This window comes from Ictidomys tridecemlineatus, chromosome 10, assembly GCF_052094955.1.
Source record: "Ictidomys tridecemlineatus isolate mIctTri1 chromosome 10, mIctTri1.hap1, whole genome shotgun sequence".
Classification (NCBI taxonomy): domain Eukaryota; kingdom Metazoa; phylum Chordata; class Mammalia; order Rodentia; family Sciuridae; genus Ictidomys; species Ictidomys tridecemlineatus.
Genome location: NC_135486.1, coordinates 59,152,878 through 59,297,056, shown reverse-complemented (window position 1 = coordinate 59,297,056; position 144,179 = coordinate 59,152,878). Strand labels below are relative to the sequence as shown.

At 40.7% G+C, this 144,179-nt stretch overlaps 2 protein-coding genes across 3 annotated transcripts in view; one reads left to right on the top strand and one right to left on the bottom strand.

Moving 5' to 3' along the window:
* The window catches only part of Rhou (ras homolog family member U), an 8,280-nt gene extending 5,111 nt beyond the window's left edge, over positions 1–3,169 (bottom strand). The window contains exons 1-2 of the mRNA XM_078023014.1: positions 2,753–3,169; positions 1,498–1,556 (exon numbers count right to left, since the gene is read on the bottom strand). Of these exons, the coding sequence (XP_077879140.1) occupies positions 1,498–1,556; positions 2,753–3,023 (330 nt within the window). The 5' untranslated portion in view covers positions 3,024–3,169. The remainder of the gene's footprint in view (positions 1–1,497; positions 1,557–2,752) is intronic.
* A 40,718-nt stretch (positions 3,170–43,887) lies between these two features.
* Positions 43,888–114,527, top strand: LOC110597688 (E3 ubiquitin-protein ligase SH3RF1-like). 2 transcript variants are annotated; one of them, XR_013426600.1, is made up of 7 exons: positions 43,888–44,092; positions 48,581–48,726; positions 53,010–53,174; positions 69,239–69,373; positions 78,505–78,652; positions 98,327–99,623; positions 99,717–114,527. XR_013426600.1 is itself a non-coding variant. In XM_078023013.1 (5 exons), exons 2-5 carry the CDS (start codon positions 53,158–53,160, stop codon positions 99,911–99,913), a joined length of 762 nt encoding a protein of 253 aa, XP_077879139.1. In that variant the 5' UTR covers positions 43,888–44,092; positions 53,010–53,157; the 3' UTR covers positions 99,914–114,527. The 2 variants fall into 2 exon arrangements, 1 of the variants encoding a protein (XP_077879139.1); XM_078023013.1 differs by lacking the exons at positions 48,581–48,726; positions 69,239–69,373 and having other exon boundaries at positions 99,224–99,623.
* The last annotated feature ends 29,652 nt before the right edge of the window (positions 114,528–144,179 follow it).

The window sequence follows — 144,179 nt, the reverse complement described above, 5'->3', positions numbered from 1 at the left end:
CCAGACACCAGCTCCTCTTCCCAGGAACTTCAGAGCTGTGGAGGGCAGGCCCATGGCTAAGCTGCACACCTGGGGCCCAGCACTCCGCCCACCATCTGCTCGGAGCCATGTGGGCTCTGCAAGGCACTGTGTATATGCATGGCCAGGCATGAGTACCCAGCTCAGCACTGTCTCCTGGGGAAAGCAGCCTTCCCAGGGAGCCTGGTGGTGGGCAGGGATGCTGTGGGGAAGGAGCCTGGGATCTGTTCTTGGGGACGCCTTGTGTCTTTCAGCATTCTGTCTTGTTCCCAGGCTGCTGCTCCACAGGGGCCTATGGATCCTGGGCCACTCTTCTGCCAACCTTAACGATGGGAAAAACCTGGCCCCTCAGCTTACAAAGAAATGCCTTCCATGGCATTCAGAAAGAGCAAGTGCAGAAGGGACTGCACTGACTTTCTGGTCTCACAGCAAAGAAGTGGGGCTATGTTGGGGTCTCCCTCCCTACGAAGGGTATGAGATGTCTCAGGCTGGGCCTCAACCTGCTGCTGTTCTGAGAGGACCAAGGCTGCCCAGATTCATGTGACCTCAATGTCTGTACAATAAAATCTGCCCTTATACTGAACTGCTGTCCCAGAGTGGGTGAGCAGCTTGGAAGCCCTGGCTTGGATGTGGTACTGTTGACCCTGCAGAGCCAGCTCGCTCATAAGCGTGATATCCTGGGATGGCATCTCAGCAGAGCACACTTCTACCTGCCCGTGGAGCAGCCCCAGCATTGGGCCTGACTCCTCACCTACTAGAGAGACAAGTCCAACAACAGCCACCCAGCAAGCTCAGCACAGGTGCTCACAGGGCACATGCGAACTTGGGGGCTTGACCAACTGGGGATGAGGTGGGGTGACCAGGTGGAAACCTCTCCAGGGAATACCATGGGGACCCATGCTGTTCTTTCATCACTGCCTGGCTGCCTCCTAACACCCAGCCTCTGGACAAGAGTCCATGCCCTGGTCTGGAAAGAGCAAGGCACTGCTCATGCCTCTCTCCAGCTCAGGACTGCCCTGGCTACTGCCTCTGTGCTCCAGGGCTGGGGCTGATCCTGGAGAATCAACCATAGCTACAGAAGCAGATCCCTTACTGATGCATGCTTCACTTTCTCTTGAGCAAATTTCTTAAATATCTGGCTCTTTGGTCTTTAATATCACTAAAGCATCACAGCATGTTTCAATAAAACTAGAAAGTAAGGGATAACAGAAATTCCTGTAAGATAAGGGCTATTTCTGCCCAGGATCCCCTCCTGGCCAGATTGAAGGCGGCCAAACCCTGTTTTGCTAGTTCCAGAGGTGGCCTCCTCTGCTTCCTCCCACCACCCTCCAAAGGGGCCACAGCAGGGCAGGGCCTGCTCCACCAGGCTTCGCACAACCCAGTTACCAAGGGAATTGTTTGGAAATACAGTCAAAGGTCATCTGGAAGCCTTTACAAGGCTGCTTCCTCTCCAGCACTGAGTGGTAACATGATACTGACCTGTCCTGCTGTGTCACAGAGCTGGAGTCTCACAGGCCGCCCATCCACTGACACCACAGCTTGAAAACAAGACGAGATGATTATCAGGAAGTCTCTTAGCCCCAAACCCTCTGCTTCCAAACCCCTCTGCTCCAGTTCTGGGTCCTCCCAGTCCTCCTGTGAACTAAGTAAAACAAGGAGGCCCATGGAGCATTCTCCTACACAAACCCCAGTGCCAGGAGCCAGGCAGCAGACCCAGAGCCCCTGGTGGCTCCTCTGAAGGGCCTGTGAAGATTTTCTCACAGCCCTTGAAGATTTATTTTCCTGTCACACTTGTTACAAAGCCCTAAAAGCAACACAGAGGGGTAAGTGGGAAACAGTTCTGCTGTTTTACATCAGTGGGAAACCTCCGATAACTCTGTTTCCCTGGGAACAGCTGCCTGACTTTAGGGCTGATCCTAAAACTGTGGCCTTAGAGACTTGTGCAAACACAGGCTGCACATGGTCCTGTGCCTAGAAGAGGGCACCTCTCATCTCCCTCCATCCCCAAGGAGGACTAAACAGAAGAGGAAAAAAACCTGCCCAGCTTTCCCCCAGGTCAGCATGTGGGTGGGGAGGCCTGTGAGGGTCCTATAAGAATTAAACCACTTTATCCTTGGCTCAACCCAGTTGTTTACACGTATTCACACTAGTCAGCTGGGAGAGGCAAGCAATACAGTGCCTGGGAACCCCTCACACTATACCTTGTAGGTAGGTATCTCTAAGGTGCAGGAAATCAGGCCCTGCCAGCAGGAGTACAGAGATCAGAAAAGCAATTTTTTAAAAGGAGCAAGTCAGGTTGTGTTTCGCTCAAGTGTCTGTGAATTAAACTTTTTCTTAAATTCCTGAAAGAGTGAATAATCAAGATAAAGGAGCCCTTTATCTTCCCACGACACAGCACCCCTTAGGTGCGAACTCGCAGGAGCTTAAAGAACAGCAATCCGAAACAGAGCCAGCGAGGGCGGAGCGCTGGCCAGGGCCGGTGCCGCCCTGGAGAAGGATGGTGGGGCGACCAGAGCCTCACCGGCACGCGGGGCCAGCTCACCGTGGCGAGTTCTCGGGTGTCTCGGAGCGGGGACGCGCGGGCGAGCCCGGCTGCTGGGTGAGGGGCGACTTGGCCGCAGGTGGCCCACCTGCCGTGGGCTCAACCGCAGCCCTCCCGCCCGCAGCACTGACCCGCCCGCGCCCCGCGCCTGGGCCCTGCGGCCGCCGGGCCGCGCCCCGCCCCGCCGCTCACCCGAGAAGTTGTCGAAGGCGGTGGGGATGTACTCGGTGGGGTAGCCGTTGGTGGTGTAGCTCACCACCAGGCTGGTCTTGCCCACCGCGCCGTCTCCGACCAGCACGCACTTGACGCTGCGCCCCTCAGCGCCTCCCGCACGCCCCCGGCCCCCCGGCGCCCCGGGCCCGCGCGCCCCGCGCCCCCCGCGTTCCCGGCGAGGCGGCACCGGCGGCGCGGGCAGAGGCTCGCAGCGGCCGGGCAGCGCGGGCCGCCCCTGCTGCGGGGCCATCGCGCGGCCGCGGGGCGAGGACCAGCTGCCGGGGCGGACAAAGGCGTGAGGTCGCCGTTGCACGGGGCGGCTCTGCCCGCGGCCGCGAGGTGGCCGAGCCTGCTCCGCCCGGCTTCCCGGCGACGCGGGCGGGCGGCGGGCGGGGAAAGAGGCGGGTCTGGCGGCGCCGTCCCCGCGCCGAGGCCACAGCGCCCCCGCCTGCGCGCCGCGCCCCTGCACCGCGCCGCCTCCCGCGAGCTGGCCGCTCGCCCAGCGCGCTGCGCGCTGCGGAGCCCGCTGGAGACCCGAGCTCCTTCTGCTCCCCGGCTGGCCTAGCCAAGCTCTTGGCCCCTGCTCCCACGACTTCCTTCTGCGTCCTCCTTCCCTGTTCCCCCTATACCCCCACTCTGCCCCCTGCCCCCGTCTTCCCTTCTACCTCCCCTGCATCCCTCCTTCACTATTTTCATGCTTCCCACATTCTCTCTCCCTCTTCCTCCTTTCCCCTGCTACCCCTGTCCCCTTTCCCTCTCTTTCTGCTCCCCCTTGCCCCTGCTCCCCAGCTTCTTTCTCCTCCCCCTCCTTCCGGCCCCTCCTTACCTCCTGCTCCTCTTGCAGTGCTCCAGCAAGTTTCTCTATAGTCCCAATTTCTTCATTTACTTAAATATAATTTGCTGAAATTAGTATTATCTAGAAGGAAAAAAGCTTTGCCTTTCCTCTCTCTGCGCTCTCACAGCAGGACTGCACTTTGGGCCTGGTCATGGTTCTGAGGCTCCTGACTTGCCTGTGGGGTGAGAAGAACCACCTGCTGTGAACATGGTGAAGACAGGAGCCAATAAACACTGAGCCTTTACTATGCGCCAGACTCTTCTGTGCTCACTCTGTCTGAACAGATTCCTCTAAGCCTAGAATTACCTGTACCCACCTTACAGACAGGAAAACCTGGGGTGCAGTGATGTTCAGCAGTCTGTTTCCAAAACAAGCTAGGGAGCAACAGACCAGGATCCAGACCAGAAGAGAGCCTCCCAGCACCTTGTTTGGAGGTGTGAACAGTGGAAACCAGACTCCAGAGTTCAGAATGCTCAGAAGTAACAGTGCAGGGCAGATGCGTCAAGAGGCCAGAGCCCAAATCCTAGGCTGCCCGCTGCCAGAAGCATCCTCCATGGCCTGGAGAAAGCAGCTGTGAAACACTAGAACAGTGTTTTCAGGATGCAAATGCAGGACCCTCGGACTTGGCCTGCAGTGACCTGTAGAGCCAAGTGGAACCAAAGTCTCCCCTGAGCAGAAGTGAAGAACAGGGCCTCCTCAACCTCTGAAACAAGACAGGGGTGCCACCTACAGTTGCAGGAAAGGCCAAAATAAGGAGAGGCTGCAAAGTCCAAGGTTGCAACCAATCTGTCCTCCATTGCCCCAACCCTAAGCAGCTTAAATGCCTTCTCTAAGGCCCAGTAGGAGGCCCAGATTGACCATGCCTGTCTTCTTGACTGTCAACCTTCAATAAAGCTCTTTTGTTTTGCACAATTTGTGCCATAGTATTGACTTCTCTGCACGTCCACTAAGGGCTCTCTGGGATGATGGCAGTGTTGGCAGTATGGGTCTTGGGGCCCTTCCAGGTGGTGGCTCAGGGATCCTGTGTACTTGCAGGTGGTGACTGTGTCACCTGGGACCTGTGCATCTGTGAGCACAGGCACCTGTACCTGCACAAAGGCATGTAATGGCAGTTCAGCAAGGGTGCAAAGCTGCACAACTAAACAGCAAACAGATGCATTAGTTGTGGAGTATGTCATGCTGCTCAGTCAAAAATGGACAAGAATGAGTTGCACGCAGCAAGGAATGAAGAAGCCAAGCATGCAGGAATATTATCATTGAATTTGATGTATGAGGTCTGGAAAGGGGAGGAACCGGGCCCCAGGCTGTGTGTCCACACCGTCAAGAACCGGGGGGAGGAGCTGGGTGCCATGTTTCTGGAGTCCTTCTCTCCATCTGAGTGGTGAGTTCATGATCTGTCTTTACAGCATTATAATCAGGCCATGTTTGTTTTATTCACTTTCATGAATTATACTTTATTTCAGAGTGGTCAAAAATATTCAAGCCTATAAATCCTGCTAAATAGGACTTGTGGTTATTTGCACTCCAAAGAGCTATGTGCCTGAGCCCAGCACAGGGCTAAACACATATTGCACCCTCTGTGGGTTAGATAACACTCTAATCATAAAGCTGGAATGTGATCTGAGTGCCCAGATCCTGATGATTCAAAACTTCCAGGAGCACTTCACAAAGCACAGCCACTAACTGTATATCTCTACCGTTTCCTTTTAATATGGGTATCATCTTCCACAAGGGCTGTTAGAGGTGCTGATATTTTTAACCAACTGAACTGGTTCCACAGGATTATTACAGAAGAGGTAAATAGTACATAAGTTCCGGGAGAAAATGGAAACTTGAGGAGGGCCTAGAGGAACAGCAGGTGCCTTCGCCTGGGGAGGACAGGCTCTGCTCACATGGGGACAGGCTGAGCCACACTGCACACCTTTCCCCTCAGTCTTACTTCATTTTCCTCTTTAAATCCCTGCTCTGGTTCCTCCTGGCTGCTGCCACTCTGCTGGTCCCCTTAGTGAGGAGGGCCACTTCCCACCCCCTCCGAGCTGCCTCAGCATCTGGCAACCACCCAGCCATCTGACCCTCCACAGAAGAACCTTCCTCCCAGGCTTTCCCAAGAACTGACAGCCTTCCAACTCCCCTCCCAAACACACCACAGGAACTCCCAGGCCAAGCATTTCCCAGCTGCCTGAGTCCTCCCTGATGATAAGAACTCTTTAGAAACTCCCCTTGGTGTTGCGAAACCCCGACCTCCCCTAGTTTCACAGCTACCCTGAAGATAAGAACAGCCGTGTCATCTTTTCCCAGCAGCCTACTTGCTCGTCAGCAGTTCTGCAACAATGAATTGTCCTCCCCCGTGCAAAACCTGCAGTTCTCTCTCCGCTCTTCCCAATCCTGCAATGGAGGACGGGAAGGGAGAAAGAAAGGTGCCTTCCTAAAGGATCCTGTGGCTCTCCAAAGTCACTGCTGGGACTGCAGTCACAATGTAAGAACTGGAAAGAAAGGGCAGATTGTCGAACGTCATGCAGACCTGCCACATCACTTCTTGAGGAGAGAGCAGACTTTGCTATACAGGTGCCTGATTGCTCTGTCGTATGCATCCTTAAAGGATGCACTAGAAGGCAGATACTCTCTTACATGTTGAATCATTGAAGAAATTCAATTTCAGAGATGAAGGGTGCAGCTTTTGGCTGTCTTGTTGAGTGGAGGAATCCGACTCATGAACTCAGGATGACGAGGTGTATGCAAGACCTGTGAGCATAGATATGTCAGAGCAGGCTGTGACTTCAAGTTCACAAGTCCAAGAAGAAAAAGAGATGCCTGTAAAGCAAGTGAAACATCAGACATCACATGGAGAGGCCCCGGAGGGCAAAGCATGGAAGAAAATTAAAGTCACCTGAGGACAGATTTCTGCATGGGTGTGAAGGACTTGCCCTGGCACAGGTGGCTTGCAAGTACAGGGTCAAAAAAAAAGACCCTCCACTCCCATCTACCAGATGGTCCTTAATCTCCAGCAAATTATAGCCACACTTATTGAACTCGATGCCCCGCACTTTTTGTGGTTCATTCCTATGAAATCTACACATGTGCTATTGCCTCCCCAGCTTTGTCCATTAGTACATGAGGAATTTCCCAAGTTTGACCAGCAGGAGGCAGAAGCAGGACTGAGTTTGGAGGCCAGTCTGGCCAAACTCAGTGCCCTCCCACAGAAGGCCAGGCCCATACAAGGTAGCAGAGCTACGGAGTGAGTGGGTTCTGCAACAATAGGTGGTCTTGAGCCTCTCACAGCTTGTTCACAGCCAGAGCAGAGCAGTGCTGGGGTCTCAGTCCCTCGAGGGGCACAGGGCACAACGAGCTCAGGCCCCTAGCACAGGATGAAGGAAACAGACCCCACAGTCTTCAACACCCAGGAGAACAAGATCAATAATAAAGCCTAGGAAGGAGGGCAGAAGAGAGAACCCACAATGCTTGGCTCTTTAACAGCTGGGTAGAAAGTGTCCTCCTGTTAGCTGCTGCTTATGTGTCTGAGGTAGCAAGAGGTTTGGAGAGATGCCAGGGCAGTGAAGAAGCAGGACGTCTGTCGTGGCTCATTGAAACATCATCTTCACACATGTGCCTGCTTTCATACGTGAAGCCGCTCTATCTATTCACTACATCAGTTCCATAACCCTTAATCGAGTCTCTTTGTTAACCTAAGGACTTGTAAAATGATCAACTATGTTGTTTATTTTTTTTCCTGTGATTAAAAAATTCTACTAATTCAGTGACTTCCTAGAGTCAGAGCTGGGAGGTCTGTGTGTGGTGGAAGTAGGCAAAGCTCCCTGGTGGTGCTCACTCAGTGGTGCTCCCACCCCTAGCTCTCCTCCTGCGGAGGTGCTTAGCCTCCCACACCTGCCAGAACCCAGGGGAAGAAGTGGGTCAGTGCAGCCAGTGCTGTCCAAGGGGCTACAAGGCCAGAAGTGGGCTCTGTGCAGTGGTCCCTCAGGATTCAGGATGGAGCAACATGCAGCTGCGAGGGCTCTGGGACAAAATCCCGGACTTCTGTGCTTCCCAAGAGCAGTGGGCAAACAGAGTTGGGAACAACTGGGCTGTTCCTTCCTGGGAATAAATCCTGGCCTCTCCTGGCACCACTTTCTGTAAACTTTGAAACTCGAGACTGAGAGTGCTGAGAGGATTCCTGCCCCATGCTCCAAGGACCTTCGAACCAAATCTAGAATAACCCAGTGGTTGAATACAGACACAAGAAAACGGGCAAGCTAGAAATGTCAGCTTTCTCTTCCTGTACTCCTAGAACCACAGTCCTGACATAGAACCAAAATAAGTAAATAAAATGATGGGCAGGGGATGTGGCTCAAGCAGTAGTGTGCTTACCTGGCATGCGCGGGGCTCTGGATTCGATCCTCAGCACAACATAAAAATAAAATAAAGATGTTGTGTCCACTGAAAACTAAAAAATAAATATTAAAAATTCTTTCTCTCTCTCTCTCTTTAAAAAAAAAAGAAATACAGAAAGAGATGGGGTTGTGGTTCAGCGGTAGAGCATTCACCTAGCATGTGCAAGGCCCTAGGTTCAATATTCAGCACCACATAAAAATAAATAAATAAAATAAAGATATTGTGTGCAACTACAATCAAAAAATAAATATTTTAAATAAATAAATTAATTAAATTAAATGCAGAGAAAGATGGCAGACCAGAAAGGACGTGAGGACAACCACTGGAGTAGAGTTGTCACTGTGCACGGAGACAAGCAGGCCAATCTGCTTGGCCTCACCTAGTGCCAGTCACTTGTGTGTGTGACCTCTAACAGGGTGGAGACTGATGAGGGAAGGGAAGGGCCCACAGACACGTCCGAATGAGTAGAACCTTTGCCTGCTGCAGGAGGGAGTTCAAAAGCAGTACCTGCTGGACACGAGGTTTCTGTTAACAGGAGGAACCAGTCCTACTCTTCAGCCCCACAGCATGGTGACCAAAGGCATCAATAGTATGTCCCAGGGCAGGGAGGCTCAGTAGCTAAGCACTTGTGTAGCATGCACAGGCCCTGGGTTCCAGCACCATGGAAATTAAGTAAGCAAACAAATAAATAGTGTGTTGTATCCTTGAAAATCTCCAGGATAACTCATTTCAAATGTTTTCACACACACACAAAAAAAATAAGTGTGGCAATGTATATGTTAATTAGCTTAAGTGTGTGATCATTCCACATGCTTACACACACCAAAGCATCACACTGCACATGTTGAATATAAATCATTTTTATTTTTCAATTATATCTTAATAAAGATGGGGGCAAAGGGAACTTCTTCAAGTCACTGTGAGGTTACCCTTCCTCTCAAGCAGTGAGACTTTTCCATAGCAGGAGGAAATGCATGAATTTCCTCATTTGACACTTAGTAGGCATCACGGTACACAAGGCCTGCAGTTGCTGGGGATGTGTCAGGGACACATAGGCCCAAGTCACTCCTTCATGGAGCTGATGTTCCAGTGGTACATCCAGTGGGCACAAGTCAATGATGAACTGTGTTTGCAGTGAGCGCCAGGCAGAGGAACCCTGGGCAGGGTCATGGAGAGCCTCCTACCTGCCACATTGGAGCAAAAACTTGGAGTGAGGAGGGAACATCTGGCATATCTAGGAAGAGGGTTCGGCTAGGGGAGCAGCAGGACAGGAACCTCCCAGCAGGGACTGCTGGTGTGTCGGAGAACGGCAAGGTCCTGTGCATCAAGGCACATGGGTGAGGGGTGGGAAGCCACAGAAGTGAAAACAGGCAGTGGCCACCTGCAGAGCCTGTGAGCCTGTGGAGTTGAGCACAATATCACACATGAAGGCTTATGGGCACCTTGGCCACTGGATGAAGAGGGACTGTGGGTCAGGGGCAGCAGACAGGAGGCAGCTGCGGCATGGCAGAGGAGGGAGACAGACCTGCCTCTAGGACCAGCAGCACCAACCTGGTTGCATGCATGGGGGTGGGGCGGCAAGGACAGTGCCCAAGTCACAGGCCAATTGAAGTCAGCAGCAGTGGAACAAGCTGGACTCTGAGAGGAGTGAGGACTCAGCAGCCTTGAGGTGTCCAGCGGGCATGACACGCAGACAGTGGGCCCCACAGTGGAGTCCAGAGGTGCGGTGTGTGGTGGGTGTGAGATGGAGGAACGAGGACACAAGAGAGAGTGTGGGCCAGATGGGAGGCGAGGTCTGAACTCTGAACTGAATGGAGAGGCCAGACATCTTGAGAGCTACCATCTATTAAGTGAGGTCAGATCTCAGTGAGAAGGAAGATGGGAAGCCACAGCAGGCTTCACCCCTGGGGGGAAGTGCTTACTGACCCAGTTGTGTGGCCATGCACCACTCTGCCCTCTGGTTTGAAACTGTTCTCGTCCTCTGCCTGCCCTGAAGCCAGCCACACCTGGCAGCCCGCCGTGTGGGAATGGACTCTGCCTGTCGGCCAGCTGACTGCTTCTCAGGCTGCTGGCGCCAGGCTGTATCTCCGTGAGGGAAGGCATACCCGCCCTTGGAAACAGAGCTTGGGTGTGTGCTCTGCACTCCGCCAGAGTGGAGCCACCCGCTCCCATCCACACCCTCACTGCATCTGGACATTGACCAGGCTGCATCAGTAAAGACCTGTGCTTGGCTGGCTCTGCATACTCCACCTTGGGGACTAGAGGTGGGGCCCAGGGATGGTGAGAGGTTTCAGTGCTCACCTTAACTGCTGATGAACTCCAGAGGGTTCTCTTTCCTTCTCCAAGTCTCAGAATGCTTGTCTCTGTTTAGGAAGAAACATTCAGCCCCTGTAGGGACCTGTGACGCTCTTGACCTTGCTGTTAAGGGAACAACCAAGTTGACCTCCCCATTCCTAAGAGCTTACCAAGGTGCAGAGGTGACCACCTGCCCAAGGAGCCTCCTGTGGTCTAATCACACCTCTCCTGGCATCAGCCACTTGTCTCTCTACTTGAATCCTCTCCTCTGGAAAATGGGTCATAAGTCTGCTCGGCCACCCTGACAAACCCACTGGGAGGTTTGCAGGACAGAGTCTGTTTCTTCACAGTTCTAGAGAAGTCAGGGCAGGGGAAGCAGGCCTGCTCCTCCTGAGGCCTCTCTGGCTTGCAGAAGCCTCTTCTCCCTGTGTCCTCACCTGGCTGTCTGAGTCCCAACCTCCTTATAAGGACATGTCCTATTGGACAAGGACCTCATTTTAACTCAATGACCTCTTTAAAGATCCTGTTTACAAACAAGGTCACATTCTGAGCCTCAGGGGTTAGGACTTCAACATGTGAATTTGGGGGAGATGTAGCTCAGCCCATAACCACATAAAAATACTATTTAGGGGATGTACAACATGCTTATGTTGTTCAGGTATTATGTATTCAAAATAATGTGTGTGATATGTTCAGAGTCCTAATCAGTTTTCTGTTGATTTTTGGTGTTTATTGGTTTGTACAGGAACATTTCTTGCTTCAGTGCCCATATCTAATAGGAGTTCTCATAATTCTGCTGTGAAACCAAACACATATGTTCACAAAGGGCGCATCTCAAACTTTCAGCAGGCCTGGAGATGATGTATTGTTATTTCCCTTAGGATCATTTCAATCCTGCTTGAGAGAAAAAAAATAGCCAATGAGAAGCAGGAGAGAAAGCTATTGAGTAGAGAGGAAGTTGGAGGACCCACCAGGGGAGTGATCTGCCCCAGTGCAGCTGAAATTCCGCCATTTGAATTGTGCAATTTGGCTCTGGATAAATATGAGCTCTCTTTTCCTGGACTGGAGTGGCAACATGCTCCAGAGACAGAGCACTGTGCTGGTGGCTTTTGGAAGAAAGATAATTTTATGAATTGAAAATTCAACATTGTGTTTAGTCTCTAGAGAATCAGGGCCCAAAGTAAGCAAATGGTCAATAAACACTGGATGAATGGATGGATGGATGGATGGATGGATGGATGAGTAGGTGGGTGGATGGCTGCCTGGATTGAAGAGTAGATGGGTGGGTGAGTGGATGGATGGATGGAGAGATGGATGAATAAATGTATGGATGGGTGGGTAGGTGGGTGAATGGATGGATGGAGAGATGGATGAATAAGTGGATGGATGGGTGGGTATGTGGGTAGATGGAAGGATGGGTGGATGGATGGATGGATGAATGGAGAAGTGGATGGATGGATGGATGGTGAGTGGGTGGATGGGTGGATGAATGAATGAATGGATGGTAGGTGGATGGAACAATTGATTATTAGATAGATAGGAAAGCAAAATAATGCAGAGGCATGGTAGGACATGATCTGAAACTCCACTGCACACGAGAATGGCTGGCGCAGAGGCAGGAGCATACCCCTCATGCAGGTGCTGCTCTAGGCCTTGCTGCATTTCTATCAAACTCCTTTTCCTTATAACCCTGGGAACTCCTGGTGACCTCTCCACCAGGTAGAATGGCTAATTTGGATTGGTGCCACCACTGGACCTGGTGGCATCCTCATTCCCTCTCAGAAGCTGCACCTTCCCCAAAAGTGAACATTGGCCGTCTGCTGTGTGAGCAGCAGGTTTAAGCTAGCAAAACCCAACTGGACCCCCCAGCTCTTGCCTCAATCTCCAGGTTTCTAGATGAAAAGGCAGTTTTCTAATTCCCCTCAGGTAGTCTACCTCCAGGTGTGGCCACTGTGCTTATGTTATAGGTCCTCCATGTCCTTCACCCAAAGCTCCCTAAATCTCTGGATCCCCAGTTGTCACATACTTTTCCCAATCCATTTCTCTGTCCAGTTGACAATGCAGTTCCTTCCTTTAACAGAGCTCAGCCATCTCTGTCCCTCCCAGAAGCACTGGGCACAGCCTTTCCTGATTGCCAGCCTCAAAGTCTACCATCACACTCCTGGAGTCTGATCCTGTGCATCCCATCCACACCCGGAAGGGATGACCCCACTAACCAGTGGTGTATTATGGAGGTAACTTCTCATTCCTTCTTGTGAATCCAGCTCTCATACTGTAAGAGGACACTCACAGACCTGTGGAGAGGCCCAAGTGACAGGGAGCTGAGTCCTCTGGCCAATAGTGAGGGAGGGAGACATCCTGAGCCAGGCCTGCAGAAGATAGCAGCACCCAATCACCTGCACCTTGGCTGCAATCCCATGAGTCAGAACTACCCACCAAGGTTGCTCCCGTTCCCAGCCCATATAAATGGGAGAGGGTAAGTGTGTGGTTTTAAGCCATTGAAGTCAGTATTAATTTGTTAGGTGGTCAAAGATAACTAACCTACTCCCCAGGATGCCCAAACCTGAGTGGTAGACCTCTCTGTCCCTGGAATGCATCATCCTGCCATCTAGGTGATAAGCAAAACTCCCTGGCTCTCCCTACCCTGTAGGCCCTCCCTAGAGCCCACCTTGGGACCAGGGCCCCAGGATCCACTCTTCCACTCCCATCCCAGAGTCTCACTTAACCTGAGACACCATCACCAAGGGCACAGTCCTCTGGAACCCCATCTTAACACTGAGCTGTCTTAGCATGTGGATAAGACCTGACTTAATTGTCATGAAGGACACTGGCCCAGGTGCCATCTGGATGTCCTGTCCTTGGCACCCAGATACAACACTGTCCTGTTGGTTAAAGATGCTGATGAACCACCTGATCCTTTCTTTGAGTCCAGTGCTTTTTCTGGTCCTGAACAGATGTTTTAAATGACGGACTGGATTCATGGGGCCATCAGTCCAGAACATACTAGGCTGGATCGAGGGCACCAGAGTGCTGTGCTCACTGACTGAGATAGGAGGTGCCCACAGGCCCCTCCCCCAGAGCTGACTCAGCCTTCACCACACCAGATGCCAGAGGCCTGCCTCCGAGTCTGAGACAGAAGCTCCTGGGAATGGGGGGGGGGGAGTATGGAGGGAGGTCACAGCAACACGTCAGTGGAAGGTGGCAGATGTGTCCTCCTCTCCTGCCCCTCCCCGCCCTCCTGGTAGAGTGAACTCCTGGGCGACTTGATTCTTGTCCCTGACATCTGAGGACCTCTATATTGAGTGAAAGGAATGGGTCACAGGAACCAGAGGACGAGGGAGGTCTTTTTAGTTCTGGGGAATAGTTGCTTCCAGGTAGTTTGCACTCACAGCCTCTGGCTCTGTCCTCTGAGGAGCTGTGCAGGTCTGGGTGACAGGAGGCTACTTTCCCACAGTGACGCCATCCAGCAAATGGGGTGGCCTGGCGCCTCTCATGGAAGACACATCAGACAGGCACCTCCATGGTTTTACAAATCTCAGACCTTTGTTCTTCTGAAATCCTCATGGGAAAGGGAATGCTTTTGTGTCAGTGGCCTACAAAGACTAGCTCTTGCCTGCAAGGCCGTCCAGCTCTGCTTCCACCTGACAGGCACAGCCCAGCAATGGATGCCAGCCAGCACCTTGCAGGACCGGCTTAGACTTTCTAATCCCTGCACAGCAAAGCAAGAATGAGTTTGCTTTGCCAAAGGTGACAGTGGGAGGACTGGGATGCTCTTCTGAATAGAAAACGAAGCCCCCTCTCTCCACAGCATTTTTTCATGGACTTTAGACTGAACTCATAGTTGAACCGGGGGAAGAAAAACCCCTTTATTTAAAATGGGTGATGGTGACCAGTCTACCTGCTTGGAGTATAAATAAATACAGACATCTATATCTGTTCAGCATCTAATACTAAATATGGACCAAGTAATGCCCACTGTGTGAGGTGCTGGGGGTGAACAGCACCATGACGCTGATGGATGTCAACCAGGTGCATAGCACTGCACTGGAAGCCGTGTTCCAGGTTAGAAAGTCTAAATAAGTGTTGGCAGAGCTGCCCAGGGCCGTCCTTCCTCCCCACATGGTGAATGGGTACCTGTGGAAGACTTGTTGAATTCACTTATTTATTACAGGAAGTGACAACAGAGAAAACCTCAGCAGAGAGGACAGGGAAAGTCCAGCAGGATGCAGGCAGGGGAGTAAGCAGGTGTGAACAGGCCTGGGCCACATGGCAAAGGCTGCAGCACTCCGAGAAGGCCAGGAGGGTCTGCATTGTTCAAAGCTAAAGGTCACAAACCACAAAGAAGCTCCTTTCACCAGGAATCATTGAATTGTGAAAACCCAATCTGGCAGAGTATCAAGACACAAAGAGGATTGATGAAGCCCCAGAGACTCAGACACACGTCTCAGAGCTCAACAAAGCCTGTGGGCCAGAAGTGAAAGAAGGCATGGAGGAGCTCAGCCAGGCCATGTGGACACACCTGGTACCCACTCACCCTGATCAGGGATCATCCCCAGCCCATCACATATCCAGTCACAGAGAACAGATCAGAAAGTTCCATGAAGTAGAAACATTGCAACACAGTCTCCACAGTGCAATAAAACTAAAAACTCTTACAGCACCTCTGCTGGACACTCCTGGTGCAGGGAGTAACACCCCCAGGAGCTGCAGAACCCCTAAGGCCCATGCGAAGGAGATGGTGCATCAGAGCTCAGAGATGCCTGTGAAGCAGTGCCCACAGGACTGCGTGGTCTCACGCTTTCATAGATGGAAATAAAAGTGAAAAAATTAAAAAGCTGGAAAAAGTGCCAAAAAATTAATCAAAGGAGAGAGAAGTTAGAGATAAAAGCAGAAGTTGGTATGATGAGACAGCGGTACATCTGACAAACCAGGCTTTCAAGACCATCAACAAAATGGTGAGCCACTCGCTAACTAAGAAAATGCATGGCTGGGAGCACACACAAAGAGGCCTAGGTAGGAAAGTCATCTGAGCCCAAGCTGGGCAGCAAACAGGTGAAGATAGGATCTCACAATGAGGAACCAGGTGTTGCAGGCCACCGTACCAGGCCTGGGCAGGCAGTGAGTGAACACAACAAGACCCCATCTAAAAAAGAAAAAAACAAACAAACAAACAAACAAAAACCCAAGAGTCTATTTTATAGACTTTTACACAAATAATTTTGAAAATGTAGGTGAAATGATTTCCTAGAAAACCATCCAAAATTGGCTCCTTAAGATTTACAAAGATTTGAGAGAGCCGTGGTGAGAAATGGAGTGCACTGTCCTTCTAAGAGAAGAAAATGAAACAGAAGAAATGTGACCAGTTACCTTGACCACCATGGCTCAGCTCTGCTAATGAAGAAGAATGAAAAGGAAGAGAGAAAGGACAGCAGAAAGTAGGATCTAATAACTGGGAATTCTGCTAAGTGTGAGTTAATTTTCTCGACTTCTTGGGTGTGAGTTGGCCTCAGAGTAAATGTTTCTAAGGAACTTTTAAAAAACAAGTTTGTAAAACACTTGAAATTGTTTTTTAAAAGCTGAGAGAGAGAAAGGAAATCAGGGAAAGCATCACTCAGAGGCAGCACTGTTCGCCTCCTTGCACAGCTTTCTCCAGCTGCCGTCTATTCTGGAACTCCTGGTGCTACCCTTGCTGTGTTCACCACAGGCTGTTCCTCCTGTCCTTGAAACTGCAACATGCAGACAGGACAGTCCAGCCTCTGTGCTAATCTCAACCAGTCAAACAGGGTTCTGGTCTGTAGGTGGCAGGGGACTTGCAACCAGAATGCAGCCACACCACTCCAGCACCTCCCACACCCTGCACAGCCACCCAGGGCACAGCCCCGTGGAGTGGATGACGCCAGCTGAAGCAGCAGCTGATTAAATACTTAGGGGAAGGAAATGTCTGTCCCAAATGTGAGGTGGGAGTGGCGTGGTGGGAAAAAACCACAGAACTAAAAATGTTTAGGTATAGATCTGGTGCTGTCTGGGCTCAGGATCATAGGAAGGCAGGTGGCAGAGCTTGGGCACCACACGGGGCCAAGACAGATGGCAGAGCTTGGACCTGCACGGGAGCCAATCTCTGAACTTTGATGAAAAAGATTTTTCCTTTCAGCCCTAAAATCCTATTGTTCTAATGTTTGAATTTTGTTCATCACTAATTATTGGGGGGAGAAAAATTTACCTTATAATAACTTTAACTTTTTAAAAATCATCTTTGTTCACTGGGCATTGTGACACATGCTGTGACCCCAGCAACTTGAGAGATCGAGGCAGAAGAATCCAAAGTTCAAGGCCAGCCTCAGCACTTTGGTGAGACCCTTTCTCAAAATAAATAAAAAGGACTGGAGTGTGGCCCAGTGGAACAGTGCCCCTAGGCTCAATCCCAGTGCCCCACAAGCATGTGTCAGTCATCTTTGTGTAGCTTCACAATTGTTGTGAGCCTCAGAGTAGCTGCCAACGTGAAGTGAAGGTAGAACCTCTTTTGGATCTGGGCTTTACCCTTCCCTGAGTGATATGGCAGCTTCCTTCTCTATACTCTCAGTCACTCCAGCCCACCTGAGGTCCACAACAAAGCTCTGAGGAGCTGTGTTATCCTGGAAACCAAATGTGGGGGCAGGAGGACCTTAGGGACAGGTCACCCTCTGTGGGGACAGGAGGACCTCAGGGACAGGTCACCCTCTGTGGGGACAGGGGGACCTCAGAGATGGCTCACCCTCTGTGGGGACAGGGGGACCTCAGAGATGGCTCACCCTCTGTGGGGACAGGAGGACCTCAAGGATAGGTCACCCTCTGTGGGGACAGGAGGATGTCATGGACAGGTCACCCTCTGTGAGGACAGGAGAACCTCCAGAGATGGCTCACCCTCTGTGGGGACAGGAGGACCTCAGGGATAGGTTACTCTCTGTGGGGACAGTCAGGGACAGGTTACTCTCTGTGGGGACAGTCAGGGACAGGTTACTCTCTGTGGGGACAGAAGGACCTCAAGGACAGCTCACCCTCTGTGGGGACAGGAGGATGTCATGGACAGGTCACCCTCTGTGAGGACAGGAGGACCTCCAGAGATGGCTCACCCTCTGTGGGGACAGGAGAACCTCAAGGACAGGTCACCCTCTGTGGGGACAGGAGGACCTCAGGGACAGGTCACCCTCTGTGGGGACAGGAGGACCTCAGGGATGGCTCACCCTTTGTGGGCACAGGAGGACCTCAGGGACAGGTCACCCTCTGTGGGGACAGAAAGATCTCAAGGACAGCTCACCCTCTGTGGGAACAGGAGTACCTCAGGGACAGGTCACCCTCTGTGGGGACAGAAGGACCTCAGGGACAGGTCACCCTCTGTGGGGACAGAAGGACCTCAGGGACAGGTCACCCTCTGTGGGGACAGGAGGACCTCAGTAACGCCTCACCCTCTGTGGGAACAGGAGGACCTCACTTGCTGTCACTCTGTGGCTGGCAGAGGACAGTCTCACTGACTCACCTGTGCCTCCATGTGCCTGGGGTCACCTGTGAGCAACATAAGGTGTGAATGGGAAGCCCCTCACTTGCACCTGTTTTCACCCTGGGTTCCATCTTCAGCACCACAAAACAACCACAATAATAACAGAAATCACAATAATGATAATGATGGTCATTGAAAAAAAAAAGAATTGATTCTGCACACTGCAGTTCAGAAGTTCCTTTAAAAATCTCTTTTTATGCTGGAAGGTATGGGAAGAAAAAGAAGAAGATCTTGTTGGCTCTTTTTTGGTACCAGGTGTTCTTCCATTGAGCCTCATCCCCAGGTCCTTTTATACTTTGGGATAAGGCCTTGCCAAGTTGCTGAGGCTGGCTTTAAACTGACAATTCTCTGTCTCAACCTCCCAAGAGACTGGGGTTCAGGTGTGTGCCACCATTCCTGGCTTCTCATTGGCATTTTACTTGAATGTTTACTCTGGAACTTACCTATCATTCCCTAGTTCGTGGGGGGCTTGTGACAGTTCAATGAGAGGCTGTACATTCCTCAGGTGCCCTGAGCCAGCTACGGAGCAGAGGCCTCCTGCAGGCATGCCACAGCCAGACCCTCACAGCTGCCTAGTCAAAGGAGAGCTCAGGGACGGCCACTGCCTCCTGGCTCTCTTGTCACACCATGATGTCTCAGGCTAAGAGCCCACATGAGGCTGTGCTTGTCTCTGAGGCTTTGCAGAGTTGGGTCAGAGAAACTGGAGGGGTCATTGGCAGCTCATGTCAGGCAGAGGTGGACCCAAGCTTCAGGGTTAGAGGGTGGTGAGTACAGAAGCCCCAGTAGCACCAGCCCTCTGCAGTTCAGAAGTTCCTTTTAAATATCTGTTTTTATGCTAGATGAGCGAGCAGGAGGGCAGGGAAATCAGCTCCCCAGGGGACTGCCCAGAAGGAGGGGACTGACAGGCCTCTTCCCAAAGTGGCTCTGAGGCCACCCCTGCTCTGTTGCCAGTGGCTCTTCTGAGGTCTTTGGATGCCTTTGCTAAGATGACCATGAAGTTGGCATGCAGGACTAGGGGAGAGGACCTCCTCACCCCACAGGACTAAGAGGAGAGGACCTCCTCACCCCACAGGACTAAGAGGAGAGGACCTCTCCTGTGGTGACCAGAGAGCAGAGTAAATGAGCCATTTGAACAATTTTCCAGAGGAACTCTCAACTTGAGGTCTCCAAGCATTCCGTGTATAATTGGGCCTCAGAACACACAACCAGGCTTGGTGGACAGAGTATCAGCCAGTAGGAAGACTTGGAGGGAGAGAGGACTCAGGTTATGTGACTGCTGGCAGCTATGGGATACAGTGGTTGAGGGATCGACCAGAGTCCAGGACCATGAGGCCCCATTGGGAGATGCACTGCCCAGGTGGCCACCCACATTGCCTCCCGCACTGCTGTCTGTGGGAGCAGTCTGCCTTCTCGGCCCATAGACTGCCAGCTTGTCACACAGCTGTGGGGAACTTCCCTGTCAGCGCACAGGGGAGACTAACTGTCCATGCGCCAGGCAGCAGCTCAGCAATGACATCCCTGGCCAGAGGCCTAAGGACAGAAGGTAGAGTGTAGGTAAGGATCCGCTTCAGCTGCAGAGCCAGAAACCCAGACACAGCATCTCGTATTCCTTTAGCACAAACCCTTAACCAAGCATGGTTCAGGAAACAGATCAGAGGACGAACAGCCACAATAACAAAGTCCTTGCTCTTGTGCAGCAGGATGCGGGAGAGAGAATAGACGACAAGCAGAAGGGAGAGCAGAGGGAGGAAGGAGGGAGGCGACAGGGCTGGGGAAGAAGGGGCTGCTCCCTTCCTGTGTCTTGAGCCTCTGGGGTGACCAGTGCTGCCTACTCCCTCTAATGGCAGAAAGCCGGCCACGCGCCCTCCGCCCCAGCGGCAGCTCATTTCATTTCTTCACTTCTTGAATCTTTGCACCATGACTGTGGTCAGTGAGGCTTGAGGTGGGACTGTAGGCTTCTGCAGTTATGGTTGCCATCTGGGCTCTGGGATGGTGTCAGGGTGTTTTGCTCTGCTAAGCAGCAGCTACCTCATGACCAAGGAGAACCTTTCACAGAGCTTTTGAAGCTGAAGTTCAGAGGTATACTGCTGACATGATAGGCTTTAAAGGCAAATGCGTAATTACTACATTTTACCATTTTAATTTTTTTGCCATTTGGCCATTTTAAGCATATAATCCATTGACGGTAATTACATTAATGATGTGCAACTATTGCCACCAGCCATTTCCAAAATTTCCATCAGCTGAAGGAAATTTTGCATTATAATAATAGATTAATAAAATATATTTACTCACTACAAAGTACCAAGCACAGAATTGATATTGTCTCTTTTAAACAACACAGGTTCCCATAAATTAGGTATTTTTTGTTTTTATTTCATTGATGAAAAGATTGAGGATAAACTACTCTAATAAGTAGCAGAATCACAATTCAAAATCATAGATAAACCAACCCTCCCAGCGGATGAGATTGGAGCCCATGGGCTAACATACAAATCTGATCATCACTTTGTATTAGGGTTTCTCCGATGGTGATTAAGATAGACATGAACTTCAGGTGATAGGTTGCTTTTGAAGGCACAAGGGGGCTTCCACTTATCACAAGATGGTTATCCATCAGAACTACTATTCTACAAAACCAAGGTGACTCGGAGCAAAGGAGACAGATGCAAGATGGAGCCAGAGACACCGAGCCTTTAGTCCTGCTTTTTAACCACAGAAGTGAAGTCCTAATCATAGGACTGCATTTCAGGCACAGGGCACACGTTCCTGTGGGCTCCAGACTGCCTCCCCACCTTGGCAGAGGCATCTAGAAAGGCTGATGTGTGCTGTACTTTGTAACTTCGTCCTTGCATTTTTGATACTTTGACATCTTGCAAACTTGCTGCTGGGAGGGACTGCCCCTCCCAGGCACCACGATGCCAACAACTTGCAAAGGACTCTCCTGCAAGCACAGCCTGTCTTCTGGGGGCAAACTACCTGTCAGAGCCACCCAGCCTTCTCTTTAGGGACCTTCCTTTCTGCCACAGTTTCTCTGTCCAAATGCCCCAAGGCAGAGCACTAAATTCCTAGGGGCAACCCTGGGCCCGAGGTGAGGCTATTCAACCAGCCAATCCTAAGCCTGGTGGCCCTGCCTTGCCCAGTCTTTTGATACCAGAGATGGGAATTTTTGACTTTGTGTCAATAAAAAAATAAACCTCAAGTCAAGTGAGCAAAAATACACAGGCAAGCCAGGTGTGGTGGCACACATCTATAATCAAGCAGTTCGGGATGCTGAGTTCAAAGCCCACCTCAGCAAAGGTGAGGTGCTAAGCAACTCAGTGAGACCCTGTCTCTAAATAAAATACAAAAAATAGGGCTGAGGATATGGCTCAGTGGTTGAGTGCCCCTGAGTTCAATCCCTGGTATAATCCCATCCCCCCAAAAAAGAATACACAGGCAAAGTTTTACTCAGGAAGAGATGAAGGGGCTCCATCTGCAGGTGAGGGAGGGACTGACAGAGGGGTATCAGGAATCAGAGGTCTCAGGCTTCTCCTGAATGCTGGGCAGGAAGGGTCTGTGTTCTTGCGTTGCTCAAGCAGCTTCCCTCTGTGGAAGGGACTCTTGTCTTCTCTCTTGGGACTATCCTACACTAGTATTTATGGTTGGTTTGATTAAGAATCAAAGGGCAGGACAAGGCACCTTCTGGAGGAAGAGATCTAGCAGGTAAAGGTATGGGTTAAACCCTGGGGTCTGTCTGCCACCTTGTCCCACCTGGTCTCTGTCTCACACTCCCAAGGAAGCCACAAATATGGCTCCTGCCTGGGTCCCCTGAGGAAGGTTCTGCCCGTGTCCTCCTGGCCCCCTTTGCCTCCTGACCTGTCTGGTGCCTCCTGTGTGGCCTCCATATTGTGCTGCCTCTCCTCTGAGGAACTGTGAGTGACAGATCGATTTTTCAGTGACAATTGTCTCCTGATCTGTTGTCCTCCCTGCATTTCACGTACTGAAACCAGTATTTAAAGCACACACACTTCAAAGCCTCAGGTCTGCTGAATATTCACTCATTGAAACACACCCAAGTCTTCGCCTGCAACCCCCTGAGTAGGTTCGAAAGTCCTTGAGGAGTTCTCAGAAGAGTAGCAATAAGAGGCAGCAAGAGATTGGCTGATAATAGAAACCAGAAGAGGGAGCTGAGAATTAAAGAAAACAAAGAATTAGGAAAACAAAGCCAAACATCCCACAGCATTCTGGAACCACGCACAGGCCAGGAATCTCACTCATTCGTAGTCCAGTGAGCACTCTGTATTGTGTCAATGAGCAACTCTGATACTTACAAAATGAATTTTGCATCTCCAAGAAAAGAAAGTATTGCATTGAGATGTGTGTACAGACACACAGACACACATTTCTCTGGAGTGTCCTAATACAGCAAAGAGAGGCCTGTACTCACTCAGATGCAGCAGCCAATCTTCTTCTCCCTTCACTCAGGACAGCCGAGTCCTTCCAAAGCCAAGGGAGGGAACACACTAGGGAGCTGGCACCTAGCCATTCTCCCCTGTGTGAGCTGGCCAGACCCAGACAGGAAGCCCTCACAGGCCTGGCCTCGCCCATGCCATGCATAGGTGAGGCCCTTCTGCACCTCCTGCACAGATCTGGCCAGCGGAAAATGCTGGCTCGGAGAATGTCACAAGACTCCCCAGATGGGTGCATAAACTTAACATGGTTCAAAAATCACCCTTGTGTATGATGATACAGAGCAGAAGGAAGGAAAACACTTAATAACAGGTGAAGCACCACCCTGGCAGGAGGCAGAGACCTGGCAGGAAGCAGAGGGCAGGAATGAGAAAGGTGCTCACTGTGATCACAGTTTGCACAAGTGGGCCAAGATGCTTCTCCAGAGAGCTTGTTCCCAGCCACACAAAGACACCAGAAGCCCTGTGCAGCACACACCATTCCTCTCCAACAACCCTATGACGTGTGTTCACGAGCATCCTTTCCTGTAAGCATAGGGTTGCAACGGGCATCTTGTGTCTGCCTATTGAAACTGACTGGGCACACACTCCACTTTCCAAGGTCTCATGCCTCGGACTCCGAAGGCTTCTCCAACTCAGCCTCTGGGCTCTGCTCAGAGTCCCCCATTCCAGGTCTGGGGTGAACTCATGCTATCTGTAATTCTAGGAACTTCCTGGGGGACACTGCCCACCATTTGGAGAAATGATGGTCCTGGCTGTGATAAGCCCTGAGCAGCAAGCAGGTCCAGGGCTCCAGCTAGCTGGAGGGCTGCTGGTGAAGCCATTGTCACCCCCGCCCCCCCCCCCCCGGGGGCTTCTACTCTGTAGGACAGTGACAGCAGCAGCAGCAGTGTTGGGCTGAAGGAGTTGGGCTTGCAGAGTGCTCAGGCATCTGGCATGCAGCCTGCTCTGCACTCTCCCCCAGGAGATTGCGCACGGCCAGGGCAGACAGCCCAGCTGACCTCCACATGGACCCTCGTAAGTCAACTTGGCCATTCTGAGCTCAGCTTTCTGGTTTGCCAACTTTCTGGTTTGCAGATAGAGGAATCATATCTTGTCCTGAGGATTTTTCCGGGGACTGCATTGGCAGCCTGGTCCTGCTCATGGAGTTATACTGCCCCCTGCTGGGCAGGCTGGCTGGCTCTCACGCTGGCTGGGTTCTGTCCCAGGGGCCCTCCGCCTTATGCAGTGGTGTCTCTTCTGAGCTCATTCCTCTGGCTGCTGCTGTGATCTCAGTGTTTGCTTCCTCCTGCTAGCTTTGGGTTCTGTTTGTTCTTTTTCTAGTTCCTTGAGTTGTAAAGTTGGTTGTTGTTTTAGTCAGCATTTTCACTGCTCTGACTAAAAGACCTGATGAGAATAGTTTTAGAGGAGGAAAAATTTATTTGTTGCTCACGGTTTCAGAGGCCCCAGACTATAGCTGGTTTCATCACTCTGGGATCAAGGTGAGGCAGAGCATCATGAGGAAGCATGTGGTGGAGGAAAGCAGCTCAGGATGTGCCACTAGCAAGCAGAGAGAGACTAAGCTCAGTTCACATAACATAAACCCCAACCAGGCACAGTGGTGCACGTCTGTAATCCCAGTGATTTGGGAGGCTGAGACAAGAGATTTGCAAGTTCAAAGCCAGCCTCAAGCAACTTAGCAAGATCCTGTCTCAAAATAAAACATAAAATTATCTATGGATGTGCTCAATGGTTAAGTCACCTTGGGTTCAATTCCTAGTACCAGGGCGGGAAAATATGTGTGTGTGTGTGTGTGTGTGTGTGTATGTGTGTGGTGTATCCCTCTAAGGCAGGCTGCCCCTGACCCATCTCCTCCAGCCACACCCCAACTGCCTATAGTCACCACTCAGTTAATATCCATGAGGAGATTATTGCACTGAGTATGTTACACCTCTCGTCATCTAATAATTTCACCTCTAAACTTTCTTGCACTATCTCACACATGAGCTTTTGGGGGACACCTCATATCTAAACTGTAGCAGTTCTTCACTTGGAATCTTGATTTTACATGGTATTTAATGTGAGCACTAGGGATGTGAGTCTTCCTGCTGTTTTCACTGTGTCCTGTAAGTTTTGATGTACTGTTTTCATTTTCAATCATCTCTGAGCATGTTATGAATTCTTTGGAATCTACTGGTCAGTTGCCTTATAAATGGCACAAATTTATTTCTCACATTTCTGGAGGCTGGAAGTCCAAGACCAAGGCACCACAAACTTCTACATCGGGGGAGGTCTCTGTTTCCTAGAGGTGGGCTGCCTGGTGGCTGCTAGGGGACAAGCACCACACTTTCTCTGGTGGATGGGTGAGAAGCTGGGGCTCCTTCAAGCGCCCACCACCTTCTGAAGCCCACACCCCCTTCTGAAGCCCCCGCTCTCTTACACACCAGCAATTCAGTTTCTACATGCGAGGTTTGGATGACACATTCCATTCATTTGTTTCCACAGATCTGTGAATTCCCAGTTTTGCTTCTGTTTATGACTCTAACTTCATTCCATTGCGGTCAGAGAAGGTGCCTTGTGTTTTATCTGTCTTAAAATCCAGACTCAGAGATGGGGGTGTAGCTCAGTTGTAAAGAATGTGCTCACTATGCACAAGCCCTGGATTCAATCCCCAACATAAAAGAGAAGTTAAAATGAAATTTAGTCTTAAAACATGGCCTCACACATGGCCTACCTGAGAGTATCCCACGGGCACTAACCCTGACCCAAGTGTGTACTCAAAAAGGTCTGTCGAGGCCTGCAGTGAGGAAGCTCCAGGTTGCCTGCCAGACCTGGTGGGCCTTCTGTGGGGGGTCTCTGATTGCCCGTCCCACCCATCAGGAAGAGGAGGGCACCAAAGTCTCTAGCTACCACTCTGTTTCTTCCTCTAGGTGGTCAATGTAGATATACATGGAACTCTAGAGTGGGCACTGGTCAGGTTTGCTTCTATTGCTGTCAGGTGTATGCTGCTTCTTGCTGTGTTGAAACTTTCTTAAATACACTGTGTCCTTAATTGTGACAAGTAGCCTTCTTTGACATTGAGTCTGCTCTGATAACAACCCTGCATTTAGGCTGCTGTTGCATGGAACAACTTGTCTATTCTTTCACTTTCAACCTATTTATGTCTTTGAATCTGAAGTTGTCATAGGAGAAGCAACATCTCTGAGGAAGGGTCCCAGGAGTTCTTGGAGAGAAGGGGCACCCAACTCAGGACCCATAGGTTCTAGATCAACATGTTGGAAAAGAACATCAAAGACACAGGCAGAGGTTTACTCAGGGAAGGAAAAATACATTCCAAGCAGAACAGGGCCAGCCAGGTCTCCTCCAGAGTAAGGAAGGAACCCTGGGGAGAGAGAGAGAGAGAGAGAGAGAGAGAGAAATTTTTTTATTATTTAGTTTTTAGTTTTTCAGCGGACACAACATCATTGTTTTTAGATGGTGCTGAGGATCAAACCCCGGCCGCACGCATGCCTGGCGAGCGCGCTACCAATTGAGCCACATCCCCAACCCCTTCACCTCTCTCTTCTACAGGGAGCTTGGTGAGGCTCTTGGTGAAGATCTGGAGAGGTGTGTAGAAGCAACATCAGCCTAGGAACCTCGAGACAGATTCTGGAGGCTGGTCAGTTTCCAGATCCTCAGAGCAATGCGTTCTTCACTGTCTGATCAACAGCCCTGGAAACTCCCTAAATGATAGGATTCTTAAAATGAAGAGTATGAAAGAAGATTTACAGATTTTCAGGAATTTGGGAGTAACTGGTCTGAAAGAGAGACTGACTTGGGAAGTGCAGAACTTGTGAACTAAAATCCCATTTTCAGGGTTAGGGTTGAGGCTCAATGGTAGAGCGCTTGCCTAGCATGTGTAAGGCACTGGGTTCAATTCCCAGCACCACATTAAAAAAATAAATAAAATAAAATAAAGGTATTGTATCCATTCTACAACTAAAAAAATTTTTTTTTAAGATCCCATTTTGTGGGGCTGGGGTTGTGGCTCAGTGGTAGAGTGCTCTCCTTGTGCGTGTGAGGCCCTGGGTTTGATCCGATCCTCAGCACCACATAAAACAAACAAACAAACAAACAAATAAAGGTATTGACAACTACAACTAAAAAAATATTGAATTTTTCAAAATTAGGTAAATATTATGTTATCAATGATGGACCTCTAGGATACTGGGTTGAGGGCATTAAGAAATGAGAGGTCAATATAAATATTATAAAACATTTAGTGGGCTGGGGATGTGGCTCAAGCCGTAGCGCACTCTCCTGGCATGTGTGCAGCCTGGGTTCGATCCTCAGCACCACGTACAAAGATGTTGTGTCTGCCGTAAACTAAAAAATAAATATTAAAATTTTCTCTCTCTCTCTCTCTTAAAAAAAAAAAAACATTTAATGTAGCACTACTCTCCCCCAAATCTTAAAAAATTGTATACATGATATATTGTCAACAATGTACAATGTATTTGGGCTTGTCAAAACTTCTAAGTGCATAAAGAAAGGCCTAGAATAATGACACAGAAGTGTGATCTGTGACAATTACTCCTAAGGAATAGCAGTCATACTTAGGCACAAAGTATTTCAGCTTTTGCAGAAGAATATGTATTTCATATTTCATTTGTATAATTAAAACAAAAACTTTAGATAAAAAGAAATCTCATTTTGTTGCCCTTCCGTAGTGTCTCCTTTCTGCCTGTTTCTTATTCCTTCATCCTTCATCCAGTGACCCTTTGTGGACAGCATGCAGTGGGATGTGTGTCCACATCTTTATCATTAACTGGGTGTCGCATCCGTTGGCAGGGAAAGTGACTGCTGGTTAGGAGGAACTTGCTTCTGTCTTTTGCTATTTGTTTTCTATATGCCTCTCAGGCTCTACCCGCTTTTCCTGCATTACTGATTTATTCTGTATTTAGTGATTCTTAGTAGTGAAAGATTTTAATTCCCTTCTCATTTCCACTTATTTCTTCTTTGAAATTAAAGCCCTAAAATGATGCCCCCACAGTTTCCTGGTTCTTATTTTCATCATCTCAACTGAAGGTGAGAAACCATCCTCAAAGCCCTGGTGGCACCAGCAACAGTTGAAACAGAATGGCCAAGTGTCCTCTGGACACATCCAAAGACTTTCACATCTGTACCTGTGGCCATTTCCACAGCAATACTGATGAAACTGCTTCTCCACCATTATGACCATGCTCTATTAAATTCATTTATCTTTTTAAAAAATCTTATTTTTTTATGCAGGCAGGCAACCAAATCCAGCCAACCAGAACCAGCCAGACTCCTAGCTTGGTGCTGGTGACAGAATGGTGACACTGACAGGACCAGGATGTCCCCTGTGGCTAGCTGACCCTGGGGGAGGAATCTGGGAGGACATCCCTGCAGCTGTGAAATTGGGTTTTGTCTCAGGATCTTCCTTCCTTTCCCCTTGACAGCATCTACTGCCTTTTGCCCTCTTTCCCACTTATGTATAGACAACAGAGCCCCTGTAGGGGAGAAAAGTGAACTTTTAGGCCTGAGCTCTGGTTACCCTCTGGTCCCCATGACAGCACATGTCAATCTTTGCCCTTCCTTTCCTGGTCCTCTGGGGCTTTAGCCAATTTGGAGTTTCTCTGAAACTGATTTGGAGTTCAATGATGAACATTGTGCATAGCAAGGCTCAGCTTGGAGCCCAGTGGCCGTCGGGCTCTTAGTCTCCCGTTCTTGCACTCTTGCCGGAAGAATTTCACGTGAGCCATGCACAGGAGCAGGCAGATTATTAGAAAAGTGGAGAAGGCAGGTGTTCTGGAAAGACTCAACCAGTCACTGAGAGAGGCCAACATGGGCCTTACAGAGAAATTTTCTTGAAGACTGAACTTGGAATTCCACCCCCAACCTGGAAGATGCAGAGGCAAGGAAGCCTCGGTCCCTCTGGCATGAAAAAGGAAGGCTCCTGGGGACAGAAAGAGTGAAAACCAGTGAAATCCCTCTAGTCTGAGAGCATCCTTCCCCTTCTAAAGCTCTCTTTCTCCCAGAGCTTTAGGAATTGGAAATTTTCAAAGAGTAGAGTTTTTTTCCATCTTCCCCCAAAGCTGGCTTTGAATAGAACCTTCTTTTCTACCAAATTGACTTTGAATCTCTGGAGCAGAGAGCATTATGGCCTGGCTTCTTTCTGCCTGACCTGGTAATAGTGCTGTCAGGCGGTTAGAGCTGCCAGGTCACAGCTTCTTGTGCTCTCGTCTGATTTCATAAAGTTCTCTATCCCTCACCCCAGTCCAGTGACCTATGGACTCTCTCTGAGCAATTTGTCTGTTTTCCACCCTTGAGTTATTGCCCTTTACTGTCCCTCCCCACCCACTTGCTCATGGTTGGCTAACCTACCTAACAAGCAGATTGTGTGATAGGAGAGTTTGGCCTTGTCTTTGACAGGGGTTGTTTCCCTGGTGCCAATCTGTTTGAAGGAGACACAAGAGGCATAAAGAACTATGGCAGAGACCTCTGTTATGAAAATGAACAGTGCCAGATCTCTCAGAGCTCCTTAGAGAAGTGTTTTTTTTTTTGGAGGGGGTAGGTGGTGGGGGACCAGGGATTGAACTCAGGGGCACTCAACCACTAAATTATATCTCTAGCCCTTTCTTGCATTTTATTTAGGGTCTCACTGAACTGCTTAGCACCTTGCCTCGATGAAGCTGGCATTGAACTCCTGATTCTCCTGCCTCAGCCTCCCAAGCTGCTGGGATTATAGGCGTGGGCCACCATGTCTGGCCTTAGGGAAGATCTGATTTAATGATTTTATATTGTGGCATAGCACATCTAAAATTACATCTGATTCAGTGCAACTGTTTTATGTGTGTTAATTTGGCTGCTGGCTTAGCAGAGGTTAGAACCCTGATGACTGCAGCAAGATTTATCTTCATGAGGGTTCTCTGGAGAAGAGATGGATGTTCCTTCTCCTATCCTGGGTGACTTGTCGAAGCTCTGGCCTATAATGCTTGGTTCTCATAGGGAATTCCACTTTGGAAGCACATAGCCCATTCCAAAGTCACATTAAAATTCACCTGGTAGATAAGGCAAAAGGGTGGGAGAGCAAGAGGGGCCTGGTGGTAGAAAAGATGGTGGAATGAGATGGACATCATTACCCCAAGTACATGTATGAAGACACGAATGGTGTGACTCTACTTTGTGTACAGAGATATGAAAAAATTGTGCTCTATATGTGTAATATGAATTATAATGTATTCTACTGTCATATATAACAAATTAGAATTTAAAAAAAAAACCTCACCTGGAGCAGGGGCAGTGGCGCTTGCCTGTAATCCCAGCAGTTTGGGAGACTGAGGTGGGAGGATTGTGATTCTAAGCCAGCCTCAGCAACTCGGCAAAACCCTGTCTCTAAATAAAATACAAAAAAGATCTGGAGATTTATCTAAGTGGTTAAGCACCTGTGGGTTCAATCTCTGGTACCACCCTCCCCCCTCCCCCGCAAAAAAAGAACTCTGCTGGACAAATTGCCTGGGATTCCTGGGAATAATAATAACTAGCTGGAATGTCTACAGCTGGCTACCTGTAGCTCATAGGGGGTTTCTCTGATGAGTTCACTTTTTATTTTGCACACTTAGATTACATATTTTTGTTCCATTCTGTTGAAAGTTTTTGATTTTCTCTATCTGAGGTCTGCCCCTACCCTCAAACCCAAGAGAACCAGTTATTCAAGTTTGCTGGCCTGAGCCTTTGAGACATAAATTTTCTATTTGGTTTCAACTGTTACATCTTGAAGATGCAGATTTAGAACTGCTGAGAAGTATAGATCATGAAGCTTTTAAAAACCAGCAAAGAAGAACCTAAGTTTTAAGACTTCCTTGTGTAACTTACTTGTATGTTTATTAATTGTTGGGTGCATGGTATCAAATTGGTTTATTGCCAAATAACTACTCACCTAACTTAAAACCTGTTCCATTAGCCCAGATACCTTTTGATTTCACATGATTTGAATAAATCTTTGACAAATAAGTTAATTTGAACTTTTGGTAATAAGTATATCTTTAAAATTTGTTAACATTTTTTTCTCTGGCCTGCTAATCAATTGGAATATTTGAAGATCTGATATTCAATGCTTTCCTCTATACAACAAATTTCAATATTTTTGCAAAAAAACTCCCCAAAACTTAAGCTGTTAATTGTGCTTAGTTTCCATGAGTAATTTAAAAATACTTATCATAAAGAGTAAATTAGAGAATTATACAGGACAGGCATTATAAATGTTCAATAAATTCTAGAAAAACATCTTTTACTTTATGGTAATAACCCATTAATGGAAGCAATTCTGAACAGGATTGATGGCTACCACTTACCTGGGCTATTGATAAATACATCTGTTTATATAGCCCAATGCCAGCAGTCAGGATAAAACCTAGAAAGGCTTGCCCACTTCTTTGCAATGAATGAGCTACTGCAATCTTCCTATTCTTTGCTTAGAGTCTTAAAAATGTAGCTTATTAAGTCATTTTGCTTTTATAGAGAAACCTTGGTTCAGAGGCAAAAGTCTGGGGCTTTTCACACTTCACATATGCTATGGGGGCTTTTGGTAAGCGTATGATGATTTTATAAATGTGTAATTCATGGTTTGTCTAGAATATAATTGTTCAACAGATTTAAAAATTCACAAGTGAACTGAATGTCAACATGACCTGAGTTCTAAAGGGTTTATAATTTAGTGTTTCTAAAGTGTACTGCCAGGCAAGCACAGTGGCTGCACCTGTAATCTCAGCTGCCTGAGAGGCTGAAGCAGGAGGATAGCAAATTATAGGCCAGCCTGGGCGACTCAAATAAAGAATAAAAGGACTGGGGATGTGGCTTAGTGGTAGAGTCCCCTGGACTTAATCCTCAGTACAGTGGGCAGGGCAAGGTGGAGGTATACATATTGTCAGAATTCTTTCTAAAAAAATTTTTTTTAGTTATACATGGACACAATATCTTTATTTTGTTTGTTTATTTTTATGTGGTGCTGAGGTTCTAACCCAGTGCCTCACATGTGTGAGGCAAGTGCTCTGCCACTGAACCACAACTCTAGCCCATTGTCAGAATTCTTAAACTCAAGAAATACAATTTCACTTGGCATCTCTTTCCTCATTTCAGGACTGAGATTAGCCAAAGGAAACAACAGATTTTTAAAAAAAATTTTTGGAAGGTAGCAGGGATTGAACTCAGGGGCACTTGACCACTGAGCCACATCCCCAGCCTTATTTTGTATTTTTGTTTAGAGATAGAGTCTCATTGAATTGCAAAGCACCTTGCTTTTTTGCTGAGGCTGGCTTTGAACTTGCGATCCTCTTGCCTGAGCTTCCCAAGCCATTGAGGCAGTAGGTGAGCGCCACTGCACCCGGCTAACAGATGTTTTTAAATGTTAATAACCTATGTGTGGTTTCTGTTTCTGATTTCTGAAATGGTATCATTTTATAATGAGCTAAAATATGGGGTTTTCATTGTGAATGGATCTACATCCCAGGAGAGCAATTCCTCCTCTTTCCACATATGCTGGGGAAGAGGGATCTCCTAGGAGACTTCATTTCCTCCAGTCAAGAAATAAGCAGCAGAATGCACAAGAAGTCAATGAAAAATGTGAAAGGAAAAGGGCTTGGGGAGTCCTCACAGTGTCTTCAAGAGCAGCAAGCTGTCAGAGGTGCTGCCTGAGGGATGGAAAGGAGGACGAGGGTCTGAGCACACTGTGGGGCAGAAATGCAGGCTCATTTGTGCTACCTCCCTACAAACTTCCTCAGTGCTTCAGAAGGACTAGTGGGACCCAGGTCCTGTTGGACTATATAAACCTCTGCAAGAGGACAACAAGTCCTTCAAAACAGCTGTCAGAGGCAGAACAGTAGTGCAGGTATCATTCTCCATAGTGACTCAGGGGTCACTTGTCTGTCCTGCTGAGTTCTGGACTGCACAGGTCAGGAGTTGGGCCTTCCAATGCTTCCCTCTCCCTGTATACTGAATTGAACCCAGGGGCACTCTGCCACTGAGCCATGTCCCCAACTCTTTTTATTCCTTGAGACAGAGTTTTGCTAAGTTGCCAAGGCTGGCCTCAAACTTGTGATCCTTCTGCCTCAGCCTCATATGTAACTGGAATGACAGGTATGTGCCACCTGGTTTCTCCTTGTTAGAATAGTGGCACAGAGCGGTCCTTCTAAAAGACCCTTCCAGGAAAGGCCTTCAGGCAGCCCAAGGTGCAGGGATACTCATGGGAGGTCCTGGTCTTCAGGAAAGATGATGGAGACCCTGGGGGTGGGGGTGGAAAGCTGGCTTTCATGGAGTGAGTTCTGGGCTTCCAGCAGCCAAGCACTTATTTTAGGCAGTGATCTTGTGGTCTCAGAAACCCACGTGAGTTCCTAAGAGGCCCAAGGAAGCCCAGGAGCAGCTGCCTCATGTGTTCCCAGCTGCACTGTGTGTGCTTCTGATGTGCTGACCCTGCATGCCAGTATGGGGGCCAAGGACGATCCTGGAGTCTGTGTGGCCATATAGATCTTCCTGTACCCCAAAAAGGAAGGGCCAGGGAAGAAGCAAGAGGGAGGCTGGGGATAGAGTTGGGTGCCTGTGTCTCTTCTTGGCCAAACAAGCATGATTTTCCTTACACTTAACATGCCATCTGTGGTCACTCAAAGTTGCTCTGCTTACAGCCCAACCTTGGCTCCCACCCCCTCAGTCAAGTACTGGCTTCTTAGAGGACTTTCAAGACCCCTGTGATCTCTTCCCCTGCAGACCTTCTCTTTGAACTTGCATGTTACTCTACACACATGGCATGGTCCAGGCCACAGATGACATCCCACTTCTGTGCCTTTGCTCAGGCTGTTTCCTCCCTGGAAAGCCCAAGGTGCATAGATCCTACTGTGAGGATCTTTAAGCCCAGTTGGGAAGGTAAACAGGGACTGACTGTCTTCAGAACAGAGCCACAGGTACAAAGGAAAGGTCCATGTTGCTCTGCATACTTCCTGCCACCTGGGAGGGTTCTAGTGGGGGACCTATGGGTGTGGCCACAAGGAATGGACAGGAGACATCTGGGCTGACGGAAGCTGGGGTACAAGAGCACCCAGGACAGAAATGGGGAATGGACCAGCCCCTTGTTTCCAGGACAAGCCCCCACTGGTACATTTTTGCTCTCAGCCTACAATCTAAACTAATAGCTCAGCTCTAATGGCTGCTAGCTGGCACAGCTCTTCCCTTTGGGAAGCCTCCAGCTTCTGCACTGGTCTAGGGGCTACCTCTTTCTTCACTCACTTGTCCAAACTCAGCCGCACAGAGAGGGCTCTTTGTTCTGAACAGCAGGGGGCCCTGCAGGGGTCCAGCAGAGAGTGGCTGTATTGACCTGGATACACAGGGGCAAGCAGACCCCCTTAAACTGGACAGTGTGGGGAGGGGAGAGGAGGAAAGGGAGGTAAGGCTGGGGAAGGGAGGAAGGAGGAGGAGAGTGGACAGGGTAGGAGACAACCCCCTGCAGGATAGAGAAGTGTCCATGCAGTCAGAGAGAAAGGAATGCATCAGGAACAAATTTTAGATTTTTCTTACTGGGAGAGCAATGGAACTTTCCACTGAGAGAAGTTGAGGGAAAAACAGATTTGAAAGGGAAAATCAAGAATCCTCTTTGGAACCTATAGTTTTAAATGTCACATAAGAAACACCATCATCCCCCCAACAACATCAAAACTTCTTCAAAACATGACTCTAAAGCAATACAATATTTATTATTTAGTGCATCTGATTTTCTTCACTAAGTTCCCATTGAGAGGGCACTAAAGTTGCTTCCAATTTTTGGTCATAGCAAATAATGCTATAGTAAATATTTTGTGCATAAATCCTGTCAGCATCTCTATATTCTTCAGGAAAAACTTTCACAAGTAGCATTACTAGTTCAAAGGCTGTGCATATATTAGCTCCATAGTGTTTACTCAAACGAGGATCCAGAAGTACAGGACCATCTGTATTCTTCCCAAGGTAACACTAGAGAGGCAGCAGTCTCACTGCAATAGTTAAATGACATTTGTGGTGAGTCATTGATTTGGACTCAACTCCTACAAGAGGCCCAACAGATCAGACCAGCATAATCACTGGTGCTAAAGTTCTATGGAACAATCCAAAATTGTGTTGGTTATCAGATCCTCTTTTCAAGAGGTGGTAGCAGATTCCCAAGCAGGCCAGTGTTAGCTGGCACCATTAAGAAGTTGCCTCAGCTTTACTCCTATAAGGAAATTAACTTCAAAGTAATCAGTCTAGTCATTGTTCCTTGTTTCTGCTGCCTTGGTCCACATTGGAGAGCAGACCTCTGAACCTCTGCTAATTATGAAGCCTTCGCAACCTACAAGTCAGTCTGTTCAAATAAACTAATAAATTTACTTTGCCTGAAGCTTTTAATAGCTCACATCTCCTCAACTGTTGCAATTAGATATGTAAATGCTAATTTTATTTCACTTTGAAATTCAGGAAGAGAATCTTCCCAGGGTTCAGGTGTGATGTCACTGAATCTTGTATGTCTTTCCCCCCATGTTGCTTTGGGCAAAGAAGATGGATAGGTTGCTGGGAGACTATGTCTGAGTTGCTCTTTCTATGGGTGGGAGCCTCCCTGGCCCTCCCTGGCCTTGTCCTGAATTGCTATTATTCCATAACTTCCTGAACCTCTCCCTTTACCACAGAGAGTCCAGGGCTAAGTGTGACTTGCCGTCAGTGCTGATAGCAGGCCCAGTGAAAAGTATTCTCTGGGTATGATTTTCAGCTTAATGTAGTTTGTGAGATAGATAAACTCTTACAAGACATGAACTCCTGACGGGAGTGGACATTAATGAGCAGCCACAATATCCACATGGCTCTCACAGCCTCGTCCACTTCTCTCCTAGAACAACCCAGTGCCTAGCTCATAGCTGGGCCCATGGCTGCCCCAAACCACTGAAACTCCCTGCTCAGCAGTCACTGGTGAGCAGCCTCACCTCTCAGGCTGAGAAGGGAAGCACTGTGTATAGGCCCCCAAATATTTCTTCATCGGAAGAAAGGGCCCTTCCTTCTTCTCCTTGGAACATGAAATCTATCCTGCTTCAGGGAATGTGCACTATGAGGCTAGTCTACCCTGGCCCATGTGGATAGGGCAGCACCCATGGGATGACAGAGCCTTGAGGAAGAGGAGCTTATCAGAGCAGCACTGGTCTGCCTGCCTCCAAAGAGAGACCCAGAGAAAAAAACATCCACTGCCACTCTCCCAAGGGGCTCTTTGCTTTAGCAGCCAAGCCTGACCAGTCCAGGCATTTTGGAGTGGACTTTTCTAACTAGCCTTGGCCCAGGCTGCTCTAAGTATACAACTGCCTGAAGTCTTCAGCCTTGCCTGCCATTCAATGACAGCCCTACTCAACCCCCAAACACTCCGCTTTCCTGTTGCTTCTGGAAAACTCCTACGTGAAGATAGATAATGCCAACGAAGCAAATATGAAGCTGCCATCTTTCAGGGCATTCTCTTGCTCTTCCTCATACCTGTTCCAATCCCTTCAGCTGGACCTGTCATTGAAATATACTTCCTGCCTCTACCCCTTCTGATATCTGCAGGATCTCACTGAATGGCTCAGAGTAAAACTTGATGGTTGATACAAATGAGATAAATGGGCTTTCAGAGGAAGAGAAGATCTTGTTTGGGGAGAATTGGATCTACAATCATAAGAAGCCTTGCTTATCTCTCTCTTTAGATAAACAAAATCTTCACCACGAGATTGTACTAGATTCATTAAAACAAAAGCATTATATATTTAAATGTCAGATTTCAAGACATACCCAATATGCCCACAAACAATCTAATGTGGACTTCCCAACCAAGTAGAAGCATCTGCCCAGCAATTTAGCAGACCTCTGTAATTCCAAAGACTCAGGTGATTGAGGCAATTCAAGGTAAGCCTCAGCAAATCAGACATGGTCTCAACTAAATAAATAAAGCTCAGGATATAGCTCACAAAAACAAACAAACAAACAAAAAACAAAAAAACAACTGTCTCAATTAATCACCAGAACAAAAAGAACAAAGGCATTCTAAAGGTTACAACTAAATTTTTCACATGGGAAAAATTTTAAGGAAGTCTGATGAAAACCGCCAATTGTTTCCCCCCAAAATTATATGAGCAGAGAGCTCAAGACTGCTGCATCACTACAATTTCCCTATCTTAGAATTAAAAAGAGCGTGCACATTTTACCAGAGTACATACCAAAAAAAAAAAAACTGACTGTACTTATTAAATAAATGTATGAAAGAGATCGGTTTTTGAAATGTCCTGTATTCCATGAGAGTGATCACGCAGGAATCTGCAAGAACATTAAAAAAAAAAAAAGAAAAAGATTTGAAAGAAATCCATTAGAAAACATCTCAAAAAACAACAAAAAAAAGGCAGAAAACAAGAAATGAGTGAAAAGGGGAAGAGCAGGTGTCTAAGAAAGAAACTATAAAATCAATAATACAATCAATAATTTAGACTTAACAGACATATATAGAATATTTCATCCATCAACAAGCAAATATACTTTTTTTCTTAGCAGCACATCCTTCTCTGAAATAGACCATATGTGTGCCACAAAGTAAGACTTAGCAAATATAAAAAGTAGAGATATTAACCTGCATTCTATCAGACCACAATAGAGTGAATTTTGAAATTAATGATAAAATAAAAAATAGGAGATACTCCAACACCTGGAGACTAAATAATATGCTATTGAATGATACATAGATAATGGAACATATCAGGGAGGAGATTAAAAGTCAACAAATAAACAACCTGACATTTCATCTCAAAGCCCTTGAAAAAGAAGAACAAAACAACACCAAAAGTAGTAGAAGACAGGAAATAATAAAAATCAGGATTGAAATCAATGAAGTTGAAACAAAAGAAACAATTGAAAAAAATTGACAAACAAAAATCTTGTTCTTTTTATTCTGAAAAAATAAATAAAATTGATAAGCCCTTAAACACTCTAACAAAAAGAAGAGAAAAACTCAAATTACTAAAATTTGTGATGAAAAAGGAAATATCATGACAGACATTATTGAAATACAGAAGATAATTAGAAACCATTTTGAAAATTTATACTCCAGTAAAATAGAAAATATTAAAGATATAGGCATATTATCTGCCCAAACAAAATCAGGAGGACACACACAATTTAAACATATCAATTTCAAGCAAGGAAATAGAAGATACCATCAAAAGCTTACCTTCCAAGAAAAGCCCAGAACCATATAGATTCTCAGCCAAGTTCTACAAGACCTTCAGAGAGAATTAATACCAATACTCCTCAAATTGTTCCATGAAATAGAGAAGGAGAGAGCCCTTCCAAATATTCTATGAGGCTAGTATCACCCTGATACCAAAACCAGACAAAGACATATCAAGGAAAGAAAACTTCAGACCAATATCCCTGATGAGCATAGATGCAAAAATTCTCAATAAAATTTGTAATTCTGGCAAATTGCATACAAAAACATACTAAAAAGATAGTGCACACCATCAAGTGGGGTTCATCCTAGGGATGCAGGGTTCGTTCAACATTCTGAAAACAATAAACATAATACATCACATCAATATACTTAAAGACAAGAATCATGATTGTCTCAATAGGTGCAGAGAAAGCATTTGGCAAAATACAGCAGCTTTTCATGTTCAAAACACTAGAAAAACTAAGGATAGACAGAACATACCATTGTAAAAGCTATCTATGCTAAGCCCAAGGCCAACATCATTCTAAACGGAGAAAAATTGAAAGCATTTCTTCTAAAAACTGGAACAAGACAGAGATGCCCTCTTTCATCACTTCTGTTCAACAAAGTCCTTGAAACTCTAGCTAGAGGGCTGAGGATGTGGCTCAAGCGGTGGTGCGCTCGCCTGGCATGCGTGCGGCCTGGGTTCAATCCTCAGCACCACATACAAACGAAGATGTTGTATCCACCGGAAACTAGGAAAGAAATATTGAAAATTTCTCTCTCTCTCTCTCTAACTCTCTCTTTAAAAAAAGAGAAACTTTTGCTAGAGCAATCAGACAGATAAAAGAAATTAAAGGGATATTCACAGGAAAAGGAGAACACAAACTATTATTATTTGCCAATGACATGATTCTATATTTACAAGAGCCAAAAAATTCCACCAGAAAACTTCTAGACCTAATAAACGAATTCAACAAAGTATCAGTATATAAAACCAATACCCATCAATCAACATGTTTCTACACTTAGTGATGAATCCACTGCAAGAGAAATTAGGAAAACCACTCCATTCTCAATAGCCTCAATAAATAAATAAATAAATAAATAAATAAATAAATAAATAAATAAATAAATACAGTACTTGGGAATCAATCTAACAAAAGAGGTGAAAAACCTCTACAATGAAAACTACAGAACACTAAAGAATGAAATTAAAGAAGATCTTAGAAGATAGAAAGATCTCTCATAATTTTGGATAGGCAGAATTAATATAGTCCAAAAGGCCATATTACCAAAACTGTTATACAGATTCAATGCAATTCTTATTAAAATCCCAATGGTATTCTTCATAGACTGAAAAAAGCAATCATGAAAATTCACTTGGAAACATAAAGAGACCCAGAATAGCCAAAGCAATTCTCAGCAAGAAGAGTGAAGCGGGAGGCATCACAATGCAGGACCTTAAACTCTACTACAGAGCAATAGTCACAAAAATGGCATGATATTGGTACCAAAATAAACATGTAGACCAATGGTACAAAATAGAAGACACAGAGACAAACCCACATAAATATGGTTATTTCATACTAGACCAAGGCGCCCAAAACATACATTGGAGAAAAGATAACCTCTTAAACAAATGGCCCTGGGAAAACTGGAAATCCATATGTAGCAAAATGAAATTAAACCTCTATCTTTCACCCTGCATAAAAATCAACTAAAGTGGATTATAGACTTATACACTAGAACAGAGACCTTTCACCTAATAGAAGTAAAAGTAGGCCCAAATCTTCATCATGGTGGCTTAGGACCTGACTTTTTTTTTTAAAACAAGACTCTTAAAGTGCAAGCAGTAAAATCAAGAATCAATAAATGGCATGGATTCAAACTAAAACACTTCTTCTCAGCAAAGGAAATAATCAATAACATAATGAGAGAGCCTACAGAATGGGAGAAAGTTTTTACCACACACACCTCAGATAAAGCACTAATTTCCAGGATATATAAAGAATACAAAAAACTTAACACCCTAAAAACAAATAATACAATCAATAAATAGGCTAAGACACTGAACAGACACTTTACAGAAGAAGAAATACAATTGATCAACAAACAAATGAAAAAATGTTCATCATCTCTAGCAATTAGAGAGATGCAAATCAAAACTACTCTAAGACTTCATCTCCGTACAGGGCAATTACCAAGAAGACAAGTAATAGTGAGTGTTGGCAGAGATGTGGGGAAAAGGGTACTCTCATACATAGCTGGTGGCACTGCAAATTGGTGCAATCTCTATGGAAAGCAGTATGGAGATTCCTCAGAAAACTCAGAATGGAACCACCATTTGACCCAGCTATCCCACTCTTCATTTTATACTTTAAGGACTTAAAATCAGCATAGCTCACTCAATTCACAATATCTAAGTGATTGAACCAACGTAGATGCCCTTCAACAGATGAATGGATAAAGAAAATGTGGTACATGTACACAATGGCATATTACTTAGCCATAAAGAAGAATGAAATTATGGCATTTGCAGGTAAATGGATGGAACTAGAGAATACCATGCTAAGTGAAATGAGCCAATCCTCCCAAAACAAAAGCTGAATGTTTTCTCTGATGAGCAAATAATGATCCATAATGGGGTGGGGGAGGTAAGGAAGTTTGTGTAGAGGGCTGTGAGGGGAGGGTTAGGGCTGGGGATGGAAAGTACGGTAGAATGAGACAGACATTATTACCCTATGTACATGTATGATTACACAACTAGAGTGACTCTGCACCATGTTTAGCCAGAATAATGAGAAGTTGTGCTCCATTTGTGTATAATATGTCAATATGCCATATATAACTAATTTGAACAAATAAAATAAATAAATAAATGAGGTAGAACCACAAGGCAAGGTGGTACACACCTGAAGTCCCAATGACCCTGGAGGCTGAGGGAGAAGATCCCAAGTTTGAGGCCAACTTCTTCAATATAGCAAGATCTTGTCTCAAAATAAAAAATTAAAAAGAACTGGGGATGTGGCTCTGTAGAAAATACCCCTGGGTAAAATCCCCAGTTAAAAAGAAGAAAGAAAAAGAGATGGGACCTTTCAGAGGTGATAAAGCAATCAGAGCTTTGTCCTTTGAGGGGTTGATCCATTCACATCATTAGCAGATTAATAGGTTTATGGGTTAACTTGAGAAGGATTGATCCATTTACACCATGAACAGATTAATTGACTTATGGGTTAACTAGAGAGTGAGGCTGCTATAGAAACCAGGTATCTTTAGAATTACAATCCATTCCCTCTTACGTGATTTCCTGAGCCACCTTGACATTCTGCCAAGAAGGTCATCACTAGATTCAGCCCTTCAATCTCGGACTAGAACTTTGAGCCAAAATAAACCTCTTTTCTTTATAATTCAAACAAACAAACAAACAACATTACATCTGAAACATGAAAAAAACAGAAGGCTAAGAGAGCTCTTAACTTCCTTTTTGTGGAAAAAGTGGCAAAATGCATATTTCACAGTATCAGCCTTTAAACAAACCAGGCTCTGCTTATTACTTTCCAAAAATACATTTAAATTCACATCCCAGTATAAAGAGTAACACAAAATTATATATATAACTTATTAATAACAGGTTACCCTTATCCAGTTATAAAACATTAAATATCATAAATACCAATCAAATTTTTTATTTCTATATAAACCTGCAAGAGACTATTGCTTCAGATAGTTTTAGTTTAGAGAACATTATCTTGGTAAAGGGCTCTCCCAAGCCTTACATTTACTGTAAGAACATGAATATATCTAAAATATGAAAAAGCTAGTAATGGTTAGTATCACAATTAACTAAGTTTAACTTTTAAAGTAAAATTTAGAATCCATAATGTATAATAATTATAATCAGAGGTCTGCATATGTTAGCAGGACTAGCAAAAGTGAAGGGATAGCTTTTGATCTCTTAAACATTTAGGAAACAGTGTTAATAATAAGAAATAGACATAGTTAAAACAGCTAAAAGCCAGGTTTTAAAATGGCAGTGTGGCCCTTTTATTTCAGATACAATGTAGAAAAGAGAATATTTATTGGTTACTACACTGCTCAGAGTCCTCAGGAGTGGCTATGGAGAATGTGGCCAGCAACTCCCAGGAGGCTCTGGGGCAAGAGCTGCAAAGGTTATGATGGACTGTGCTACCCAGAATCCTTCAGGATCTGCAGTTCCTAGAGTCCTCTGCATTGAAGGAGTATGGACCAAATGACAGATTGCATGACCCAGAGCCCTCAGAGATCTGCAGCTTGTAGAGACCTCTACAGTGAGGTCTGTGTGGCAGAATGACAAACTGTGCTTCTAATATCCCTTGGGTGGCTGCTGCTCCTAGGAGCCTCTGAGTTGAGAGCTGCAAAGGCAGAACACCAGGCTTAATGCAGAGTATGTCTTCCCTGAGCCTAGTATTCAGCCTATAACTCACAGAGGTTTCTGTGATGAGAGCTACAGTATCTAGAATCTCCAGGGTACCAGGGAAAACATGGGTCTGCAGTTCTTGTGGTCCTCCCAGTAGGGCTGTTCAGGCAAACACTAGACTACATTATCCAGGATCCTCATGGGCTGCACTTTCTAGGCTCCTCTGTGGTGATCAGATCATTAGCCTACATTACCTACAATCCTCAGGGGCTATAGCTTTCAGAACCCTCTGTGGTAAATGGGTAAAACACAGAACTATGTTACCCACAAAACTTAGTGCCAGCAGCTCCCAGGATCCTCTGTGATGAGAATTGTAGGAAAGAGAACTTAACTATACTACCCAGAATCATTAGGGGGACATGTTGCCTGGGTGAGCATGTGGCCTGCAACTCCCAGAGGCCTCCACAGCAAAGGCTGTTCATGCTAAAGGTCAGATTATACTATCCATAATTCCTGGGGATACCCTGGTGACTGTGAAACCTACAGTCCAAGAACCCTCCACAGTGAAGTCTGCATTACCAAGCAAGCATGTGGCCTGCATTTATCCTGGCCCTCACAGAAGAGGCACATAGGCAAAACACTGACTTACATTAACCAGAATCCTCAGGAAATTGCAGCTCCCAAAATACTCTGTGGTGAGGGCTGCAGGGTGGAGAACTGAACTACACTACACAGAATTCTTGGAGATGTCCAGGTGCCTGTGTGGCCTGCCACTCGGAGGCCTCCACAGTGAGAGCTGTGCAGACTGAAGGCAAGAATACACTACTAGAATCCCCTTGGGCCTGCAGCTCCCAGACACCTACCTCTTGAGGACTGCATGGGCAAGATTTGTATTGCACTACCCAGACTCCTCAGGGATGTCCAGGCAGGCTTGTGGTGTGCTGATACTGGGAGCCTTGATGGTGAGGTCCACTTAGGTGGGATGGACTGCACTGCCCAGAGTAATCAATAGACCACAGCTCTAGAACTCTCAGGTCAGGAATACTTGAGCAAACTGGACTACAATACCCAGAATTCCTGGGGCCTCAAAGCTCTGAGGACAATTTTAGTGTGGGCTGCACCAACCTAGCACAAGGCTACAATGTCCATGATCATGGGGGTCCTAAAGCCCCCAGATGCCTCTGCAGTGAAGGCTGCATGGAGTATGAGGGTGAATCTGCTACTTGTAGTCCCCATAGGCTTCTGGAGTGAGGGCTACATGGGCAGAACACCAGTCTCCACTGCCAGGGTCCTCCAGGGCACTTGGGATAGCATGTAGCACATAGCTCTGATGGTCCTGCCTGGTGAGGGCTGTGTGGGCAGAACACCAAATTAGACTGTCCAGAATCTCTGGGAATAACTGTGCACCTCCCAGAGGCATTCATGGTGAGAGCTGGGAAAGAAAGACAGACTGAATTATCTAGAATGCCCCAGGGCAAGGGGGTGCATCCTGCAGCTCCCAGAGGCTGCTGGAGTCTTGGTGTGAACTCAGGGTCTCCCAACCTTGAAAGCAGTCAACATGGGCTGGGATTTAACTGCTTTTCTTAAAACCCTTGGTCCTAAAATTCGGCAGTCCTTGGCTATATCACTCAGTCACTTCGGCTCAAAGACTACCTTTCACAGAGGCCTCTGTGTTGACCTTTTTTAGACCTTCTGCCCTTAGGCACAAGAGTGAAGTGTCCAGGGGCTCCTGCAGGTGCTCATGTCTGTGCCTCTGCCTGCCTGGCTCCAGCAGTGTGTGGCCTGGTTGAGTACAGGGATGGAGTCTCAGAGAGGTCATCTCTTGGCCTCTCTTTTCTCCTCTCCTGAGATTCCACTTCTGGTGATGCCACAAATAAACACAGCCAGACTTAGAGAAGTGGAACAGATTCTATTCAGTAACAGCTGTGGTTCCAAAGAGGCGCTGAGACTCTCCCAGAAGACCAGGTATGCAACTGCTCTGCGCATGAGCAGAGGCCTGCACTGGGCGTGGCCATCGGGAGTGGTGCCTCTGCGCTGAGTAGAGTCCCGCACTGGGCGGGGTCAGCAGGGGGAGGTGCCTCGCGGTTCCACCTTTGTCTTGCCTTCTTCAGGGTGAGGAGTGGAGCTCTTGCCTCAGGAACTTCGCGAGCACGGTGGGTCTACCAGCAGGGAGCGGCAGAGCTCCATTCTCTTCAGACCCGCCTCCGGGAGACGTGCAGCTTGAAGGTACTGTGTGTAGGTCATGTGTGTGGGATACGGAGCTCCTCCTCAGACCTGCTTCGGATCTGAGGAAGTCCTCCCAGCTCGAGGACCCTGGGTCCTCTGTGTGCTTCGGGTCTGAGGAGATACTCCCAGCGCAGGGACCTTGGGTCCTCCATGTGCCTGGGGTCTGAGGAGGTCTCCCAACTTAGGGACCCTGGGTCCTCGTGTTCCTAGGATTTGAGGAGATACTCCCAGCTCGGGGACCATGGGTCCTCTGTGTGCCTCGGGTCTGAGGAGGTTCTCCCAGCTCCGGGACCCTGGGTCCTCCTTGTGCCAGGTGTCTAAGGAGGTACTCTCAGCTCGGGAACACTAGGTCCCCTGTGTGCCTCTGGTCTGAGGAGACTCTCCTAGCTTGGGTACCCCCGTGGGTCTTATATATTGGGACAGGGAGTTGCCTTCTTCTCAGCTGATTCAGGCATACTCCCAGCTTGGGGACAATGTGGTTCCTGTGTATGGGGACTTGGAGCTTCCTCTTAGAGCAGACTCAGGAATACTCCCAGGTTGGGGACACTTTGTGTTGTATCTACAGGGACGTCTAAGGGCTCCCTTCTCTTCAGACTAGCCCTAGAGAGACACACAGCTTGGGGATACTGTGGATCAAGGCTGTAACTCCGTTCTCAGACCAGCTGTGGGTCAAGGCTATAGGGACACCTTGAGCTCCATTCTTTTCAGACCATCCTCAGGCAGATGCCTGACTTGAAGGTACTGTGGGTCATGTGTGTAGGATCATCCAGAGGTCCCTTCTCCTCAGAGCAACCTCAGAGCGTTGCCTCGCTTGGGGACACTATGAGTCATATCTACAGGGACTCCTAGAGCTCTCAGACTAGCCTTGGAGAGATCCTGGCTTGGGGATACTGTGGGTCATGTCTATAGGCATGCCCAGAGCAGCCTCAGAGAGATCTTCCAGAAACTTCTGGATAAATAGGCAGCAGGTATGGAAAAGGTGGAAAGAGTGAAGAAAAATCAGATTCACTCCATGCCCTGAGGGAGTGAATCTGATTTCACTGAGGAGGGAGCCTTGCTCTCCTTTATTATTTCAGCAAGGTTTACTTCAGGGAAACATCCCTTCATGAGGCTCTGATTACTTGTCATCATAATACAGCTAGTTGGGTGATTTCTGGGGAACCCTGGCACAGAGGGAGGAGGAATTGTTCTAATTGTTATTCTTACTGTGTTAAAGCAGGAAAAATATTAAAAATGGAAAAGTAGATGTATGAAACCCACGAGGTTATTTACGTTTAAATATGTTATTTCTAATAAAGCCAGAATTTGTGAAAAAAAAAGTTCATGGATTTTATGGAACTAAATTAATCAACATTTTGATTGAGAATACATTTTGTCTTTAGTTGAGTAAGTCAGTTTAATTGGCAGTGTGTTTGTAATGGTATGCTAAATACTGTGTTGATATTCTATGTCTGCTGAAATATCTTGACTAGATAAGGCCTTGCTTGGAATTATACCATGAAGTTAATTGAAAAAATTAATTTAAATTAATTGAGAAAATTAACTTTAATTAATTGAAGAATTTATTTTAAGTAATAATGTCACTCTTCTTCCTAGATCATGAACATTTTAAGTAAATCCAGAATTGTTAAAAGTCAGTTAACACTCAACTGTGAATCTCTGTGTTCCTGGTTTTTTCCCCAATGGGAGATCTATAAGCATCATTTCAAACTTTTTAAACTGATTGATCATTCATAGTTTTCTTATTTTAATCTTTTGTTAATGTGTATTTTTACTAGGATATCACCCATTCCCTCTAGGTTTCCAATTTTATGCAGTAGGTTTCTGCAGTTTGATTTTTAATTTCTCCTCTAACTTTGAACTTCTGCAATTTTCATCAATAATATTTTTAAATATACTTTTAATTTTGTTTTGATTGAATTATCTTGTTTGACAATTCTCATTATCTCAAAAAATTTTAATTATCTTCTGCTTATTAAGGTCTTTGGGGCTGTGTGTGTAGCTTGGTGGCAGAGCACTTGCTTAACATGTGAGAGTCTCTGGGTTCCATTCCAGCACCACACACAGACAATATGTCTTTGATAGGACCCAAGTGTCAGGGGAATTGTTTAAAATATTATGTATTTACACACACACGCACACACACACACACACACACACACACACACAGAGATCTTTTCCAAATTGGATTGAAATTATTCTGAGCAAAATTTGATAATCAATTTTATAGATAGAAAGAGGATGGTGATATTTTAAAATGCCAGCTATTGATATTACATGATGCTTAAAACCACTGAAATAATTACAGTGTGTAAGAGAAAAGTCAGTAGATTCTTAAAAAAAAAAAAAAACAGATACATTTACCAAAAATAGACTTTTTTAAACAGACATTTTCTACCTTTTTAAATTTAGAAAGCATATTTGTATATCTTATTAAAGTTTTACATTCATCAAGTAGTTTCTCTTACTCCTTGCAAGCAAGGGAATTGACCTTCTAATAAGCATGCTTTATATATTGTCAGAAGTTCTTTTTGGAGAAATCTATTAAGTGTTTCTCCTATATTCAAAATAGCATTTAAAAGCATACCAGTGACCTTTTGATTTCATCAATTTTAATTTCTTTTGAAATTATGTGTGTATATATTAGTACTTACTAAATATTACTTTGTGTGGGAAATGGCCTGATTTCATTTTATATAAATGTTGGTACCTCTATGTGCTTCAAAGGAAGTTTTTAGAATAGAGTTGAGTATACTCATATTTTGAAATAATTAAAAAAGTACATATACCTTTTACCATATTTTAATGGATTAATTTGAAGTAACAGAAGTGGAGATTAGACAATAATTAAATATAGTTAAATTATTTTGGGGTATTCAACATAATATCTTCCACTCTTTTCTATAAATGCCCTAGTTATCTCATACTATATGCTTGGTTTGGAATTATTCTTTTAAATTTATTTATGGTGTTGAGGATTAAATTCATAACCTTGACCATGCTAGGCAAGCAATGAATTTCAGCCTTTTTAAATATTATTTTGAGACAGGGTTTTGCTAAGTTCCTGAGGTACTGAGGCTGGGTTCAAACTTTGTGATGCTCCTGCTTCAGCCTCCAAAATAGCTGTGATTACAGGTCAAAGTGCCTAGTATGGCATAGAGAATTTTTATATCATCATGTTTATAATTTCTTAATAATTTTCTAATCTAATATAGCCATTTTCTCCTTCTAAATGATCATCAAAGTCTTTTTTGTTGTTCTGACAGGATATTTAATGTGAATATACTTTATGATGTGACATATCTGTTCACAATAGGCTATTTCTATTATACAACCCACTTTAAGAGTATTTTGATTTTGATAGTCTTAACTGTTTTTCAGGCTTAACATTTTCCTAAGAGTGGTATTTTCACTTACTATTTGATTACACAAATAAGGCACTGATTTTTTAAAAATTCTGTGGTGTTCGGGATCAAACCCAGGGCCTCCTGAATTCTGGATAAGGTATGCTACTGCTGAGTTACATCCCAGCCCCATAGATTCTTTGTTTTTACTGGCTTTATGACTAGCTATATCAATGAGAAACTTACATAGAAATTCAACTACATTTGAAAACATTCCAGAGTTTGGGCATCCAATATTTTTTGTGATTTCTAAAATGTAATTTCCCCATAAAACACTCATAAACCATGCTTCCATTGATGTTTCTCTAGTTTTACCACTTCTGAAGAGCATCATGGAGGAAATTGACTTTGATATTCTTTTAATTTTTTTTTTTTAGAAAGCATCATATATTATTGTCACAAATTCTGTATACATCCCAGTGGCAAATATTTGATACTATTACTTTAAAGGGTATACATAGAAACAAACAAAAGATACAAATTCTTTGGGATGAATGATTCATTCACAATGGATCAATCTGCTTTTGTAACATATTTTTTTTAATCATCACTCTTGAAAAAGTTTAACCATGGCTTGAAATAGTGTCTCTAAAATGTAGATTTTTTTCTTTAAAGATTTGAAATTTTTAGAAAATCCAGAACCTAGCAATAGCAAAATAAATAATGATAAATAAGTTTAAACATGTTATTACTTTAACATAAAATATATAAAAGAAGTACTTATCTTACATTATTAATTTGAAATATTTTTGTTATAAATGCTCTTAACAAAATGCAGAACTAGTTAAGAATGTCAATTATTAGTAATTAACATTCTGAGTAATTAAACGAGCAGGTGTTTGGAAAAAATACAGCCATGTCTTAAGATTTTATTTTAGAATAGTTTTATGTTTATTCAGAAATTGCAAAGAAAGTACAAAGATCTACTATGTAACTTCTACCCAGTTTTTTTCTCTTATGACTTACGTGAGCTATCTCAGATGTGTTAACATCATACATAATTTTTCATGATGAACAGATACTGGTATGCTCTTATTAAGTAATGTCTGTATTTCCTTTGAACTCTCAGTACTGCCTCTTTCAGTTCCAGGACCCCATCCAAGATCCCACATGATGTTCAGTCATCCTGTCTCCATAGGCTTTTCTTGGTGGCGATAGTTTCTCTGACCTTCCTTTCTCTGATGCCCTTGATGGTTGAGAAGGACCTGACAGTTGAGGAGTACCTGTCAGGTACTTTTTAGATTTTCAGTTGGTGTTTTTCTCATATGAAGACAGGTTGGGATTGGGGAAAGCAGATTACAGATGAAGTGCTGTCCTTCATTTCATATCCTCAAGGTGAATTGTTCATGTTAATATTAACTGTGCTCACCTGACTGATGTAGTGTTTGCCAGGTTTCTCACTGTGAAGTTATGTTTCTCTGCATGTCCACATTATATATATTGTTTTGGAGTAAGTCACTGTGCAGAGCCCCCTCTTAAGGAGTAGGAAGTTAGGCCTAACTCCTTGGGGGCCAAATGTCCACCTCAATTATTTGAAATTCTGCATAAGAGATTTAACCTTTTTGTTTATCTGTTTAGTCATTTATTTGTACCAATGTGAGCATCTGGATATTTACTCCAAGCTTTTGTTTGTTATCCAACTCTATAGTACTTTGTTGCTTAATTCATTCCTGCTTGAAGCCTTTGGGAATAGCTTTGACCTTTCTTTCCACTGGGAGTTCTTTCTATTGTTTCCTGTTTTCTTTTAACATATTTTAATGATTTTTACAAAATTCCTTACTTCTGATAGTTGAGGATTATCCTGACTTATGTCTTTACTGTCTCAGTCATAGTATCAGCTACTTCTTCAAAGAGCCCTAGATCTTTTGACTAGTGATATTAAAAACTTTCATCTGGCCAGTTGTGGTGGTACATGCCTATAACCCCAGCAGCTCAGGAGGCTGAGGCAAGAGCTTCACAAGTTTAAGCCAGTCTCAGCAACTCAGTGAGGTCCTAAGCAACTTAGTGGGACCCTGTCTCAAAATAAAACATGAAAAATGCTGGGAATGTGGCTCAATGGTTAATCACCCCTGGATTCAATCCCTAGTACTAAAATAAATAAAGACAAAAATTAAAAAAAACTCCTCCCTCCCCCTCCCCCCAAAAAACTTTCATTTGGCAGGTAAATGTGCCCATTGCATCTTGACCCTGACAGCTGACAATGCAAAGAAGTTTATATGTGTGTTCTTTTTAAAAATTATTCCTTTTAGTTATACATGACAATAGGATGTATTTTGGCAAATTATACATTCATAGAGAATAATTTATTCTATTTAGGATCCCACTTTTGTGGTTGTACATGATGTGGAGTTACTCTGGTCATGTTTTCAAATACAAGGCTAGGAAAGCTATGTCTAATTAATTCTACTGTCTTTTCTATTCCCGTCCCCACTTCCCTCCCTTCATCTAATCTAATGGATTTCTATTATTCCCCTCCCCAACCTCCCTTGTTTTGGGTTAGCATTTACAAATCGGAGAGAACATTCAGCCTTTGGTATTTGGGGATTGGCTATTTCACTTAGCATGATATTCTACAGTTCCATTCATTTACTGGCAAATGCCATTATTTCATTTTTTATGGCTAAGTAATATTCCGTTGTGTATATATGCCACATTTTCTTTATCCATTAATCCATTGAAGGACACCTAGGTTGTTTCTATAGCTTGGCTATTGTGAGTTGAGCTGCTATGAATGTTGATGTGGCTGTGTCATTGTAGTATGCTGTAAGTCCTTTGTTTATAGACCAAGGAGTAGGATAACTGGGTCAAGTGGTGGTTCCATTCCGAGTTTTCTGAGGAATCTCCATACTGCTTTCCATAGTGGTTACACCAATTTGCAGTCTCACCAAGGTGTCTGAGAGTATACCTTTCTCCCCATTTCTTTGCAACATTTATTGTTGCTTATATTCTTTATAATTGCCATTCTGACTGGAGTGAAATGGAATCTCAATGTAGTTTTAATTTGCTATATGTAATTTTTAATCTAAACACACACCTAATTATAACTCTTTTATGTGGGAACATCTGTGTTTCTACTAAGCTAAATGTGAGTTTATTCTGATCTGCAGGCAATGGACTGTGATCCATTATGGCACCGAGCCTTCTAGGCTCCCCGCCTTACCCCCCTTGCTTATCTGTAATTTCCAACCTCAGTAATGAGAAACCTGGTTTCTAGCATCTGCTTTCTAATTAATTCATTGTCCCATTATGCACAATTAATTCATTATTGTTCCAGATTACAGGTTTTGATGTAAGAAATGCATATTTAGCCTCTGCCCCCCATTTCTGGTGGAGAGCTCATAAAATTCTCATACTTGCTGAGTGATAGGCATGCTAAGGACATCTTTTGTTCTAATATTTGTCCTCTGACCTTGGTTACTTACACAGAGATCCCAAATCCTTTGGAATCTCCTGGATGATAGAAATGTCTTTTGTTCTCATAAGGATTCTTGATGGTTTCTTGGACAGCTTCAGGATGGAGGATGGTCATGAGAAAGATGAAGACAGGTTTAGAAGTTTAGAACCTTCATCACCATATCTACTGGGAGAAAGAAGCTGGGGATTGAGTTAATAATCCATCATGCCTACATGATTAAGTTTCCACAAAACATCTCTAAAAGGAGTGAGGTAGGGAGCTCTTGAGTGGTCAAATGTATCCATGTGCAGGGAGGGTAGTACAGCCTAGTTCTATGTGGACAGAGGCTTGTGCCCTGGGGACCCTCCTGGGTCTTATCCTGCACATCTCCTCATCTGATTGTTCAGGTCTATTATTTATAACAAATCAGTGTCTTAGTTCCCTTAGGCTGCTATAACAGAATACTTTAGGCTGGACAATTTATAAACAACAAAAATTTATTGTCTATGCCTCTGAAAAATGGCAAGTCCAAGTCCAAGGCGCTGGTAAGTGTAATGTCTGGTGAGGACCTGCTCTTCATAGATTGTGTTTTCTAGCCATGTCCTCATGGCAGAATGTAGAAACAGCTCCCTTAAGAAGCCTTTATAAGGGTTCTTTCCCATCCTTCTCATTTCTAAATGGCTTAGGTCTATACCTTTTGCCTACAATCTGTGGTGGATGTATCCATTCACTTGTAATATAGTTAGATTCTTTCTCATGTTCTGTATTACTTCCTTGGGTATTTACCAAATCCTAAATAATGTAATAACATTTGAGATTTCCATATGTTTTCTCAAATAATGTTAGGTAACCTTCATTAAAGTGCCATACTGCAAGTCCCACTCCCTGTAACCACTAGTCTGCTTATCTTTTTAGTCATTTTACTTTTTTTAGAATGTCATAAAAATAAGTCGTACAGGTTGTAGACTCTTCAGCCTGGCTTATTTCACTTAACATATAGATGAGATTCATCTTTATCTTTGCATAAGTGGGTAATTCATTCCTTTCTATTCTATATTATTGAATATATTCTGTTGTGTGGATGTACTCTACTTTGGTTATGCATTCAGCTATTGAAGGACTGATTTCTGATCTGATTAGCAACAGCAGAGCTGTTGTGTATAATTATATGCTGGTTTTGGTTGGATAAAGTTTTTCAAAGCACTTGTGTAAATTCAGATAATTTAGGGGTGCAATTGTTTGGAGTCATAGATTAGACTTGTTTTGCTTTGGTCAGACTGGCAAACTGTCTTCCAAAGTGGCTTTGCTATGTGTTCTACCAGCAATGGATGAGAGTACTAATGTCCTGCATCCTCTTGCTATTGACATATTGTCATTCTTTTAAAGTTTAGCAGTTATAATAGCTGTGCCATGCTATTGTTTTAATTTGTAATTCCCTAACAATACATAATTTTAGAGCATCATTTCATATAGCTCTTTGCCACCTTCATATTTTATTTGGTCATGTATCAGATATTTACCCATTTTTGTTTGGGTTTTTAGTTTTTAGTTTATAAGAGGTCTTTGTATTTTTTTAAAAAAATTCTTATTTATTTATTTTTTGGTACCAGGGATTGAACTCAGAGGCACTTGACCACTGAGCCACATCCCCCGCCCTATTTTGTATTTTATTTAGAGACAGGGTCTCATTGAGTTGCTTAGTGCCTTGCCCATTGCTGAGGCTGGCTTTGAACTCATGATTCTCCTGTCTCAGCCTCCCGAGGTGTTGGGATTACAGGCATGTACCACCGCACCAGGCTATATGTTTTAAATAAAAATTTTTTCTCAAAAATTGTGTTTTGTAAGTAAGTTATACCCATTTGTGACTTATGTTTTTGTTATCTAAATGATATTTTTCACTGAGTAGAAAATATAATTTTTGTGTATGTGGTGCTGGGCTTTGAACCCAAGGCCTCAGTTTCTGTCTACATTTATTTCATTTCAGCATAGTTTCCAAAAATATGTTTCATCACCATTTTTTGAAAAATTATGGGTTATGGGATTCATTTCTGCTTGAACTTATAAAATCATGGCATTCCATATAATCTAATTACAGTATTGACTTTTATTCATTTTTCAGAAATGCTAGGAGAGTCACACATAAACTCCTGAACTGCAGCATCCTGTGCTGCATCCTGCTGCCTAACCCAACCACACAGTGTCCAGGCTGGAGGCAGCAACTCCAGGGAGGACAGAACCTCACTGGAGGATAGACAACCAAAGGAACAATGTCTGCCCTGCAACGGTGAGTAAAAGTTTTCTGTCTATCCTTTGAGTGCAGAGGAAGACCTCAGAGACCACACAGAGAGAAGGCTTCCTATCAGAAATGAAATACACAATGACAAGTGATTCCACGGACAACCAAGGTGTGTCCTCTAGAATAATGTCCATACAGTGTTCTATAACTGTCATTTTTATGTATACTCTAATTTGAATGCAATCTCTAGAGTAGCTTTTAATGTTAATACATCCATATGAGGCCCATAATGCTAATATACTCTCCATAGAGTGACCTTGAACACACATATAAATATCCGTACAGTGGCCTTAAGCTATAATATAAGGTCCACATACAAGCCTTTGAAACTCATATAATATCTTCACTGAGGCCTTAAATACTAAAATAATATCCTCATTGTGGCCTCAAAGAATAGTATAATACCCTCAATTAGGCCTTTTACACTTATAAAACATTTCACTGAGGCTTTAAATACAATATAATATCCTCATGAAGATTCTAACATATATATTATGTTCTAAAATAATATGAGTATGACATCAATAAATATCATTAATGATACCTCTGGCTGATATCACATACACATTGACCCCTAAAAAATAACCTGTCTATACTCAAGTCCTGCACATTGATAAGATATCCTCACAGAGAACTAGGACAAATATAATATCTTCACTGAGGCATTTGACACACATATAAAATCCTTGTGGAAGCATATGTCACATAAAAATATTCTCAATGAGATCTCTAAAACTCACTTAAAAAACTAAGTTCTTTGACACATATAATATTCTCAATGAGGCCTCTATACATACAATCAATGAGGGCTCTGACATATATAATGTCTTCACAGAGGTTTCTAACATGCTCAATATCATCACTGAGGCCTGTGTCAGTCATAAACTATCCATATGAGGGCCTGTGACAAATAAGGAAAAACCATATTGAGGCCTCTGAAACACAATAATATTTTTATTCGGGGCTCTTACTAAACACATGAAACTTTTTAAAAAGGTACTATCTTCACTGAAGGCTCTGACATATAATATATTACTGACTGACTCTTTTGACAACCATAATATTCTCAGAGAAGCCTCTAAAACATATGATATCCTAAGTCATCTGACATAAGTCCCATTGTCACTGAAGATTCAAATGTATTTAGTATTCTCACTGAGGCATGTGACCCTAATAGTATCCTCACTGAGGCTGCTGACAATAATGAAGTTCTGGTACTGAGACATCTGACTCATTGAATAGCCTCACTGAGATAGCTGGTGCATGTAACATCTTCCCTGAACCATCTGACAGGTATAATATACTCCCCGAGGCCTCTAACTTCCTAAGGTCTTTGAAATATATAGTGTCTACATTGACACCTACAGTATCTATAAGAGGCCTACTGAGGTCTCTAATACTAACAATAAAGTATTGGAGACATCTGATATGTATAATTGGATAACAGAGGTCTCTTCCACTTAGAATGTCTTCTTGAGGCCTCAGGCACTGCCATCATGTACTCACAGAGGCCCCTTTCTATAGGAGAAAACTGAGGCCTCTGACAAGTATGGTAAGTTTATTGCAGACTCTACAAAATATAATGTCAAAAGTGAAGCTTGTGACAAACACATTATATTGTCACTGAAGAATCTGACACATATCATCATCCAGGCCTCTGCCATTAACAGGATATCTGTACTGTGACCTTGGTCCCATTCATAATTGTTGGTGAAGCCTCAGATACTCTGGTAATACCCTGGCACTGGACTCTGACATAATATCCTCATGAAGCCTCTGACACATAAAATAACCACACTGAGGCCTTGGATACTTTTATAATAGCCTCAGAAAGGTTTCTGACACTCATATCACATCCTCAGTGAGTCTTCCTCTAACACTAACATGAATCCTCCCTGAGGCCTCTGACATTCACACCCTATCTCATTTGAGTCCCAAAACACTAATGACATTCTTATTGAGGACTCTGCAGTGGATATCATCCTTATACAGGACAATGGGATCAATACAATATCCACCTTGAGGCTTCTGTCATTCAGAAATATCCTAATCAAGGCTTCTGACATTCAAGAAATATCACACTCAGTCTCTGGGGCACCCGAAGTCCACACAGATTTAGACCCTCTGAGAGTCATCCAAAAATCACTGAGGTCTCTGAAGGTAACATGAGGTACAATGAGTCCTCTGAGACATATGTGTATCATTGAGGTCTCTGACACATATAAAACCCCACTGAGGATTCTAACCTATGTACAGTACAGAATGAGTCATTTGAGCCCATATTTTCCTCACCAACCAGTCTGAGAGAGATTATATTCTCAGTGAGGCCTCTTACACATATTAGATCATAATGAAGGCCTGTGGTGCTCATTTCTTAATCTCACTGAGGCCTTTCACACTGATATTCTCTCTACCCTGAAAACTTCATCACATACAATGTCCTCACTGGGTACCCTAGCCTGCCGTCAGTATTCTCAAGGAGGCCTCTGACACATAGAATTTCCTCACTGAGAACTCTGAGCCCTAAAATATACTCACTGAGGACAATATCCTCATCCAGGCCTCTCATATTCAGAAGTTTTCTTCACTAAGGACTTTCACAGTCATATAAAATATTTAGTGAGGATTCTGACACTTATACTATCTACCCTGAGGTTTCTGACACAAATATTCAACAACCCTAATTGAGGCCTGAGGTGATAACAAAATAAACTCAATGAAGTCTGACCCATATCACATCCTCACTGGGACCTCTGACCTTGACAGAATATTTTCAGTATGTCCTCTGACAAATGTATTATTCTCACTTCTGATCCTCAAAGAACTTTCACATATAATATGCTAACAGAGTCCTCTTCTTATTACAGTACATATATGTCAAGACTCAGGTCTATGGTGCTTATGAAACATTCTCATGGAGGTCTCTGACACTCACGTAATATCCTTAGTGAGTCCTTCTCTGACACATCGGATACTCACTGAATCCTCTGACATTTCTTGATCATCTCACTGAGTCCATAAACACTCCTATTCTATTTATTGAGGATTCTTAAGTGTACAATATCCTCACTCTGATCTCTATCACTCATATCCTTTCCTCCCTGGTTCCTCTGACAGTTATACAACTTATTCATAGAGGCTTGTGGGACTCAAAAAATATCTTCCCTCAATCCTCTTGGCCCTCAGTTAATATATCAGCAAGAGCTCAGGCACACCTAAGAGCCTCACTGGCAAAGATTCCTATTGTCTAAAATATTAAAAAAATCACTGAAGACTCTGACAGTACCTTCCTATCAAAACAGATCCCTCTGACAATTTTAAGTATCCCCTTGAAGTCTCTGACACAGACAGTAACTCCACAGAGGACTCTTACCCAAGCTGTACAAATGCTGAGGCATTCCACCCTGTAATATCCTACTGAGGGATGTGACAGTGGTATACTCTCTTCATTGAGGACTCTAAAACATGCAATGTTCTTACTAAGTAGCCTGGTACTTCCATAATATTTTCTGTGAGGCCTCAGGCACATAGGATTTCCTTCATGAAACATTTGAGCCATAGATTGTACATACTGAGATGTCAAACATATGCAATGCTTTCAACAAGGTCTATTGCAATCAAATATTTTCCTCACTAAGGATGTTTATAGTAATATAATAGTGTTACTGGGGGTTCTCTCACATATATTATCCACACTGAGTCCTCAGATGCATGTTCTCAACTTACTGAGGCCCTGAACATAGAACATGTCCTAACTGTCCTGCAGCAATCATGAAGACTCTGACCCATTGCACATCCTCTGAGGCCTCTGACTTGGACATAATGTTTTCAGAGTCCTGGATCATATGTATGATTTTCACTGAGGCCTCTGACAATCAGTTCATAGCCTTGCTCTGGACTCTGACAGTAAATATCCACATGAAGATTTTAAGGTATATAATAGGCTTACAGAGTATTCCTACTCTTACCATAGGTACACTGGACTCTAAACCCTGCATATCCTCATTTGGACTTTGGTATTTATTTAGAATTCTCCTGGGTGTCTCTGACCCTGATAGGATATCCTCCATGCCTCCTCTGACATCCACATCACATACTCACTGAGGCATCTGACATTCATATACAATCACACTGAAGCCACTGACACCCCTAATCAACTTCCTGAGGACTCTGAAACTTAAAATGTCCCCACTCACAGCTCCAAGAATCATGTGATATCTTCCCTGAGGTCTTTGAAATCCATATAATAAACTCCTAGAGGATTCTGATACGTAGAATGTCCTCTCTTGTCTTCTGACACTAACCTAGTATATTCACTGAGTCCTATGATAATAACATTGCTTCTGAAATCAATGAAATCTTCATTCAGGGTTCTCACACCTTCTACCTACACTGAAGCCTCTGATACCTGGTATCTGCTCTGGGGCCTCTGACAAACAATATCTTCCCTTAGCCCTTCAAAAGCAAATTATCCTCAGTTAGGCCTCTGACACATTTTGAATGTCCTCCCTCAGGCTTCTGATGCTCATGTAATATAAACAGTGAGGCCTATAGCCCCTATACTTGCTGAGGCCTCTGACACACAAAATATTCTCTCTGAAGACTCAGATGCATGTGATATCCCCAGGCCTCTGACCCATCCTCCATTGTCGCTAAGCTTCTGACCCATTTAGTATTCTCAATGAGGCCTGTAACCGTAATAGTATCTTCACGGAGGCCTCTGATAGCAATGAAGTATCAATGCTGAGTCCACTGACCAGTTAATTGCCTCACTGAAGAGTTAGGAGCATGTAATATTCTACCTGAAACCTCTGGCAGATAAAATATACTCCTTTAGGCCTCTAACTCCCTGAGGGCTTTGACATATAATGTATCTACATTGTGACCTATAGAACATATAAGAGGCTTACTGAAGCCTCTAATATTAATGATGTATTGGAGACATCTGACACATGTAATTGGCTAACAGAGATCTTTTCCACTTAGGATCTTTTTGAGGCCTCTGACATAGCCATCATATGCCTATGGAGGCCTCTTTCCAGAGGAGAAACCTGAGGCCTCTGACAGGTATAGTAAATTTACTGCAGTCTCTATGAAGTATAATATCAAATGTGAGGCCTGTGACAAACACATTACATTCTCACTGAAGCCTTGGACACATACCATATCCTCACAGAGGCCTCTGCCCTCTACATATATCTACTATATCTACATGTGACCTTGGTCATATTCACATTGTTACTGAGGCCTCAGACAGTCTGGTAACGCCCTGGCTCTAGGCTCTGACACTTATCTATGTGATGCCTCGGCCACCTACAATATGCTCACAGAGGTCTATGTCAAATACAGTGTCATCACTGAAGCTTCTGACACATAAAATATACTGATTTGGGCCTTGGACACATTTATAATAGCCTGAAGCAGGTATCTGATAATCATATCCTCAATGTATCCTCTTCTGAAACTCCCATGATTCCTCTATGAGGCCTCTGACATTCACATCATATGGCACTGAGTCAACTCACACTGGTAACATACTGCCTAAATACTCTGCAATGGATATCATCCTCATGTAGGACAATGAAATGAATATAATATCCACCCTTAGGCTTCTAAAGCTCAGATAATGACCTCCTGAGACCTCTAACACTTAAGCACTATCTTACCAAGTGCTCTGGGGCACCTGATGTCTGTACAGATTATGCTCTGATAGATATTCAAAATATAACTGAGACATTCAAAGGTTACATAGTATATACAATAAATCCTCTGATATATTCATGTGTCTCATTGAGGTCTCTGAAACATATGAAAATCCCCACAGAGGGCTCCAACCTATGTAGAGTAGGGACTGAGTCATTTGAGCCCATAATGCCAAGGCCTTCAACACAGAATACCCTCACTGAAGTATGTGACATTATACCTTCTTCCCTGAGGACTCTAACACAATTAATGTTCTTGCTGAGTAGTCTGGCATTCCTGTTTTATCCTCTGTGAGACCTCTGACACATAGGATTTTTTTCCTGAGACCTTTGAGCCATAGATTGAACATACTGAGATCTCAAACACATACAATGCCTTCAACAAGGCCTCTTGCAGTCAGATATTTTTCTCACTAAGGATGTTCATAGTCATATAACAGTGTGATTGAGGGCTCTAATACATATACCTCTCACACTCAGGTAATAGCCTTGCTCTGGATTCTGACACATAATATCTTCATGTAGACTCTAACACATTTACTATTCTTACTGAAGTCTCTAACATAATAAGGGCTTCAGTGAGGACTGAAACTTCTGATATACATAATATTATTAGTCAGGACTTTCATATTTATATTCTTATTGAGTTCTCTGCTATTCATATAATGTCCTCAGTGAATCTCCATATATGTAAAAGATGTAATGCCTCACTGTGGCATTTTACAGAATATACTCATTGAGGTCTGTAACACTCATATAATATTTTCACTGATTCCTCTGACACTCATGTAATGAGGCCTCTTTCATCTATAATATCCTCACTTGGTGCTCTGACATATAATATGCACCTTAAGGCCCTTACCCATATAATATCTTCTCTGATGCCTGTGGCACTCATATGATATCTTCATTGAGGTCTATAACAAATATCATGGCTACATGAGGCCTCTAACCCATATAATGATCTCACTGAGGCCTCTTTTTAATACACTATCCAAACTAAAACCTCTAAAGAATATAATATTCTCACTGAGGTTTCTGACACATATAGTGTCCCTGAGTTCTCTAATACAAAGAACATCCTCTCTCAGTTCTATATCACATATAATATCCATGCTGAGTCCTGTGACATTAATATAGTATCTTCATTTTGCCTCTACCAGATATTTTATATACTCACTGTGGCTCTGAAAATACCTGTGGCACACATATAATATTCTTTTTTTACACATATAATATTCTTATTGATGCTTCTGACACAAAATTTTCACACTGAGTTCTCTGTCACATATGATATCCACGTTGATGCCTTTAAAATTTATGATATCATCACTTAGTCCTCTGTCACATATAAGGGGACATATAATATCTTTAGTGAGTCCTCTTACAGATATATTAACTAAATGGACTAAAATATATAATGGTCTCATTGAGACCTCTGACATTCATATAATATCACCACTGAGATTCTGAAAAACATAATATGATCAGTGATGACTCTAATACATATAATATATTCACTGAGTTATCTAACACTAATGTAATATTCTTTAATTTTTTAGTTGTTGTTGTACCTTTATTTTTTTATGTATTTTTATATGGTGCTGAGGATTGAACCCAGGGCTTCACATGTGCTAGGCAAGTGCTCTACTGCTGAGCCACAACCCCAGCCCCAAATGTAATATTTTTAATGAGGTGGATGAGACATATATATCCACACAAAACCCTTTGACACTCATGTAATATTCTCATTTAGGCCTCTGAAAGATATAATAACCTCACCAAGTTCTCTTGTCACTCATAATATTCTCACTGAAATCTCTAATACTCATATAATATCATCAGTTAAGACTGTAACACCTATATTATCTTCATTGAGTTCTCTGATATTCATATAATAATCTCACCAAGATCTCTGGCAAAAATAATACCTTAATTGAGTCCTCTGAGTGATATAATATACTCATTGAGTCATCTAACTCATAATGACCCATTGAAGACTTGGAAACTCAATAATATTCTCAATAACTTCAATATAGTGGCATAGACTTGTAATCCTAATGAATCGGGAGCATGAGTCAGGAAGATTGCAAGTTTGAATCCAGCCTCAAAAATTTGGTGAAGTTCTGTCTCAAAAAAATAAAAAGAGCTGAGATGTATTTCAGTGGTAAAGCACTCCTTGGTTCAATCCCCAGTACACACACACATACACACACACACACACACACACACACACACACACATATATAATATATTTGCATAAATATATTTGCCTACATTATATAAATATATAATTTATACATAGTGTTATAAATATATATATATATATATATTCTCACTGCAGCTTATGACAAATATACTCAGACCTCTGATACTCATCATATTCTCAATGAATACTCTTACAGATATCCTCAATTAACCTTTAATAGTTATCATATTCTACAGTGAGGCCTCTGATACTTAATAATAATCTCACTGAGGCCGCTGACAAATATAATATTCTCACGGTGGCTTCAGATACTCAGATATTGTTCCCAGTCAGGTTTTTGACACACATAATATTCACACTGAAGCATCTAAAACATATAATATCCTTACTGAAATCTCTAGCACATACAGTGTTATCACTGAGACTTGTGATACTAGTAAAGTATCTTCACTGAGACCTGCTACACTAATATAATATTTTATTCAGGACTCTACCACTAATATAATATCTAAACTGAAACTTCTGACCTATATAATATCCTCACTGAGGCCTGTGATGCAGATAATATCTTCATTGAATCCTCTGCCACTCATGACACATACAATGTCCTCACAGAGACATCTAGTCTAATATAATTGTTGATCTTTTGTTCTTTTTTTTGTACTAGTTATTGAATCCAAGGGCACTTAATCATTAAGCCACATGCCAGCTCTTTTTAGTTTTTATTTTGAGACAGGGTGTGTCTAAGTTGCTTAGGGCCTCACTTAGTTGCTGAGGCTGGCCCTGAACTTGCCATCCTCCTGCCTCAGTCTTATGAGCTGCTGGGATTACAAGCATACATGACCTTTTGTCATTGATATTAATACAGTATACACATTGTGCCCTTTAATACTAATGTGATATTCACATTGTTTTGTTTCCCAAAGTATGCTTACAGTGTACATAGATGGCCTCTACTAGTAATATATTTACTTAACATGAACCCTTACTGCCTTCACAGTGATATCCAGACTGTGTGGTCTTTAATGCTAATCTACTATGAACACATTGGTTTTATATCACTATAATAATCGCTAAGTTGCCTTCTTACACTAAGATAACGTCCAAATTTTAGCCTCTAGTACTAATGTAACACACACACACACACACGCACACACAGTCACTTCTAATGAAAGATTCCTTATAATTATATTTCTGAGATTTGGCTGAGCTGGATTTATAAGGGTCAGCTTCCCTAAAAAAAAGTCTGATGTATGTTTTTCTGGCATAGTATTGACATTGTGGTTTTTAAAAAGCAGTTGATTTTCTGATAGTGCTAAGCTTACAGGAACCCTGCTTTGGTGGTGCAAAATGCTCTGCATCCTTTCACTCACATTCTCCACTGGTCATTGCTATGCCAGATTTGCATCTCCATATAAAATACTGCAGTGTATTTTACTCAATATAGGATGCTCCCAGGTGACCACCACATAACCTGCAAATCAGGACATCAGCAAGCTTCTCCATGGTAATCAATCCTCACTTTCACTACCTGCCCAACTGGGGAAAAAAACCCTAATTTTTTTACTCATATCTAGGATTCTTTTCCTAAAACTCCTTTTTAGCCTGTCTCTCATTTTCATGACTTTAACAGATGGAGAGTGTACACATGTACTTTTCTTTTAATACCTCCTTTCAGTTCTTTGGGGTTAAATACATAGAAATGGAGTTGTTGAGTACTATGATAATTCTATATTTACTTTTTGAGGAAATAGCAAACTACTCCATACACAAGCTTCACATTATGTATTGTAACAGGTATATAAAAGAGTGCTGATTTCTCTTCATCCTTTCCAACACTTGTTATTTTTAAATATTTAGATTATGGCTTTATTAGTAGGAGTGAGGAAATTTCACTGTAGTTTAACTTGCATGTCTATAATGACACTAATACAATATCCTATTAATCATCTTTTCATGTTTACTGGTAAAAAGTATGTATTCAAGTTCTTTGTCAATTTGAAGCTACTTTGTGGTTTGTTGTGCTAAGAAATACATATTTGGTCTCTGCTTCAGTTTCCTGTCTCTTAGCTCCTCATTCTTCAATCTGTGAAGCAATGTGTCTCTCTGATGCCAGTGAGGTGATTGATGATCTAGGGCTCCTGGGCAACACAGGATGACTGTGTTCAGTGGGAAAAAAACTGTCATTACAGGGTTTGAACTTGAGCCTTCCCACACATTTAAGGAGAACAGAGGAATTGAAGGCTAAATTGGTAACAAATAATCAATAATTTAATGAATCATGTGTACTCAATGAAGCATCTATAAAAAGAGAAGGATAGAGTTTTATGACTCTCTGTTGCTGAAGGTGCTGGCAGGATGCTGCCTGGGGAGGGCACAAAAGCTACAGGCCCTTTACCACTTACCTTTCCCTGTATGTGTGGGCATATGCCTGTTTAAATATATTATTTTAAGATACGTTTGAAAGATATGCTTTATGGTGAATTGGTATAAATAGTTTTCTGGCTGCTGTGAGCCACTACAGCAAATGACTCAAAGAAGAGGGTCATGGAACATCTCATTTGTGTCCATGTTAGACAGAAGTTGTAAGCCACCTGGGCACTTGCTGCTTCATCAAGTTCAAGTGGGAGCTGCTGCCATCTTCAGGTAGGTAGTGTTAGAGTTGATAGTAAGATTGGGGTTATGGGTTGGATTAGGGGTTTGCAGTTGGGAAAAGGGTTGGGGCTAGTTTAGGAAAATGGTTAGAGGTTTATGGTGAGGATTAAATTTAAGGTTTAGGGTTAGGCTTAGGGGTTAGAGTTAGAGGATTAAGGTTAATGGTTGGCTTTGGGGTTAGGATTAGCAATATGGTTAGGGATAGTGTTAAGTTAGGATTTATGGCATGGGTTAGAGGTTTAAGTTTAGTGTTAAGAGTTAAGGTTTGATTTTTATTGCATGAAGAAAGGCATCAGGATAGAGAAATATGGAAAGTGAATGGATGGGAGAAGGAATAAAGCACCAATTGATTTGAGAAAATATTAACCTGTAAAAAATTTTACAGTAAAGTGTTTCAAAATGGTTGGTGCCCCATTATTATCCAGAGTACATGTATGAAGACACAAATTGGTGTGAATATACTTTGTGTACAACCAGAGGCATGAAAATTATGCTCTATATGTGTAATAAGAATAGCAATCAATTCTGCTGTCATATACAAATTAAATTTTTTTAAAAAAATAATGGTGTCAGAATAAATATCAAAAGGTGATTAAGATGACAGAAATCAAATTTTGAAAAGAAATATCATTTATGGTTAAGAAAAACAAATTAGAAGAAAATCAGACCTTCTGCAATTAGAAATTAAATTGTATAATAGCATATTGTTCCAGTGGTTGCAGGAGCTGTTGCTGAGGACCTCTGGAGTATATGTGTAGAAGGCTAGCTTGGGGACACAACAGGGACTCCATGGATAAAAATAGACAGAGGATTGAAAATTCATGGAAGAAACAGAGAAGGAAAAGTAGAACCTATCTTTTTGTGTTGCCTTTTGCCTGGAATATTTTCATGAAATGTTCACAAGGTTGCCCCAAATCACAATGCACATAGCATGCTCCCATTCTCCATCCTTAACATCCCTGTCACTGAGCAGAGTTTATTTTATACTGTGCATAGGTAGCAAAGGAACCTGGGCTCCCTCTTTAACCAAGATAAATTCTGTGTGCCTCATGCTGTCTTTCCTTGGCTCACCTCCAGGGCTAGGAATGGAGATCAGTGTTAGAACATTACCTGGCATGTGTGTTGCCTGGGACATGATTCTGAGAAATGTAATGTAAATGTGTGAGTGAATGAAGGCAACCAAAAATAAAGTCAGGCCAAAAAAAATGTTTATGGTATGGTAGCAACATATGAACTTTTTTTTTCTAATGGAGATTTTAACATTTTGATGTCAGAAGAAATATCACAAGGTGCTCAAGTGGACACAAGTTAAATCTTTGAAGATAAATTTTGTGCATGATTCTGACACTCCAAAAGTAAAAATGGATAGTTGTGGTAGCCTATGTTACAATGATTCCAGAAGAAGAGGCTATAGGTTCACACAAGTATAGGTATACTAGGCAGCCCTGAGTGAACAAAGTCAGGACCATGAGGAGAGGAATGGAAAGTCATAGAAGGAACAGAGAAAAGTTGAGTTTCTCCAGAAAATAAAAGCAGCACAAAGGAGAGAAATAAGAAAAAGGAGAATGAAATGATTTATTTCGTATCTGATGATTAAACATAGATGCATGATACTTCACAGTCCTTGCCTCTTTTAATTTTGAGATGGGTTCTGGCATTGCTTCCCAGGATCACTTTGAACATGCCATCTCCATATTCTCCAGCCTCAGCCTCTTTAGTCACTGGGCCATTTCTTTAATTACTAATGTAGGTATCAAAGAAATCTGGGTTTCATCTTTAAGTTAAATAAATTCAGTATGCGTCTGGTTGTCTATCATCAGCTTATCTCTGTAGGGAAACATTGAGTACTGCGTAACTTAAAATGCTAATTTCCCAGGAATTGGAAGAGGGCTCAGGGGTAGTGACTATCTTTGGAAAGTGTCATGCCTGGGATTGGATTCCCAAGGTGCAATATAAATGAGTGTTGAGAGCCATGCCAGGTCAAGATGGTGCCTGGCATTTTGCCAGAAGGAGCAGTTCCTGCTGCCTCGAGTGCCCGCTATTTTTGAGCTCTGGCGGAGTTCCTAGAGAGTCCGAGTGGGTTAGTTGAGTTCTGGTTGGGCTCTGGCAGAGTTCCTAGAGAGTTCGTGTGGGTGGAGTTCGCAGGTTGAGTGCTCCCGAAGTTCCCAAAGTTCTGGTGGAGCTCTGGGGGAGTTCCTAGAGAGTTCACATGGGCGGTGTGCAGCATGAGTTCTAAAAATAAAGTTTGTTCCTGCTTGAATCTTCAAGTGGCTGGTGATTTGTGCCCAGCCAGACTGCAGAAAATGAGTAAATGAATGGCAACCAAAAAATAACAGAAAAAAATAATAAGGCAAAACAAAAACATTTATGGGATGCTTGTAACCGGCAATATTTTTTTTCCTAGCAGAGAAGTTAACTGTGGTTGGTTATCAAAAGAAATATCAAAGTCAAAATTAGAAGATAATCTGTTAATAATCAGAATCAGGCATGAGGAGGAGCTTGTGGTATCAGCACAAAGTTGAACTGGGAGAGTGCATGAATACAGGTGTAGAAGATTAGCTCAGAGGAACACAGCCAGGAGTTTGAGGACAAAAGGAAAATCTGAGAAGAATGGAAAGTCGTGGAAGATATCATGAAGGAAAAGTTGAGGATCTCTCATGCTGATTTTCACCCTGGAAGCTTTACATTGTTGGGGAACATGGAGTCTTCTCTACCTTGAGGTGCAAAACTCCAATGACTGCGGATGGAGCTCAGTGACAGAACTATTCCCTCGTATTTATGATGCCTAGGAATGGATTTTCAGGACTGCAGTATAAATTAGTGGATGTATGAATAACAACCAGAAAACAATATAAGGCAAAAAAAAATGGCATGGGATTTACCTACAAAATTTTTTGGTAGTGGAGAATTTAACTGAAGTTGGTGCCAGAAGAAATGTCTGTGTGGTAGCCTGTGGTGCTAGCAACTTCAGCCTGTGCATCAGCTTTTCCAGAAACTAAGGTTGGGGGTCATGTGAGTGCAGAAGCATAGGCCTATGATCATCCAACACAGTAGAGAAACTGGGGAGAAAAAGGAGAGAAAGGAGCAGAAAATCATGGACAGAGAAGAAAAAGGCATTTCTCTTTCTTCCTGGAATAAATACAGCATTAAACAGGGAAATAAAAGAGAGAGAAATAGCACAAAATACTTTTATTTTTTATGAAGCTAAGGAGTGAACCCAGGTACACAGTACCTGCAGTCCCAGCCTCTTTAATGTTTCATTTTGAGACAGGGTTTCATGAGGCTGTCCAGGATAATAATCTCCCATCTCAGCCACCCTACTCACAGGGAAGTTTCTTAAAAATGAACGTGGATGTCAAAGAAATCTGTGATTCCTGTTTAAAGAAGAAAAACAAATTTTTTGTTCCTCAGCCTGTATTTTCTGGGATTAGAGTTTCTGGGAAACCCAAAGCCTTCTGTACCTTGAACTGCACACTCCCCAGGGTTGGGATGGAGCTGAGTGCTGGAGGCTTTCCCTGGAGTGTGTGATGCCTGAGATTGAATTCCCAGAACTGTGAAATAAATAAGTGAATGAATGAAGGAACAAATGGAAACCATAGAAACAAAATCAGTCAAAACAAAAACATGTATGGGATGCTAGTAATAAAAAAAAATTGTTTTCAAGCGGAGATGTTTACTATGGTTTGTGCAAAAGAAACATCAAAATGCTATCAAGAGGACAGTCTAGTCTTTAACTAGAAAGTTCTTATGTGCTCAGGAGGAACAACTTAGAAGTTAATTTAACCTTCCAAATCAGAAACAAGTACGTATGGCAGCCTCTGATACCCACGAATCCAGAAGCCTAGGCTGGAGTTTGACCTGAGTGCAGATGTTCTGGCCCATCCTCGGGGAACACAGCTGGGACACTGGAGAAAAGAAGGACTGAGAGGAATTGAGAGTTATGGAAGAAACAGAGAAGAAAAAAATCAGATTTCTCTCTTTAAGAAAGGCAACACAGTATTGATAACTAAAGAAAAGATATGAGGATGGAAACCAGGGGCATGCCATCTCACGGCCCCACTCTTTTTGCTTTTTTTTTTTTTAAGTTGAATACTTTGTTTCTTGCTGCAAAGCTGTTCCTTTAGTGTATAAACATAACACCAGCAAATACAGTATATTATACAATTAAGACAGTATTTTTCTTCTGACACTGCATGATAAACACTTTCCTCCACTCCTAGTTTTTTCCGGTGGGAAGATCATTAAGTCTATTGACCCCAATGCAGGGATGGTTGTAAGCAAATAACAATATTACATAAGGCTTATATCAAGATTCCTTGAATTACATAATTTTTAAAAATAGTTAATATCCACAGATAATTTCACCAGAGCCTAAAACTTACTCTAAAAGTCATAAGGAATTGTAAAAATAATGCATATTGTGTTTATCTGTAATTTCTGGAAAGTTAAGGGGTATCTTTCTCCAGTAGCAGTATTGAAAGTAATGTCTTGTAAGTCTTCCTATCACCATTTACTTAAGACAGCTGTGTTGAATGAGTGTACTTAGAGTGCTATTTTTTATGCCCCAACAGATTTCACATACTTCTCAAATTCTTCTTCTCTCAGTTTCATCTTCCTCAACCAACCATCTTCATAACAGGGTTTATCACAAGCAGTGGATTTTCTGCAAAGTGCCTCATTAATTTCAGTTACTTTTTCTGATAGAAGAGAATAGAGTTCACAGGCAGCTTTCACACTTTCCAAACAACCAAATTCATCTTGTTTTTTAAATTTTGTCTCAACTTCAGGAGACTACAGTAAACAACATTTCCCAGAGCTTCCTATGCAAAAGTACTGATTCCCATTGTTTCAATATAATTTTCTTCTATTATCTACTAATGTTTCTGTGTTAATTTATACACCAAAACCAGAGTGGATCCCATGCAAAGCTGCCAGGGCACAGTGGGCAGAGTGCTGCAGGCTTCAGTTGGAGTGCTCAATGCCACTTTCAGTGCCATGTTTGCAGGGTTACTGAGTGTCACCATGCCATAATGAGTTCTTTTTATGAGACATGGTCTCATGAGGTTTCCCAGGATCATCTGCAACATGCCATCCTCCCATTCTCCAGCCTCAGCTTCCCTGGTGACTAGTCAGAGGTATCCTTTGTGTTACACATGAAATAAACACACACAGGTACCACAGGAAATCTGGGCTTTTTCTTGAGGCTAGCTAAATGAATTCTGTGTGCCTCAGGCTGTCTCACCTGGTCTTAGTGGTATTGGGGAAAATAAGTCTTCCATAATGTCAATTGCTCACCTTCCAAGGCTGTGCATGGAGCTTAGTGGTGGAGGCTTTCTCTGGAATAAGTAATGCCTGGGTTGGATTCCAGGAACTGCAGTGTACATGAGTGGATGAATGATGAATGAATGGCAAGCAAAGAACAAAATCAAGCTAAATAAAAATGTTTATATGACGTTATAACCTACAAAATTGTTTTTCTACCTCAGAAGTTAACTACAACTGATGTCAAAAGGAATATAAAAATGTGTTCAAGTGACACAAGACAAATCTTCAAAGAAATTTTCATGAAGAATCAGGAGGAACAAGGTAGAAGATAATTCAGATCTTCCAAATCAGAAATGGTAAGTAAGGTAGCCTGAGGTACCAGCGATTTCAGAGGTGAAGGGTGAGGTTTGATGAGGATGCAAGTGTATCAGCCAGACTCTGAAAGCACATCTAGGACACCATGGAGAAAAAGAGGGTTTATGAGGAATGTAGAGTCATGGAAGAAATAAAAGAAAAATCAGGTTTTACACTTTCTTGCTGCATTTATTCATAATGAAAGAGATATATAAGGAAAGAGAGAGTAGAAGAGAGAAGAAAGGAGAAGTAAGTGAAAGACAACTCAAAAAACAATATCAAGTAAAACCAAAACACTTAGGGGAAATGACTAACATATAAAATGTTTCTTCTGGCTGAGAAGTTAACTACAAGAGGCTACACATAAAATCTGTGTAGATAAATTCTGTGTGGAATCTGGAGAAACAAATTAGAAGATAATTCAGAACTTCCAAAATTATAAATAGGCGTGGAAGCTTGTGGTACCAGTGATTCTAGACTCTGAGCCTTATGGGTTACATGAGCACATATTCTACCCTAGCTAGATTTAACACAGGTTCCTGAGGAGAAAAAGAAGGCTGAAAGGAATGGAAAGTCAAGAAAGAAATAGAGAAGGAAAAGCTGAGTTTCTTTTTTTCTTGCTGACATGAATAGCAGCAGCACAAATGAGAGAAACAAAGAAAGGAGTGGAGACTGACTTCCATCTGCATAGGTTAATCTCCAAATGTCCCAAGAGGCTCTGGACCTGGCAAAATACCCACCATGTTCAGAGTCCTGTGCAACTTTAAGCCAAGTATACAAGTATAAAAACCCTTGCCACAAGAGCACTGGGTTTCCTCATTTGTCCAGTTGGGGCCCTAGTAGCTCCAGTGGACCAGCAGAGTTGGCCTCCATCTGCTCTTTTACTGGGATATAGGTAAGACTGAATGATGCAAACAGTCTCCAGACACCTCCTTTGCCTGATCTGGAAAGGACAATTTCTGTTCTGGCTGCATGGATGACTGGTCAGATTGGACTGTGGCCATTCTGGGCAGAGAAGAAGCTATGTTTGGAGTCTGAGATGAGGCAGGACATACCTAGAGGGTCTGATGAAGGCTACTTCTGGTTCCTAGGAGGCTGGAAATGAGTTTGAAGTTAGCAGATGCTCTTGGGTAAGAAACCAGCCCCTGAAATTAATATAAAAACTGTCCTGAGGCCTTCCAATACTAATATTATATCCATCCTATGGCTTTCCTCTGCCTTTAGTATTAATATAATAACTTTGTGATAGCATGTAAAACTAATACAATAGTTTCCTTATAGGCTTCACTATTAAAATGTCATCCATATCATGACCTCTAAATCTGTCCTGTGGCCATTGTTACTGATATGATCACCATAATATTGCATGGAAAACTGAAAAAATAGCTGCTCTGTGGAATTTACTATTAATATGATTTTCATATTATAGCATCAAAAACAAATATCAGAGCCATTAGAGGCCTTTAATACTACTATGATATCTAAACTATAGTACCTAAAATGAATATAGTAGCTGGGCTGTGGCCTTTAAATCTAATGTGATATTCATACTATGGCATCTAAAACTAGTATAACAGCTCCCCTGTAGCTTTTAATACTAATATGACATACATATTATGACCTCTAAAACCAATGTAAGAGATGTCCTATGACCTTTAATATGAATGAGACACCTTTTCTACAGCTTGCGAAACCAATATAATAACTCTCTGGTGGATTTTAATATTTAATATACATAATATAGAATCTAAAACTGGTAAACAGGTACTCTATGGCCTTTAATATTAGCATGAAATTTATACTATAGTACATTAAGCTTGTAAAATATCTGCTTTGTAGCCATTAAACTAATGATATCCATGCTATACTATTGAAATTAATATAGCAATTGCCATGTTGACTTTAATACTAACATGTTATGCGTACTTAAACATCTAAAAGTGACATAATTGTTGACCTGAGCATTTAATACTAATTTATGATATCCATGCTAGAACATCTAAAACTGATATAATGTCTTCCCCGAGATCTTTTAAAATAACAAAATATTCATTCTATAGTATCCAAAGCTAATATAAGAGCTGCCCTGTGGCCTTTAATAATATGATATAATATATATAAAATACTAATATGATATTCATATCATATCATGTTAAACTGATAACATAGTTGCCCTGTGACCTTTAATATTAATATAATATCATACTGTAGCATCTGAATTAATATAATGTCTGTACTGTGGTCTTAATACTAAATAATATACATGCTGTAGCACCTAAAGCAAATAGTTGCCCTGATGCCTTTAATACTGATATGATATCAATTTAGTAGAACATCTAAAACTGCTTAGTGTAGCATCTAAAACTGATATAATAGCTGCCCTGTAGCCTTGAATACAAATAAGATATACATACTCTATCATCTAAAATGGATATAATATCTCCCCTGTGGTCTTAATACTAATATAATAGCTGACCTGCAACCATTAGTACTAATGTGATTATTTGTTTTGGCATCTAAAACTGATAAGATAGCTGCCCTATGGCAATTAATATTAATAAATTCTCTGTAATGTAGCATTTAAATCTGATATAATAGCTGCCAATACTATTACGATACAGAATACTATCTAAAAATAATATAGTACTTAAAACTAATATAACAACTAAACTTTGGCCTTAATACTAATGTAGTATGTTTACTGTAGCATCTTACAGTACTGTAAAAACTTCCTTGTGGCATTTAGTATTAATATATGCTTACATGGCTGCAGAATAGGATAATAAAGCTCTACTGTAGCCTTTCATATTAGTATGATATCCATACTACAGCATCTACATTAATATAATAGCTGATCTGTGGCTTTAATATTGAAGTAATATCTACACTGTAGTAAGTACAACTAATATAATAACTGTCCTGAGGGTTTAATAATATTACTAATATAATAACTTCCCTGTAACCTCTAATGTTAATAATATATCCAAACGATAGCATCTAAAACTAATATAATAGCTACCCTGTAGTCTTTTATACAAAATTAATATCCATGTTATAGCATCTCAAGCTAATATAATATCTACCCTGTGGCCACTAATGTAGTACCCATATGATTGCCTCCAAAAAATTATATAATAGCTGCCCTGTATCCTTTAATACCAATATGACATTCTTATTATAGCATCTTAAATTGATATAATAGCTATTCTGTGGCCTTTAATATGATATCCATATAATATGATATCTATAATATATAGCATTTAAAATGGATATAATATCATCCCTATGGCCTTTAGCCTTAAATTTAATAAAATCTCTATACTATGTCCTCTAAAAGTAATATAATAGCTGCCCTGTGGACTTTGATACTATTATGATATCCATACTATAGCATCTAAAGTTAAAATTAATTTAACTAAATGCCTATAGTTCTGGCATTTCATAGTAATATGATATCCAAACTAGTATCTAAAATGAATATAATAGCTTAATACTAATAAGATGTATATAGTATAGCATATAGAACTAATATAATAACTTTAGTACATTTTTTTGGTACTAGGAATTGAAATTAGGGGCATTTAACCCCATCTCCAGCCTTTTAAAAATTCTTTAAATTTATTTTGACACAGGATCTTGATAAATTACTTGGAGGACTCACTAAGTTGCTGAAACTGGTCTTGAACTTGTAATCCTCCTGCCTCAGCTTCCTAACTCACTGGGATTATAGGCATGTGCCACTGCCTGGCTGGGCTTTAATACTAATATGGTGTGTATACTACAGCATCTATACTAAGTACTATAGGAGCTGCCTGTGACACTATTATTAGTATTATAACTATACTGTGGCCTCTAAAGGTAGTATTATAGCTCTCCTGTGGTCTTTCATATTAATACAATATCCACATATAGCATCTAATGCTAATATACTAGCTGCCCTATAGCCTTTAATAATATCAACACGGTGACTTCTAAAACTGAAATAATAATTTCCCTGTGGCCTTTTAATACTATATAAAATCTACACTACAGCATCTAAAATGAATGCAATACCTGCACTGTGACCTTCAATTCGTTTATGATATCCATACTATAGCATTTAAAACTAATAAAATGGCAGCCCTGTGGCCTATAGTTCTAATGTAGTATCCATACTTTTATCATTATAAATAATATAACAGTTGCCCTATTGTCTTTAATACCAACACTATATCCATAGTATAAACTCTAAAACTAATACTTAGCTTCCCTGTGACTTTAATACTAATATAACATCTATACTATAACATCTGAAAGAAATATAATGGATGCCCTGTAGCTTTTAATATTGATGTAATATCCATCCTATTGCATCTTAAGCTAATAACTGCCCTGCGATTTTAATATTATTATGATACCCATAGAACAGCACATGTAAAATTAATATACTAACTTCCCTTTGGCCTTTAATGTTAATATAATATTCATGCTCTAGCTTCCAAAACTATTAAAATAGCTGCACTGTAGCCTTTTATAATAAAATGATATCTGTTAATTAATAAAGTAAAATAAGGGCATTTCAAGTTAATAATATAATACTAATGCAATATCCATACTGCTATATCTAAAAGTGATATAATTCCTGCTCCATGGTCTTCAGTACTGATATGATATCTATACTAGAGCATAAAAAACTGATACAGTGGCTGCCCTCTGTCCTTTAAGACTAATATAGCATTTAAAATTGATATGACAACTGCTCCGTGGCCTCTGATAATAATATGATATCCATAATATAGCACCTAAAACTGATATAGGCCAGGTGTAGTGGTACACACCTGTAATCCCAGTGACTCTGGAGGCTGAGACAAGAGGATCATGAGTTTAAAGCTAGTCTCAGCAAAAGTGAGGTGCTAAGCAACTCAGGGAGACGCTGTCTCTAAATAAAATATAAAATAAGGTCGGGGATGTAGCTCAGTGGTCAAGTTCTCCTGAGTTTAATCTCTGATACCAAAAAAATTAAAATAAAACTGATATAGTATTTGCTCTGTGGCTTCATAGCTAATATGATATCTATATTGCAGCATCTAACAGTAACATAATAGCTGCCCTGTTGTGTTTAACACTATTATTACATCCATCCTATAGTATCAAAAACTGATATAGCTGCTCTGTGGCCTTTTGTATTATATATTAAACATAATATTGCATTGAAAACTGTTATAATAGCTGCTCTGTGGCTTTTGGTTCTAATGTGATATCCACATATAGCATCTAAAACTGGCATAAGTTCTGTCCTGTGGCCTTTAATACTAATATATTATCCATACCATAGCATCTGAAAATAATAAAATAGCTACATGATGATGTTTAATGCTAGTATGATACTCATAGTATAGAATATATCACTAATATAATAACTACCCAGTAACCTTTAATACCATTATGATACCCAACTATAGCTTCTAAAACTGATATAATAGTTGTCCAGTCATTTTTTTTTGGTATTGGCAATTTAACCCAAAGCACTTCTGAGCTACATCCCCAGCCACCACCCGCCACCATTTAAAAAAAATTTTTTAAATTGTATATAGACTCAATGCCTTTGTTTGTTTTTATGTGGTGCTAGCATCAAACCCAGTGCCTCACACTTACAAGGAAAGTGCTCTGCCACTGAGCAGCCCCACCTCATCCCCTTTTTAAAAACAAAAATTGAGACAGGGTCTCACTAAGTTGCTAGGACCTCACTCAGTTGTTGAGGCTGGTCTTGAACTTGTGATCAGTATTATATTCAAAACTAATACAATAGCTACCCTCTGGTGATTATGTTAATATATTATCCATACTATAGATTCTAAAACTAATAAAATAAAACTAATAAACTATGGCCTTTCATACCAATGTAATATCCATATTATATAATCTAAAACTAATATAATAGCTGCTATGGGCTTTTTATATTAATATAATATTCATAATCTATAATGTTCATACTATAGTATCTGATAACAATATAATAGATTTCTTCTAACATTTATAATTTATATAATATAGATATTACAGATTTTAAAATTAATGTAACAGGTACCCTGAGACCTTTAATTTTAATACAATATCCATACTATAAAATCTAAGACTAATAGAAGAGCTGCTCCATGATCTTTAATACTAACATATATCTATACAATAGCATTGAAAATTGATATATTAGTGCCCTATGGCTTTTAACATTAATATAACATCTTTAGTAGAGCATCTAATATTCATTTAATAGCTGCCCTGTGAACTTTAGTGTTAATAATATGTAGATACTACTGCAGCTATAACTGATTCAATCACTGACCTGTTTCCTTTATTATTAACATAATATCCAAACTGTGGCCTGTAAAACTAATATAATACATTTTCTGTGGCCTTTAACATTAATATGATATCCACAGTGTGACTTCCAGAACCAATGTAATTGCTTCAATGTTGCTTTCATGCTAATATTATGCCCATAAGATAGCATCTACAACTAATGCAATAGCTGCACTGAGGCCTTGACCTGAATGTGATATCAATACCATGGCATCTGAAATGAATATCACACTTGGCCTGTGGCATGTAACACTAATACAATAGCTGAACTTTGCATTCAACTATATCCATACTGTGAGTTCTAAAGCAAATATAATCTGTCCTGTGGCCTTAAATATGAATGTAATATCCATACAATAGCATCTAAAACTAATATAATATCTGCTTTGTGGACTTTAATACTAATATAATGTTCATAATATAGTATTTAAAACTTAATATAACATGTAAATTTGATATAATAGCTATGCTGTGGCCTTTAATATTAATATAACATCCATACTATAGTTTCAAAAACTGATAAAATAGATGTTTTGTGACCTATACTTTTTCCCATAATATACCATGTAAAACTAATATCTGCCTTGTGGATATTATGTTAATATACATATTACAGTATCTAAAATTAAAATAATATAATCAATTTACAATTATATGATAGCCACACTATAATACTTTAACAGTAACATGATATCCATACTATAGTATCCAAAATCAATATAACTGTCCAGTGGCTTTTAACATTGATGTAATATCCATACTGTAGCATCTTATACTAATATATTAGCTGCCCTGTGGCATTTTATACTTATATGTATCTAAATATAGCATCTAAAACTAATATAATATCTACTTTTTGGTTTTTTAATTATGATAATATTCATACTATTGCATCTAAAATTGGTATAATACCTGCTCTGTGGCCTTTAATATTAATATAATTTCTGTAGTGTAGCATCCAACAGTAATATAAGAGCTGCAAAGAGCTGCACTACAGCTTTCTTACTAGTATATATTTCCATTGTATAACATCTAAAACTAACATAAGAGCTGCCCAGTGGCCTTTGAATTAAGGTAATATTAATAACATAACATCTTAAACTATTATAATAGTTGAACTTTGGCTTCAAGACTAATATAAATTATTAATATAATAGCTCCATGTGGCCTTTGATACTAATACAGTATCCACGCTATTTGTTCTAAAATTGATACAATAGCTTCTATGTGGCTTTGAATATTAATTAAATATCCATGCTATTGCATCTAAAACTAATAAAATAGCTGAGCTGTGGTCTTTAATACTAATATGATATTCTTATTAAATATCATCTAAAACTTCCACAACAGTTTTCCTATGGCCTCCAATATTAATATAATATCCATATTTGAGCATTTAAAACTAATACTAATGTGATACCAATATATAGCACCTAAAACTGATACAGTAGCTGCCCTGTGGCTTTTAATACTAATATGATAATCATACTATAGCATCTAAAAGTAATATAATAGCTTCCCTGTGGCATTTAAGTGTTTGTTATATTCACTCTGTGGGCTCTAAAATTAATATAATAGTTGCCTTATTGTCTTTATGATGACCATACTAGAGAATCTAAAAGTGACACAGTAGGTTCCCTGACCTTCAATACTAATATGATGTCCATACTACAGCATTAAATGTAATATGATAGTTGCCATGTGGCAATTAATATTAATATGTTATTCATACTATGGCATCTTATATTAATATATTATCTGTAGTGTGGCCTTTAACACTCATATAATAGGCATACTGTTATCTAAAACTGATACAATATCTGCTCTGTGACCTTTAATACTAATATAGTCTCCATAATAACATCTATGCTGTCCTGTTGTCTTTAATATGATATCCATTACTAGAGCACCTAAAAGTAATATAATGGCTAAGCTTTGGCCTTTCATATTAATATCAAATCTATACGTGTTATGGTTTAGATATGAAATTCCAAAAAATCCCTTGCATAAGACAGTGGAAGAAAGTTGAGATGTTAAAAGATTTGCTTATGAGAGCCTTAACCTAATTAGTGCATTAACTCACACATTGGGATTAAGTGGTGTTTAACCAGAGGCTGTTAATTTAGGATGGGTGTTAACTTAGGGTGTGGCTGAAGAGATGGGTCCCTGGGGACATGCCTTTGGGGTTTATATTTTGTCCTTGGTGAACAGAGATCTCTTTCTTCTTCCTATTTGCCATGCCCTGAGCTGCTTTTCTCTTCCATACCCTTTGGCCATGATCATGTTTTGTCTTACCTTGGGCCAAGAACAATGCAATTGGTCATATTTGGACTGAGGCCTCTGAAACTATGAACACCCTATAAACTTCTCCTCCTCTAAATTTTTTCTTGTCAGGTCTTTTCATCACAGTGGCAGAAAAAACTAACTAAAACACAAAGTGGTACCTAGAGTGGGTTAATTGCTGTAAATAACAGCACGTGGTCACATGGGGTTCAGAAGCCTTGGAAGCTGTTTTTTGGGGGAAGAAATTTTGAAAAGTTTAGAGATGCAAGCTGAAGCTTTAGAATGTTGTAGGAGTTTAATGGGGGTTCTGGTGGGAGCCCAGAAGTCTGTAATGCTGATTGGAGTATATACAGTAAAGACTGGATTCGTGAGGTTTTAGGAGAAGAGAACTGTATTGGAAATAGGATGAGAGGCCATTCTTGTTAAATTCTGGCTAAGAAGTTGTGTATATTTTGCTTTGTTCTGAGACTTTCTTTTTTTTTTAAAAAATTGTTTTAAATATTTATTTTAGTTTTTGGCGGACACAACATCTTTGTTGGTATGTGGTGCTGAGGATCGAACCTGGGCCGCATGCATGCGAGGCGAGTGTGCTACTGCTTGAGCCACATCCCCAGCCCTGTTCTGAGACTTTCTACGAGGCTGAATTTAAAGATGATAGTGTAAGTAACCTGGTGGTGGAAACTTCAAGGCAGCATGGCATTTAGTAGTGACACAAACATTGCTGGCAACTTTTAGCCAAGTTTACTGTGATAATCAGGATCATAAATCAGTGGGAAAAGATTTGAAATCAGTGGAACCAAAACTGATATAATAACTCCCCTGTGAACTTCAATATGATATCCATATTGTGGCATCTAAATCAGTTTTGCCAGAAAATTCTGAGGCAAACTGAGGCTAGCCTCAGGAAGTTGTGGTTGTTGAAGAAATAAGAACCACAAAAGTAATGCTAAATATTTTACTCAGAGACAATAAGAAAGTTGGCCTGAGGGGCATCTCAGGAATTGGCAAGACCATCCCCATTCTGTTTGCACATGGAGGCCTAGGAAGTTGTTTCACCATGCTTAGAGGCTCAGGCACCTAGACTTTGCTGAAACCATCATCTCAGGCTTGGCTACTGCTTGAGATGGTGGGACCTTGGCATCAACCATGTGGTGCTGGTTCTATAGGATTGAAAGATGCTGGACTAAGGGGGTCATGGAGGCATCCATGGAGATGTCTATAGTATGGATACTATATTAATATTAAAGGCCATAATGGAGCTATTATAATAGCTTTAGAGCCACAGTATGGGTATAATATTAATATAATATTAATATTAAATACCCATTTTAGTTATTATATCAGCTTTAGATGCCACAATATGGATATCATATTGAAGTTCACAGGGGAGTTATTATATCAGTTTTGGTTCCGTAGTACGGATTAGTATTAGTATTAAAAGGCCACAGGCAGCTGTTATTTCACTTTTAGAGGCCACATGATTGATATGATATTAATATTAAAGGCCATAGGGCAGCTGTTATATTAGTTATAGTTGCTATATTATGGATATCATCGTAGTATTAAAGGACATAGTGCAGGTATTATATTAGTTTTGGATGCTATAGTATTGATGTCATAATAGTATTAAACTAATTTAAATGTTATACTATGGATATTATATTAGTACAAAGAGCCAAAAGCCAACTATCATATTATTTCTAAATAGTATAGTATTATTTTAGTCAGCTTTTCCACCATTGTATCTCAAAGTCCTGACAAGAACATATTTAGAGAATGAAAATTTTATTTGGCACTCACAGTTTCCAAGGTTTCAGCCCATAGAAGGCCAACTCCATTGCTGCGGAGGAAGAAAGCAGCTCAGAATGTGGCAAACAGGAAGCAGATACAGAGCTCTGCTCATCAGGAACAAATACACCTCAAAAGAATGCCCCCAGTGAACCACCTCCTCCAGCCATATACTACCTGACTACAGTTTCCATCTACTTAAACCCTATCAGTGGCCTTTAGTACTAATATAGTATCTGTAAAATAGCATCTAAAATTAACAAAATATCTGCATCATTGCCTTAAGTTATATGATATCCAAACTATAGCATCTGAAGCTGATATAATAGTTGCCCTATAACATTTAATATTAACATGATATTTACACTAGAGATCATCTAAGTCTAATATCTGCCATCTGATCCTTAATACTAATTTCTGTACTATAGCATCTAAAAGTAATAAAATAGCTTCCTGTGGTTATTAATATAATATCAACATTTGGCCTCTAAATCTGAAATAATACCTGCCCTGTGGACTTTTCACACTAATATTCATAATGTAGCATCTAAAACTAATAAAATAACTAACCTATGCAGTTTAACATTAATATTATAGCTATACTACAACCTCCAAAACTAATATAATTGCTCTACTGTAGCCTATAATCTTAATACAATATCCATCCTACAGCATGTAAAACTAACATAAAAGCTGCCTTGTGGCATTTAGTATTCATATGTTATTTATAATATAAAATATAAAGCTAATATAATTGCTCACCATGGCCTTTAGTGCTTATATGGTACCCACACAATAGCATCTAAAATAATATGATAAATCCCTTGTGAAATCTAATACTAGAATGTTATCTATATTATGTCATCTAAGAATAACACAGTAGTAGTAGTGCTGTTATTTATGCTAATATTTAATACTAATAAATATTTAATACTAATGTAATATCCATACTCTTATCATCTTAGAGTGATAAAATAGATGCCCTGAGGCCTTTAGAACTAATATAATATTCATATTATAGCATTTAAAACTAATAGTAAACTAAATATTATAATTGCTCTGTGGCTTTTGATCCTAATATGATACCCATACACATATTTAGCTGCCTTTAACAGTAATATAATATTTATATAATACATCTAAAATAAATATAATAGCTGCTCTGTGACCTTTAAATTTGATGTAATATAAATTCTGTAGTAAGTAAAATTAATTTAATAGCTATTCTATGTCTTTAGTACTCAATAATATCCATACTATAGCATGCAAAATTAATAGCTGCCCTGTGGCCTTTAATATTAATATTAATCTTTGTCATAGCTTTGAAAACTAATGTAATAGCCCATGTAGTCTTTTGTGGTAAAATGATATTCATTATTGAGCTGAAGCTGTAATATAGTTACACTGAATTTTCAATACTAAATTAATATCCTTAGTATAGCATCTTAAACTAATATAATAGATGGCCTGTGAACTTTAGTATTAATTTAACATCTTAAACTAAATAGCATCTTAAACTAATATATGTCCTGTGGATTTTAATATTAATGACATCTATATTAGTGAATCAAATACTAATATAATAGGTACCCAGTGGCTTCATTACTAATTGGTATCTATATATAGCATCTAAAATTAATATAAAACCTGCCTGGTGGCCATTAATATTAATGCAATAATATTATGAATATAATGAATATAATATATATTACATATATTATATTCCATACAACTGTATCTGCATCTAATATAATATCTACTCTGGGGCCTCTAATATTAGTATAAATGTTCATACTATAGTGTCTCAAAAAGATACAATAATTGCCCATTGGTTTTGTGTACTAATGTAATATGCATAATAAAACATCAGAAATGAATATAATTCCTGCCTGTGACCATTAACAGTAATGTAATATCCATACTACTAACTTCCACTAATATAATATCTGCCCTGTGGCCCTTATTATTAATGCAAAATCCATACTGTAACATATTTTTAATTTTAAAATATTTTTATTAGTTGTAGATGAACATAATACCTTTGTGTTATTTATTTATTTTTATGTGGTGCTGAGGATCAAACGCAGTGCCGCACATGTGCTAGGCAAGTGCTTTACCACTGAGCTACAAACCCAACCTCTATACTATTAATATTTTAAACCAATAAAATAGCTTTCTTGTGGCCTTTAATATTACTAATATATGAATATACACTCATACATACATACACGTTGTGACTTCTAATAACAATAGAATAACTTACCTGTGGCCTTCTATATTAATATTATATCCATACACAAATATAATAGGTTTCTTCTGACTCTCAGTATCAATATAGCATTCCTACTACAGTATCTAAAACTAAAATACTACCTATTCTGTGCCCTTAGTACTAATATGGCATCCATAAAATAGCACCTAAATCTATGTAAATCTGATATGTGATCTTTAATACTAATAAAGCATATAAAACTAATATAATAGCTGCCCTGTAGCCTATAATAACAAGATATCAATACTATAGCATTTAAAACTAAAAGAACAGCTGCCTTATGGCCTTTAGTATTCATACGATATTCATATTATAGACTATAAAACTCATGTGATAGCTGTCTATGGCATTTAATGCTGATACTGTATCCATATAAAAACAGCCAAAACTGATAGATTCACTGTGGGTTTAATATTAATATAATGTTCATATGGTGGCCTCTAAAACTGAAATAATAGCTGCCTTATGTCCTTTTAATACTAATCCAGTATCCAAAGTGTAGCATCTAAAACTGCTAAAATAGGTGCTCTGTGGCCTTCATAACTAATATATCTATAATTGTAGCATCAAAATTTAATATAATAGCTACCCTGTGGTATTTACTTTAACATGATATTCATATTGTAGCATAAAGATATAAGAGCTGTGCTGTGGCCTTTTATACTAATATGATATCCAAAGTGTGGCATCTAACATGAATATAATGGCTGTTCAGTTGCCTTTAATACTCATACAGTATCAATACTGTGGCAGCTAGAACTAATAAAATAGCTGCCCTGTAGCCTTAAAAACTATTATGGTATCCATATTGTAGCTTCTATAGCTAAAATATTGTCTGTTCTGTGATCTTTAATATTAATATGATATCCATATTACAGCCTCTAAAACCAATATAAAAGATGGCCTGTGGCCATCTTACCCTAATATTAATATAATATTCATACTTTAGCCATAAAACTAAAATAACAACTGCCCTGTAGCATTTAAATATTAATTTAATATGCATTATTTGGCCTATAAAACTAACATAGTAGCTGCCATGTGGCCTTTAATATTAATATAATATGTACACCATGGCCTATAATCTAATAAAATGGCTGTCTCATGGCCTTTAGTACTAACATGATATTCATACCATATTATTCACAATTAATATCATAGTTTTCCTGTGACATTTTAAATTTATATAATATGGTTATTATAGATTTTAAAGCTAATGTAACAATTTCCCTGTGACCTTTATTTTAACATAATATCTATGTTATAGTATCTAAAACTAATATGATAGCTGCCCTATGATCTTTAATACCAACATGATATCTATACAATAGCATTAAAATTGTTATATGAGTGTCCTGTGGCTTTTAACATTAATATAGCATCTTTAGTAGAGCATCTAATACTGATATAATAGCTGCCCTGTGAACTTTTATGTTAATATGATATAGACACTATAGCAACTAAAGCTAGTTAAATCACTGACCTGTTTCCTTTATTATTAACATAATATACAAATACATTTCTTATGGCCTTTAACATTAATATGATATCCACAGTTTGGCCTCTAGAACCAATGTAATTGCTTCAATGTTGCTTTCTTGCTAATATGATGTCCATAAAATAGCATCTACAACTAATGCAATAGCTGCACTGAGGTCTTGGCATGAATTTGATATTAATACCATGGTATCTGAAATGAATATAATACTTGGCCTGTGGCAAGTAATACTAATACAATATTTATTGTGTAGTATCTAAAGCTAATATAATAATTAATCCTGTGTCCTTTAATATTACTTTGATATCCTGCTACAACATCTAAAACTAAATGATAGCTGCACCTTTCCTTTTATTTTTATTTTCCATACTATAGCATCTGATACTAATATATTAATATTTAGGTAACATTTTTATTTAGTATCTAATATAATATCTATCCAGTGGCTTTTAAAACTAATATGATATTAGTATCATAAACAGGTATTATAGCATCTAAAACTAATATGTATACTATATCATCTAAAACTGACATAATATTTGTCCAATCGCCTTTAATATTAATATAATATCCATACTAGAGCATATAAAACTAATGTAGTACTGCCCTCTGGCTTGTTATTATATCCATAGTACAGTATCAAAACCTGATATCATAGCTGCCCTGTGGCTTTTAATTCTAATGTAATATCCATACATAGCATCTAAAATGAATGTAATAGCTGATCAGTGGCCTTATTATTAATATGATATCCATAGTGAGGCATATAATACCAATAGTTGTCTTATTGCCTTAATACTAACATTTTATCCACACGTAGCACATGAAACTAATAAAATAGCTATGCGGTGGTGCTAAAGACCAATCTGATGTCTATAGTGTAGAATCTGTTACTAATAGATTAGCTGCCCTCTAGCCTTTAATATTATTATAATGTCTATGCTATACTTTCTACAATTTATACAATAGCTGCTGTGTCACATTTTATGTTACTGGAATATCCATAGTATTGCATCTAAAACTAATTTAATATCTTCCCTATGGCCTTTAGTACTAATATTTTATCCACACTATAGCATCCAAAATTAATATAATAGCTGTGCTGTGGACTTCAATATTAATATTATCACCATTCTTCAATCTCTAAAACTAATAAAATAACTGATCTGTGGCCTTTAATATTAACATAATATCTATTCTTTATCCTCTAAAACTAACATAATATCTGCCATGTAACCTTTAATATTAATAGAATATACAAACTGTGACATATATAATGGCTGCCCTGTGGCCTTTAATACTAGTATGATATCTACATGTCATATCAAAAACTAACAAAATAGCTACCCTCTTATTTTAATCAGCTTTTTCATTGCTGTGACTAAAAGCACAATTGTAGAAGTGGAAAGGTTCATTTGGAGGCTCACAGTTTTAGAGTTCTCAGTCCACAGACACCTGGATCCATTCCTTGTGCTCAGGATGAGGCAGGACATCGTGGTGGAAGAGTGTGGTGGGGAGGGAGGCAGCTCTCATGATGTTCAGAATTCAGAGAGAGATCTTCACTTGCCAGATACAAATATATTCCCAAAGACGTGTTTCCAGTGCCCCACCTTCTCTATCCACGCCCCTCCTCAATTAATCCTATCAGGTGATTAATTTATTGATTGGGTAAAGTCTCTTATAACCCAATCTCTGAAACTTCTTGCATTGTCTTACACATGAATACCTCACATCCAAACCATAACATTCTGCCCCTGGTCCCCCAAATCTCACACTCATCTGACAAAGCAAAATATACTTAGTCCATTCCTAAGATCCCCATAGTCTCAACAGTTCCAATATTGCTCAAAGTTCAAGTCCAAAGTCAAGGCAATATTACATTTTGAGCTCCCATAAAATTAAAAGCAGTTTATAAGTATCCAGTATATAATGGTACAGAGCAATCATTTTCATTCAGAAAAATAGAGGCATAGAAAGAAGGGATAAAAATAAAGTAAGATTGAAATCCAGCTGGGAGTTCTGTAGTTCTGTGGCTGGCATCTGGAGCACATGGCATCATGATGTTCTCTCCAAAGGGCTTGTGTATATCTGCCCCTGTGGCCTTGTTTATAGCCAAGTGGCTTTCTTTTGGCTTGTCTCTGCTTGATTTCTGCAGCTTTCCTAGGACAATGTACCACATTAATGGCGTTTCTTAATCTTGGGGATCTCCACTGCAGCTTTGGTTTCCTCCTCATTCCTCCACATTTTTCCCTCTAAGGGGCTGCCTGCATGGACTCCAACCCTGCTGCAATTTGCCTGGTCTCCCAGGCCTTCCTTTGAAATCTTGGTGGAAACTTCCAAGACCCCCTAACTCCAGCATCCTGCATTCCTGCAGAACCAGCACCACATGGTTGTTGCCAATGTCTGTTGCCATCCCAAGCAATTAAGTGGTAAAGCCTTCAGGAACCCTGGCTGCAGCAGCCTCTTAGTGTCTGGTGGTAAACATGTTGAAAAAACTTTCTAGGCCCCCTTGTGCAAGATGGATTCCCTATTTGTATCTCTTCAAGAGAATTTTCACTTTTACTCCCTTGAGCCTGAGTTGGGTGTGGTCTATCTAGCTCCTGAGATGCCCTCAAGCCATCTTTCTTATTTTCTCTGGTCAAAGTCTTTACCATTTCATTAGTAATGGTAAAGTCTTTAAAAACTGCAATTTCCTTAGTCCCAGTTTTACTCCCACCTTTTAAGTTCATGTTCCAAATTTGTTCTGCTTTCTGCTCCTGAATATCAAAATAAACTTGGCTAAAAGCCACCAACAATACCCCTGCCACTTCCTGAATTCTATGCTCCCTAGACTTTTCTTCTGCCAGGTTAAGATGTCTATCACTTTTAAAATCAGCCTCACAGAAAATCTCAGGGCATAAGCAAAATGCAGACAACTTCTCAGCCAGATCATAACATTAATGGCCTCTAGTCCACTTATAGTGTCCTCCTCTGAACCCTCTCAAGCCCTGTCTTCACTATTCATGGTCCCATTGGGATTGTGGTCTTCTGAGCTCTCACAGAATTGGCCATTAATTTCTTCTTACAACAGTCCAAACCATTTCCAGCTTGCACTGTTGAGCATCTCAAAATTTCTTGCACCACTTTCAAAAAAGCACCAAAAGCTTCTGAACCATATGGTGAGGTTAGTCACAGCAGTGACTCCACTTCTTGGTACTAATTTATTTTATTCAGATTTTTCACTACTCTGACTAAAAGACCCAACCAGTACAATTATAGAGGAGGGAAAGTTATTCGGGGACTCATGGTTTCAAAGGTCTCAGTCCACAGATTGCTGGTTCCATTCCTTGGAGCACAAGGTGAAGCAAGACATCATGGTGAAAGAGAGTGAAGCAGCTCTCATGATGATCAGGAAGGAGATAGCTGGCTAGCTCACTATCTCGATAGATCTCCACTTGCCAGATACAAATATATACCTCAAAGACTTACCCCCAATGCCCAGCCTCCTCCAGTCACACCCTACCTGCCTCCAGTTACCACTCAATTCATCCAATCAGGTGATTGATTTACTGATTGGGTTAAGGCTATTATAGCCCAATAATTTCTTCTCTGAACCTTCTTGCATTGTCTCACACATGAACCTTGGGAGACACCTCACATCCAAACCATAACACCTGTAGTGATTATAATTAATATATTATCATATTATAGATTCTAAAAATAATATAAGTGCTGCCCTATGGCCATTAATACTAACATGATCTCCATTCTATACAGTCTACCACTAATATAATAGCTACCCTGTGGCCTTTTATAGTAATATAATATCCATGCTATATTGTTCATATTATAGCTTCTAAAACTAATACAATTTCTGCCCTATGGCCTTTAATACTAATATGATCTCCATACTATACAGTTTAAAACTAATATAATAGCTGCCCTGTGACATTGAATACTAATATGATATCTGCACTATATCATCTAAAAGTAATAAAATTAATAAAATGGACTAATTCCTCTTATCTAATGACATCCATATAAATATAACAAAGTGACTCTCCTGTGGTCTTTAATAATAATGTAATATCTATACTATAGCATCTAAAACAGAAGAGCTGTTTTGTGGCCTTTAATACTAATAAAATATGAATTCTAAAGATAATAGAATAACTGTATTTTGGCCTATAATATTCTAAATATATCCACAGCACAGCCTCTAAAACTAGTATAATAACTGCCCTGTGACTTTAATGCTAATATCATGTGCATACTATTGAGTGTAAAGCTAATATAATAACTGCACTAAGGCCTTCATTATCAATGTGATATAAATACTATAGCATATTAAACTAATATAGTAGCTGCCCTGTGGCATTATAATTAATGTGATAGGTATACTATAGCATCTAATTCTGATATAATGGCTGATTTGTGAACTTTAATATTAATAAACTATCAATAATTCAGCACTTAAATAAATAAATAAATAAATAAATAGCTGCCCTTCAGCCTTTAATGTTGATGTGATATCCATGCTATAGCATCATATACTAATTTATTAACTTTCTTGTAATCTTTCATATTAATGATATCCAACATGTAATATCTAAAATATAATAGCTGCCATGTGGTTTTAAAAAAATGCTGTAATATCAATAATATAGAATTTAAAATTTATATAACAGCTTCCATGTGGCCTGTATATTTATATGATATCCATACTATATTATCTGATACTAAAGTAATAGCTGCCTTGTAGTCTTTTACAGTAATATGATATTCATACTATAGCCTCTCAATGTAACAGAATAGCTCTCCTATGGCCTTTAATACCAATGTAATATACATACTGTCTTATGTAATCTAACTTAATACTAATAACCTAATATATATTCCTTGTGTCCTTTAATATTAAAGTAATATCAACATATAGCATCTTAAACTAACATATATGTCCCTGTGCTTCTAATACTAACACAATGTCCATACTACAGCACCTAATACTAATAGATGACTTGTGTTCCTTAATACTATTGTGATATCCATACTATAGACTCTAAAACTGATACAATAGCTGCCCTGTGACCTTTAATATTGATACTATCTATACTATAGAATTCTGTACTAATACATTAGTTGCCTATGGTTTTTTATAATAATATATGTATTCTAACACATCTCAAGCTAATAATAGATGTCCTGCATTTCTTTTTTTTCTTTTTTTTTATTGGTTGTTCAAAACATTATAAAGCTCTTGACATATCATATTTCATACATTAGATTCAAGTGGGTTATGAACTCCCATTTTTATCCCAAATACAGATTGCAGAATCACATCGGTTACACATCCACATTTTTACATAATGCCATATTAGTAACTGTTATATTCTGCTACCTTTCCTATCCTCTACTATCCCTCCTCCCCTCCCCTCCCATCTTCTCTCTCTAACCCATCTACTGTAATTCATTTCTCTCCTTGTTTATTTTCCCATTCCCCTCAAAACCTCTTATATGTAATTTTGTATAACAATGAGGGTCTCCCTCCATTTCCATGCAATTTCCCTTTTCTCTCCCTTTCCCTCCCACTTCATGTCTTTGTTTAATGTTAATCTTTTCTTCCTGCTCTTCCTCCCTGCTCTGTTCTTAGTTGCTCTCATTATATCAAAGAAGACATTTGGTATTTGTTTTTTAGGGATTGGCTAGCTTCACTAAGCATAATCTGCTCTAGTGCCATCCATTTCCCTGCAAATTCCATGATTTTGTCATTTTTTAGTGCTGTGTAATACTCCATAGTGTATAAATGCCACATTTTTTTTTATCCATTAATCTATTGAAGGGCATCTGGGTTGGTTCCACAGTCTAGCAATTGTGAATTGTGCTGCTATGAACATTGATGTGGCAGTATCCCTGTAGTACGCTCTTTTAAGGTCTTCAGGGAATAGTCCAAGAAGGGCAATAGCTGGGTCCAATGGTGGTTCCATTCCCAGCTTTCCCAGGAATCTCCATACTGCTTTCCAAATTGGCCGCACCAGTTTGAAGTCCCACCAGCAATGTACAAGAGTACCCTTTTCCCCACATCCTCGCCAGCACTTGTTGTTGTTTGACTTCATAATGGCTGCCAATCTTACTGGAGTGAGATGGTATCTTAGGGTGCTTTTGATTTGCATTTCTCTGATTGCTAGAGATGGTGAGCATTTTTTCATGTACTTGTTGATTGATTGTATGTCCTTTTCTGAGAAGTATCTGTTCAGGTCCTTGGTCCATTTGTTGATTAGGTAATTTGTTATCTTATTGTCTAATTTTTTGAGTTCTTTGTATACTCTGGATATTAGAGCTCTATCTGAAGGGTGAGGAGTAAAAATTTGTTCCCATGATGTAGGCTCCCTATTTACCTCTCTTATTGTTTCTCATGCTGAGAAAAAACCTTTTTCAGTTTAAGTAAGTTCCATTTGTTGATTCTTATTATTAACTCTTGTGCTATGGGTGTCCTATTAAGGAATTTGGAACCCGACCCCACAATATGTAGATAGGAGCCAACTTTTTCTTCTATCAGATGCAGAGTCTCTGATTTGATATCTAGCTCCTTGATCCACTTTGAGTTAACTTTTGTGCGTGTCGAGAGGAGGGGATTCAGTTTCATTTTGTTGCATATGGATTTCCAGTTTTCCCAGCACCATTTGTTGAAGATGCTATCCTTCCTCCATTGCATGCTTTTAGCTCCTTTATCAAATATAAGATAGTTGTAGCTTTGTGGATTAGTCTCTGTGTCCTCTATTCTGTACCATTGGTCTACCTGCCTGTTTTGGAACCATTACCATGCTGTTTTTGTTACTATTGCTCTGTAGTATAGTTTGAAATCTGGTATCGCTATACCGCCTGATTCACACTTCCTGCTTAGAATTGCTTTTGCTATTCTGGGTCTTTTATTTATCCATATGAATTTCATGATTGCTTTATCTATTTCTACAAGAAATGCCATTGGGATTTTGATTGGCATTGCATTAAACCTATAGAGAACTTTTGGTAATATCGCCATTTTGATAACGTTAGTTCTGCCTATCCATGAACAGAGTATATTTTCCCATCTTCTAAGATCTTCTTCTACTTCTCTCTTTAGGGTTCTGTAATTTTCATTGTATAAATCTTTCATGTCTTTTGTTAGGTTGATTCCCAAGTATTTTATTTTTTTTGAGGATATTGTGAATGGAGTGTTTTTCCTCATTTCTGTTTCAGAAGTTTTGTCGCTGATATACAGAAATGCCTTTGATTTATGCATGTTGATTTTATATCCTGCCACTTTGCTGAATTCATTTATAGTTCTAGTGGTTTCTTTGTAGACCCTTTTGGGTCTTCTAGGTATAGAATCATGTTGTCTGCAAATAGTGATAATTTAAGTTCTTCTTTTCCTATTTTTATGCCTTTAATTTCTTTCGTCTGTCTAATTGCTCTGGCCAGTGTTTCAAGAACTATATTGAATAGAAGTGGTGATAGAGGGCATCCCTGTCTTGTTCCAGATTTTAGAGGGAATGCCTTCAATTTTTCTCCATTTAGAATGATGCTAGCCTGAGGCTTAGCATAGATAGCTTTTACAATGTTGAGGTAAGTTCCTGTTATCCCTAGTTTTTCTAATGTCTTGAACATAAAGGGATGCTGCACTTTGTCGAATGCATTTTCTGCATCTATCGAGATGATCATATGGTTCTTATCTTTGAGTCTATTGATGTGGTGAATAACATTTATTGATTTCCGTATATTGAACCATCCTTGCATCCCAGGGATGAATCCTACTTGATCATGTTGCACAATTTTTTTGATGTGCCATTGTATCCGATTCGCCAGAATTTTATTGAGGATTTTTACATCTAGGTTCATCAGAGATATTGGTCTGTAGTTTTTTTTCTTTGAGGTGTCTTTGTCTGGTTTCAGATTCAGGGTGTTGTTGGCCTCATAGAATGAATTTTGCAGAGCTCCCTCTTTTTCTATTTCCTGAAATAACTTGAAAAGTATTGGTATTAATTCTTCTTTAAAGGTTTTGTAAAACTCTGCTGTATACCCATCCGGTCCAGGACTTTTCTTGGTTGGTAGTCGTTTGATTGCTTCTTTTATTTCATCCATTGATATTGGTCTGTTTAAATTGTGTGTATCCTCCTGACTCAGTCTGGGAAAATCATATGACTTAAGAAATTTATTGATGTCTTCACTATCTTCTATTTATTGGAATATAGATTTTCAAAATAATTTCTAATTGTCTTCTGTATTTCTGTAGCATCTGTTGTGATATTGCCTTTTTCATGCTGTATGTTAGTAATTTGAGTTCTCTCTCTTCTTCTCTTCGTTAGCATGACTAAGGGTCTGTTGATCTTATTTATTTTTTCGAAGAATCAACTTTTAGTTTTGTTAATTTTTTCAATAGTTTCTTTTGTTTCAGTTTCATTGATTTCCGCTCTGATTTTAATTATTTCTTGCCTTCTGCTACATTTGCTGTTGTTTTGCTCTTCTTTTTCTAAGGCTTTGAGATGAAGTGTGAGCTAATTTATTTGTTGGTTTTTCCTTTTTTTGAGGAATGACCTCCAGATGATGAATTTCCCTCTTAAAACTGCTTTCATTGTGTCCCATAGATTCTGATATGTTGTGTCTGTATTTTCATTTATCTCTAAGAATTTTTTGATTTTCTCCTTTATGTCTTCTGTAACCTATTGATCATTCAGTAACATATTGTTCATTTTGCATGTGATGTAGGATTTTTCCTTTATCATTGATTTCCAGTTTCATTCCATTATGATCAGATAAAATGCATGGTATTATCTCCACTCCTTTATATTTACTGAGGGTTGCCCTATGGCATAATATATGGTCTATTTTTGAGAAGGATCCATGTGCTGCTGAGAAAAAGTATATCCACTTGATGATGGTTGATATATTCTATATATGTCAGTTAAGACTAGGTTATTGATTGTGATATTGAGTTCTATAGTTTCTTTATTCAACTTTTGTTTGGAGAATCTGTCCAATGGTGAGAGAGGTGTGTTGAAGTCACCCATAATTATTGTGTTGTGGTCTATTTGATTCTTGAACTTGAGGAGAATTTGTTTTATGAACGTCGCAGCACCATTATTTGGTGCATAAATATTGATAATTGTTATGTCTTGTTGGTGAATGGTTCCTTTTAACAGTATATAATGTCCGTCCTTATCCCTTTTGATTAACTTAGTCTTGAAGTCGATTTTATTCGATATGAGGATGGCCACCCTTGCTTGCTTACGAGGACTGTGTGCGTGGTATATTTTTTCCCAACCTTTCACCTTCAGCCTGTGTATGTCTTTTCCAATCAGATGTGTCTCCTGGAGGCAGCATATTGTTGGATTTGGTTTTTAAATCCATGTTACCAGCCTATGTAGCTTTATTGGAGAGTTTAAGCCATTAACTTACTATTGACATATGGTTTGTACTTCCTGTCATATTTGATTATTTATCTTTTTTTTTCTAATTTAGTTTGTTTCTCCATGATTAGCTTTCCCCCTGTCCTCTGTCTTTACCGAGGCATTTCCCACTGATGGTTTTGGTTATTGTTTTTTATTTCTTCCTTGTGTAGTGTTTTGCTCAAGATGCTTTGCAATGCTGGTTTTCTGGCTGCAAATTCTTTTAGTTTTTGTTTATCATGAAAGATTTTTATTTCGTTGTCGTACCTGAAACTTAATTTTGCTGGATACAGAGTTCTTGTTTGGCATTCATTGTCTTTCAGTGTTTGAAATACATTGTTCCAGGATCTTCTCGCTTTCAGCGTCTGTGATGAAAAATAAATCCGTTGTTAACCTTATTGGTTTACCCCTGAATGTAATCTGCCTCCTTTCTCTTGTAGCTTTTAATATTTTCTCTTTGTTTTGTATATTGGATATCTTCATAACTATGTGTCTTGGCGTTGGTCTACTGTGATTTTGTGTGCTCGGTGTCCTGTATGCATCTACAATTTGTATATTCATTTCCTTTTTTATTTCTGGAAAGTTTTCTGTAATTATTTCACTCAGCAGGTTACTCATTCCCTTGGTTTGAATCTCTGTGCCTTCCTCTATCCCGATGACTCTTAAATTTGTTTTTTTTTATGTTATCCCATATCTCTTGGATGTTTTTCTCATGATTTTTAACAAGCCTTTCTGAGTTGGCTAGACTCTTTTCAAGATGAAATATTTTGTCTTCATTATCTGATGTTCTGGCTTCTACTTGCTCCACTCTGTTAGTGATAATCTCATTTGAGTTTTTAATTTGGTTTATAGTTTCTTTCATTTCTAGAATTATTGTTTGATTTTTTTTATAATCTCTATCTCCTGATAAAGATGCTTAACTTCTTATTTTATCTGTTTATGTAATTCATTTTCAATGTATTCTTTCACTGTTTGAATTTGCTGTCTCGTATCCTCTTTAAGGTTCCATTCCATCTGTCTAAGGTTTTCCTTGAGTTCCTTATATGACCATTTTTCTGATGGCTTTAGGTCCTCTTGAATATTTAGGCTGTCCTGTATTGTTTGTATTCCTTTTCTTCCTTGCTTTTTTCATGCTGCTCATGTTACTGCTTGTTCTGTTTGACTGCTGAGTTACTGTTTACTCCTATAAATTTATTTGATGCTTGGGAGAAAAGGTATTAGAAGGGAAGGGAAAAAGTCATTAAAGAGAATGAGAGTATTCAGATAGAATTCAAGAAAGGGGGAATAAGAGAATTGAAAAGAAATGAAAAGACAAATAATAATAAAAAAATGAAAATTAAAATTAAAAAAAATAAAATAAAATAATAAAAAAATTAAAAAAAATTTTTTTATATTTACAAAACAACAACAAAAAATGGAAATGAAAAAATAACCCAAATTAAAAAAAATTTAATAAATGCAGTCTTAGAGTTTGATTAACTTCTCTTCCAGTAGGTGGAGCTGTGCCCACTGGGCCAAGCTTCTCCTCTCTATAGGCGGGAACCAATCACTGTGAAGCAGATCTTCCTCCCAGACTGGGCGGGTCTCCAATCCTGGGTGTCTAGGGTCTTCCCTTGTGTCTAGACACTTCCCCTCTTTTCCTCAAGCCCGGCCCGCTCACTGGTGATGCTCACCACAATATTGGTTACACGCCAGGTCTGCTCCTCCTGGGAGCTCTGTTTTCATTAACACCTGGGCACGCTCTCCCTGTTTGCCATTCCCTTGGAACCTAAGTTTGTAGAGCTTGGGGCTGAGAACCCCCAGTGAATTTGCTTGCCCTCTGGTAGCCTCGTCCCCAGTAGCTGGTGCAAGGGACCTCAGTTGTCAGCACTGGTGGGAGCGGTAGCCGGGAGTTCCTCGACGCGAGTCCCGCGCCACTCCTGATTCCCTCATTCTGGCTATTGCGCTCACGGGAGAGCTGGGAGCGGGGGGGGGCCCTTAAGGTTTCCCCACTGTGTGGAGAGGGAAGGCTAGGGTATTACACATCTGTTGCTGCTGGTTTCAATGAAGTTATCTCCTCTGCTGTGTTTTGGTGACATCAGTTATCTGCCATGGTGGTATCCCATGCAAATGGTGACAGTTCGTTCCCTTTGCTGGGTGACAAATGCAATGGGTGGGTACTGACTGTCTCTCCCAAGCCCTGTTTTAATCCTGTGGCCACTGCCTATGAAGGCTTGGTTGGCATTTACTTCTGTAGATCAGAAGGGCTGACCAGTTGTTTCGGCGGGATCGTTAGTTCTGAGTCATAGCGGTTTGGCTGTGAGAAGCAGTAGAACGAGAGCTTTAATGCAGCCCATCCCGGCTCAGTGTGTGTTCTGAGAGGCCCGGACTGTTCGCCCAGATCCACGTCAGCTCTGCATTGCCTAGTGATCCTGAGCAAACAGCATTTAGACAGTTTACGACTCCCTGTGCCTGCGCAGCTGAAGAGGTCAGAGATTTGATCTCTCCGAGCCCACCGCCATGTTGGATCCTCTCGGGAGGTCCAAAAGTGAGGATTCTTAAAAGTCATTTTTCATTGAAGGATTATAGGATTTTCAAATGATATAGAAACTATAATAGCATATCAAATACTACTAAGATACCAAACCATACCCAGCTAAAAAAAGTTAAGTCTTGGTCAATTACCTTTGACTTTCCACTCTGTGACATGGGCACTTGGTCTTACCACTTATTTCAATGTGAGAAAGTTTTGCACCATTCACATCATCATTCCTCAGATCACCAGAGATGATGATGACAGATGCAGTACCCCATGTGATTCCTGAACATTTTGAGAGTTCAGGAACAGCTATTTGTACACTTACTCACAACTTGTAATATAATTTCCTGCAAAAATTTTAGTACAAAAAATTTTTTTTTGTAAGATGCAAGTATTGTGTTTTAGAAAATCAGTAGCATCCTTTAATTGGAAACTGGTGAACTGAGTGTGGTTGTGCACACCTAGAATCCCAGTAGCTCGGGGGGCTGAGATAGGAGGATCATAAGTTCAAAGACAGCTTTAGCAAAAAGTGAGGTGCTAAGCGAGGTGTGCAGTGAGACCCTGTCACTAAATAAAGTACAAACTAGGGCTAAGGATGTGGCTCAGTTGTCAAGTGCCCTTGAGTTCAATCCCTTATACCCCCCCACCAAATAAAAAGATTAATATTTCCTTTTTGACATGTTACCCTAGGAAATGGGAATCTTCATTCCAAAGAAACTATTGTGTATAATTTATTAACGGAGACATGTCAATTTGCTTGACAAAAGGATTCACCATCATAGCACCATAAGGAGTTTGAAGGAGACATCAGAAAACTCAAGGAGAGATGCTATGAGCATCCAGGGAGTCTAAAAGATGATTCCTATGAATCCCAGCAGCATCTATGGATCAAATACAACCAGTAAACACTCTCATGATTAAAATGATTATTATAGTGGAAAAAAACTCTCTCTCTTGGTAAACATCACTGGACAACCCCAAGGGTCTCCCAGGACCCCCCACAAATCACTCAGATTGCCCCAACCTCAGCACTGTAACTGAAAGCCACTCTGATTCACTGGTACTTATGCCAATGCAGTTGTACAATATTTTGAATATCACTCCTTGGTATCATCAAAACTGCTTCTTAAATAAGAATCTTTCTCCCTCTTAAAATTTTAGACACTTTTCCCTTGAATTATTTGACAGTGTTTTCTACCTAAAAAATACTAGCAGCTGAAAGTAAGATCCAGCTCCATGAAATGCATCTCTTTCCTATGATAGGTTTTCATCAAATTATGTATAGTAAAATTTAATTTATAATTCATACACAGCCTGATTAAAGTTCTAAGCTGTGACACTAAAAGTTTTTAAACTATAGAGATACAGGATTTGCTCATGGATGGTGCAAAACTATATGTTACAAACACAATTAATCACTCATTTTTTTGAAACCATGTATTAATAATCTCTTTACTCATTCCAAAAAGAATAATGATTCAACCATAAAAACTATACAGAGATCATTAATGACAAAGAAAAATTTTGGTTCTATTCCTGGAGGTACTTGCATTTATTAAACTACACAACAGTGCAGCACTGCAATTCCCCTAAAAATTATAGAGAAGACCACAAAAGGTGATCATTTATCCTTCTGCTTAACTTTAAACTGTATGAGTTGGTTACAAATTGCTACTACCCAGTCAGTAAGAATTTGTCACAGGGAAAATAATTAAAATCACCATATAGATTTTTTGAAGGAAAATATCTGCATTTGAAGACAGAAATAAAAGTCTTAATTTTCAAAAGAAAATGATCAGCTATTTGCAAATTTACAATTCACTAAAGCCAGATCACCATGATTTCATTACCTAAAATATGTAACAGTGCCATGAAATTTTACTCACCAAACAACAGCTTAGAACATAGCCACACAGTTAAAGGGATTTGACAATAATGGTCAATAACAAAGAACTATGCACAAAACAACTGGTCAAAACAGGAACAGTCAGATCTCTGAAGATGCAGGGAGACACACAGATGCCCAAGAAAGGCTGTTTCCATGAGCACAACAGGCAGCCATACAGATCACATTGCACTTGAATTTCTGTTTTCAAGTTCAAGATATGATGAGGTGCTGGGTAAAGCAGAAGGTCAACCCCAAGGGAATCACAAATGAAAGTCATTGACTTATCTCCACAAACACGATTTCCAATACCTGTAAGAGCCACCATCCCATAGCAGCTGAGCACACTAAATACTCCAGTCTAAAGTTTCTTGCCCCTTCCAGCTTCTCTACCTTGTTAGCCAGCATCTCCTGCAGGGTATGCAACAAGAGGGACTGCTCCAGCTCAAAGCTGTAGATGGTCAGGCCCTGGGGGATATTCTGCAAGGAAAGAGGGAGAGGTGTAAATATGTCACCAGGGTCAAGCATCCAGACCCCATCTACCCTGGTTTCCTCCAGCTGCTTCACAGAAAATGTGAAGATGTTTGCTACCTCTGCACTGTCAGCTGACCATCTCCACAAGTCACTGTCATTACTTCTCTTGTTTCATACATTATTAAACTCAGGGTAACAAGTGCTGTCATGCCCAGATTGTGTATCCTGACACATTCTGCATTGGAGCTTTGTCTGTAGTTCCTGAGGATCCCTACGACAGGGACTATTACTACCACCAGAAAAAAGAAAGCAGAGAAGTCAGGCCACTTTTCCAAAGTCACACAGTCACAAAACTATTCAAGCCAGGATTGAAATTTGGACTATTCCATCTCTCACATATTGGTTTCTAACCCATCAAGCATTCTGCTGATTTAAAAAAGAAAATTTAAGGCTGGTCAAGTGGGAGGCACTGACACCTGTGTAATGTGTCTGTGCAGAGAGAGGGATAGCAGAAAGGAGTCTCCAGGGGCCACCACACCTCCTTCAGAGAAATAGAAAGCAGCAGGCAAGGCTGGGTGGAATCTGCATTGGCCATTGCCACCACTGGGGGACCAAGAACAAGGAGGAAGAGCCAAGGTGCAAGAGCAAAGTCTGAAATGGATGTTACATAAATCATTTAAAGAGCTGCACATAACTATGAACATTTCTGAAGCCTTTTCTCAGTGAAGTATATCAAGATGAATGAACCTACCTTCTTGGATCTTTTGGAATGTCCTATGTGTTTAGAATGCCTGGGTTCTTCTGCAAAAGTCTTACTTTGCCAGCACAGGTTTTGCAAAGGATGTTTTCTGGGATATAGGTTCCCTCAGTTATTCATACTGAAGGGCTCTTGTTGGCTCCTGTGATGAACATCCAGATAACATCTTGATGGTCAGGCTTCTGGATGGCATCAAGCAGAGAGGCCTTGGAAACCTAGCTGGTGGGGGCATTGGGGCCAACTGCACAAATGCATTAAGGGTTCATGGCAGCACTATGGCTAATTGTAGTGCAAAAGATCTAGAGAGTTCCCAGTGTGGATAGCAGCCTCCAGTGTAAGCCTGGAGACCCTAGTGAGGGGTATACCTGTTACCATGTCCTCAAGCATTACATTACTATGAAGGAAAGGAGCCTGGAGACTTTAAGTTCAGCAAATGTGACATCATCATTTGTTGACAACATGTTGATAAAAACTGGCTCCACAGGGTAAGTCAATGGGATCCATGGCTTTTTTTACAACCAACTTAGTGCAGATTATTAAACCATTGTCTCAGCCCCCACCTCAGTGCAAAGCACTTTATGCCTTTGAAGTGAAAAACAAAAAAGTAGCAGATAATGACTGCCTTCTATCTGTTAAGGATGATGTTCTGACTGTGATCCAGAGAATGGATGTAAGCTGTGCTGAACGAATGCTGGAAGACAAAATAGCAATATTTCTGATTTCCTACATTGAGTTTAACTTGGCTGCTAAGCAGCTGACAGAATGGGATAAGCCTCCCATGCCAGTAGTTGATGCTGAAACATGTACTTCAGCAGCAGCCCAGAGCAGCTCTGCCCTAAAGCACTCCAACACCAAGAACAACACCAAAAAGCATCCTTCACTTTCTTCACCATGGCAAACAAGCCCTCTCATGCATCCCAGAACTGTCAGTCCATGGAGATCAGCACTCCTGTCCTCATCAGATCCAGCAACCTTCAGCTGCCATAAGGATCAGAGAACTGTCTGTGCTTTCCTTCAGTGCCCTTTCTCAGATTCACGTGAGTACTGCCATGTTCATTTTGACCCCACACCCAAGCAGCCCAGTGAAACTGTCCCCTCGTTCACTTTCTTGTTGGATGTCCCCTCTCCAGGTGCCCATGGAACTATGAATCCACCCTTTCTAGTACCTGCTCTCCTGGCTGCCATTGTCTTCACCTCCATCCTGCCAGGTGCTATGCTGCTTCTGCTGGAATGGGTCCCAGTCTCATGGCAGAATCCACTGCTCACAGATGAGAAGATTGAATATTATGAAGATGTTAATTCTCCCCTAATTTATCTACAGATTTGATGCCATCTCATTACAAATTCTAGCAGTCAATTTTGTGGAAATGTGTATATTAATTCTAAATGCATATATTAATTAACATATATTAATTCCCAAATTTAAGCAGGTATACATCATCTCAGAACCTGGGATCACAGTATGGTAAAAATAATTAGAAAGTGATGAATTTTGAGTATTAATTATTCCTGATTTTTACATGATTTACTTAATTTTTAATAATGCTTGGGTTTAACAATGATTGTCAAAATTTATAAAAACTACTCTCATAAATAAATAAATTTGGGCTGACTTTAGCAAATCAATGATACCAGGTATCCAGAGAAGTTTAAGTATCTATGATTTTCTTACCAGCCATTCTTAAGTACTGGAAGAATATTAGCCTAATTAAGAGAAAGAAAGGGAAAATAAAATGAAAGAAACTTCAGCCCCTTCCCCAGAATATATAATTTGATTTCAAGAGTAAGCAGGTTTTTGAAGTTATAAATAGGTCAAATTTTTTTCTACTACCCGGCTGCCTTTCCTTAAAGATTATAGGTAAAGTCTATGGATTTTGATGTGGATAAAACTTCATATAATGTTCTGCAAGCCATTTAAGAAAAAGAGGATCATGAAGTGTTCATGGTTCCTCTAAAACAATATACATTTTTCCCAAAGTCTACTCCTCTGGCCCCAAATTGAAAGTCAATCATTGAAGTTGCAAATTGCAGACAAAGATGATTTATAACTAAGGTAATCTCAAAAGTCTAGAAATTTGTTTACCCATTGCATTATAACAAGTCCAGAACCCTTTTATCTATCAGATAAATATTGGTTGATGAATGAGCTCTCAGGAGAGCCCTAGAAATGAGACTATGCTGCATTCTTGTAGGAGTTTTCCTTCCACCTATTATTCTCTAATTTAAAGATGACACTAGCAAAAATTCCTTAAATTTTAATTGATGGAAAGCAGCCTGTGTCTTGTGCATTGTGTAGGTGCCAGTTTCTGAGGTTTCAGATTATATATATGGAAAGAAAAGCCCCCCCTGGCTAACACAGGAGCTGAAACAAAGGGCAGTAAGAGCTATTTTGTTCCATGAATATTTTTTGGACATGGAATATAATGAAGAATGATGATTTGACTGAAGATGGATTTAGAAGGAGTAGTATTTAAATAAGAAAAAATATTTTTCTAATGAAAAATGATGAAGATCTCACTGCTCTGAACCATTGGAGAAATGAATCCTATTTTAAACCAAAGATAATACTGTAAACAGGTCAGATTTTATGTTAATATGAATCTATAATTTTCTTCTTCCATGCACTTGAGTTCAACATATTTATAGAACACATCTGCTGTGTTTGTAACCTTCTGCCTGAGTCCTGACTCCTCAGGTTTCCATATCTGACATACCTATAACATCTCAAGTTATTGAGGTCAACCTGAGGATCCTAAGTCCATGAAAATAAAACTCTTGTTCACATTCTGCAATTAAAAACAAGTTAAAAGGAAAGGATTCATAACATAGGGTAACTACTTTTTGAAAAGTCAAGAGACTGTGCTATTTGATTTCAATTTTAAACCATCATCTTTATATGTTTAGGGCTTTAATTTATGGAACGACCAGGCAATCTTTATATTTAACATTAAATACCTGAATATTGTTTCTGTGAAACTTCTGAAAAATTGTCATTTTATTATACAGCAATGAGTTGTAAAAATGATATGCTAAGTAATCCTAGAGTATAATTTAGGGAAACAAAAACAACTGGCTTTAAACTTCTGCCTCAGCCTCCATGTGACAGGACACTGGGCTCAACCACACTATTCTGAACATACAAGACTCCTGTCATCTTTGTCTTCATTCCAGAATCAACAGCAAGTCTCTTGTGGAGCGAGCTCTTCCTAAACATCCTGCCTTTCCTTAAACTCCTAGGGTTCCTTTACTGTCCTCCTGTTCATATGGCTGTTTTACTGACAGACTGAGTCCCAGCATACCTGTGGGCTTCTGCACACAATTATAAGATCTGACACTTGTAGCTGATTCCCTGGGGCCTTCTGAGCACAGTAATGATCTGTTGATTCTCTGTCCACATCCCTATCTTTTCTATCCCACCAAGCACCCAACCATTTGTTGTGTACTGCCCTTTGACACATCCCCATCACGATCCTGAATGTCACTTGGTGCCTCTTTCTGTGTATCAGTGACATGCTTGTGTCTTGGCTTCACATCTCCATCTAAAGGTTCTGAGTTGCCCACACCACAGTCATTCACTCTGATGTCATCTGATGAGAGAGGGAAGAACCAGCAGCTGAGGTCTTCCTCTGGGGTACTGAGACACTACTGAATCCAGATGTGCTCCTGGCAATCTTTCAGAATAGGGAGAATCTGTAATTTGGCTACAGAATCAGTCAGTCCTGGGGAAGAACAAGTCTTAAGTACACTCACAGTGCTCTGAGTGTTGCTCCGAGGCATAACGCTCCTCGGGTCCTCAGCATGATCTGATTGAATAGCACAATTTTGCATCAATTTTTTCCTATCAAACTTCTAAACACAGAGAACTCACTCAACCAAAATGACACAGATAGAAAATGACAGAAGCAGAATTCCAGCTGAGGGAGTGTGCAGGTCCCCAATAAAGAATTATACTAATTATGTTGGCACAAAGCAGGAGGAAGCCTGGCATCTCTGCCTTCCTTTTTTATTTGTCTTCAGACTCCTGCTCAGCTCTGCATAAAGGTGTGTTCTCCTTTAAGGATGTTCTTCTAAAACCTGGTAGCACAAGGTTTATTAGCCCTGGTTTACCTAGACTTGAAGAGGGACAAGATGATGAGATGAGAATAACTAAGGGATTTCCAAGGTTTTCAGGGACATTCAGTGACAGCTTTCACATCGTCTTGTTCCACATTTTTGGAGTGGCCTAGAAGTCTGCAGTCATTGCCATGCACCTCTGAGGAACAGCAGAACCTTGCATCAGAGATCACCTGGTGACAAAGCTGGCCCCACCAAGCAGGTGCACATGTCCAGTTGGAACCAAATTGCCCCCTTCTGGACCTACAGTTCAATAGACAAGAAGCCCCTCCTAGGAACACCAGGGAGATGACGATGACCAGATTAGTTTGCTTGGGACTGCATCCTTGTTCAGCCCTCTCACTCTGTCTCAATCCCTTCTCTATTTAACCCAAAAAGCTCATCAGAGCATCCCATGGACAGGCCTGAGATCCTGTAGCTCACTTGTCTTTCCTGACATGGCCATGGTGAGGAAAGCTCCTTCCTTGTTTTCTTCATTACTTTCCAGTTTGGTTTTGGGATGAGTGGCTGGACCTGATTTGCTGGGTCCCCAGGGCCAGATTTCTGGCCTCAAATTGCAGCAACATTACCAGAGTTCTGGCTTCTAGCCACCCCACCTACTGTCATATGGAGGGCTACTTGTGCAAGTGTTCCTGTTGTTCTCAGCACAGCCTGTTTGGCACCCTCCTGACCTTAACTGTGTGGCTGCTGGGAGTTTGCAGTTCATCCCACAAACCTCTTTACTCTGTTCTAGTGGCCATGTTATTCTTTGTTCCTTAGAACATCCCACCTGACCTGCAAAGACCAACCTCCCCATTTTCCAGGGCCCTACTTCTAATGCATCAGCCTGTGATACCACAGAGCAAGTCATCTTGCAATGTCTGCATCCTTCAATGATTGCAATAGGAATGTCAGTGCCCTGCGGCAGAAGAGGATGTTGAACAGGAAGGCTCTGGTTGTTTCTGTAGTCCTCTGCTTTACGGCTAGCAGGAGAACAGATTGCAAACAGTTTTTGGGGATATGGCTGCAGAGGTGACTGGTCCCCTTGGACTGGTTTTTTGAGTGGTTCTGACTTCCTAGAGATAACACCTCCTGCTGAGCAGATTGAAGAACTGGAAGCCATCCCAGATCTCACTCCAGAAACTCCCACAGTGTTAGTCCCATGATAACCCAGGTAACTCAGATCTTCACCTAGAGGAGATCAGCACTGATGTTGGACAGCACCCAATTGGTCAGTCTGGACTAATCTGTTTTGTTTTGAATACATTCCACTGCAGAATCTCAGAGCAGGACAGGAAGTTGGAGAAAAACTGCTTCAACCCACATCTTTACAGTGAAGAAAAAGGCTCAAGCGGTGGCATGGCTTGCCCAGGATGGCACAGGGGCCCCCACATTTGGGAAGATTATCATTCTCTCGTGGGAGATCCTCTGAAGCTAGAGGATTTTAACACCTCCCAAGTTCCCCCACATTGGTATCTCTGGCCTGAAACTCTCCTGAACTCTGACTCATCCCTCAAATGCCCAGATAAATCAAAATGCAACCTGTCCAAGTGAAAATCTTCATGCCTTCACTGTAGCCTTACTGCTGGTTGCCCCCATACCAAAGGCTGAATCCTGAAACCAAAAGTATCAGGAGGGTCCTGTTGGAGAGGATTAGGTCACATGGATATGTCTTTATGAGTGAGATTAGTGTCCTTATCAAAGAGGCCCAGTAGCTCATTCACCTGCAGGGATGCATGCAGAAGGCCTCTCCATGAACCAGAAAGCACAAGACATGGAAACTGCTGGCACCTTTATCTCAGACTGTTCAGCCTTCAGGATGGTGAGAAATGACTTTATGTCATGTATAAGCTACTTGGTCTATGGTATTTGGTCCAAGAGCCTGCACATATTTAGACAACATCCCTCTAAACCTGCTGCTCCTGTAGCAAGATCATGGTTTCAGTTCTCAGGACCTAACCTGGGAGTCACCTTTCTCACCTCACTTTCAACAGTCCATCAGGACAATTGACTCCATCTCTGGAACATACTATGCCTGCCCCAAGCTTTCCTCCACTGTCCCCACTGGATCTCAGCTCCATCTCTCCAAGCCTCTTACCTCGTGCCCTTCAGGCCTATAACAACTCCTGGCCTCTTCTATTCAAGAGAGCACTCTGAATGATGTCCCCCAGCATGGAGCAGGCCCTATGAGTCCTCTGCTCCAAGCCCTCTGTTGATTATTCATCTTATTCTCAGTGGCAGGAAGGGAAGAGAGCAAGACCAAGAAGTAGATCTGGCTCCAATGCCAAATTTATCCCTGATTTTAGAAAAATGGGTAACTCTGTGACTCACTTCCCCCATATCTGTTCCTGCTTTAAAGTCACTAGATGTGGATATTTTAAAAGAGAGAGGGGTTAGCAGACCAGGGGTCCTCCCAGGCCTCCTTCCCACCCTTAAACTCTGACTCACCATGAGGCCTGTGCTCCTGATTGACAGTATTAGCCCTGCACCCCACACCTCCATGTCCTCCTCCTCCTGCTTGCAGAAGCTCTATTCCTCCTGCAGGCCACTCTGCTGATGCATAGGATCTTAAAGAGTGTGGTGACCACTGCATTTGGAACATTGAAAACATGCAAAGAAAAAAGAAAAGAAAAGGCACAGAAGATGAGAAAGAGAAAAATCTCCTGTAAGGAGTGGGCGATGGCTGTATAGTTACAAGGGATGTGGTTTATTTTCCTGGCAGGCTTGGAAGTGCAGTAACACAGCCAGGCCCTGAACTCACCAACTCCTAACAGCAATATCTGAAAATGTGGAGAACAATTAGTCTCTGTTTACCAAGGATCCCTGATCACTTGCTGGATTCCTCTCCTGTGACATAATCCGCAGCCTTGGGCCAGGGTTCTGCCTGCTTCCTCACAGGATGTAGCCCCTGTCCCAAGACACAGATCTTGACATTCACTGTCAACATACTTCCTGGAAGATTCTAACAGTTTTTTTTTCTTTACCCACCCCCAGTACAGCTCCTCCCCCAGCTTCCCAAATCTCTTCAGGCTCCATGGCCAGGTGTGTTGCCACCTCAGACAGTCCAGTTGTCTCTGGCACTGCTATGGGGATGCTTTGGGCTACAAGAAACCACATTCCCAACTAAGTAAGTTCCAAAAATGTTGAGAAATTTAGAAGAAAACCTGGAAGGATGATACCAGGCATTACCTACTGCAGGCTTTCCCCAAACAAGGGGAAAATGGCCATTTAGGGAGCAGCCTTTTTCCCAGGACCCCATTGGCCAGAGTGAGATCATGGACAGCCCTCACAAAAGGGAGCCCAGAGGCATCTGATGAAGTGACTGGGAGAGCCAGGACTGGTTTTGACAGCTCTCCATTCTTTTCCATTTTGCCTAGAAAAAATCATACAGCAGGCAGAGAAGCAGACCAGTCCAGAGGTAGACCTCCACTTCCTCACTTGTTCCCTTCTCTGCCAGTGTCCTGCCTGGGCTGCAGCCTCATCCTTTCCTCTCCTCAGATGCACCTCTGGAATGGCCTTTTCCTAGACCTGCCTCAGATTGTCTGTCTCCCCAAAGATTGATGGATGCTGATCCCTCAAGCATGATGCTCAGCTGAGCACTCCAGCACCCAAAAGTCCTGGTGGCTCTCTTATCCACTCTGAGTTGGCTTTCCATCACTGTCACCAAAATACCCAAAAAACTCCCGAGAGGAGGAAAAGCTTCTTTCAGCTCATGGTTTCAGTGCTACAGTCCATGCCTGGCCGACTCCCTCACTCTGGGCCTGAGGTGAGGCAGAACATTATGGTGGAAGATGGAGGAATGCTTCTCAGCTTATGGCCACCAGGAGAGAGAGAGAGGGAGTTTCACTGGCCAGGGACAATATATAAACAAAAAGATACACCTTCAATGAACTGCTTACATCCTACTCACCTATAATTATCACCCATTAACCCCTTCAAATTATTAACCCATCAAATTAATTAATCCATTGATTAGGTTACAGCTCTCATGATATAATCATTTCACCTCTGAACAATTTTGTACTGTCTCACACATGAGCTTTTGGGAGACACATCCTATCCAAATATCATGTACCTTACTAGGTATAAACCTCCTCTCACCGAAACTCAAAGCCTTCGACAATCTGGCCATTAATAAAGTAAAATCAGTGCTATTTTCATCTAGACCCTGAGAGGAACTGAGAAAGGGAAATGATCTTCCTGACAATAGGTGGCTCGTCCATGATCTCCCCAACTCAAAACATGCACTGCTAATAGAATGAAAACCTCAGGCAGGATATTCAAGATGGTCGCTGCGTATGGGGGTTGCTGAAGTGCTGAGCGTGGTGCTCAGAGCAGCGACTTTAATCGTGATTTTGCGCAGCTTGTTAGAGCTCCTTTCACCATTAATCTATAGCGGACCACCTTGCCAAGCAGCAGAAAAAACAAAGAGATTGAAAGAGAGACGCTTGGCTCCCTGACACTTTCCTGCTCAGAGCCGTGGGCACTTTGCACCCATCTGCTTCCTCTTTCACTTCACTCCCGGCAGAGAAGCTGAATGTGAAATCAACAGTGGATTGTAAGTACCTGAAGCAAAGAAAGCTCAGTACACCCCGCCTTTTTTTTTTTTTTTAATATTTTCTGTATAGGGAGAGTTAGTGGATTGGGATTGTTAGTTAAGCTGTGGTTTCGGGGCTGAAAATCCACTCCGCGGGAGCCGCCATTTGCTTTCTGCATGCTGTCTTGATGGCTCTGTGTACAGGGTCCAGCTGCCACATCTAGAGACTGGAACTGGGCTGCGTGCCGAGCCCTGTCCTCCGAAGGCTGGACCATGGCCTCGAGCGCCTCAGTCGCCTGCACCTTTGGGCAGAGCCTGTTCTGGGGTCGTTCGGCATCCCCCTGCGAGGGGACCTGTGCTCTAGAGGAGGGGGCTGGAGAGCCGTGGCGGCAGCCACTTGGGCCCTGGGAGCCAGGCACCGGCCGAGGAGTGGCGGAGGCCGCGGCGGCACTGCTAAGGTTGCGGACAAGCGCAGCGACCGTGAACGCGGCCCAGAGGTAGAGGCGACGGCAGCAGGGTTTCAGTTCTAGAAAACTGGACTGGAAACAGAAGCAGCAGTTTGTATAATCCCAAGATCTTGCTTATGCCAGGAAACTGTAAGGGTAACATGAATATCATTGAGGAGGTCTAACATGGCGGCAGGCGCGGAGAGATCAAGTCTCTGACCTCCTCAACTGCGCGAGCATAGGGAGCTGTAAAATATCTAAAGCCTGTTTGCTCAGGATCACTAGGCAATGCTGAGCTGACGTGGAGCAAGGGCGTACAGTCTGGGCCCCTCAGAAAACATACACTGAGCACGAATCAGCTGCATTCAAGCTCCGGTTCGCCTGCTTCTCGTGACTCAGCACTAATGATCCCGCTGAAATAACTAGTCGGCCCACCTGAACTCACAGAGGTAAAAGCCAACTGAGCACGATAGCCAGACCCAGGGAATCAGGAGTGACGTGGGACTAGTGGTGCAGAACTCCTGGCTACTGCTCCCACCAGTGCTGACAACAGAGGTCCCTTGCACCAGCTACCAGGGGAGTTGCTACCTGAGGGCAAACAAATTCGCTGGGGGTACTCAGCCCCAAGCCCTAACAACTTAGGGTCTGAGGGAGGCAAACAGAAAGGATGTGCCCAGGCATCCAGGAAAACAGGGCTCCCAGGAGCATCAGACCCTGTGTGTAGCCAGTATTATGGTAAGCATCACAGGTGAGCGGGGCCTGGATTGAGGAACCACAAGAGAAGGCCCTAGGCACTCAGGATTGGAGACCCACACAGTCTGGGAAGAAGAGCTGAGGCACAGTGATTGGTTCCCACCTATCAAGAAGAGAAGCCTGGCCCAGTGGGCATAGCTCCACCTACTGGAAGAGAAGTTAATCAAGCTCTATGACTGCATTTATTATTATTATTATTTTTTAATGATTATTATTAGTATTTTTTATTTTATTTTCACTTTTTGTTTTTGATGTTGTTGTTGTTCTTTAACTTTCTTATTAATGGTTTCAATTTTTTAATTCTTTTTATTGTATTATTATTACTATTATTTTTAAACTTTAATTTCCATTTTTTATTATTATTACAATTTTTTTTGTTTTAAATTTTTATTTTTTTGTTTTTTCTTTCTTTCTTTTCACTTTTTTCTTTTGTATTTTCATTTCTTTTCAATTTTCTTATTTCCCCTTTCTTGAATTCTACCTGCCTACACTCATTCTCTTTAGTGACTTCTTCCCTTCCCTTCTAATATCTCTCCTCCCAAGCATCAAATAAATTTATAAGAGTAAACAGTAACTCAGCAGTCAAACAGAACAAGAAGTAACATGAGCATAAAAAAGCAAGGAAGAAAAGGAGTACAAACAATGAAGGACAGCCTAAATATTCAGGAGGACCTAGAGTAATCAGAAAAATGGCCATATAAAGAACTCAAGGAACATCTTAGACAGATGGAAAGGAACCTTAAAGATCACATTGATAATGAATTACATAAACAGATAAAAGAAGAAGTTAAGCATTTGTATCAGGAGATAGAGATTATAAAAAAAATCAAACAATAATTCTAGAAATGAAGGAAACGATAAACCAAATTAAAAACTCAATCGAGAGTATCACCAACAGAGTGGAGCAAGTAGAAGCCAGAACGTCAGATAATGAAGACAAAATATATCATCTTGAAAAGAGTCTAGCCAACTCAGATAGGCTGGTAAAAAATCATGAGAAAAACATCCAAGAGATTTGGGATAACATAAAAAAACCAAACTTACGAGTCATTGGGATAGAGGAAGGCACAGAGATTCATACTAAGGGAATGAGTAACCTGCTGAATGAAATAATTACAGAAAACATTCCAGAAATAAAAAAGGAAACAGATATACAAATTGTAGATGCAAACAGGACACCGAGCACACAAAATCACAGTAGACCAACGCCAAGACACATTGTTATGAAGATATCCAATATACAGAACAAAGAGAAAATATTAAAAGCTACAAGAGAAAAGAGGCAGATTACATTTAGGGGTAAACCAATAAGGTTAACAACGGATTTTTCATCACAGACGCTGAAAGCGAGAAGATCCTGGAACAACATATTTCAAATACTGAAAGACAATGGATGCCAATCCAGCAAAATTAAGCTTCAGGTACAACAACGAAATAAAAATCTTTCATGATAAACAAAAGCTAAAAGAATTTGCAACCAGCATTGCAAAGCATCTTGAGCAAAACATTACACGAGGAAGAAATGAAAAACAATAAACAAAACCATCAGTGGGAAGTGCCTCTATAAAGTCAGAGGGTGGGGGGAAAGCTAATCTTGGAGAAACAAACTAAAAGAAGATAAATAATCAAACATGGCTGGAAGTACAAACCATACATCAATAGTAACTCTAAACGTTAATGGCTTAAACTCTCCAATAAAGCGACATAGGCTGGTAACATGGATTAAAAAACAAATCCAACAATATGCTGCCTCCAGGAGACACATCTGATTGGAAAAGACATACACAGGCTGAAGGTGAAAGGTTGGGAAAAAATATACCACGCACACGGTCCTCGTAAGCAGGCAGGAGTGGCCATCCTCATATCAAATAAAATCAACTTGAAGACTAAATTAATCCAAAGGGATAAGGAAGGACATTATATACTGTTAAAAGGAACCATTCACCAACAAGACATAACAATTATCAATATTTATGCACCAAATAATGGTGCTGTGATGTTCATAAAAGAAATTCTCCTCAAGTTCAAGAATCAAATAGACCACAACACAATAATTATGGGTGACTTCAACACACCTCTCTCACCATTGGACAGATCTTCCAAACAAAAGTTGAATAAAGAAACTATAGAACTCAATATCACAATCAATAACCTAGACTTAACTGACATATATAGAATATATCATCCAACATCAAGTGGCTGTACTTTTTTCTCAACAGCACATGGATCCTTCTCAAAAATAGACCATATATTATGCCATAGGGCAACCCTCAGTAAATATACAGGGGTGGAGATAATACCATGCATTTTATCTAATCATAATGGAATGAAAATGGAAATAAATGATAAAAGAAGGAAGGAAAAATCCTACATCACATGGAAAATGAACAATGTGTTACTGAATGATCAATGGGTTACAGAAGACATAAAGGAGGAAATCAAAAAATTCTTAGAGATAAATGAAAATACAGACACAACCTATTGGAATCTATGGGACACAATGAAAGCAGTTTTAAGAGGGAAATTCATCGCCTGGAGGTCATTCCTCAAAAAAAGGAAAAACCAACAAATAAGTGAGCTCTCACTTCATCTCAAAGACCTAGAAAAGGAAGAGCAAAACAACAGCAAATGTAGCAGAAGGCAAGAAATAATTAAAATCAGAGCAGAAATCAACGAAATTGAAACAAAAGAAACTATTGAAAAAATTAACAAAACTAAAAGTTGGTTCTTTGAAAAAATAAATAAGATTGACAGACCCCTAGCCATGCTAACGAAGAGAAGAAGAGAGAGAACTCAAATTACTAACATACGGGATGAAAAAGGCAATATCACAACAGATGCTACAGAAATACAGAAGACAATTAGAAATTATTTTGAAAACCTATATTCCAATAAAATAGAAGATAGTGAAGACATAGATAAATTCCTTAAGTCATATGATTTTCCCAGACTGAGTCAGGAGGATACCCACAACTTAAACAGACCAATATCAATAGATGAAATAGAAGAAGCAATCAAAAGACTTCCAACCAAGAAAAGCCCAGGACCAGATGGGTATACAGCGGAGTTTTACAAAACCTTTAAAGAAGAATTAATACCAATACTTTTCAAGTTATTTCAGGAAATAGAAAAAGAGGGAGCTCTGCAAAATTCATTCTATGAGGCCAACATCACCCTGATTCCAAAACCAGACAAAGACACCTCAAAGAAAAAAAAACTACAGACCAATATCTCTGATGAACCTAGATGCAAAAATCCTCAATAAAATTCTAGCGAATCGGATACAAAGGCACATCAAAAAAATTGTACACCATGATCTAGTAGGATTCATCCCTGGGATGCAAGGATGGTTCAATATACGGAAATCAATAAATGTTATTCACCACATCTATAGACTTAAAGATAAGAACCATATGATCATCTCAATAGTTGCAGAAAAAGCATTCGAGAAAGTACAGCATCCCTTTATGTTCAAAACACTAGAAAAACTAGGGAAAACAGGAACTTACCTCGACATTGTAAAAGCTATTTATGCCAAGCCTCAGGCTAGCATCATTCTGAATGGAGAAAAATTGAAGGCATTCCCTCTAAAATCTGGAACAAGACAGGGATGCCCTCTATCACCACTTCTATTCAATATAGTTCTTGAAACACTGGCCAGAGCAATTAGACAGACGAAAGAAATTAAAGGCATAAAAATAGGAAAAGAAGAACTTAAATTATCACTATTTGCAGACAACATGATTCTATACCTAGAAGACCCAAAAAGGTCTACAAAAAACTACTAGAACTAATAAATGAATTCAGCAAAGTGGCAGGATAGAAAATCAACAAGCATAAATCAAAGGCATTTCTGAATATCAGCGACAAAACTTCTGAAATGGAAATGAGGAAAAACACTCCATTCACAATATCCTCAAAAAAAAAAAAAAAATAAAATACTTGGGAATCAACCTAACAAAAGAGGTGAAAGATTTATACAATGAAAACTACAAAGCCCTAAAAAGAGAAGTAGAAGAAGATCTTAGAAGATGGAAAAATATAAACTGTTCATGGATAGGAAGAACTAACATCATCAAAATGGCGATATTACCAAAAGGTCTCTATAGGTTTAATGCAATACCAATCAAAATCCCAACGGCATTTCTTGTAGAAATAGATAAAGCAATCATGAAATTCATATGGATAAATAAAAGACCCAGAATAGCAAAAGCAATTCTAAGCAGGAAGCATGAATCAGGCGGTATAGCGATACCAGATTTCAAACTATACTACAGAGCAATAGTAACAAAGACAGCATGGTACTGGTACCAAAACAGGCAGGTGGACCAATGGTACAGAACAGAGGATGCAGAGACTAATCCACAAAGCTACAACTATCTTTTTTTTTTTTTAGAGAGTGAGAGAGGAGAGAGAGAGAGAGAGAGAATTTTTAATATTTATTTTTTAGTTCTCGGTGGACACAACATCTTTGTTGGTATGTGGTGCTGAGGATCGAACCCGGGCCGCACGTACGCAAGGCGAGCGTGCTACCGCTTGAGCCACATCCCCAGCCCCCTAAAACTATCTTATATTTGATAAAGGAGCTAAAAGCATGCAATGGAGGAAGGATAGCATCTTCAACAAATGGTGCTGGGAAAACTGGAAATCCATATGCAACTAAATGAAACTGAATCCCCTCCTCTCGCCATGCACAAAAGTTAACTCAAAGTGGATCAAGGAGCTAGATATCAAATCAGAGACTCTGTGTCTGATAGAAGAAAAAGTTGGCTCCAATCTACATATTGTGGGGTCGGGTTCCAAATTCCTTAGTAGGACACCCATAGCACAAGAGTTAATAACAAGAATCAATAAATGAGACTTACTTAAACTGAAAAGTTTTTTCTCAGCAAGAGAAACAATAAGAGAGGTAAATAGGGAGCCTACATCCTGGGAACAAATTTTTACTCCTCACACTTCAGATAGAGCCCTAATATCCAGAGTATACAAAGAACTCAAAAAATTAAACAATAAGACAACAAGTAACCCAATCAACAAATGGGCCAAAGACCTGAACAGACACTTCTCAGAAAAGGACATACAATCAATCAACAAGTACATGAAAAAATGCTCACCATCTCTAGCAGTCAGAGAAATGCAAATCAAAACCACCCTAAGATACCATCTCACTCCAGTAAGATTGGCAGCCATTATGAAGTCAAACAACAACAAGTGCTGGCGAGGATGTGGGGAAAAGGGTACTTTTGTACATTGATGGTGGGACTGCAAACTGGTGCAGCCAATTTGGAAAGCAGTATGGAGATTCCTGGGAAAGCTGGGAATGAAACCACCATTTGACCCAGCTATTGCCCTTCTCGGACTATTCCCTGAAGACCTTAAAAGAGCTTACTACAGGGATACTGCCACATCGATGTTCATAGCAGTACAATTCACAATTGCTAGACTGTGGAACCAACCCAGATGCCTTTCAATAGATGAATGGATTAAAAAAATGTGGCACTTATACATCATGGAATATTACGCAGCACTAAAAAATGACAAAATCATGGAATTTGCAGGGAAATGAATGGCACTAGAGCAGATTATGCTTAGTGAAGCTAGCCAATCCCTAAAAAAGCAAATACCAAATGTCTTCTTTGATATAATGAGAACAACTAAGAACAGAGCAGGGAGGAAGAGCAGGAAGAAAAGATCAACATTAAACAGATACATTAGGTGGGAGGGAAAGGGAGTGAAAAGGGAAATTGCATGGTAATGGAGGGATACCCTCATTGTTATATAAAATTACACATAAGAGGTTGTGAGGGGAACAGGAAAATAAACAAGGAGAGAAATGAAATACAGTAGATGGGGTAGAGAGAGAAGATGGGAGGGGAGGGGAGGGGGCATAGTAGAGGATAGGAAAGGTAGCAGAATACAACAGTTACTAATGGGGCATTATGTAAAAATGTGGATGTGTAACAGATGTGATTCTGCAATCTGTATTTGGGGTAAAAATGGGAGTTCATAACCCACTTGAATCTAATGTATGAAACATGATATGTCAAGAGCTTTGTAATGTTTTGAACAACCAATAAAAAAAGTCAAAAAAAAAAAAGAAAAAGAAAACCTCAGGCAGGACCACATTGTGATTATATCGAAAACTAGGTGGAGACTGACTCTGTGGCCACAGAAATATCTGAGTCCATCCTTTTTCTAACCTCAGTGACAGCTGCCTCTTTACCAACATAGACTGTGACTCTCCAGTAATCTTCCTACCCCTAAGACAAAAGTAATTAAGATGTCCAATCACTAAGCTACCTTACTTCTTGACCCTGTCCTGACTCACATCTTGAAGTTGTTGAATATAAACCAGAATCCTCTAAGGGGCATGCTCCATGCTTCTTTATGAGATGCTTCTCTGTGGCTGTGGAGCCAACAGAAATCTAAGTAAACTGACTCTAACCACAGGTGATAGCCTGGTGAGCTTCAATTGGTGGACATCAGCATCATGATCTTGTTTCTAATGTTATTTCCCTCAGGTCCCAATATATTCTTTAAAATTCAAAACTTTTTTCAGTATCACAGGTCACTCTCAACAGGTCTCACATCCAGCTTTCATTCTGCAAGAGATATGGAGGAAAGAGAAAGGAAGGTGTGGACTATATTCTAAATATGAATTAGCAGAATACAGATGTGAGAACCTCCATGGGTCACGGCCTGCCACTGTAACAAAGAGAGTCTAAGGAAAAAACACACATGGTAGGAATCTGCAAACCAAGATCCGCACCAAGACATACCAAGTGGTACATGGGGTGTCTTAGCCTTTGAGGATGTGGGGCATGGGGCTGGTTACTTCTGGAGGGAGGAAGGACTAGGGCTAGGATGCAGCCATGAGGGATGCTGGCAAGGTGATGTTCCTGACTTAGTTCTAGGGTATTTCAACCAATTTTTCACTAAGTTACACCTTTTCACTGTGGTCTCCTCCCCAGCTTTGTACTTGTGTTGCTTTCCATTACTGTGACAAATATCTGAGGTAATCAGCTTAGAAAGATAGGAACGAGAAATGATTGATCAACATTTATAGTCATGGTGGTGTCCTGTTCTAACAACTGATTTGATATGTGTCTCTCTCTGCTGCCTAGCCTTTTTCTAAAAATCTGGATCCCTCTGAACAAAGCCCAGGATCCTAAGCCCAGGCTGAGGCAGAACAGCCCAAGCACAGCATTCATTAGGAGCAAATATTTAAAGGAAATGTGTAATTTTTTCCCTCAGAAAAGACTAAGGAAATGTGCTGTGTCACAAGACAAGTAACTGGAGATGTGTTTGTACATCTCTCACTTCAGAGCTCAGGTTTGGACCAGGACAGACTGCCCACCAACAGACACTTGTTGGTGGCCAATCCCAGCCCACTTCAGCCTCAACATCCTGAGTGGTAGCTGAAGCCCAGAGTAGGCCCTGGTCCTTTCCACCAGAAGCAGACTCCCGCTGTATCTCAGGCTCCCACCAGATAAGCCTTGCAGATGTGCACAGGTGCCCAGGAAGAGGGTAGCCCTGGGAACATATGGCCACCACCAGATCACCACCTGAGCTCAGGCTCGACCCAGGACTGACTCCACCCACAGGCAGAATCCTGCCAGAGCTCATACAAGGCCCAGATCAGCCTCACTACCCTGCACAGGAGCCCAGGCAAGGGGAGGCCCTGTTCCATCCTGCCACTTGCAGAATCCCACCGGAGTGCCAGCTATGCCCAGATCCAACTCGACGACCTGGCAGGACGAAACTGAGTCCAGGGTAGCCTATGTCCTTCCAGTCATGAAGAGACTGGCATCCGAACTCAGGCTCCACTCATGATGGACTCCACCCACTGACAGACAGCTGCAGAAGTTCAGCCCCAGCCCAAATCAGCAGTGCTGAAGAGTGTGGGAGCCTGGCCCATGGTAGGCCTGCAAACAATTGCCACAAGCAGGCACCAAGTAGACCACAGGCCAGACATAGAACCACCTCCATCCACAGGCAGAGTTCAAACATGGCCAAGATTGCCCTCTCTGACCTGCCCGAGAGCCTGGGCAAGGGGAGGCCCTGTTCCATTCCGCCACCTCCAGAACCCTACCAGAGCTCCAGCTCTGCCAAGATCCACCTCCATGACCTGGCAGGAGATGAAGCCTGAGCACAGGACAGCCCAAGTCCATCCAGTCACCATGAGACTGGCACCAGAGCTCAGGCTCCTCCCAGGAATGACTCCGGCCGGCCACTAATAGTCACTGAAGTTCAGGCCCAGTCCAGATCAGCCTTGCTGACAGGCACAGGAGCCTGGCCCAAGGTAGGCCTGGGACCAACTGCCACAAGCAGGCCCCAAGCACCGCTCAGGCCAGACACAGGACCACCTCCGCCCACAGGAGGAGCTCAAACATGGTCAAGATTGGCCTCCCTGACCTGTGTGGGAGCCCTGGCAAGGGGAGGCCCTGTTTCATCCTGCCACCAGCAGAACCCCACCAGAGCTCCAGCTCTGCCAGATCCAACTCCATGTCCTGGAAGGAGACGAATTTCAAGCCCAGGGTAGCCCAAGTGGATCCAGTCACCATGAGACTGGCACCAAAGCTCAGGCTCCGCCCATGAATGACTCCACCCACTGACCCACAGTCACCAAAGTTCAGCCCCAGCCCAGATCAGCAGTGCTGACAGGTGTGGGAGTCTGGCCCAAGGTAGGCCTGGGACCAACTGCCACAAGAAGGCCCCTAGCAGAGCTCAGGCCACACATAGTACAGTTTCCCTCCACAGGCAGACACCTTCTGGAGCTCAGACTCTTCTCAGATCAGCCTAAGTCCACCTTAGTGGGACTTAGTGGGAGACCAGGCATGGGTAGGCACACTCCCATCCCACCAGTGTTCAACCCCACTGGAGCTTAGACTCGGCCCAATTTCCACCTCTATCTATGGTCAGATGCCCACCGGAGATCAGGTCTGGGCCAGGACTGCCTCTGCTCACTTGCTGACACCTGCTGGAGCTTGGGCTCAGCCCAGATTATCCCAGTACACCTGTGGGAGTCCAGATACAGGGTAGTAGGCCTGAGTTCATCCCACCACTGCTAAATAGCAGGTGGAGCTTAGGCTTGGCTCAGAATTGCCCCCCTGACCTGCATGGGAACCCTGGCAAGGGTAGGACTGGTTCCATCCCATCACCTGCACACCTCCACTGGAGCTCAAGCTCTGCCCAGGAGCCAGGTCGCAGGGAAGGCCCTGGTTCTATGTGTCACCACCTGATGACTGTGGTTCTTAGGCTCAGCCCAGGACTGCTTCTCGTCATCACCAGACATCTTTGAGAGCTCAAGATCGCCCCATATCTGCCAGGACGACCTGCAGTGGAAGTGCGGGCACAGGATATTCACAGGTTCATTCCGCCACCAGCCAACCACTGAGGGAGCTTACACCCAGATCTGATGTGCCTGGCCGAACTCTCCCGAGCTGATGCTCAGGGTAAGCCCAGGACCATCCCGCCACTGGCTGACCTCTTCTGGAGCTTGGGCTCACCCCAGATCAGCCTATTCCAACTGCATAGGAGTCCTTACCTAGGGTAGGCCTGAGTCCATCAAGCCACCAGCAGACCCTCACCAGATTTGAGGCTTAACCCAGAACTGCCTCAGTCCACTGGCAGACACTTCCGGAGCTCAGGCAGTGTCCAGAACTGTATGCATCTATTAGCAGACTCAATGGAGCTCAGGTCTGGCCAGATCCTCCTCCTGGATCTGCATGGCTGCTGGAACCCTAATTAGGTATGGGTCCATCCCACCAGGGGAAACCCCCAGGAGCTTATGAATAAATAAATAGCCAAAACAATAAAGGAAGGAAGGAAGGAAGAAAAAAAGAAAGAAAATTAGCTTATTCATATTCTTGATTTTATTCGCAATTACTTTCAGTAGGACTTCATGGATTGACTCTATTCTTCAATACAAGGGACTTACTTATATTACCTAAGCCTGATTTGGGTGGCCCAAATGTTATCCATGTAAAAATAAAACATGAGGCAAGGAAGAAGAAGATGGTGGTGAATGGAGTGCGACACTCCTGTGTACCGCATCACTGCACAGGTGATTAGTGAGTTTAGAACTGCTATCTTGTTAGGAATGTCCAGCAAAATTGGAGTGCACTGAAATCTAGAGGAAGAATTTCAACACCCGAGGATCAGTTATCGCAGCTCAATTAAGAGTGAACGGGGCACCCCAAGATTCAGGCTGATTGATCAGCGGCCCACCCTGCAGCCAGAGCATGCACTCCGAACAACACAGAGAAATGGTGCTACAGATTCTGTGGGGTCCTGCCAATGTGCCCTCACAGTGCTCCAGGCTGAGTTCTGGGATTGAGATGGGGGAGAGAAAGGGTCCAGATCTGCCCTCCACACCGGACACCCCCGGACACCCCACAGAGGAAGCTAGCGCCCACCATATTGGGGAGCTGACATCACCACCCCCAGCTTCTGACAGATCAGATCCCATTGCAGCAAGTTCAGCAACAGAACAGGTGTGTGACACTCAGCCCCTCTCCCATACAGTGAGGAAATCACATTAAATCTCTCCCCGGCTTTCCGTGGGCATGAATATCAGAGTGGGCGTGAATATCAGAGGCATGGGGAAAGGTAAAGACACCTGATCTCCAACTCCCTCCTCCCACCAGCGGCGAAAACAAAACCTGTCTCGCCAGCTCTTAGGGAGTGGCTATTGGAGGGAATAAAAAGAATAGGGGGCCAGTTCCCAATTCCCACGCTCCACATCCAGGAAACTGAAGGCCCAGAGTGTAGCTTGAACTGTGGAGAGGTTCCACACTGGGGAAGGCCAGGCTGGCAGGAGAAGTGAGGAGACTAGAGGCCAGGAACCCTAAGTGAACAGGATTGAAGAGACACCAGGTAGAGGAAGGGGGGGCCTGCCTCATACAGATTATTTCCTATAGCCAGAGGGCAAAATCTTGGTCCTGAAAGCACAGCTCTACCTACTGGAAGTGAAGAAAATAGAAGCCTAACAGTGCATTTTTTCTTAATTGTAATTTTTATTTTACTTTATTTTATTATTATTTTTTATCATTTCTTCTACTTTCTTTTCTATTTTTTCTCTTTCATTCTTCTCTCTCTCTCTCTCTCTCTCTCTCTCTCTCTCTCTCTCTCTCTTTCTTGGTTTTCTTCCTTACCTTTTCCCTATCTTTCCTCCCAAGCATGACCACTCTGATTATGTGTAATTTACTAAGTGCAAATAGATGAATGTTACGAGACAGTCTATAGTCCACCTAAGCCCTTAACTACCCTAAGTACTCCTGTCTATTCTTTTGTTAATATCTGCCTGCATTTGAGCAACTCTCCAAAGAAGCTAAGGTATACTAACCTCCATACCATCACATCTCCCGACCTTAACATAAAATCCTAAGTTCAAACCTCAGTTCTCTATATGACATCAAAATCTGTAGGCCTTTAATGAAACTAATGAATTTACTTTAAATCACAATTAAATCCAACATCTCTAAACATTGTCTCCCAATACAAAGGAGAGATCTTGGAGCTATACAAAACCAAAACAAATTTATAGGAGAAAATAATAACACAGCAGTCAAACAAAGCTGGAAAGAAACATGAGCACCATGAAAAAAGGAAGAAAAGGAACACAAACAATGCAGGACAGCTTAAATTTACAGGAGATGCTAGATGCAACAGAAAAAATGGTCAAATAAAGAACTCAAGGCATACCTGACTCAGATGGAATGGAATCTTAAAGAGATCATTAGACAGCAAATGCAAGCAATGAAAGAACACCTCGACAATGAATTACACAAACAAAATCAAACAGAAAATGAACAACTCTACACGGATATAGAGGTTATAAAAAAAACAAACAGAAATCCTATAAATGAAGGAAAGTATAAACCAAATTAAAAAATCAAATGAAAATATCACCAGTAGAGTAGACCAAGTAGAAGTCAGAACATTAGACAACAAATACAAAATATATCATCTCAAAAAGAGTCTAGTCAACTCAGAAAGGTTGGTAAGAAATCATGAGCAAAACATCCAAGAGATATGGGATATCATAAAAAAAAACAAATTTAAGAATCATTGGGATAGAGGAGGGTATAGAGGTCCAAACCAAAGGAATGAGCAATCTGTTAATTGAAATAATTTTAGAAAACTTTCCAGACATGAAAAATGAAATGGATTTACAAACCCTAGAAGAATTACAGAACACCAAACATACAGAATCACAATAGACCAACTCCAGACACATTGTTATGAAGATATCCAACATACAGAACAAGGATAGAATACTAAAAGCTACAAGAGAAAAGAGGCAGATTACATTTAGGGGAAAACCAATTAGGTTAATGGCTGATTTTTCATCACAGACGCTGAAAGCGAGATGATCCTGGAACAACGTTTTTCAAACGCTGAAAGATAATGGGTGCCAACCAAGAATTTTGTATCCAGCAAAACAAAGCTTCAGGTTTGACAATGAAATAAAAATCTTCCATGATAAACCAAAGTTAAAAAATTCACAGCCAGAAAACCAGCACTGCAAAGCATTTTGGGCAAAACACTACACAAAGAGGAAATGAAAAACAACAACCAAAACCAACAGTGGGAAGTACCTCAGTAAAGGGGGGGGGGTAAAACAACTAATCAAAGAGGAAAAACAAACCAAATTTTAAAAATAATAAAATTAATAAACAAACATGACTGGAAGTACAAACCATATATCAATAGTAACCCTAAACGTTAATGGCTTAAACTCACCAATTAAGTGACATAGCCTAGTAACCTGGATTAAAAAAGCAGATCCAACAATATGCTGCCTTCAGGAGACTCATTTTATAGGAAAAGACATACACAGGCTGAAGGTGAAAGGTTGGGAAAAATCATACCACTCACATGGACCATGGAAGCAAGCAGGGGTGGCTATATTCATATAAAATAAAATCGACTTCAAGCCTAAATTAATCAAAAGGAATAAAGAAGGACACTATACACTTCAAAGAGAACCATTCACCAACAAGACATAACAATTATCAATTTATATGTCCCAAACAATGGTACTGCTACTTTCATAAAACAAACTCTCTTAGAGTTCAAGGGGCAAATTGACCACAACACAATAATTACAGGTGACTTCAATACACCTCTCTCTCCACTGAACAGATCTTCCAAACAAAAGTTGAATAAAGAAACTATAGAACTCAATAACACAATTAATAACCTAGACTTAACTGACATATATAGGATATATCAACCATCAGCAAGCGGATATACTTTTTTCTCAGCAACACATAGTTCCTTCTCAAAAATAGACCATATATTATGCCATAGGGCAACTCTTAGTAACTATAAAGGAGTAGAGATAAGACCATGCGTCTTATCTGATCATAATGGAATGAAACTGGAAATCAACAATAAAAGAAGAAGGGAAAAAACCCTACGTCACCTGGAGAATGAACAATATGTTACTGAAAAATCAGTGGGTTATAGAAGACATCAAGGAGGAAATTTAAAAATTCATTGAGATAAATGAAAATACAGACACAACATATCAGAATCTATAGGACACAATGAAATCTGTTCTAAGAGGAACATTCATTGCTTGGAGCTCATTCCTAAAAAAAAAAAAAAAGGAAAAGAAAAAGAAAAAGAAAAAACAACAAATAAATGATCTCACAATTCATCTCAAAGCCCTTGAAAAAGAAGAGCAAAACAACAGCAAATGCAGTAGAAGACAAGAAATAATTAAAATCAGAGCTGAAATCAATGAAATTGAAATAAAAGAATCAATTGAAAAAATTGTCTATTCTATTCTGCTGCCTTTCCTATCCTCCCTACTCCTTCCCTCCTCTCCCATCCTTTCTCTCTATCCAATCTAATGTGACACAATTTTTTTAAATTTTTCTCATTACAACATCATATATGTATTCTGTAAAACAATGAGGTTCTCCTTCCATCTTCTATGTAACTGACAGATCATATGTAATTCTATGTTTCATATTTTGAGGAATTTCTGTACTGTTTCCTGTAGCAATTTCACCATGTTATAGTCCTATGAGCAATGCATAGAGTTTAATTTTTCCACAACTTTCCCAGCATTTATTTCTGTTTTTTTAAAGTAATAATCATCCTAATGGAAAGAAAATGTAACAAACATAGTTTTAAATCCATATCTAAGCACTCAGGAAAATTAGAAAACTTCCTATGGAAAAAAATACAAAGAAAGAGAAAACCACAGTGGTAGGCTATAGAAGGGGCTTAGGTTTTGACTGTTCTTAAACAGGGATAAGAGAAAACTATTGGAACAGTGCAAGCTGCAAAATCAGCTGCATTGTCTGCATAGGACCAGGGCCAACAAAGAGCCACAGACTTGACAAGAGCAAGATCTGTAAAGAATAATCATCTGCCAGTTTATGGAGAAGAGCAGAGAAGCTTGTCCCTTTTGGCCTGGACTCTGAAGGAAGCAATCTCCTTTAAGAGTTTAAAACCAGAGGTATGTTCTTTAGCAGATTTTAAATCAAATGTACACTCTTGTATGGTCTGGGAATATAATAGCTAGTATATCAATGTGAAAGTAACCAAGTTATCCAGTCTACTAATTGCTCATGGCAGAAGAAAGCATAAAATTTCTTCTGAGACACACCCTCAGTCCAGTCCCCACAGTCTTCCTTAAACAAAGCTTTCCCTCCTTTCCACCATAAAAGACCCAAATTACAAAACACAGGAGAATATAGGTTGTCATGATCAAGTTGTTAAATTTAACAGCACCTTTATAATCTAAAGTAAAAATCATCAGTAAAATCGAATCATCAGTAAATAAAAACATGAAATGTGATGCTGCTTAAAGAGATAAAATAAAGAATATGATATTTGTAAAGTATACTTGGCTGGATTTGAAAAGGAATTTTAAATAAAATTTCTATCACATAAAAAAAAGAAAAAATTGACAAAACTAAAAGTTGGTTCTTCGAAAAAATAAATAAGATCGACAAACCCTTAGTCATGCTAATGAAGAGAAGAAGAGAGAGAACTCAAATTACTAACATATGGGATGAAAAAGGAAATATCACAACAGACACTACAGAAATACAGAAGATAATTAGAAATTATTTTGAAATCTTATATTCCAATAAAATAGAAGATAGTGAAGGCATCGATAAATTTCTTAAGTCATATGATCTGCCCAGATTGAGTCAAGAGGTTATACACAACTTAAACAGACCAATATCAATTGAGGAAATAGAAGAAGCCATCAAAAGAATACCAACCAAGAAAAGCCCGGATGGGTATACAGCAGAGTTTTACAAAACCTTTAAAGAAGAACTAATACCAATACTTCTCAAGCTATTTCACGAAATAGAAAAAGAGGGAGTACTTCCAAATTCATTCTACGAGGCCAACATCACCCTGATTCCTAAACCAGATAAGGACACTTCAAAGAAAGAACACTGCAGACCAATATCTCTAATGAACATAGATGTTAAAATCCTAAATAAAATTCTGGCAAATTGGATACAAAAATATATCAAAAAGATTGTACACCATGATCAAGTAGGATTTATCCCAAGGCTGGTTCAATATATGGAAATCAATAAATGTAATACACCACATCAATAGACTTAAAGATAACAACCATATGATCATCTTGATAGACCAAGAAAAAGCATTCAACAAAATACAGCATCCCTTTATGTTCACAACATTAGAAAAACTAGGGATAACAGGAACTTACCTTAACATTGTAATAGATATTTATGCTAAGCCTCAGGCTAGCATCATTCTAAATGAGAAAAAATTGAAGGCATTCCTTCTAAAATCTGCCCTCTCTCACCACTCCTATTCAACATACTTCTCGAAAACTTGGCCATAGCAATAAGACAGATGATAGAAATTAAAGGAATAAAAATAGGAAAAGAAGAACTGAAATTAGCACTATTTGTGGATGACATGATCCTATACCTAATGGACCCAAAAGGTTCTACCAAAAAACTTCTAGAACAGTAAATGAATTCAGCAAAGTAGCAGGATATAAAATCAACACACATAAGTCTAAGGCATTCCTGTATATCAGTAACAAACCCTCTGAAAGGGAAATCAGGACAACCACCCCATTCACAATATCCTCAAAAAAATAATAAAATATTTGGGAATCAACCTAACAAAAGAGGTGAAAGACCTTTACAATGAAAACTACAGAACACTAAAGAGAGAAATAGAAGAAGACCTTAGAAGATGGAAAGATATACCTTGTTCATGGATAGGCAGAATTTATATCATTAAAATGGCCATACTACCAAAAGTACTCTATAGATTTAATGCAATGCAAATCAAAATCCCAATGGTACTCCTCGCAGAAATAGAAAAAGCAATCATGAAATTCATCTGGAGAAATAAAAGACCCATAATAGTTAAGCAATCCTAAGCAGGAAGAGTTAAACAGGTGGTATAGTGATAGATACTAGATTTCAAACTATACTATAGAGCAATAGTAACAAAAACAGCATGGTACTGGTTCCAAAACAGGCAGGTAGACCAATGGTACAGAATAGAGGACAGAGACCAATCCACAAAATTACAACTACCTTATATTAGACAAAGGTGCTAAAAGCATGCAATGGAGAAAGGATAGCATCTTCAACAAATGGTGCTGGGAAAATCTATATGCAGCAAAATGAAATTGAATCCCTTTCTGTTACCATGCACAAAAGTTAACTCAAAATGGATCAAGGAGCTAGGAATCAAACAAGAGACTCTGCATCTAATAGAAGAAAAAGTTGGCCCTAATCTCCATCTCATAGTGTCAGGCTCCAAATTTCTTAATAGGACATCTATAGCACAAGAGTTAAAATCAAGAATCAACAAATGGAACGTATTCAAACTAAAAAGTTTTTTCTCAGCAAGAGAAATAATAAGTGTGGTAAATAGGGAGCCTACATCCTGGGAACAAATTTTTACCTCTCACTAATAGATAGAGCACTAATCTCCAGAGTATACAAAGAACTCAAAAAGTTAAACAACAACAACAAAATAACCCAATCAACAAATGGGCCAAAGATCTAAACAGACACTTCACAGAGGAGGATATATAATCAATCAACAAGTACACAAAAAAATGCTCACCATCTCTAGCTATCCGAGAAATGCAAAATAAAACCACTCTAAGATTCCATCTCACTCCAGTAAGAAAGGCAGCCATTATGAAAGAATAACAAGTGCTGGTGAGGATGTGGGGAAAAAGGTACACTTGTACATTGCTGGTGGGACTGCAAACTGGTGCAGCCAATTTGGAGGGCAGTATTGAGATTCCTTGAAAATCTGGGAATGGAACCCCATTTGACCCAGCTATTCCCCTTCTTGGACTATAACCAAAAGACCTAAAAAGTGCATACTACAGGGACATAGCTACATCAATATTCATACCAGCACTATTCGTAATAGCTAGATTGTGGAACCAACCCAGATGCCCTTCAACAGATGAATGGATTAAAAAATGTGGCATTTATACACAATGGAATATTACTCAGCATTAAAATTTTTTAAAAAATTATGGCATTTGCAGGTAAATGGATGGCACTAGAGCAAATTATGCTAAGTGAAGTTAACCAATCCCTAAAAAACAAATGCCGATTGTCTTCTCTGATATAAGGGAGGTGATTCAAAATAGAGTAGGAAGGAAGAGCATGAGAAGAAGATTACCACAAAACAAGGAAAAGAGGAGGGAGGGAGAAGGGGCATTGCATGGAAGATGGAAGGAGACCCTCATGGGTTTACAAAATACATATATGATGGTGTGAGGGGGAAGGGAAGAAAAAAAAAGAAAGAGATAAGTGTCACAGTAGAATGGGTAGAGAATTGTGATGGGAGTGGAGGGGAGGGGAGGGGGGATAGGGAGGCCAGAAGAATACAACTGACACTAGGATTGGTGTATGTATACACATGGATGTATAACCAATGTGATCCTGCAATCTGTACATGTGGCAAAATGAATCAAATGTATGATATGTCAAGATCATTGTATTGTCTTGAGCAACTAATAAAAAAAGGGAAACCAGGAAAGATAAAAAAATGAAACATGATTATAAAATATTGAATTTCTTCCCTGACTTCCACCAATATCAATCATATTCACCAGAATACCTTATCTGAAAAATTTGATTTCACGTCTGAAATTTGGAAACAGGACCAGAATTCCCAAGCTGGCAAAGGGCTCTCTTTATGAGGCAAAACTGTTGCCAGTTGGTAGAAAACAGTATTTTGGTGATGTTCCTTTGGGTTTCTGAACAGCTCATGAGAAGTTAATCATATACCGAGCTCCTAAAGTTCAAGAAAAACAAATAAACAGCTTTAAAAAATGGGAAAAGACAAATGTAGGCTGTTTATAAAATATGACATCCCATACACTTGAGATGGCATTTCATGTCAATATAGTAATCCAAAGAATACATAAAGTACATTTGTGTGAGTGCATATCACATAAAAAGAATAAAGAGAATGAGAAAACCTAATGTTGACAGTATTAAAAAATGAAATTGCAATGCTCTGATAATTGTAATAGAAAATTGTCATAACCGTTCTGCAGAGAAGTTTTAGAATATATACCAAAATTTGAAGTGCACATTTTCCTTTAACCCAAGAATTCCCACTCAAATAACTTCTGTATTAGTTATTGGGGCAAGTTTTTAAATTTTACCATGAAATTGATCATTTCCTTTAATAAATAAATATATATATATAATACATATATTTTTATTTATAATATATATATTATATAATATATATAATCTTTTTTTATAATTAAAAATTGCCAGAAACTATATACCCTATTATTAAATTAGTAATTTTTTTTGGATTTAAGTTGATGAAACATAACAGAACCAAATATATCCTATTAATTATAACTGTAGATTTTAAGACATATGATATTTAGAACTTTAAGTGTGAAAAATTTTGTCTTGCAAATATGGGCATATTTCTTTTGAGTAACTTGCCTTTTTTTCATATAATTCTCTTAGGAGGTAAAAAAGCATTGCTCTAAAACACAGATAATTGAGCTTTGCAATATGAGATTAGAAGAAACTAAATTTACATTCATAATATGAGAACTTCTGGGGGAATTTTGTTGTTTCATTAGCTAAATAACAACACAGTGTATTTGATAACTTAAGAATTTTTTTTACTGCTCAGTATGCTGACCCCTTTTGTCATCACACATTAGAGAAAAAAACAATACATACTAAGCTTAATTTTATCAAACCAGAATCTATTTATATTAAAAATCAAACTACTATGAAAAAATTCAAGGTATACATTCCAAAGTCAAAGTACCTTATGAATTGCTCCCTTTATTTAATCCATTTTACAGTTAGTTGAATTTTCTGAAATGCTAAAAAAAAAAAAAAAAAAAACAAGCGTACAATATAAGAGCCAGGAAGGTGGCCCATGCCTGTAATCCCAGCAGCTAGGGAGGCTGAGATAAGAGGATCTTGAGTTCAAAGCCAGCCTCAATAGCAGCGAGACACTAAGCAACTCAGTGAGACCTGTCTCTGAATAAAATACAAAATAGGGCTGGGATATGGCTCAGCAGTTGAGTATCCCTGAATTCAATCCCCAGTACAAAAAATAAATCATGTTTTGCTAACTTGTATTTTTAAACAAAAAAAACATTTAAAAGTTTTTGAAGAATTTCAAGTAAAAGAATTATGATTTTTGTGACCATGGATTTGAGATAGGTCATTTGGGGGAAGGGAATGCAAGTAGCAATGTTGGTGGCAAGAAGGTTATATATATATATAGATAGATAGATAGATATAGATATAGTTTGTTTGTTTTTGTTTTGTTTTAGTTGTAGTTGGACACAATACCTTTATTTTATTTTTATGTGGTGCTGAGTATTGAACCTAGCACCCTGAATGTGCTAGTGAGCGCTCTACCACTGAGCGACAACCCCAGCCCCTTACTTATATAATATTAATGAAATAATCCTGGTGAGTAAAAACACATGGCAGTGCAAGAGGAAAAGAAGAAACTGTGTTTACACATTAATGTTGCACACATAAAAATGAATGATAATGATTTGTCTCATTAGCACTTGCAAGCTAAGATAGTTGGAATTATCTCATTGTATAACCACTCCATTACCAAACATTCTTAATTTTTTCTCATGAAATCTAATTTTACTCCTTATTTCCAATCCAGGCTGAACCCTCATTATTTAATATCTGAAATTATTGTTAGGATTTTCTGGCTGGTCCTCCTGCCTCTGAATTTGCTCAGGAAGCTCTGTAACTGCACACTCATTCACACCATCTCTCCAACAGGGATGCTCCTTCTTTTTTAGTATTTTTTTTAGTTGTAGTTGGACATAATACCTTTATTTTATTTATTTACTTTTATGTGGTGCTGAGGACCAAACCCAGGACCTTGCACATGCTAAGCGAGTGCCCTACAGCTGCTCCAAAACCCCAGCCCTACATTTTACACTTTGAAGAATTTCAAGTAAAAGAATTAATGACCATCAATAGAGTTATGGGTACTACCCTTTTGATTATTATAAACATTCTATTTGGTCTTAACTGTTGAAAGAAAAGCCTTCAATGCCATTATGCATTATCCCACTGGGCAGAAAACATCCATGGAGTACCATCATCTAAACGTCAAAATCATTTGGGAACCAAAAGCAAATATTTAAGGGTTCATAAAATTGAGTGTTTGGACTCCTTGTTTCTGTTCTGCAGCATTGTGTTGGAAGAGGGGAATAATGGAGGTGCCAAACTACTATTACCTTTGGGAGCTTTTTACTCAATTAATTTGAGATCCTGGATTAGATAGAAGTTAAGAATGCAGAGTGAAAGTGAACAATGTAAGAATAATCCTAGTCTTTTTGTCTCTCTACCCACATGTACTGAGAGATGATTTTTAAATTAAATAAGTTTGTTTTAGAGTAGAGTGCTTAGGGGTCATGAATTTGAACTTTTCTCCTATTGTGAAACCCTTTCTGTAGTACCCTACTAAATATCAACTGACTTTTCCTTCTCCATCTCCATTCATGGTCATACACTTGGTTCTTTATCATATTAATTATTATTCCCATGCTATGGTATTAGTATAAAAGGTTCTCAAGTTTTCATGTTTCACGATAGTTGCTTTTTGTCTTTGTCTTCATCATCTTATTATTATTATTACATTTGTTGTTCAGAAAAACCTGTTTCCCTTGCCAAGAGTTCAACATTCTGTGTTAAAAGTCAGAGGCCAGAACAGCAGATCCTGTTATTCGACACCGTCTGTATCACTGGATCTTCATTTCCTACCTCTGTTTTTCTCTTTGAAAGTCAAAATAATCAACTAACATAAGAAATTAAAAACAATATTTATGTACCAAACATGCTCAATACCTATGTAGAACTTTGCATACCTGGGAGGCCGCCCTCATCAATTTTTATTACATTGATATTTACCTGTCATTAATTGATAGAAGTTGGTGGTGGCCTGGAGATTTTTGAGTTTAGTGAATTCTTCCATTATTAATGTTTTATTTATTTAACCCAATTTAAGTTTCATTTTAAAATGGTACCTTGTGAGGACTGTGAGTCATCTTGTGTAGAGTTTTCACATTTGTTTTTTTTTCTTTTCAAATGAAAATACTAAATAACTAAAAAATCCATTCCTATCATTATGGTTTTAAAATTTGTAGGGTAGTTCTTTATAAATAGAGATAAAAAAGACAGCTTTTTATATTTTCAGCTCTTTGTTCATATGGTCATTTATTCAACAAATACTTACTGATGCCTCCTTAGGCCTGTCCTCAGAGGAGAGTACCTATTGAGTAGTAAGTAAAATGTAATGGTAGGTTATCATTGTAATTTGTATTTCTTTTGTTTATGATAATTATGTATGTCTTAATTGAAGAATGACTGTGTTACATGAAAGAGAAATAAGCAGCTTCACCTTTTACCTTCTTTTAAAAAAAGAAACTTGAAAATATCTATCTTTATAGGTAATCACATGGGAAAGTAGCTGAGAGTTCAGTGCACAGAGCAGGTTGAAACAGGTAGAAATGTTGTCAAAAATAGACATTTATTCTTGTTTGGAAGGAGATAATCATCTTTATTTGTTCAGATTGTCTGCAAAAGGAAAGCAAATAATCTGTATACAAGAAAAAATTAAAGTGGAAAACATAAAAACTTACATAGTATTTACATAATAAATTATCCAAGTGTTAATTTGATTAGTTTTTGCATTGTAATTTAATGAGTGAGCACAATAGATCAAGTCATTTACAGCTTATATACTGGTACTTTTCTTAGTTAAAAAATTTTTTGCAGGAATATTTTTCCATCTAAGGAAATAAGAATATTTTATAGCCCTCATTATAAATCTAGTATTAAATGTAAAAAGATTGGTTTTGAAACTTAGAAGCTGACTAGCTTATTAATGACCTTAAAATATACATAAAATATAAAAACATATAACCAATTTTTGGCCCTTCATCCTTAAATAGCTTAACATGCATCTTCTAAAAATAAGAACACTCACCTGCATAGAACAATGTTATTATGTCACCCAAGAAAGTAATCACAATATCCTAAAGCTATCTAACTGCAGGTCTATTAAAATTTTCCCAGGGGGTGAGCTTTCTACTTCTACCCTTTCTTCTATACATTTTTGATAACATTCTTTTATAAAGAAAGGTTTTAGCCTTCAATTAAACATAAAATTTAGTTGCCTTTAAATAGTCAAGTTAAATTAAAGCCTTGATTTTTTCCAAGTTTTAATAATAGCTATATTAATAAAAGAAAATAATTATATGAAACAAAGGAGAAATGATATGTACATCCAATGGGTTTTCATGTAACCAGACAAAAAGTAATACTACTTAATTTAATTAAAATCTTAACAAACAACATAGAAGCTACCAACATTATTGTCTTCTTAAGCTGAACTAGGCAGTGAGAACAGTGCACCTACAGGTGATCTAAACCAAAAAAAAAAAAAAAACCAAACTGACATTAAATTTTCTTCTACATTAATAGATGTTATGTGTTATTGTCCACATTTGAAGTGAACGAAAAGAATTTCAAAGTTCACCAACCCAATCAGTATTTCAAATCTATGTGAAGGTATTATTTATCTAAACTTAAAAAATGTTCTTTTTAGATATACATGACATTAGAGTGTATTTTGACATAGTGTACATTCATGGAGTATAACTTATTCTAATTAGAATTCCATTCTTGTGGTTGTATGTGATGTGGAGTTAAACTGGTCATATATTCATATATGAACATAAGAAAGTTATGTCTGATCTACTCTACTATCTTTCCTATTCCCATCCTCCTCTCTTACCTTCATTCCCCTTTGTCTGTTTTAACCCCTGTACCCTTATTGTGTGTTAGCATCCACATATCAGAGAGATTATTTGGACTTGGCTTTTTGGGACTGAAAGCCCAAATTCTTAATTAACCTGTGTTGGGAGCCGGCGACCGCACCCTGAAAATGGCGCTGGCCTCCTGCTTCTGATGACTTAGCGGTTAGAGTTGTTAGAAGTAAACAACTCCTTGTAAGGCTGTGGGGCTGGGCTCTGGCCTGCTTCCACTGCGCTGTACCTATTAGACTTCTCCACGTGGTGCTAGTTCATTGGTGAGGCTGGGTACTTAAGCTAGGGCAGACTGACCGCTCGCGCTCTTTCCTTTCTTGTTCCTATTTTCTCATCATGATTCAAAGGTCCTGAGTAAACTGCTGAAAGAAGAATCCTGTGTCATGTTTCCTTTGCCGGCAAGGGGTCATGACAATTGGTGGCCCATACGGGGAAGAATATTCCTCGAACCCAGGATCCAGAACTTTCAGCAGTCAGGGTGGTGCACCGGTAAGTTCCCAGGTAAAGTGGGAATCCGCAAGCAAATAGTGGGACGCTCCTCTGTAAATAAAGAGAGAGCAGGGAAAATAATAGAATGGGATGCTCCTCTGTAAATAAAGAGAGAGCGGGGAGAAAATAATAAAATAGGACGCTCCTCTGTAGATAAAGAGAGAGCGGGGCTTTTGTACTTTCACTTTCTTCATAGTTTTGAAAACATTATGGGTGTTACTTCTTCAAGCCCAATTTTTTTGGCCCTGGATGGGCTGCTACGTTCAAAAGGACTTGGGGTGGAGCAGAGTACTTTGCGGATGTTTTTAAGAGAAGCTGATATAGCGGCTCCTTGGTTTGTTTTTTCGGGGAGTCTTATGATTCCCAGCTGGGACAAATTAGGGAGAGATCTGGATTTCACTAATGAGCAAGGTACTTTAGAGGGTGGCGTTATACCACGTTGGAAATTGGTTAGAGAATGTATAGCAGACGGTAAATGCCAGGAAGCTGTGGGTGATGGTCAGGCCATTCTTGAACAACTACATGAGGAAAAATTTGAGGGGTCATATAGCAAAGTGGCAGAGAGTATTAAGAGTAAGAGTGGTGAAAAGGCAAAAAAGCCTGAAAATAAAAATAGGAGAAGGCTCTATCCAGACTTGACCAAACTAAAAACACCTGAGGACACAAGCGGCTCAGAAAGTTCTGAGGACCTTGATATATTGTTGCAGCAATTACATAAGATAAAAATGAAAAGGAAAAAAAGGGAGACACAAAGCATGAAAGCCTACCGTGAGAAGGGGGATAAATCTAATTTTGATAAATCTAATTCTGAGGAGGAAGTTGAGAATTTGGAAGAAGATGCAGTGCCTGTTGCACTGCCCTCATATGAGGGGAGTCCAAAGCTCCGGGAGAACTTTTCATACACAAGTTTGGAGAACAGTTAATACAGACATGGGACTAGCATACCCGGTTTTTCAGGACACTAATAGGGGAAGATACCATGAGCCTTTAGATTTTAAAATAATTAAAACCTTGGCAGAATCCGTTCGCACTTATGGTGTAGATGCTGCCTTCACTCTTACTCAGGTAGAAGGGCTTACCAGATTTTGCATGACCCCCTCAGATTGGGCTAGTCTGGTGTGCGCTTGTGTCTCCCCAGTCAAATATTTGGACTGGAGAGCATTTGTGCTAGAGGGCGTGGTAGAGCAGGCCGCCCAAAATCATGCGGCGGGACGCCCCGCCTGGGATAAGGATATGCTTTTAGGGCAGGGCAGGTTTGCCAATCAACAGACGGGATATCCTCCTGAAGTATATGAACAGATTAATAACATTTGTATCTGTGCATGGAAGTCACTCCCAAATAGAGGAGAAGTGTCTGGCAATCTGACTAAAATTATACAGGGCCCTACAGAACCTTTCTCAAACTTTGTTGCTAGGATGGTGGATGCTGTGGGAAAAATCTTTGGTGATCCTGATAGAGCCATGCCTCTGATTAAGCAGCTTGTTTTTGAGCAATGTACTAAAGAATGTAAGGCAGCTGTTACTCCCTATGTTGGAGGCAGCTTACACTGATTTAGTACATTTACTACAATCAAAGGGTTTGCTTATTTCACCTGATAAAGTACAGACAGGAGACTCTATTGATTATCTTGGTGCTAGTATCTCTTGTGAAACTATTACACCCCAAAAGGTAACTCTTAGGACTGATAATTTATATACGTTAAATGATTTTCAGAAATTACTGGGTGACATAAATTGGATTAGGGGTTACTTGCATTTTCCCAATGTTGAATTAAAACCCTTGTATGAAATTCTTAAAGGTGATTCAGATCTTACTTCCCCTCAACATCTTACTGAGGAAGCCAGGTCAGCATAGCTTAAAGTGGAAGAGGCTATACAACATGCTAGCCTTTGCAGGCTTCAAGAGGATAAGCCTCTTCAATTATGTGTGCTCGCCACTGTACAGCAACCTACTGGAGTTTTGTGGCAAGATGGTCCTTTGTTGTGGATACATCCACGTATATCCCCTGGAAAATCCCTTGAGTATTATCCTGATGCAATTGCTTCCTTAGCTATGTTAGGGATACAACAAAGTATACAATTTTTTGGTTTTCCTCCAACGTCTGTGATTGTCCCTTATACGTGTCAACAAATTCAAGTTTTGTGTGCTAACCTGGATAATTGGGCTATATTACGATGCTCTTTTCCAGGAGAGATAGATAATCACTATCCTTCACATCCTCTTATTACATTTATTAAGGAACATCCTATCATTTTCCCTAAAATCACTTCTTCTATGCCTATCCCAGGAGCTGCAAATATCTTTACAGATGGATCTAAGACTGGTATTGGAGCCTATGTGGTAAATGATCAACCTCCTATCCAACATCAGTTTGCTCCTGGCAATCCACAATGGGTGGAGCTGCAAATTGTCATAAAAGTATTTGAACAATGTCCGTTTCCTTTTAATTTAATCTCAGATTATGTTTATGTAGTTCAAGCTTTAAAGGTGTTGGAAGCAGTGGGTCCCATACACACATCAGGAGTAATGTCTTCCCTTTTTCTCCATCTTCAAACATTGATTTGGAATCATTCCGCCTGTTTTTACCCCTTGCATATTCGAGCCCACACAGGTTTACCGGGTGCTCTTTCTGCTGGCAATGCCCAAGCTGATCTTGCTACTCGTCCTTCTTGAATGTTCCCTGTTTCCTCCTTAGATCAAGCTAGAAACTTTCATAGTAAATTTCATATTAATGCACGAGCACTTCAGAAGCGCTTTACTATCTCCCATGCTGATGCTCGGCAGATTGTATTGGATTGTCCTAATTGTATCATTTTTACATCATCCCTCTTCTGTGGGCGTAAATCCTCGTGGTTTGCGGCCTTTAACTATATGGCAAATGGATGTCACTCATGTTTCCGACTTTGGCAAACTTAAATATGTCCATGTGTCTGTAGATACTTGTTCTGGCATTATCCATGCTTCTGCTTTGTCTGGTGAAAAGGCTGGAAATGTTATCACGCATTGCTTGGAAGCCTGGGCAGCCTGGGGATTACCACAGACCATTAAGACGGACAATGGTCCAGCGTATACTGGACAACAATTTTCTTCCTTTTGCAACCAGATGGGTATCCAGCTTGTCCATGGTTTACCCTACAATCCACAAGGTCAGGGTATTGTAGAGCGCGCTCATAAGACTCTAAAAGAGATGTTAATAAAACAAAAAGGGGGAATTGGCTTAGGCCACACCCTGAAAGAGCGCCTCTCCCTGGCTCTATTCACTATTAATTTTTTGAATCTGGACATCCAAGGGCGCTCTGCTGCGACTAGGCACTGTTCGCCCTCAGCCCCGAACTTTGGGCATGTTAAGTGGAAAGATGTACTTTCTGGACAATGGTATGGGCCTGATCCCGTGCTGGCATGGGCACGAGGTTCTGTCTGTGTTTTCCCACAGGACCGAACGGAACCGTTGTGGGTGCCAGAGCGCCTCGTGCGGAAAGTTCCTCAAGCTCCGTCAGGAAGGAAGAATGAAGATGAACAAGATGAGGTTCTTGATGCTTCTCCTGATGGTGATCGGACATGAGGTCATCTGGACTGCAGAATGACTCCTCTGGGCGGTGGTGAAGACGTGGCCATATCCATTGCCCATTACTTCTCAGGCTGGTGTACTTCCATTTTTCTTCACTACTAATGGCTCTGCTACCTTGGATTGATCGACCTTGCCTATGGATACTGTAGCAGCTATTGATAACTTTTCTACTGTTTCATTATTTGACACATTGTATTTCTCTGTACATGTTAATTACTCTGATTCCATACCTTGTATTATGTTAACCAATCAATCTTTGGGCTGGTTTGATAGTGATGGTTCTCGGGGCTCAAATGGTAATACTACTGTAATCAATGGTGTTTTTCCTGCTAGGGTATTGAGAGCCAATACTTCTATTCCTCAACAACCGGTATTGTTGCCCCATAGTAAAGCCACAAAAAGTAGTTCACTAGCTTGGACTGGATGTCAGGGCTCATTGACCCCTTCAGTTTATTAATTCTAACAAAACCTTTACCTTTTCTTTAACAACCACCTACAAGAATGTTATTGATGATGATAATTTGCCTGTATTATTGCAAAGAAACAAAAGAGACTTTGGTATAACTGCAGCCATTGTGGCAGCCATTGCAGCTTCTGCTGTTGCGGTGGCCACTGCCACCGCGGCTCTCGCTACTGCTGTGCTTACTGCAGATGCTGTGAACAAGCTTGCGGGTACTGCTGCAACAGCCATGGAGACTCAGACTATGATGAATCAACATCTACATCGTGGCATTGTGCTTCTAAACCAGCGGGTAGATCTACTACAAGACCAAGTGGACATTTTGAATCAAGTGCTAATGGGCAGGCATGGGTGCACTGGCTGTGGTCCTAGTACTTGCCATTGGATTGTGCCTGTGGTGTCTGGTTCGTATGCGCAAGTGGCAGCGGGTGCAGAATCTTATGCTTGTACAAGCCTTTGCCGCTTTAGAGGCAGGACAGTTCCCTCAAGCATGGCTCACCATGCTCAAGTGATCGACACAGCACAGGGTGCGAGGCAAGGCACTGCACTTGGGAGCTCTAGGTTTGAGTCCCAAGAAAAGCATGTCCTATTGCATGTGGGTTTGATGTCGACGTTCCACCTCCATGAAAAAGGCATCGGTAGGAATGGTGACTCGCCTGGGGAAGGGCCCCCTCAGGAGTGTGCCATTATTTACGGCCACTTTTGCACAATGGAGATAGGACCTCTACTTTTACCTGTTGCTTGTGAAACAGAAAGGGGGAACTGTTGGGAGCCGGCGACCGCACCCTGAAAATGGCGCTGGCCTCCTGCTTCTGATGACTTAGCGGTTAGAGTTGTTAGAAGTAAACAACTCCTTGTAAGGCTGTGGGGTTGGGCTCTGGCCTGCTTCCGCTGCACTGTACCTATTAGACTTCTCCACGTGGTGCTAGTTCATTGGCGAGGCTGGATACTTAAGCTAGGGCAGACCGACCGCTCGCGCTCTTTCCTTTCTTGTTCCTGTTTTCTCATCATGATTCAAAGGTCCTGAGTAAACTGCTGAAAGAAGAATCCTGTGTCGTGTTTCCTTTGCTGGCGAGGGGTCACGACAAACCTGTATTTCTTACTATCAGAGATATACTTCAGGAGTTTGATGAGCCTCTTAATGCTATGTACATATATATGTACATTTTCTTGGAGGAGGTCCACGTTAGCCCAGTTTCTTAAGACTGGTGATGTGATTTCCCAAAACATTAAGAACTATTCTTTTTTGTTTTTGTTTTGTTTTGTTTTAATTAGTTACACATGACACTACAATAATCTTGACATATACATTTGAATCAGATGGGATATAATTTCTAATTTTTCTGAGTGTACAGTTTGCAGAATTACATTGGTCATGCAGTCACATATATACCCACAGCAATAATAATATGTATTTTATTCTACTGTCCTTCCATTCCCCCCACCCCTCCCCTCCCCTCCCATCACTTCTCTCTACCCAATCTAATGTGACACAATTCTTTTTCTCCCTTCACATCATCATACCTGTATTCTGTATAATGAAGGGGGTCTCCTTTACTCTTCCATGCAATTCCCCTTCTCCTTCCCTTTCCCTCCCACCCCTCTTCCCTATCTAGAGGTAATTTTCTTCTCATGCTCTTCCTACATACCCCATTTTGAGTCACCTTCCTTATATCAGAGAAGACATTTGGCATTTTTTTTTTGAATTAGCTAACTTCACTTAGCATAATCTGCTCTAATGCATCCATTTCCCTGCAAATGCTATGATCTTGTTATTTTTTTTAGTGCTGAGTAATATAAATGCCACATTTTTTTATACATTCATCCATTGAAGGGCATCTATGTTGGCTCCACAGTCTAGCTATTGTGAATTGTGCTGCTATAAACATTGATGTGGCTATGTCCCTGTAGTATGCCATTTTTAGGTCTTTTGAGTATAGTCCGAGAAGAGCAATAGCTGGATCAAATGGTAGCTTCATTCCCAGTTTTCCAAGGAATCTCCATACTGCTTTCCAAATTGTCTGCACCAATTTGCAGTCCCACCAGCAATGTATTATGTACCTTTTCCCCCACATCCTCACCAGCACTCAGTGTTGTTTGACTTTCTTACTGGAGTGAGATGGTATCTTAGAGTAGTTTTAATTTGCATTTCTCTGATTGCTAGAGATGGTGATCATTTTTTCGTGTATTTTTTGATTGATTGTATATCCTCTAATGAGAAGTGTCTGTTTAGGTCCTTGGCCCATTTGTTGATTGGGTTATTTGGGTTTTTTGTTTTTGTTGTTGTTTAACTTTTTTGAGTTCTTTGTATACCCTAGAGATTAGAGCTCTATCTGATGTGTGAGGGGTAAAAATTTGTTCCCAGGATGTAGACTCCATATTCACTTCACATATTATTTCTCTTGCTGAGAAAAAACTTTTTAGTTTGAATTCGTTCCATTTGTTGATTCATGGTTTTAATTCTTGTGCTATAGGTATCTTATTAAGGAACTTGGGGCCTAACCCCACTTTCTTTTATTAGATGCAGAGTCTCTGGTTATATTCCTAGATCCTTGATCCATTTTGAGTTAACTTTTGTGCATGGTGAGAGATGGGGATTCAGTTTCATTTTGTTGCATATGGATTTCCAGTTCTTCCAGCACCATTTGTTGAAAATGCTATCCTTTTTCCATTGCATGCTTTTAGCACCTTTGTTTAATATAAGGTAGTTGTAATTTTGTGGGTTGATCTCTGTGTCCTCTATACTGTACCATTGGTCTATCATCCTGTTTTGGTGCCAGTACCATGCTGTTTTTGTTACTATTGCTCTGTAGTATAGTTTAAGATGTAGAATAGCAATACCACCTGTTTCACTCTTCCTGCTTAGAATTGCTTTGGCTTTTCTGGGTCTCTTATTTTTCCAGATGAATTTCATAATTGCCTTTTCTATTTCTGTGAGGATTGCCATTGAGATTTTGATCGGAATTGCATTGAATCTGTAGAATGCTTTTGGTAATATGGCCATTTTAATAATATTAATTCTGCCTATCCGTGAGCAAGGTATATCTTTCTATCTTCTAAGGTCTTCTTCTATTTCTTTCTTTAGGGTTCTATAGTTTCATTGTATAGATCTTTCACCTCTTTTGTTAAGTTGATTTCCAAGTATTTTATTTTTATTTTTTTGAGGATATTGTGAATCAGGTAGTTTTCCTCATTTTCATGTCAGAGGATTTGTCACAGATATACAAGAATGCCTTTGATTTATGGATGTTGATTTTATATCCTGCCACTTTGCTGAATTTATTTACTAATTATAGAAGTTTCTTGGTAGAACTTTTTGGGTCTGCTAGGTATAGGATTATATCATCAGCAAATAGTGCTGGTTTAAGTTCTTGTTTTCCCATATTTATGCCTTTAATTTCTTTTGTCTGTCTAATTGTTCTGGCTAGTGTTTCAAGAACTATGTTGAATAGAAGTGGTGAGAGAGGGCATCCCTGTCTTGTTCCAGATTTAGAGGGAATGTCTTCAATTTTTCTCCATTTAGAATGATGCTGGCCTGAGGCTTAGAGTAGATAGCTTTTACAATGTTGAGGTAAGTTCCTGTTATCCCTAGTTTTTCTAGTGCTTTAAACATAAAGCAGTGCTGTATTTTGTCAAGTACTTTTTCTGCATCTATCAAGATGATCATATGGTTCTTATCTGTAAGTCTATTGATGTGGTGAATTACATTTATTGATTTCCATATGTTGAACCAGGCTTGCATCCCAGGGATGAAACCCACTTGATCATGATGCATGATCTTTTTATGTGTTTTTGTATCAAATTTGCCAGAATTTTATTGAGGATTTTTGCATCTTTATTCATTAGAGATATTGGTCTGAAATTTTCTTTCTTTGAAGTGTCTTTGACTGGTTTTGAAATCAGGGTGATATTGGCCTCGTAGAATAAATTTGGAAATATCCCTCTTTTTCTATTTCCTGAAATAGGTTGAAGAGTATTGGTATTAGATCTTCTTTAAAGGTCTTGTAAAACTCTGCTGTATATCTGTTCAGTCCTGGGCTTTTCTTGGTTGGTAATCTTTTGATTGCTTCTTCTATTTCCTCACATGATATTGGCCTGTTTAAATTGTGTATATCTTCTTGATTCAATCTGGGCAGATCATATGACTTAAGGAATTTATCAATGCTTTTGCTATCTTCTATTTTATTGGAGTATAAGGTTTCAAAATAATTTCTAATTATCTTCTTTATTTCTGTAGTGTCTGTTGTAATATTGCCTTTTTCATCCCATATGCTAGTAATTTGGGTTCTCTTCTCCTCATTAGCTTGGCTAAGGGTCTGTCAATCTTATTTATTTTTCAAAGCACCATCTTTTAGTTTTGTCAATTTTTAATTGTTTCTTTTATTTCAATTTCATTGATTTCAACTCTGATTTTAGTTATTTCTTGCCTTCTACTGCATTTGCTGCTGATTTGCTCTTCTTTTTCTAGGGCTTTGAGATGTAGTGTGAGGTCATTTATTTGTTGACTTTTTCTTTTCTTGAAGAATGAACTCCATGCAATGAATTTTCCTCTTAGTATTGCTTTTATAGTTTCCCATAGATTTTGATATGTTGTGTCTATGTTTTCATTTATCTCTAAGAATTTTTTAATTTTCTCATTCATGTCTTCTGTAACCCATTGTTCATTCAGTAGCATATTGTTCATTCTCCAAGTGATGTAGAAATTTTTGTTCCTTATTTTATCCTTGATTTCCAATTTCATTCCATTATGATTGGATAAAATGCATGGTAATATCTCTACTCCTTTATATTTGCTAAGAGTTGCCCTATGGCATAATATATGGTCTATTTTTGAGAAGGATCCATGTGCTGATGAGAAAAAAGTGTAACCACTTGATTTGGGTTGATATATTCTATATATATCAATTAAGTCTAAGTTATTAATTGTGTTATTGAGATCTATACTTTCTTTATTCAACTGTTGTTTGAAACATCTGTCCAGCTGTGAGAGAGGTGTATTACAGTAACCAATGATTATTGTGTTGTGGTCTATTTGTCTCTTGAACTTGAGAAAGGTTTGTTTGATGAACATAGCTGCACCATTGTTTGGGGCATATATATTGATGATTGTTATGTCTTCTTGGTAAATGGTTCCTTTTAGCAGTATGTAGTGTCCTTCTTTATCTCTTTTGATTAACTTTGGCTTGAAGTCTATTTTATTTGATATGAGTTATGGACACACCTGCTTGCTTCCAAGGTCTATGTAAGTAGTATGATTTTTTCCAACCTTTCACCTTCAGTCTGTGTATGACTTTTTCTATCAGATGAGTCTCCTGTAGGCAGAATATTGTTGGATCTCTTTTTTTTAAAAAATCCAGTCTACTAGCCTATGTCTTTTGATTGGTGAGTTTAAGCCATTAACATTTAGGGTTACTATTGAGATATGGTTTGTACTTCCAGCCATGTTTGTTTATTTTTGTTATTTAACTTTGTTTTTCCTCTTTGATTAGTTTTTCTCCTTACTGTACTACTTCCCACTGTTGATTTTTGTTGTTGTTTTTCATTTCCTCTTCGTGTAATGTTTTGCCCAAGATGCATTGCAGAGCCGGTTTTCTAGCTGTGAATTCTTTTAACTTTTGTTTATTATGGAAGGTTTTTATTTCATTGTCAAACCTGAAGCTTAATTTTGCTGGATACAAGATTCTTGGTTGGAACCCATTATCTTTCAGCATTTGAAATACGTTGTTCCAGGATCTTCTAACTTTCAGCATCTGTGATGAAAAAATCAGCTGTTAACCTAATTGGTTTACCACTAAATGTAATCTGCCTCCTTTCTCTTGTAGCTTTTAAAATTCTCTCCTTGTTCTGTATGTTGGACATTTTCATTATAATGTGTCTTGGTGTGGGTCTCTTGTGTTTTTTTACATTTGGCATCCTGTAGGCTTCTAGGATTTGGATTTCCATTTCATTCTTCATGTCTGGAAAGTTTTCTAAAATTATTACATTGAACAGATAGCTCATGCCTTTGATTTGGACCTCTATACCTTCCTCTATCCAAATAACTCTTAAATTTGGTCTTTTTATGGTATCTCAGATTTCTTGGATGTTCTGCTCATGGTTTCTTATCAGCTTTTCTGAATTGTTTAAGCTCTTTTTGCGATGATATATTTTGTCTTCATTGTCTGATGTTCTGACTTCTAATTGGTCTACTCTACTGGTGATGCTCTCATTTGAGTTTTTATTGTGGTTTATAATTTCCTTCATTTCCAGGATTTCTGTTTGGTTTTTTTGTATAACCTTTATCTCCCTGTAGAGTTGATCTTTTGCTTCTTGGATTTGTTTATATAATTCATTGTCAAAGGATCTTTCATTGTCTGCATTTGCTGTCTAAGATCTTCCTTGAGACTCCAGATCCACTGAAGCATGTATATCTTGAAATCTTTATCTGACATTTTTTCTTCTGCAGCTAACAACTCCTCTATTTTTGAGTTGTCTTGCATTGTTTGTGTTCCTTTTTCTCCTTGTTTTTTCATGATGCTCACATTTCTTTCCAGCTCTGTGTGACTGCTGTGTTATTATTTACTCCTACAAATTTTTGTTGTTTTTGTATATCTCTGAGGTCTCTCCTTTGTGATGGGAGATAATGTCTATAGATGTTGAGTTCAATTGTAACTTAAAGTAAATTCATTAGCTTCATAAAAGGCATACAGGTTCTGATGGCTTATAGAGAACTGAGGGTCAGAAGTAGGACTTTATTTTAGAAGGAAAGATGTGAGGATATGGGGATTAGTATATTTTAGCTAGTTTGGAGGAGAGCCCTAATGAAGGAGGTTATTAAGAGGAGAATAGACGGGAGTACTTGGGGGTAGCTAAGTACTTGGGAAGACTATAAGAAGCATATAAACATTAACCTATTTGCATTTAGTATATTATACGTAGTTGAAATAGTAGTGCTTGGGAGGTTGGTAGTTGAAGAGAAGGGGGAAGAAAAGTAAAAAGAAAAGAAAAAAAAGTGAAAGAAAAAAATTAGAAAAGAAAAAGAAAAGAAAAATGCGCTCTAGAGTTCTGTTTTCTTCTTTACCAGTAGATGGTATTGTGCATTCCAGGTTGAATCTCTGCCCTCATGATGTAGGAAGAAATCCATGTGGGGCAGCTCTCCCTCCCCTGCCAGGTGCCTCTCCAATCCCAGTCTCTTTAAGTTGCTCCCGGCCTCTATCCCCCTCACTTCTCCTGCTCACCAGGCCCCAGGCACTGGGACTCCACCGTACAGCCCTGGAATCACTCTGGGCATGTGGCACCATGGTTACCCAGTGCTCATGGTCAGCTGAATGTTCTTTGTTGGGAACTCACCAAGTCATCACTGTTGATCTATTACTAATCTTGCTGTCTGTGAGATCCACCCAAAGCTATGAGGTAGATTTTCCAAGATGGCTACCACCCGTTTCTGCATAGGGGTGTCTGGTGAGAGGGAGGGAACTGGGTTGTATCTCCACTAAGTCCAAACTTCAGTCCTTGGTCTGATGCCCCCTGGAGATGCAAATCACAGTCTGGCATGTTCTATCTCCAAAGGATCTGAAACTCTGTATCTCTAAGCTGCCAGAACTCCGGAGCTTTCAATTCCGATGGGCAGTTTCCACACATGGAACAACTCGGAGTTTCACATGTTCTGGATTGTATTTGTGACCAGCCCTTGTTTATAATCCTGTCACTGGCTCCATGAAGTTTAAATTCATGGGTGAGGACTCCTATGAAGGGGAGCATCTGTCCACCAACTTGGGATCATGTAATGAGTTCTCCTTTAATCTGCCTTCTTCTTTCTTTATAATTTTTTAGGGGCATTCTAAGTGTTGCACTTTTGTGTAGTTTAATAAATTCAAGCATTTCCAGGAAAGAACCAAAAATTTTCTTT

Bases quoted from the DNA above. Each gene is read 5' to 3' on its own strand.
- LOC110597688 (XM_078023013.1), top strand. The intron at 78,653-99,223 runs GTAAGTAACCTG...CTATCTGTTAAG, and splicing joins CTGAATTTAAAGATGATAGT to GATGATGTTCTGACTGTGAT. The intron at 99,624-99,716 runs GTGAGTACTGCC...TCCCCTCTCCAG, and splicing joins GTGCCCTTTCTCAGATTCAC to GTGCCCATGGAACTATGAAT.